At 41.8% G+C, this 125,489-nt stretch overlaps 4 protein-coding genes across 4 annotated transcripts; 1 reads left to right on the top strand and 3 right to left on the bottom strand.

Moving 5' to 3' along the window:
• Positions 1–2,793: 2,793 nt before the first annotated feature.
• On the bottom strand, positions 2,794–4,782 carry LOC311147549 (E3 ubiquitin-protein ligase TRIM35-like). The gene has a single exon (XM_084184297.1). The coding sequence runs from the start codon at positions 4,572–4,574 to the stop codon at positions 3,291–3,293; it is 1,284 nt and encodes a 427-aa protein (XP_084040423.1). The 5' UTR covers positions 4,575–4,782; the 3' UTR covers positions 2,794–3,290.
• Positions 4,783–8,661: 3,879 nt separating this feature from the next.
• On the bottom strand, positions 8,662–18,603 carry LOC311147505 (large neutral amino acids transporter small subunit 1-like). The gene is made up of 12 exons (XM_084184256.1): positions 18,260–18,603; positions 17,244–17,623; positions 16,899–17,070; positions 16,398–16,523; positions 14,235–14,340; positions 13,806–13,850; positions 13,172–13,295; positions 12,898–13,001; positions 12,645–12,741; positions 12,143–12,292; positions 11,240–11,414; positions 8,662–10,683 (listed from the first exon to the last, which is right to left on the bottom strand). The coding sequence occupies exons 1-12, from the start codon at positions 18,336–18,338 to the stop codon at positions 10,574–10,576; spliced, it is 1,668 nt and encodes a 555-aa protein (XP_084040382.1). The 5' UTR covers positions 18,339–18,603; the 3' UTR covers positions 8,662–10,573.
• Positions 18,604–27,311: 8,708 nt separating this feature from the next.
• On the bottom strand, positions 27,312–83,904 carry LOC311147781 (N-terminal EF-hand calcium-binding protein 1-like). Its single transcript, XM_084184558.1, has 13 exons — positions 83,646–83,904; positions 76,148–76,172; positions 61,910–62,018; positions 53,874–53,899; positions 53,613–53,710; positions 37,882–38,018; positions 36,872–36,993; positions 36,408–36,490; positions 31,101–31,154; positions 30,541–30,653; positions 30,068–30,145; positions 29,435–29,526; positions 27,312–29,203 (listed from the first exon to the last, which is right to left on the bottom strand). The coding sequence occupies exons 1-13, from the start codon at positions 83,763–83,765 to the stop codon at positions 29,175–29,177; spliced, it is 1,086 nt and encodes a 361-aa protein (XP_084040684.1). The 5' UTR covers positions 83,766–83,904; the 3' UTR covers positions 27,312–29,174.
• A 700-nt stretch (positions 83,905–84,604) lies between these two features.
• Positions 84,605–99,559, top strand: alas2 (aminolevulinate, delta-, synthase 2). Its single transcript, XM_084185307.1, has 10 exons — positions 84,605–84,684; positions 85,881–86,245; positions 87,390–87,482; positions 88,073–88,295; positions 92,965–93,149; positions 93,520–93,699; positions 94,027–94,191; positions 95,383–95,651; positions 98,172–98,334; positions 98,726–99,559. The coding sequence occupies exons 2-10, from the start codon at positions 85,903–85,905 to the stop codon at positions 98,887–98,889; spliced, it is 1,785 nt and encodes a 594-aa protein (XP_084041433.1). The 5' UTR covers positions 84,605–84,684; positions 85,881–85,902; the 3' UTR covers positions 98,890–99,559.
• The last annotated feature ends 25,930 nt before the right edge of the window (positions 99,560–125,489 follow it).

The raw sequence follows: 125,489 nt of genomic DNA, 5'->3' as shown, positions 1-125,489 counted from the left end.
TGTTCGAATCCTAAACAGGAAAGATTGAGGAATTGATCTCGAAATGCTAATGCTGCCGATTGTTTGCAGAGACTAGTTTAACAAAACCAAAGTATGGATTGCAGTCACTCCTTGTCCATGGACTGCTTTCAAGGTAAGGAAACAAATATCTAAATATGTAAAATCGTTCAGCTATCCCTTTAATCTTATAACTAATGACACTAGGGACATTTTACAGAAAATACATAATGCATTTATTAGCAGTTACATCAATGGCATTTTGGCAGCATTAGTGAAATACTATTGATGAAAGAAAAATAGATTTACATTGTATTTCAGTCATGAATCAAAACATAGTTCAGACAAGAGCAGTGATGCTGTACAAAGATTCTGAAGAGCACTGATTGTAAACACTTGTAGGCTATTGTTACCAAAGCCTGTAACACTATACTATACAGTATCTGGTATATAGACTACATACAGTTTCAGTTTTGGTTCCAGTTAAAATTTCCCAGGATTTAACAGATTATTTTAACACATACAGAATAATATTTGTTTTCATAATTTGCATCATTCCAGCGTTTCTCACCTATAGAGGAATCAAGGATAAAAAATGACCTCTCCAATTGAAATTAAGTGAATTTGAAGGTGAGTGATTAGAATCAAATGACAGTACTGTACCTCTCATGTTGCCATTGTAATTGTTGAGTTCTCCTGTGTGCCAGCTAGTGTAATCTAATCTAGATCTGTCACTCCAAAGTCACTCCCAGTTCTGTAGGGAACATTTTATTTATTTAACCAGAGAACATGCAGATCCCTTTAAAGCCACAAAATGAAGCCCCATACAATGAAACGTTTTTGGGGGAAACAACAACACAAGCTTTGTGGAGACACCACACAATGGTTAGGTGAACATTTCTGTACAGACAAAGGGCTCGATTAAATCTGTATCGCCAAATTTCAGAGCTATAGCGTGCTTGAAATGTAAAGGTAATTTACGATTGAGCCCACATATGCAGCATTTACCTTGAACGCAGTCTCTGTGAATGCGGGAACATTGCCTTTAATATTCAATCACGTTATAGCGCTGAACTTCAGCGATACGGATTGAATCGAGCCCAAGCTCTATGTTGTATAAAAAATATCAGTTGTATCACAACCATCGTGTCAAATGTGTTGTACATCAGAGTGTGGCTCTGTTCTAAGATTTCCCAAACCTACTGTATAGCAAGGTGTGAAGTAATATATGGGCACTGAACATGGTCAAATCCTTTGATCCAGGCATAGGTTAAATAATTAGATGTCGCCTCACCCCCTCTTGCACAAAATGATGCTCTGCTGAACTGTGCACGGACGCAAGGTTCACCCCAAAGTGCTATAGGAGGGGTGAGAGACAGAGTCAGTACCGACAAGTAAGTTTGTTACAATTTATATTTTAGACTCATTACCGTACTCAATACACACACAACACCTTATCATAGGTTACACAGCCTGGCTGGGACAAACCTCTACTTAGGCTGAGATTCAATTCGCGTTGTAGAGCAGTGCACTGGACATCCAACTTTTAAAGGTGTTAGCTAAGATCATATTCATGGTAAACACTGAGAACATTGGCTCAAGCATAAATAACCTTTAAAAGGCATTCGTCAGCTGTCCAGTACACTGCTCTATAACTTGGATTGAATCGCAGCCTTACTGTTAGTTATACCATGGCGTTGTTGAATAATAATTTCTGATTGGCTTGAAGGGCATTCTAGAGTGTGCATTATTTCCCTATAACACACGGTATAGCAACACGGTAGAATTCAATGGCTATAGTTCATTCTTACATGTTCTATGTTTGAGCTGCTTTTGAAAGCAAACGTCAAATTCAAAACATTATTGGCATTGTTAAATTCGATGTTCATAATAGCAAGCTAGGACTGATGGTTTGGTTAGCTAAACTAGCAAGTCTGTTTGTTTGGTTACCAAGACAACTACTTTAGCTATCTAGTAAACTTGCTAGCTACTTCAGTGGATGTTGAACACATTTCTACCCACCGTTCTTCCGGCAAATGAACACATTTCAAGTGGCAAATGTGTTAAATTATAGCCATGGTATAAAAGGATAATCAACTCGGGGCTGGCGCATCATGGAACATACCTTCTACGTGGTTCATTATTTTCCGTAGAACGCATAGCCCCTTGTTGATTATCCCTTACATAAAACACATACTCAGAGGAGGAATCTGTTCAAGGTTAGTCTCCAGTAAGGGTTCTGTAACAGGGAGATATGTGATCGATAATGATGATGATGATGATGATGATTATATTAGGAAGGTGTTCCTAATGTTTGGGATACACAGTGTATGTGGCGCAGTATGCAATATTCGGAGACCATTTTTGGCTCGTGAGCCCTACTTTCAGAACTACTGGCTAAAAAGTATACAAAAGTACAAGAGAATCTCTTTAATGTGATAGAAGAAAATACAAAAGCAAATTGGTGCTTACTATTTCCTGAGGTTAACTGATTTGACCCTTCCATTTGAATTGGTTTTCCATGTGTTATACTTTAGTGCCATCTGCTGGAAGGAATGTGGTAAGTGTGCTGGGGTATATGTCCAGGGCCTGTATTCATTAGGGCACGCAACAGAAAACGTTTTTAAATGTTTTGCAACGGAAAAATAAAATTAGCATTGCTTAAGTCCAGGTATCCCCTTCCTGTTTCAGTCCGTTTCCTTCCATTTGGTATTGAATGAACATGACCCAGGTCAAATGTTTTGAGGTTAGCAGCACAGTCTTGAAATATAACATGCTATTACACTGAGGCAAAAATATATAAGAATGCATGTGTACATGTTGTACTGAAAGCCACTAACCAATCAAGCAGTCTGAATTCTGGTCAAATGTTTGAAATCAACTTTATTCACATCAGAACTAGGGCTTGATCCAATCCGTATCGCTGAAGTTCAGCTCTATAGCGTGATTGAAATTTAAAGGCAATGTTTCCACGTTCGCGGAGACTGCATTCAAGGTAAAAGCTGCACATGCCGGGCTACTTGGAAATTACCTTTACATTTCATATACCACTGAACTTCAGCAAAATGGATTGAATCGAGCCCCTACGATTAACATCACGTCTCACAGAGGGGGCTTAGCTGAGCATAATTGATAGTCAAAATTTACTTTTTTTGATAAAAACAGGCTTCAATTACTGTTCTGTTCAAGGCATTATTTCAAATCATTATTCCAAATGGTATTTTTTTCTGTATAAGATTCTATCCTTTGAATTCATTTTTATAAGTTTCAATCGTAAGATGTGATCACTTGCCTCACTGAGATGCCATTACTGACAGAGACACCTCTGATTGGCAGATATGTATATCAGGGTTGTTGGCACCAACAGCCAGTCCAACAAGAAAGTATGGGTACAGTCTCTCAGTAAACTTGTCTTTATGAGTATAGATGTGTGTCATATCTTTGGGGTCGTAGAAGGACACCTCCCCACTGGTGAAGTCCAGCTGCACTCGGATCCTCTTCAGCTTCTCAAAAGCAAGGGACTCACCCTTTCCACTTTGATACACACCATTCCTGTTCAGTATAGCCCAGATTCCATAACCTGGTGAAGCAAGAATCTCCCCCTTCCTTTCAATGGTCTCTTTAGCTACGCCCAGATTCCACTCAGGATGGTCCCCCACCTCCACATCCCAGATGTGCTTCCCTGAGCTAAAGCCCTCTGAGCCCAAAACCTTGGCATACCGTGTGAACCTCTCTGGGTTGTCAGTGATTTGCTGACCTATGTTATTAAATCTCACACTGGTCAGATCATCAGACACAGAGAGCCAGCGGTTTGCAGTGTTGGGGTTCAGAATCACAGGAGTGTATTGGACTATCTCCTTCATCTTCTCCCACACTCTGAACTGCAGGTTACCCAGGTGTTTGGCCATGTCGATAAGCACTCCTGAGATCTGCTGTGTACCCGGCAGTGTGCTGTTCTGGGTGTATTTGTAGCTCATGAGGAATGTGCGGTCGTCTTTCTGCAGGTCCTGTTCAAGAGAAGAGATCTGCTTGAGAATTCTCTCCATCTCGCTGGCGATAGCCTTCCCCTTCTGCTCCTCTTCCTCCCTAAGCGCAGCCAGTCTGGCCTCTTCTTCCTCTCTCAGAAACTGGTGGAACTTTTCAAACTGCTCCCTCATCTGCCTCTCCGTGTCCGCACGTTGCTTCTTAATGTGGACCTCCATGCTTTTGTAGGTTTCTTGATTATTTCGAAGACTCTCCAAGTTGGATTTTAGTTCTTCCCTTTGATCAAACAAAGTCTTTTTCAGTGCTGGCACCTCTTCTAGAGTGCCTCCCTCCAGCGTCTTAACAAGATCATTCTGGTTCATCGCCCTCAGGATATCCATTGAGATCTTCACCGCTCCTTCATGGCTGTAGACTTTCAACATCTCCTCCACAGTGTCCTCCCTGCCAGCGTTCTCCAGACAGCTCTTAGGAATGGGAAACCGGCCATCTAACATCTTCTTAGTCAGTAGATACTGAAATCTCTTCAGCTCATTTGAGACCAAGTTATCCAGAGTGTCCAGCAGCAGCTCAGGGACAGAAGCAGGCGTCGCCATTGTAGATTATCCAGAAACTAGACTACAGGCATTAAACTTTGATCAAATTTACAACCTTCACTTTTAACAGCTGCACTTAGAATTTACCGTTTGGATGGTATCTCCTTGTTATTGTTTAGTCTCTTGGTATTTGCAAGGAGAACAATTCCAGTTGTTTATCGTAGTTAGAGTGAAAGTTAAAAACTGTCTCTGTAATGACTTCTGATGGAACAAATTTATTTTCACTTTCGACAGCTCTCTACTAGTGAGACATGAGTGGGAGGGGCTTCTACTTCATGCTAAACTGTCATATGTTTGACTTTATTTTCCTAGATCAATGATCTTTATGCAGCACATACATTTACCCACGCACCTTTTCTTTATATTATTTACTTGTATTACATATAGTATACATACTGTATATATAGTTATTGCTATCATGGACAGGCAAACGCCGCCGAGTACTAAAATGTAAACCAATCAAAACGTGTGTACTATCCATGGCACTATCTCTGCTAATCACGTTATCCGTATCTAAGGTAGTAGACTGGTGACATCTCGAGAGAGAACTCTGTTCGTCAAACTGCAAACTTTATCAGGTTAAGTCTTATTTGATTTTTTATCGAACTAGCTATTTAGTAATGGAAACGTGATACCATCAATGCAAGCTGTAAAATGACCCCCAACTTAGAACACAGCAACCTTAGTAATGTAACTAGCTACTGTAGTTACAATAAGTAGATATATATGTTGCTAGCTAGCAGTAGCAGATAGCTTTATAACTTGCTAGCGTGTCATTCCGGGACAAGGAGCGTTTTAGCTTTCAGTTTATTCCAAGTAATAAGTTAAGACTACAAAAATATACAACAGACATCAAGGCAGGACCCACTAATTTTATTCATACTGACAAATAAGAAATAACACATTATCCCTGTCAATAGCTGGAGTAGAATGATTGCAGAGCTTTTAGGTCGTTCATTTTCTAGCTCACAAACTACATTCCTTTGCTGTGATTATTTATTTTATTCATTCTTGTCTCTCACTTTTGTCTCACATGATCTATTCAGCTCTCCTGTGTCCTTCTCCCAGAGATCAACCAAGTGCTATTCACCACGCATGGGCTGATTCGTTCACCTGTGAGAACCATTCGACTGCAGTTTGAACTAGCCCTGCCATCACTATTTAGACATTGGGACCACATATTGTTTTAGTCTAGTGCATTTTAGAATTGAAGAACACCCACTACAGATACATGTGCTTGTTTGAGCATATGTATTCATTATTGTCTCTCACTTTTGTCTCCTATGATCTATTCACTAAGTCCTGCAGTTTGAACTAGCCCTGTCGTCACTATTTAGACATTGTATTTGCCTGTTTTCTTTTCTTACACCGTGTTGCTAGGGTGGCAGGTAGCCTAGCGGTTAAGAGCATTAGGCCAGTAATTGAAAGGCTGCTGGTTTGAATCCTGGCTAGGTGAAAAATCTGTAATGTAAATGTCTCTCTATGTTGGTCAACTACATTTGAAGTCGGAAGTTTACATACACAAACTGCTAACTTTATCAGGTTAAGTCTTATTTTATTTTTTATCGAACTAGCTATTTAGTAAGGAAACGTGATACCATCAATGCAAGCTGTAAAATGACCCCCAACTTAGAACACAGCAACCTTAGTAATGTAACTAGCTTGCTAGTTAACTAGCTACTGTTACTAATTCCTGACATTTAATCCTGGTAAAAATTCCCTGTTTTAGTTCAGTTAGGATCACCACTTTATTTTAAGAATGTGAAATGTCAGAATAATAGTAGAGAGATTTATTTCAGCTTTATTTATTTTATCACATTCCCAGTGGGTCAGAAGTTTACATACACTCAATTAGTATTTGGTAGCATTGCCTTTAAATTGTTTAACTTGGGTCAAACGTTTCGGGTAGCCTTCCACAAGTTTCCCACAATAAGTTGGGTGAATTTTGGCCCATTCCTCCTGACAGAGCTGGTGTAACTGAGTCAGTTTTGTAGGGCTCCTTGCTCGCACACGCTTATTCAGTTCTGCCCACAAATGTTCTATAGGATTGAGGTCAGGGCTTTGTGATGGCCACTCCAATACCTTGACTTTGTTGTCCTTAAGCCATTTTGCCACAACTTTGGAAGTATGCTTGGGGTCATTGTCCATTTGGAAGACCCATTTGCCATCTATTTTGTGAAGTGCACCAGTCCCTCCTGCAGCAAAGCACTCCCACAGCATGACGCTGCCACCCCCGTGCTTCACGATTGGGATGGTGTTCTTCGGCTTGCAAGCACCCCCGTTTTCCTCCAAACATAACAATGGTAATTATGGCCAAACAGTTCTATTTTTGTTTAATCAGACCAGAGGATATTTCTCCAAAAAGTACGATCTTTGTCCCCATTTGCAGTTGCAAACCGTAGTCTGGCTTTTTTTTGGCGGTTTTGGAGCAGTGGCTTTTTCCTTGCTGAGCGGCCATTCAGGTTATGTCGATATAGGACTCGTTTTACTGTGGATATAGACACTTTTGTACCTGTTTCCTCCAGCATCTTCACAAGGTCCTTTGCTGTTGTTCTGGCCTCAGGATTTGACTGGACTGAAGAGGTCAAAGGTGAAACCTCTCCCTTAGTTTAAACCTCTCTGGTCCAGCAGACCATGCCTCCCCCTCCCCCTCCCCAACACCACTTGCTAAATGTGAAATGTTACTAAAGATAACAACATAACAGTGGGTTTTAAAGTTTTTGACTAGTTTCATTAGGTGATTTAGAATTGTGTTGATTTTATCTTCATAATTTGTTGTGAAAAAAGTAAATAATGCATTTAATTCTTAAAACATTTTAGTTTTTCACTATAGCACAATTTACGTTTCTAAGGTATGGTCGCCAGGTAGATATTTAATTTGCGCACAAACCTGCCAAATGTACTTATTTTATTTGTAAAGACAGCGATGAGAGAACACATTACTTTTAGTTTAATAACATGTTTTCGCAATATCTATATCATTCGGTTGACAGATTTCGAGTCTATTTATGAATGATATGAAGTAAAGTTTTGGCTTGTTTTCATCAGGGTGCATTATTATTATTATTAAATTCCATGGTAATTGGCTTTGGCTTTTGCCAGCATTTGGTTAATTCTGTGTTGCAATGCTTCTTTTGTTTTCTTTAGTGTGTAATAAAATATTTTAAGTGGAAAATACATTGTGTGCCTCTGCTTATTTTGACTTGTTCTTAGTAGGTTTATCACGTTTATATGGCGAGGTTAGCGAGTGAAAGGCTAGTTCCTCTCAAGGCTTGGCTGCCTCACGTGATAGGCTGAGTCCAGATTCTTCACCCTTCTCGAGATGTGTGCATTTACACACTTTCTCGCAAGGATTTTACAATGGTGAAAACTTCTTCCAACCAATGCTTATACCAATCCTGTACGTTTTTTATGTGCACATATCAGTTATTTAGCTGCTAGTTGTCTGAACCAATGTAGATGTCTTTGTTCACTCAGCATGATTTCATTTTCATCAGGTTAGACTATGAAGATGAGAAGACTATGAGAGTTGATGCAGTGTGCACGGTACTGCTAGGCCTAGCTGAAAATCTAAAAACACAGGCACTCACTTATGAATTTCACAGTTGGATTAGAGGTAGAAAATAAATATAATATATCATCCCTCCCCTCCCCCCTCACTCTTTCTCTCTCGTTCCATCTCTCTCTCTCTCTCTCTCTCAGAAACACACAGAGCCTGTAACCATAAAACATGATAATATAGTGCCCTCTAGTGTTAGCTTTGGACATGTTTTTAAACATTAACACCTAAAACTGTCAATGTGTAAAACTAATGTGTCCGAATCTCTCTCTCTCGCTCTCTCAATTCAATTTTCAATTTAAGGGCTTTATTGGCATGGGAAACATATGTTTACATTGCCAAAGCAAGTGAAATGGATAATAAACAATTAAAAAAATACCAGGAAACATTACACTCAAAAAAGTTCCAAAAGAATAAAGACGTTTCAAATGTCCCCCTGCGGGGTGTGTGCTACGCCAGTGAATAAAATCTTTAAATGTATGAAAGAAAATGTGTTTCTTCATTTCACCACAAAGACACAGACCTTTTCGAACAAAAATAGTTTAATGGTAGATGTACCCGCCATGGTCACTGACATTTAAGTTACAATAGCTGACAGCGATACAATTGTTTCTTCCAATTCAAATAACATAAGTATTTTACCATAACATTAAATACAATCAAATACTTTACAGTACATAATACGCAAGACTTTGTACACACCTGAACTATGTTGTGCGAAACATTTTGGGCCACAAATATATGAAGGTGCCCCAGGAGTTTCTCCCTCATTCTGGCAATCATGAATATACTCTTACAAGATACAGATATCAGTAATCTATTTAAACTTCCCTATTCCTTATACTTCCTTATTTACTATCTGTAAACTCTTCCTGTATCCTATTCCTGTAAACTCTATTCCCTCTGTGCCTGTCGAGCTTCTTCACAGTTTGTACTTTCTGTAACTCCAGTGACTTATTGTGCTCTTGACCTATTGCCCCTACTTTCCTAGCCACTCGATAATTAAATGGGGGGAAATTATATTTTATAATAATAGGAGCAGTTAACATTCTATACTTCATCGTGTCCCAAATTCAGTAACATGTACATGTTTGTGCTAACATTTAGTGCTAAAGGCCCTTCAGAATTTCATTTAGGTCTTTTTTTCTTTTTTCTTTTTTTTTTTTTTTGGCTTGAACTGGTCTGGCTTGGGATGAGAGAAGGTTTGGACTGGGGTAAGGAAATCTGATCTTAGATCTGCACTTACAGTAATCGCTCCTTCAAAAGAGAAAAGACCCTCCAATATCCACTTATGATGCTCACAACAGTCATTCTGGTCTGACATGACAAAAGTATACATCAGAAGCGAAATAGTCATATTGGCTGAATGTCGACATCAGACTTCTGGCATGGTATCTAATGAGTACAAATAATACAAAACATTGATACAAATGTCTTCACCGAACACAATGGGTAAAAATGTATGGTATCTGGTAGAAAGTTGAGACACAGCAAAATGGTTGACTGGTTTGATACCATATTCACAACTGCTTGTATCGAATAACATAAAACAATGTTTACAACAATATCATGAAGGCATGGTTTGACATAGGAACTGAGAGGTAACAGGGCATTGAGTATCAATACAAGCAACTGACCTGTGTAACAACAATCTTAAGGCAACACATCAGAACACAACACGATAGAAATCCACAAATGTGCTTCAAATATTGCTCTGTTGAATCAATTTGAAAATGTTTCAAAGTGAATTTGACTATGGGAAATGACTATGTGTTCCAAACATCACATGTAAAACTGCTTGTAGCAATACAGTGCACAAATAAATAATGTTAAAACTGTAAATTGTTAACATAATTGCAATAATGTTAAAGGGACATTACACTCCAAAAGCAAGGTTACAGAATGTGCTGTATGAGTTACCTGAATCAATTCATGGGTTTCTCATTGTTCAATCACATTAAGTGAGCACTAGATAGTTCCTTCAAATACACTGAGTTGAAGACATACCTTCAGTTAAAGTGGGGGTTAATAAAAATATAATTCAAAAGTTAAATATATAGTTGGATTTGGATGATTGTCTGGGGAACATACCAAAACTTGATCAAAATGATTTTGTCTGTTTCCTAACTCCTCTTTTTGTTAGCTTAATTCAGGTCTTTTTGAATACTGAAGTACAAAATAGGTACAAATAAAAAAGGTTTGGTAAGGTAAAATGTGAGAATGTTTGAAGTACTCTATATGACTGGAAAGTGGAAAAACTGGAATTGAATTGCTGGAGAGAGTACAAAGGGATGAACGCAGTATGAAAATGCATGTACAATACAAAATATGTTCACCGAAGCATACATTCACATAAACCCTACTTTACCAAGAGTCATGGAACTCTATCACAAAAGCAATAATGAGTGTAAACATGTAATGTTCCAACTGAAAGATTGACTCAGTCGTCCTTTGTTGTTTCGACTTCTTCAGCTACTTCGGCTGATTCCTTCTCTTCACGCTCTTCTGGAACAGACATAAAAATCTTCTGGCAGAACAGAGTAAAGATCTCTGAGGAAAGAAAACACCCATTTCACATGAGTCCTTTTTTGGTGGTCTTTAACACTGAAGGACACATTTAATTTGCACTAGTGAAAAGTTTGCACCATTTTTAGAAGCACATGTGTAACGATTAAAATTTATATTTATTATGTATGTTTTTTCTTCCTTTAAACCTCTTTGCTTTTTATTTAATTTAATTTGGGGGTTAAAGATGGAAAGGTTTTATCTGAGTAAAAAGGTAGTAAATTGGTTAGAAATCGATTTAACTAGATGTTAACCTTAGACACAAAACTGTTTGCTATGTGCAAAAACAGAAATGGTTGTTAATGGTAGTATAAAATAACCAGTCACCAATGTATCTCCAACCTTGACAACATAGTACATTACATATAGACCTAGTTCACACTCAAGCAATTGATGTATAATGACACATTTGACATATCAGTTGTGATACATGAGTTGTGATTTATGAGTTTGCCTCCACATACATGAGTTGTGCTACCCGTGTTTGAACTATGCCAGTAACAGATATCAGAGAAACCGCAGGACCGCATGACCAGCTCACCTAGGATCTTCTTTACAACGTGGGGCTTCTTCCACTTGTACCGCAGGAGATAGGCGGGGATACCAGTGAGGATAATCCCGCTGCCTATCAGGCACTCAAAGGGAGCTGCCCAGAAGGACACCACGATCATAAAGACACAGCCCAGCACAAACACCACAGGCACCACCAACCAAATCTACCAGGAAAAATTTGATTAATGTACACAAACCCAACAGTTACAGGATGGAACTAAAAGAAACTTGGCTTCATATCACTTCGATCGTGCTATCTCGCATTGCATGGAAAACATTATTTTTGACTTTCTCCGGTCACTCATTTTAATTGTAACTTTTAGGGTGACCCGACTAAAATCACATAGAAATGTGTGTTATAGATCTGTCATTCTCATTGAAAGCAAGTCTAAAAAGCAGTGGATCTGTTCTATGTGTGCTATTTCAATGCTCCCCGCTCTTAAGTTTTGTTTTTGAGTCTTTTACTTTCAGTTTTGTCCACCAGCTTCAAACTGCTGAAAATACAGTGTTTTTTGTTATGGAAAATATATTTCACAGTGGTTTAGATTCTACAATGATTCCCTTGTCACATAAACTAAAATAAACTAAAATTAAGCAAACTATTCGTATTTTAGCAACCAGGAAATGGCGGTCCGATTTCTGCATAGTGTTTCTTTAAGTAGGGCCCTAAGACCTAGGCCCTGTTTTATCATCTTAAAATGCATCCATCCTTCCTCACTTCCTTAAAGTAATCACTGATCTGACATGACATACAGTAACTGGTGAAAGCAATGCATAGGACATCTGGTGTACACCAATCCAGCCATATCAGATCAGTGATTAATTCAAGGAAGGGATGAAGGAAGGATGCATTTGAAGAGTATTCAAACAGGGCTTATTACAGTAACTGTACCTTGATGGGTCTCCGTAGCTCTGGCTTGGTCCAGCGGAGCCACAGCAGGCCGGCGATGGCCATGCCCACACACAGCCAGGTGAAGAAGCTGAACAGGTTGATGACCGAGAAGATGTCCTTGGACAACGCATACAGCATGGACAGAAAACACTGCAGGGAGACGTTTGGCTCATGTATTAAACCTAATCTATAGTCTAACTTTTGGGGTAGCTAATTGCATTCTTGCGTTGCATATGTACGTTGACTATAAATTAGCCATTTTTTCTGTAAAACATTACCATTACACTTTTTAGGTATTGCGATGGGAATAACTGCTATTCAGTTGCTATGGAAGATTTTGGGATGTATTTACCATCTAATAATCTGTGCCAGATTGACTTGAGTTGATGACTTGGATTTTAGCCTTGCCCAATTGTGGGTTCTCAAATTGGATCTCAAAATCTGTCTGAACAAGGATGGCCTTACATTTTAAACCAATTTAGAGAACAATGGTAGTACTCACTGTGAAAATGAGGGAGGGCACTGGGGTGAAGAGGTCAGTGTGGACCAATCCCAGTGCAGCAGGGAGCTGACCCTCTCGAGCGCCAGCATAAAACAGCCTATGAGAGAGACAGGTGAACCCTCATGATTGAGCATTTTGATACAATCTCCAGGCTTTAATTAAAGTATCAAATGACTGGATTAAACACACACAACCACACACAGATCTACACACACTCTATGCCGAGTTATCTGTGTGTTGATCAGATACAGACCGTGCCGAGGTGAACAGGCTTCCATTGACCGCTCCGAAGCAGGACAGGCCCACAAAGACTGGGATGAGCCAGGACATCACACCAAGATGGTACTCCCCAAAGATCTGCAATGGGAAAGCACTACCATTCAATACTCCCATTCACATTCAACCTCTTTATTTTTTGCTATTTTTGTTAGCAAAATAAATGACAGGAACATTATGAATGAAAAAGGGAATATCAGCGCACTGTTTTCCTGCTCCCAAACATTATCTTTGAATAAAGCCATCCTTACCACAGCTACTGCCTCGGACTCGACCATCACACTCGGGGGGATAGTGGTGAAGTAGGCCAGGTTGGTCAGTACGTACACCACGGTCACAATGGGCATGGAAATTATGATGGACAGTGGCAAGTTTCTGGAATAAAGGTCAAAGGTCAGTAATGACAGATAATGTGTCAGCCAATCCAATATGAGGTTATCAGAGTCAGCTGTGGGATTTGATCTAGTACTGTATTTGTATTTCATTTTATGCAATTTCATAACCGTATTCAATACTTATTATTCTATTATTACATTATATGAGTGGGATATTTGATAAATATTGTATATTCGATTACTAGTACTGTGAATTTCTTGCTATCTGAAATGTCACGATCTGTCATTATCACATTGAAAAACACCTCCATGCAGTCAATCGAGTGCAATTAAGCACAATCAGAATGTTAGAGGAGAATCATACACATAGTGATAGACATATTTTGTTGTGGTAACTCTGTACAATCCTCAATAAAACCTTGATAACACATAACCCACTGAGCACACACTGGTTGAGTCAACGTTGTTTCCACGTCATTTCAATGAAATTACGTTAAATGAACGTGGAATAGACGTTGAGAATTGACGTCTGTGCCCAGTGGGAAGTCACCTCTCTGGATTGATCATTTCCTCTGTCACGTAATTCAGGTAATTCCTAAAGGAGAGGAAACAGAACATGATGCGTTATACAGTATAACAACATTATATAAAGTATAATATTAGATTAGATTATTAGATCAGATTAGTAGCATAGCATCAACCTTCTATAGTCTACACAACTGGAATTATATCCATAGTATATAAGAAGCATCCTATGATAAGATCATCTTTATTGGTTAACAAAAGTCAGATGATAAAACCAGGGTCATATTCACTGGGCACAAAACAGAAGAAAACAGAAGCAAACTATCTAAAATTGTCCAATAAGAAGCGCTTGTTTACGATTTCCATTGCATAACATTTTGAAAAATGTTACTATGTTGTAACCTAATACAACCCGGGTGTAAACACGCCCTACGTGGTGTTGCAAAGGCCTTACCAGCCACCAAAAGCAAAGAGTCCACTGTATAGAGCCAACACAATGTTGTCGACTCCCCATTTGCTGCCTTCAAATGCCAGTTCTGGTGTCAGGTATGGCACATCACCTGTTTAGACACAGACAAGAGAGCAGCATTGATATCACTGCTTGGCAATAGGGACTGAGAATATCAACAGTACAGTATATCATATACATGAATGTTTGCTGCGTGGAATATGGTAGATACACACGCACACAAAGAATGTCAACTTTAAATATGAAGTCATATTAAATCACAATTATTGCAGTGATTTGGCCCAATATATTTTGCCGTTGCACGCCTGCTACACTCTTAGAAAAAAGTGTTCCAAAAGGGTTCTTCGGCTGTCCCTTTTGGGTTCCAGGTAGGACCCTCTGTGGAAACTAGGGTTCTACATGGAACCCAAAACCCAAAAGGGTTCTACCTGGAATCAAAAGGGTTCTACATGGAACCAAAAAGGGTTATTCAAATGGTTCTCCTATGGGGACAGCAGAAGAACCCTTTTAGGTTCCAGATTGCACATTTTCTTCTAAGAGTGTATGTGTGACTATGTTTGACTGATAGACATGACATTTTGAAAAATAAATGAACAAAAATATATTTTCTTTGACACAGGCTGCACCCTCCAAACACCTAACCCTGGGTTAGTCTGTCTGCCATTGATGCGCTGAGAACATAATAATGTTTGGGAGTTGACATTTCAAAATGAGGAGGGAGACCTTTTCGATGATAAGAAACGTCTATCTACTCAATTATTCACACAATATCCAGTCCAGTGTTAACCCTCCCGTTGTCCTAGGGTCAAAATGACCCGCCACTGTGTTGAACCAACTTTATTTAATTTTTATATTTTTGGATCATTTGTGAGAAGGAGGCAGTGATACTTTCTTTAGTCTCACTGCCTCCTTCTCACAAATGATCCCCAAAATAATTTTTTTAAATAAAGTTGGTTCAACACAGTGGCGGGTCATTTTGACCCTAGGACAACGGGAGGGTTAAGCCTACTATAGAGGCCTTCATCAGAAAGTGAAGATGCTGTCAGGATTTACTTTATTTTGTGAAAAAGAAAAAGGTTGTTTTCTACTCCACTGTGTTGTCTACCTCTTCTTTTCAGGTGTAAATGACAACGCATCCATTACTTGGAATAGATTGGGAGCATAGCATGGTCTATCTGTTATATCAACTCAGAGAAGCTGCTTTGTATACTGTACATATGTTTTCCTCTCTCTCTCTCTCACTCTCTCTCTCTCTCCCTCCCTCTCTCTCACACACAATAATCACTCTCTCTTGTCTCTGAACAAGCAGGAAGGCCAATGAAGCGTTTGGTCCTTGTTGTCCATGTTGGAATAAATTAACATCATCTCTAGTGGCAAACAATGAGACTCTTATGAGTTGTGGATATTCTTGGTCATCCTACATCAAAAGCACTGTTACAATAAGATGAAAAGTGTGTTACAACACTGCAAAATGGAAATCTAATCAAGATTTGGTAAAACTTTTTTTTCTATTCATTTTTAACAAGATAATCTACTTGACACATTCTGGTCATGTCTCTCCTACTCCCAAGTTTAAAAAAGAATCATGAATGATATTTTCCCTCTGTCTTTCTCTTCAACTTTAGAAACTACATAAGAGGTAGAAGATGCTAGAGAGAGGAACCTGAAAAAACAGACCCCTCTTAGTTTCAGAAGGCAGTGCTTTCCTATTTCCCCCTGTCTTCCTCTCTAGACTTCAGCACGACAAGCTCGCCAACTAGTTTCCATGGCAACCCTGCATGCAGCACGACCAGATGTAGTGCGAAGAAAAAGATGGCTGCACATTATATCTCTCGGATGGGTGGGTTGTCTTTACATACAAAGCTATTTTTCTATGAATTCATGAGGTGGGTGCAGATAGTGTACCTTTATAACAGATAGGCCTATGAACATAATAAAATACTAATATCAAAATCTTTTTCAGCTTCAATTTGGTAATTTATAAAGACATTGTTGGTGAAAACCCAGAATAATACACATAACTAGCTAAGCCGTGGCAAAATACCTTTAACGAGCACTAACCTATAGACAGGAGGAGAGTGTGTCAAACGCGTGTCAGATGTACCCACACAGACACCAGTATATGCATGAACTGGGTGTTTTCCTTACCTGTACCGATCTGAATGAAACCGAAAACGATTATTATGATCAGGGCCAGGAGCTTTGACGCAGTGAACAAGTCCTGGACCTTGGTGGCAGCCCGCACGCTGATGCAGTTCACAAAGGTCAATGATGCTGAGAGAGGGAAGTGCAAAGGAGAACATAATTGTATATGTTTTTATTTATTTTATTTTATTGATGTCATTTGTTATTTGTTATTTTAGAAAAATATAAAAGTGAGAGAAGATCAGTGGGGGAAAAAGGTCCCTTAACGGCAGGGAGATTCCAAAATAAGACGAAAAGGAGGGCTGTGTATTGCAGCAATAATCCTGAAATGAAGATGTAGCTGTAATGAATATTTACTTCAGCAGCTGGCTGAGAAAGACCTGTTTGGTCAACGTGTGTTACAGTTTGCGTCAGTATTTGTATATAGTTCACTATATGTAAAAAAGTATTATCTCTGCAATGTACAGGCCACCCGATTCGGGTGGTGGTGCTGGTTATACTCACTGAGGCAGAGGCAAGCGATGAGCTTGGCGGCACTGTCGGGCACACTGCAGTTTGGGTAGAGGGGCTTGAGCAGGTAGGTGGCGAACACCAGCGACACCACGTACTGGGAGGACGGCCTGATGATCAGCATCTCCACCCACAGCTTGAGGAAGGCGGCCAGCTCGCCGTACACCTACAATACAATACAGTACAACTTTATTAATCCATTTGCGAACAACAGAGATTTGGCTTCAGCTCATTTCTTAACCGCTCCAGATACAGTAGCACACATCACAGACAAGCACACACACACAAACATGCACACACACACACACACACACAACCCCCACCCCCACACACACGTACCTCCAGGATGTAGGTGTAGTCTCCACCCGACTTGGTGATGGTGGTGCCCAGCTCGGCGTAGCACAGGGCGCCCATGGTGGACACCACACCACACACAGCCCATACCACCAGCGACAGGCCGGCCGAGCCAGCCTCCTTTACCACCCCTGTGGGCGTAATGAAGATGCCCGAGCCGATGATGGTGCCGATGATCATGCCCACGCCGTTGAAGAGCGTGATGCTGCGCTTCAGCTCGATCTTGCCGCCTGCTGCCTTAGCTGGGGAGGAGGAATCGGCAGTAGGGGTGGTGGCTGCCACGGCGTTGGAGTCGGTAATGGTGGATTGGGATGGAGGCTTGTCCGGCGAAGGAGGCTTGTCTGGGTTGTCCGGAACCGCCTCAGCTGCAGGAGGGGGAACAGGGTGGGGCAGGAGGGGGGACAGGTTGGGGAAGAAGGGGGGACAGGGGAGAGTTCATGAGAAGGGATTGTTGGCACTCTCCTCTCAATGATAGTTCAGGAGTTGAGTAGCACATGGACTTTACATACCCCTGTATTGTAAATAGACATATGAGGAAGAATTTTATAAGCTATGCCATAAAGGGAAAGTAGGAGGATGCAAGCAGCATGGTTGGGGTGGGGGTATATAAGCGTGTTCTTGTGTTTACATTGCTGTAATAGGCTGTAATAGGCCCTTCAGACACAGATACATCTCCTAACCACACAAGTCAAAACATATCCCCACTCGCAACCTTTCAGTAGCCCTGCAAGAAATCACATTACATTAGAAAACCCTAGCTAACCCCCATACCACCTCACTGAGTAATAGCCTGATAGCTGTGCATGACCAAATACATATACATCCATAAATGCATGCATACATTGCTGCACCAGATCATGCAGCAGCGTATGAGTGACTGATGCAACCCTGCACCATGTGGTGTCTATGCTGGGCTACAGCGTGTGTGTGTGTGTGTGTGTGTGTGTGTGTGTGTGTGTGTGTGTGTGTGTGTGTGTGCTATGCTGTAGCGGTGTACCTACCCTCCATCTTCTCCTGGCCCTCGGCTGCCTTCCTCAAACTCTCCAGGCTGCTCCGTGATTTCAGCTCTGGCTCTGCCATCCTGTCTTTCTTTAGCCCCCTTCTCTCCTTTTCCTTCCTTTCTTTTTGCTCTCTTCCTCCTCCCTAAGCTCTCTCTCTCTCTGTCTCTCTATCTCTCTCTCTCTGTCTTTCTCACACACACCCTCCCTCTGTCTCTCTCCTCTAATCTCTACCTCCCTCTTTTACTGTCACGCTCTCTCTCTGTCATACACTCTGGCTCTCTCTGGCGCTCTCGCTCTCCCTCTATCTCTCATCCCCTTTCTCTCCCTCTCGCCAGTGTGCTACTGTAGTGCAGGAGATGAGGCAGCAGACCTAGCGTGGTGCCTGATGTGGTGATGGTGATGTTGCTACCTAGCCCACGCCCCCTTATGATGAATGATGGGAGAGATAGAGAGCTCAGCTCAGAGAGGGTGGAACTAGGTCATTGTCAGCTTTTGGAGTGTGTGTGTGTCTCTGTGTGTGTGTGTGTGTGTGTGTGTGTGTGTGTGTGTGTGTGTGTGTGTGTGTGTGTGTGTGTGTGTGTGTGTGTGTGTATTATGTATTGAATACTATGTACTTTGACGTGAGCGTGACACATGGACAAAGGATGCAAAAGCTCCAGCACTCCATCTAGTGGCAATGACAGGGAAGTCCAATGTCTTTGTTCTCTCTCCCATGCTGAAAGATGACTGGGGGAAATAGAATGAGTCAAATAGAGTGGATCAACATTTATTTGATGGAGTATAAAGCCCCAAAAAGCAATCTTGAATGTCACTGTCCAAATACATACAGAGAGCTACTGTATTTCCCTTGGGGTACAATCCTTCCTTCTTACTATTTGACCAGCATTAGGCCTAACTAATGACTACAAGGGATAATAATATGGAGGTAACCAAACATTTTAAGCGCTAATAATATCTGGATACATGTGATGATTGAATATGACGTTGAAACTCTGGCTGTCATATTCTGAGTCATCAGCATATACAAGCTGTGTGTCTTTTACTTATCTCCTCTAGATGGCACTCTAACATATGCATTCACATAGATAAAGTGCTAATGGCTTGTGCTTGCTTGCTGCTCATTTCTGTTTTGCTACATCCGAGCTGCCCACATAAGAATGTTTTCACCCATGGTACATTTTCATAAAAGTGCATTCTGAGAATGAGCCCCGTTCTGTTAATGCGCTAGTATTACTTGCATGTCTATCGCACTGACAAAGTAGACTCGTGAGTACCAAGCTCCGTTCCATGGAACATCTCAGCTACAAATGGTAACGCACAAGCCGAGTAACTGCGACCCTACGCAGGGCACTTTCTGCCATGTGTCCGGGGACTTTCCCCTAGGCTAGAATGGAGAAACTTCGTTCTCAGCTAGTAGCCTAGTCAACAAGCCTTCTGAATGCCCGTATTTAACTAGGCGACAAAAAGCTTTATGAAGGTTGAAGTGGAAACACATGTTTAAGTGACGGTGTATAACTATCGAAGTAGGATTTTTAGGATCATAGGATCCCCTTTTTCAACATTGAGCATTTATTGCAAAGACTTACTCACAAATAACATTGTAAGAGTTGTAATACTAACATTACTTCCTAAATCCAGAGCAAAACTCTAACAGGATCATGGGTAATTTTAAAGAGACAGCGCACATAGTAAAAAAGAACAGACGTCTTTACACTAACATATTCAGTACATTTCTCAACACCTTTGTTATGATTGTTACTCTAACAACGATCACCTCATTTGTTTTGATTCCAATTAATTAATTATTCAGAGTAAAATGATGATTATTTGACTATGGCCCCATGTAGCTCAGTTGGTAGAGCATGGCGTTTGCAAAACCAGGGTTGTGGGTTTGTTTCCCACTGGGGGCCAGTATGAAAAATGTAGGCACTCACTAACTGTAAGTCGCTCTGGATAAGAGCGTCTGCTAAATGACTAAAAATATAGAGTTTGTTCAAATTGCAATGCTTCAGTGTCTTTATCTTGTTTACCATATGGAATTACATGCTGCCCCTCATCCTCCCTCCTTCACCTATACTATTTTCATAAATCTGTCTCTCTCTCTCTCTCTCTCTCGCTCTCTCTCTCTCTCTCTCTCTCTCTCTCTCACACACACACACACACACACACACACACACACACACACACACACACACACACACACACACACACACACACACACACACACACACACACACACACACACACACACACACACACACACACACACACCACCAGTGGAGGCTCCTCAGAGGAGGAAGGGGAAGACCATCCTCCTCAGTGAATTTCATAAAAATAAAAATAGTGAAACTTTAAAAAAGTTATACTTTTTAGATATAACTATACTAAATATATTCACGTCACCAAATCATTGATTAAAACACACTGTTTTGCAATGAAGGTCTACAGTAGCCTCAATAGCACTCTAGGTTAGCACCATGGTGTAGCCGGAGGACAGCTAGTTTCCGTCCTCCTCTGGGTACATTGACTTCAATACAAACTTAAGTGACTCATGGTTCTCACCCCCTTCAATATACTTACACAGTAATTATGACAACTTCTGGAGGACGTCCTCCAACCTATCAGAGCTCTTGCAGCACGAACTGACATGTTGTCCACCCAATCAAAGGATCAGAGAATGAATCTAGTACTGAAAGCATAAGCTACAGCTAGCTAGCACTGCAGTGCATAACATGTGGTGAATAGTTGACTCAGAGAATAGAGACAATAGTTGAACAGTTTTAAACAAATGTATTTATTTAAAAATGAAGAAGAAGCAAGAGAGGGAGAGAGCGAGAGAGAGCTATATATTTATATATATTTTTTACTTTCACGTTGCTAGCGAATGCTGCTAGCTAGTTTAGCCTACTCAAACACTCGGCTCAAACAGAGAGGGATGCTATGTAAGCTAGCTGGCTATGGCTATCCAACACTGAAACTTTTCCAAGTCAAGGTAAGCATTTGGTTTTATTAATTTATTGCCACCGGGGCCTGCTGGTGTAACTGCTAAACTGCTTGCTAACTGTACACTGTACTGCATGATTGTAGCGGGTTTACTAACGCATTAGTTCTAGTAGCTATGTTGACTGACGTTAGCTAATATGGTGACAACTATGTAGGCTGTGTGTAGTGGTTATGATATGAAGGTTTGGCTTGGAAAGGTTTTTTCACCTGGTCACAAACAGCTGATTTGTTGTGCACTGAAGCCCACAATCAAAGGGAAAAGGTGAGAGGAGGAGCGCGTGGATGCGAGAAGGAAGGAACTAGCAAAGTGATCATGCTGTTTGTATGTGGCTTCTATGAAAGTGAACTGTGTTTGCGTGTGATCAGGGGTGTATTTATTCCACCGATTCTGTTGAAATTGTCTATTATAGTACACCTACTGTAATACAGTATATACTTACAGTGGGGGAAAAAAGTATTTAGTCAGCCACCAATTGTGCAAGTTCTCCCACTTTAAAAAGATGAGAGAGGCCTGTAATTTTCATCATAGGTACACGTCAACTATGACAGACAAAATGGGTGGGTTGTATCATTTGATTTACACAACATGCAAAATGAAGATGCAAAATATTTTGTATCGTGAAACAAACAAGAAATAAGACAACAAAAAACAGAAAACTTGAGCGTGCATAACTATTCACCCCCCCCAAAGTCAATACTTTGTAGAGCCACCTTTTGCAGCAATTACAGCTGCAAGTCTCTTGGGGTATATCTCTATAAGCTTGGCACATCTAGCCACTGGGATTTTTGCCCATTCTTCAAGGCAAAACTGCTCCAGCTCCTTCAAGTTGGATGGGTTCCGCTGGTGTACAGCATTCTTTAAGTCATACCACAGATTCTCAATTGGATTGAGGTCTGGGCTTTGACTAGGCCATTCCAAGACATTTTAATGTTGTCCTGCTGGAAGGTGAACCTCTGTCCCAGTCTCAAATCTCTAGAAGACTGAAACAGGTTTCCCTCAAGAATTTCCCTGTATTTAGCGCCATCCATCATTCCTTCAATTCTGACCAGTTTCCCAGTCCCTGCTGATGAAAAACATCCCCACAGCATAATGCTGCCACCACCATGCTTCACTGTGGGGATGGTGTTCTCGGGGTGATGAGAGGTGTTGGGTTTGCGCCTGACATAGCGTTTTTCCTTGATGGCCAAAAAGCTCAATTTTTGTCTCATCTGACCAGTGTACCTTCTTCCATATTTTTGAGGGGTCTCCCACATGGCTTTTGGCGAACACCAAACGTGTTTACTTATTCTTTTCTTTATTCAATGTCTTTTTTTCTGGCCACTCTTCTGTAAAGCCCAGCTCTGTGGAGTGTACGGTTTAAAGTGGTTCTATGGACAGATACTCCAATCTCTGCTGTGGAGCTTTGCAGCTCCTTCAGGGTTATCTTTGGTCTCTTTGTTGCCTCTCTGATTAATGCCCTCCTTGCCTGGTCCATGAGTTTTGGTGGGCGGCCCTCTCTTGGCAGGTTTGTTGTGGTGCCATATTCTTTCCATTTTTTAATAATGGATTTAATGTTCAAAGTTTCAGATATTTTTTTATAACACAACCCTGATCTGTACTTCTCCACAACTTTGTCCCTGACCTGTTTGGAGAGCTCCTTGGTCTTCATGGTGCCACTTGCTTGGTGGTGCCCCTTGCTTAGTGGTGTTGCAGACTCTGGAGCTTTTCAGAACAGGTCTATATATACTGAGATCATGTGACACTTAGATTGCACACAGGTGGACTTTATTTAACTAATTATGTGACTTCTGACGGTAATTGGTTGCACCAGATCTTATTTAGGGGCTTCATAGCAAAGGGGGTGAATATATATGAACGCACCACTTTTCTGTTATTTATTTTGTAGAATTTTTTGAAACAAGTACTTTTTATCATTTCACTTCACCAATTTGGACAATTTTGTGTATGTCCATTACATGAAATCCAAATAAAAATCAATTTAAATTACAGGTTGTAATGAAACAAAATAAGAAAAACGCCAAGGGGATTCATACTTTTGCAAGGCACTGTATATGGAGACTGTTTAGTGACAAAAATAAGGGGTTAAATACATGTCCCAAAAAATAACAAGTTTCCTGATCTATTTGATATCTCTCAGATTTAGGATAGAAACTTCAGAACAAACTTCCTTTAGATTATTTATTGGGGGAATATCTGTAGTTCCATGTAGTGAATATGTTATTCAATGTGTTTGTATGGGCTAATAGCAGTAAGGCCAAATACACATTTTCATCAAATTATTATTATAATAAAAAAATGTTGAATACTTCAAGGGCTCTTAAAATTCAAAATCAAATGGCAAAATTATCCTTGGTATGACCTTCTTAAAACAATTCCATATAGTTTAGTATAAGCCCTGTTTAGTGCCAAAAATAAGGGGTTAAATACTTTCCTAAATTCAAAAGATGATAACACTTTCGAAATCGTGATTTTTCCAAATAACCATTGACAAAAATAACTAACACCAGAACTACACTCTTAGAAAAAAAATGGTTATCTAGAACCTTAAATGGTTCTTCGGCTGTCCCCATAGGAAAACCCTACATGGAACCAAGGTTTACAAGCAGAATCTTTCCACGAGAGATTAGGCTGTATGCATTGCTGTTCCTAGTTCCTGTTCTGGGTTCCCTTGCTATTCCTTTCCCTGACAAATCCTTCCACTGTAATTTTCCAGCTTTCAGCTGTTTTGGGGCTCATCCAATAGGAAAGCAGGAGGATTGTTCCCCCTCTGGTTAGGTTACTTCGGCATTGATGCATCTCATCTTTCCAGATCTCTCTCTCTCTCTCTCTCTCTCTCTCTCTCTCTCTCTCTCTCTCTCTCTCTCTCTCTCTCTCTCTCTCTCTCTCTCTCTCTCTCTCTCTCTCTCTCTCTTCTCTCTCTTTCTCTCTCTCTCTCTCTCTCTCTCTCTCTCTCTCTCACTCTCACACACACACACAATAATCCCCTTATTATAGTTATGGGCATGCTGTGAATAGCCTATGAAGCTAGCAGTTTGTGTGTTCCTTACATTGGCTGATATAGAAAACCTGTCAGATAAGATAGTCGAGGGATGGGATTAGGGACAGAGGAAGGATGTACTGTATCTCAGTGGAAGACTGCTGCTGTATCAGACTGTTGTTCTGCCTCTGCCCGCCTCTGCTATCCTGGATTTCCACTGGTTCTGTCATAGTGGAATGGATCATTTTATCTTTGATACGAAACAGGAGAACCAAACAATCCTGCAAGTCTTTTTTTTAATCTTTTTTTTTCTTCTGGGGGATGGATCAGCTTAATATTGCAGATAGATTGTATCTTCTATCAATGTAATTGTCTGCATCACTTCCAATCCCCCATGTTTTTTATATATATACTCCCCTTTATTACTTTTCAACCCCGCCATCCTTTCCCTACTTGGAGTAAATTAGTGAACAACAATGCCCAGGCCTCTACTTCCGGCCTATACTTACTATCTACACATTATGGACACAATTTTACAATAATTCTATTATATATATATATATATATATATATATATATATATATATATATATATTATTGATCGATTGACTATGACTTTTCAGATCACCCAGTAATGATCTGCTATCTGCAAGGTTAGCTCCAGGTAAATATTGCAATCCTTTAGCCATTCCTGGACCTGTGTCCAAAAACAAGCTACAAATGGACAGAACCAAAACAAATGATCTAATGATTCTGTCTCTTCACAGCAAGTATTGGATAACTTTAGTATTTTCTAATGCTTTGGACAAACATGTTACTACCATGTGTCAGGGCAGTCAATACTGCCTAAGGTCAGCTCTGGCTCTAAGGCTGCATTTACACAGGCGTTCCATTTCTGTCACACCCTGATCTGTTTCACCTGTCTTGTGCTTGTCTCCACCCCCCTCCAGGTGTCGCCCATTTTCCCCATTATCCCCTGTGCATATATACCTGTGTTTTCTGTTGGTCTGTTGCCAGTTCGTCTGGTCAAGCCTACCAGCGGTTTTCCCGTACTCCTGTTTTCTCTCTAGTCCCTGTTTTCCCGGTTTTGACCATTCTGCCTGCCCTGACCCTAAGCCTGCCTGCCGTTCTGTACCTTGTACACTGCCCTGGATTACTGACCTCTGCCTGATCCTTACACCAAATTACTTGACGTTACCTTAGATTGTGAACTATCATGGCCAAAACATATAGATTCAATGGTTGTAAAGATGGGGAGAGGTCTGTCCGTAATAAAGAGATGTTCTGCTGTTTTGACACCACACTCCAAAAAGCAAGTTCAGCAGGCTCTAGTTTTGTCTAATCTTGATTATTGTCCAGTCGTGTGGTCCAGTGCTGCAAGGAAAGACCTAGTTCAGCTGCAGCTGGCCCAAAACAGAGTGGCATGTCTTGCTCTTCATTGTAATCAGAGGGCTGATATAAATACTATGCATGCCAGTCTCTCTCGGCTAAGAGTTGAGGAGAGACTGACTGCATCAATTCTTATTTTTATAAGAAACATTAATGTGTTGAAAATCCCAAATTGTTTGCATAGTCAACTTACACACAGCTCTGACACACACACTTACCCCACCATACATGCCACCAGGGGTCTTTTCACAGTCCTCAAATCCAGAACAAATTCAAGAAAGTGTACAGTATTACATAGAGCCATTATCGCATGGAACTCTGTTCCATCTCATATTGCTCAAATAAACAGCAAACCTGGTTTAAAAAAACAGATAAAGCAACACCTCACGGCACAACGCCTCTCCCCTATTTGACCTAGATAGTTTGTGTGTATGTATTGATATGTAGGCTACGTGTGCCTTTAAAACATTTTTATGTAGTTCTGTCCTTGAGCTGTTCTTGTCTATTAATGTTCTGTATTATGTCATGTTTCATGTTTTGTGTGGACCCCAGGAAGAGTAGCTGCTGCTTTTGCAACAGCTAATAGGGATCCTAATAAAATCCCAAATACCAATACCCTGACCCTGCCTGCCATTCTGTACCTTTCGGACTCTGCTCTGGATTACTGACCTCTGCCTGCCCTTGACCTGTTGCTTGCCTGCTGCTCTTGTTGTTGTAATAAACTTTTGTTACTTCGAACTGTCTATATCTGGGTCTTATCCTGAGGACTGATAAATTCCAATATTTTGCCACTAATTGGTCTTTTGACCAATTAGATCTGATCTTTTGCCAACAATTGGTCAAATGATCAGAATTGGGCTCCCTAACAGGCTAAAACATCAGTAGAAATCCAGAAGCATGGAACCAAGTCCACTAATTGCTCCATATTCACCTCAGAGCTCTTGAAATCACATTGCTGTTTTTCTTTTACAGTCTTTTCAAAGTCTGCAGCTGCTTATACTATAAACCTATTATTAATATATATTGCGGCACATTTCAAAGGCCCAACCAATTTAACTGGCGAGAAAGTCATATTTCACAGGTCCCTTTCAATGTTTTCTTTTTCTTTTCAAAAAGCTATTATGAATAGGATTCCGAGACAGCTGGAGGTAAAGCACCATTTTTTAAACGTCTTGGATTAGTTACTGAGGAATTGATCTGTTGTTGTGGAATAATGGTATGATTAAGGTGTAATGCATCTCTTGTTGACATACTCCAGTCCTCCAGACAGGGATATGGGGCTCAAATCAATCCGTATTGCGGAAGTTCAGTGTTACAGCACAATTTAAATGTAAAGATAATTTCGTAATGAGCCGACATATGCAGCGTTTACTGCATATGAATGCAGTCTCCGCGAACACGGGAACATTACCTTTAAATTTCAATCGCACTATAGCGCTGACCATCCACAATATGGATTGAATCGAGCCCATAATGTAAACCATCACTGTATGCTAAACAACTCAATGAGGTCAAATACTGTTTTTCACCTCATATGACATATTTGATATTATGTCATATAATAAGACACATTATTATAAATTATAGTTACAGTTGCCTGTGAATTGCACCATATACCTATAGCCTACATTACTGTACATACACTTTGCTGTATTATTGTGAATCAATAATGATGTGAAATTGTCAAGTCATTAGCTTTATTTCATGCCAAAAATAAACATAGCATCCACATAATTATTGTAACATTGATTTCAAATGTTGGATGACTGATGAACAACTACAGTACAGAAGAGATAGGATATATTCATTCATCCCCAATTGGACATTACTAATTCATCCCCATTTGACATGATCAACACTCTGCTATCATATCACAACATATCTACTAATAATCATTAACAATATGTGAATTACCTTCAGTTTCATTAAGATTCTCAGACTTGTATTCTATCCATAAGAGATAACTCTCATACTAACAGGGATAAACTATTCAAAAATGCAAAGCAGGTTTTGTTTTGTTCTGCATACATAGTGTTGGTTGCATATTTTTTTCACCACAGAAAGAATACTCCCATAAACAAACACTGACTGTAAATGCTGGATAATAATGTTGATGGCATTAGATTAGTTTGTTTAAGCTGAGGGATAGCAGTGCAGGTTCAACCCTTCATTGGAATTGATATTTCAATAATATTACAGATTTAATATAGCATATTAAAGACGCACTCCAGCTATTTTTTTTTAACCTTTCCTGTTGAAAAACAATATCCCACCTATAAACACAGTAATGTACACACACGTAAGGGTAAAAAAAATATGTTTTGAGCAAAATAGTATTTTTTAGATACATGTGCAAACTTCATGAAGTAGGCCATTCAAGGAGTTGGTCTTATGGAGCCCTTTGATGTCATAGGCCTCCCCCCTGCTTGTGGGAATAATAGAGGAAGCAATAGAGAACAAAAGAGGAAAGGCCCATTCCCTCACTTGTACCATGTCATGAGGACACCTGGACCACCTATTGAGATGTGCCTTTTGTAAAGTAAATCAGGTGATAAATGAGGTGAAAAGGAGACTGGAGTGCGACATTAAATATTATTACATTCTAATATTACAGATTTGGTGAAGTGACTGAAAACTTACCATGTTATCCCTCCACATACTTATCCATCCACATCCATAGCATTGGAAAAATATAGATCCATTATTTCATTTAAACTAAAGTGCACTGTTCACAACTAAAGTGCATGAGTGACATACAGTAAGTATAAATACGATTTGGTTTATCCAATTCAGGGTTGGGTGTAAACCAACCGATCTGTGACAACATTATATCTAAGAACCACATTGGAAATCACTTCAGTGGTAATTTGTTATTTTACCTTTTCTATGAGCTAGGGTTCAACATTGCACAATACAACAGGTAGAACAATTGGACACTGGTAAACTCTACCTCTGTTAGTTATCTGCTGTTATTTTAGTTGGAGTACTGAATGACCATAGACCTCGATCAATATGTATACCCATTAGAGGTAACTAACATAGTACATCATGGAATGTTAAAGCAATGTGGTATCTATTAGCTTACTAGTAAACAAGGTTTATTTCGAAGGTAGTAACAAAGTAGCATTGGGAAATCATTCATATTCATGCAAATATTTTTGTTCTTGTACATCTATTTCTACATCTAAACTCATACAAGACATGTCAATGTATTCAAAGATGCACAGCAAAAAATACTTATTATAATGATATGGATTTCAATAACACTATAGTTATTGCAATATTTCAAAACGCTTTCTCACTCTAACGCATTATGTTTTTGGACTGATTTAACTAAACAGGCATAGTTAAGTCGTGCATAAATTCATCTCAAATTATGACAATACAGTAAACACAGGATATTGTCTAGGAAATAGTCATAAGTATGCTGGGGTAAACAAAGGAAGCAAAGCATACCAGTAGAAACAGTCAAATGTAAGAATAAAACACTTTCTCCTCTTCTTATTGTTTTGAATATCATTGTTTCAATGGGAACTTTACTTCTGTCAGTTGTTATTCATAATCCACCAAGATGCTGAAAAAACAAATTAACAAATTAAATAGACTGATCATTTACGTAAGAGCATCACATTGATCATCTATTGACAACAATATACTGCATGAACATCAAAAACGGCATGCATTACCACATCCTCTCCAGTGGGTTTGAGGCTCTGTCCCTCTGAGGTCCCAGAGCCATTCCTTATAGCTTCTCTCGCCCATCCCTCATCCACTCCACAAAATCCATCCCCTGTATGACACTAACCTGGGAGGAGCATGGTGGAAACCATTTCAGGGTCCTCCAGTACGTCAATGATGCAGCGCTGGAATGTCTTGCTGATGGGGGACTGCAGGTAACTGTAGGAGGAAGGGATGGAGAGAGGGGACAGAGGAGTCAATGGGTGGCCCTGGACTGTCAGTGCTTTGTCATACCGTCAATAAAGCTTTGTAGAAGGTCTTTAAATCTTGGCCAAGTCCAACAGCATTGCAACATCCCATCTTAATGAAGGCTTTTTGTAGAAGAACTGTATTTGGAAGAATTCTGAATGGCTATACTAAATCATAATCTCTTACAAGGTTTGGGTGCAATTCCATTTTCATTCAGTCAATTAATTTGAAACTCTGTTGGGACTACACTCTTAGAAAAAAGGGTTTCTTCGGCTGTCCCCATAGGAGACCCTTTTTGGTTCGAGGTAGAACCCTTTTTGGTTCCAGGTAGAACCCATTTGGGTTCCATGTAAAACCCTCTGTGGAAAGGATTCTACATTGAACCCAAAGGGTTTCTACCTGGAATCAAAAAGGGTTCTTCGAAGGGTTCTTCTATGGGGACATCCGAAGAACCCTTTTAGGTTCTAGATAGCACCTTTTTTTCTAAGAGTGTGCAGAATACTTGATGTACCTCATCCAGGAGAGACGGTCTTGCCAGAACTCGTACATGATGAAGCAGGATCTCTCTGGAAGAGTCTGGACGGACACACTGTGGGATAAGGAAGTCACAAGTATATTGCTCATGAAATTGGCATTTTGATGACAAACATTTGTAGTACCCTGTAGTAGTGTCTGTAGTACCCTGTAGTAGTGTCTGTAGTACCCTGTAGTAGTGTCTGTAGATCCTTGTAGTAGGGTCTGTACTCTTTATCATAAAAGTCTGAACTATTGTCACCTATTTGACAGTATTCCAAAACAATTGTTATGAAGGAAAGAAAGCCCCATTCTAGTTTTGAAATACAGCCAAAGTGTGTCGACAAAACAGAGTAGCTACTGTATATGCAGGATTAGGGTGATTAGCCAGGAAAAGCGGCTACATTCACAATAGGTAAAATCTTCAATGAAAACAATGGCCAATGTTTTGAATGTAGAAGAGAGACCCACTGCAGATTGTTGGTCTGGCAGGCTGTGGCGTCTGTGTAGATCTTCAGAGCCTGCTGGAACTCCTCTGCGTCTTTGTCCTTTACAGACATCTGTCTCTGCACCAGCAGGATGTTCTGTTGAGAAGGAAAGAGAGGAAAATGGTTCAGGCCAGTGGCATCTGGGTCATGTTCATTGGGCACCAGACAGAAGAAAACCTAGTCTGGTCCAATAAGACACAATCGTTTTAGTTTTCTGTTGCCAAATGTTTTAAAACGTTTTCTGTTGCATGCTCTAATAAACACGACCCTCTACTACTGTAAGCATTAGAGGGACAAGGAAAAGGGAAAAGCAGCCGACACTGGGGCTCTGGAGGACCACAGTAGTGCATTGGTTTTGTCATTTTAGTATTTTTTAAGACAAATTAACAATGCTGTAGCAGAGAAATATTGAGTTTGAGAGATACATGTATCACACTATGTTAAGTCATTGAAGTCTAGGATACACCTTTTGATAGACATTGAAACCTTACTTTTCCAAATCTAAAAGGAAGTGGCCATAGTGGCCATCCGAGTTGGACTCACCGAGTTATATGTTCCGGCTAACGTGTCCTCTTTGAGTGGTTCCAGATGTGGACTCTGCAAATGGAGGCATAAATATTTCAGTCAGTCATGAAAAGAAAAAGCTGCAACAACAGAACGAGCCTGACCAAATCTACCTTTGATATGAAATGGATTGATATATGTATATTATATTTCCCTAAAGCGATAAACAGATCCTATGCAAACGGACAATTTGGAGCGTAGCACAGTGTTGCAATGTCGTTTTTCGTCACAAAATGGGTGGCTAATTGTAGTACATAGGGCCTGCATACGGAGCTTGCAGATTTCCTCCGCTCAAATTATTTAAACGTAACGTATCATTCCTTACGCTACCGTGGGTGCAGTGTTGTGTCGGCAATGAAGCTGAGCCAAACTTTCTTGGTTCCTTGATCTGATCTATAGGCTATGCATCAAATAAGCAGTCTATTTTGCATTGATAACCAAATATAATCTTAGACTGTTCAAACAATAAACCAAACAACATTGTAGCCTTATTAGAATCATCCCAAAATGTATTTTGTTTCAAAGTAATAACTATGTGATTCTAGGCTATTTTGAAACTGTAAAAACAGCTGCTAGCCATGTGCTTTTTTGTCTGTGAGCAAAAATTAAGACATTCTATTTTTAGCTGATATGGGAGCGAATACATTGAAGCAGCATGTCAAACTGGGATAATATTGTAGGTTACACCGGCAAGTATAAGAATATTTGCCAGGGTATATTATTTAATTATGAATCTGATTATTTCACATGGGGAAGATGTGGGAAGCTAAAAGGCTAGCTTGCTTGATGATTTTAGCCAGCTAGCTAGCAAGCTGCTAGTCGAGTAGCCTACAGCCAACTGGCAGGCATGAAACAAGGTAATGTCAAACAAACCTAAAATGTCATTACATGTAGCTATTACTAAAATATGCAATTGGTTATTTGAAATTAGCTAACAGTGGTGATGATGTTTTCAACATGATTCTTCTTTGCTTTTACCACAAATGAGAAGACAACAAGAAAACGCTGCTATATCGCCCCCTTGTGATTGTTGCTATTCAGGGGTCTAGAAATGCATGGACCGGCGAGGGTATCATGTTACCAAAAAGGCATGTTGCTCAAGAAAATCGTACTCCACCCAAGCACACACGCACGTACATGTACGGAGTGAAGCTTGTATCGGCCTTAAGCAGGTTGAATTGAGCCTTGAGAGCTTGGGTAACATAAGACGAGAATTTGGCAGTTAGCACTTTAGCTGGTTGTCATTGTCTAACAAATATTAGTACTTCCCAGCAGGAGGGGCAATGTTGTGACAAGCTAATTGTCGATTAAGCATAAATGAGTCAGTGGGCACTGATCAGAGACAGTAGTGTTTGAATAGAGACTCACAACACATCAGTAAGACCAAATGGAATGATCTATGTATAACAACTTAACCTCATACTCATACTCCAGCTAACAATCACTGAACCTTGCTAAAAATGTTTTCAGAATACTCTAAAATCTCAGGATATAAAATTAACATGTAATAATGGCAAGAGGAAAAATAAAAATAATAACTCATGATCTTCAGCAATCCTTTAAGTGGACCACAAAAAGATCAAGTACCAAAGATGCTTAATAAGTTACAACAAACATCAAATATATAAAGATAACTTTATCCCATTACTGAACAATATGAAGATCTAATTAAATGGAACAATCTTCCCATAAATCTTACAGGTAGAATAAACCTCTTCAGAATGGCATGGCTTTCAAAGTTTTTATAGTTATTCTCGGTAAAACCAATTACCTCACCAAAGACATTCTTTTAAAAAGTATACTCGGTCATAACAGACTTTATATGGGCAAATAAAACTCATAGAATAAAAAGGTTTTACATCTTCCTAAATCTGAGGGTGGTTTTAACCTTCCAGACTTGGAATTGTATCAACTCGCCACCCAGGGCTTTTACATGCATCAAATAGTTAAAAACTCCTTAAGAGTCTATTGACGCATCCGTGTGTCAATCTAAGTAACATAATAAAAAAATCCCCCATCAAAATCCAGCAGTTTAAGCTAGAGATATATTTTTTCAATCCACCTCAGCCGCTTGTCGGCCTTTCGCATCTGTGGTGGAAGGTGGCCGAGCTACAGTGGTGTTTGTCAGGCCATGAGACTAATATGACCACTCTATGGAAATATAAGACTCTCACAAACATGAAGGTGTTCTCCTTTTTTCTCTACGTCCCCCACAAGTGTCAAGGGACTCGTCTGAAAGTAACCCATACAAATGAATGGAAGTATGGAGGTAGTTTTGTGCCAACTAAAATAAGGGGTTAAAAAACAAAAATATTTCATGAGTTTTCTTATATGTCCTAGACATAGGACAGACACTTCAAAAACGTATTCCTTGTAATTAATTTTTTTATTGTAGTTTTTGCCATTTATGAATGAATGTGTTATTCAGTGTGTTAATATGGGCTATAGTAGTAAAGGCCAAGTTCAATATTTTAACAAATAATAGTCATATATATATATATATATATATATATATATATATATATATATATATATATATATATATACAGTGGGGAGAACAAGTATTTGATACACTGCCGATTTTGCAGGTTTTCCTACTTACAAAAATCCAGAAAATCACCTTGTATGATTTTTAAGTAATTAATTTGCATTTTATTGTGTTTGCACACACTGCAGCAGGGATTTTGGCCCACTCCTCCATACAGACCTTCTCCAGATCCTTCAGGTTTCGGGGCTGTCGCTGGGCAATATGGACTTTCAGCTCCCTCCAAAAATTTTCTATTGGGTTCAGGTCTGGAGACTGGCTAGGCCACTCCAGGACCTTCAGATGCTTCTTACGGAGCCACTCCTTAGTTGCCCTGGCTGTATGTTTCGGGTCGTTGTCATGCTGGAAGACCCAGCCACGACCCATCTTCAATGCTCTTACTGAGGGAAGGAGGTTGTTGGCCAAGATCTCGCGATACATGGCCCCATCCATCCTCCCCTCAATACGGTGCAGTCGTCCTGTCCCCTTTGCAGAAAAGCATCCCCAAAGAATGATGTTTCCACCTCCATGCTTCACGGTTGGGATGGTGTTCTTGGGGTTGTACTCATCCTTCTTCTTCCTCCAAACACGGCGAGTGTAGTTTAGACCAAAAAGCTCTATTTTTGTCTCATCAGACCACATGACCTTCTCCCATTCCTCCTCTGGATCATCCAGATGGTCATTGGCAAACTTCAGACGGGCATGGACATGCGCTGGCTTGAGCAGGGGGACCTTGCGTGCGCTGCAGGATTTTAATCCATGACGGCGTAGTGAGTTACTAATGGTTTTCTTTGAGACTGTGGTCCCAGCTCTCTTCAGGTCATTGACCAGGTCCTGCCGTCTAGTTCTGGGCTGATCCCTCACCTTCCTCATGATCATTGATGCCCCACGAGGTGAGATCTTGCATGGAGCCCCAGACCGAGGGTGATTGACCGTCATCTTGAACTTCTTCCATTTTCTAATAATTGCGCCAACAGTTGTTGCCTTCTCACCAAGCTGCTTGCCTATTGTCCTGTAGCCCATCCCAGCCTTGTGCAGGTCTACAATGTTATCCCTGATGTCCTTACTCAGCTCTCTGGTCTTGGCCATTGTGGAGAGGTTGGAGTCTGTTTGATTGAGTGTGTGGACAGGTGTCTTTTATACAGGTAACGAGTTCAAACAGGTACAGTTACTTAAAAATCATACAATGTGATTTTCTGGATTTTTGTTTAAGATTCCGTCTCTCACAGTTGAAGTGTACCTATGATAAAAATTACAGACCTCTACATGCTTTGTAAGTAGGAAAACCTGCAAAATCGGCAGTGTATCAAATACAGCCGTCCTAAAATGCTAAATTAAATACCTAAATAATGAATGGTATGACCTTCTTAAAACAATTCCATATGTTAGCTTAGTAGCTTGATTTCAAATCTTTTGGACATCAGAGCAATCTTGAGGGAATCCTATTTGAGTCCGAAAAGGATATTCATATGATAGATAATATATACAAAACCTTATAGAGAGCCTATCCAACTGACAATCTCATAGAAAAAAATATAAACTTAAAAATAACTGATTTTGGCACAAGATGGAGGGAATGTTGGAACATAACTAACAAAGTTACATTTAATGAAAATGTACAGTTAATCCTGTATAAACTAATGTATAGAATTTATTACACAAGAGACAAAATTCAGAGATTCTACAGCACAATGGCAGAGTCAAGTCTTAAGTGTAAAACTAACAATAACTCAATAATCCATGCCTTCTGGGAATGCTATAAAGTCCAAACCATATGTGTGGAGTTAGAAAGTTGGATGTCAGAAGTATTACAATGTAAATGTACTTTTAATCCGTCTGTCTGCATATTTCAAGTCATGCCATATGAGGGTGCAGTGAGATACCCGATGTGTTGTACGATACTTTTCTCGTCAATCATCTTGAAAAAATGTATACTTAAAACTGGAAAATCAACCAATCCTCCATCGGTCAAATGCTTTATTATCTAAATGTTGAAAGTGTGGGCGACGGAGAGAAAGAAAATGGTGCAGTTTGAGGCCATGTGGTGGAGAGTGATGCAGGAGCTGGAGATGGGGGTGTGAGCAGGTGGGTCTGGGCAGGAGTGATGTTGTGGATGTTTGTGTGCATCTGTATGTTGTCGTTTGTATGTGTATGTTTTGTATTGTAAAAAACATACATAATAATAATAATAATAATCATAAATAATAATTTAAAAAATACCATACCTCAACAACCACTGAACCTCATACTTCAGCTAACAACTACTGAATATCGTTCCTCATACTCCAGCTAACAAATAGCGGATCTCGTTCCCCATACTCCAGCAAACAAATAGTGGATCTCGTTCCCCATACTCCAGCAAAAAAATAGTGGATCTCGTTCCCCATACTTCAGCTAACAAATAGTGAACTTCGTACCCCATACTCCAGCTAACAAATAGTGAACTTCCTTCCCCATACTCCAGCTAACAAATAGTGAACTTCGTTCCCCATACTCCAGCTAACAAATAGTGAACTTCGTACCCCATACTCCAGCTAACAAATAGTGAACTTCGTTCCCCATACTCCAGCTAACAAATAGTGAACTTCCTTCCCCATACTCCAGCTAACAAATAGTGAACTTCGTACCCCATACTCCAGCTAACAAATAATGAACTTCCTTCCCCATACTCCAGCTAACAAATAGTGAACTTCGTTCCCCATACTCCAGCTAACAAATAGTGAACTTCGTTCCCCATACTCCAGCTAACCATTGAACCTCACCTCATACTCCAGCTTGTCTATAAGCTGCTGCAGGCGGTTGACCTGGGAGCTCCAGTGGTGGTTGTCTGGCTCCACACTGACACCTTAACCAAGTAAACAGAATATCAGATCATCACTACACACAGGACTTAAAAATAACTGATCCGGGGTGAATTTCCCCAAAACATGAAGATCATCTTAACCAATAAGATCATTTTTGTCCATTGCCTACCAATGCATTTAAGATTACCTAAGTGCTAAAGGTGATCGTTATGTTTTCAGGGAACTCACCCCTGGTCAATGTGGCAAATAATTCAATTGTACAATTTCATATTTCAAAACTGCACTAAATTGATTTTCCTAAATTGCCATAGGCCTATAGGCCATATGCGTAATTGCAATCAAATACATGTTGCTACCTTTAAATTGAAACAGACCCTTCAATGAGGAATAGAATGAGGCAAAACACAGGTGTCAATGTGTACCTGTAGTGAGCATGCCAGAGTAGGGGTCTGTGGGGGAGAGACACAGGTTCTTTTGAATGCGACGGCCTGGGCGTTTGGCGATTCTCTGGAGGGAAAGATCCTCTGGCTTCTTTATCATCTTCCTGCAGTGGACACAATCATCATCATCATCATCATCATCATAATCAACAACAACATTGTTATCATCATCAACAGCAGCAGCATCCTTATCATTGTTACTAGCTAGGTTTCCATCCAATTGGCAACAGATTTTCATGCGAATATTAACAAATCTGCATAAAAACAATATGCAAATGTTCCCACAAGATATGTTTTTCCATCAAATTGACTTGTTGCGGATAAAAGGCTGTGTGTGATGATGTAGTGCACATAATAATAACTTTTGCAGTTAAATTCCCATGTACCAAATAAAAAATACAAGTTAAATGGGTTTTCAATGCATATTCAATTCTAATGATGGTTTTGTCACAACAAACGTTGCATTATATTGCGAATGTGCCCACTCTGGTCTTGACACGTGCGCTCTAGCCAACAGCTCACCGATACAGTGCGGGTAAAGCCTACATGATGAGAATATTATGGACAAAAGAGCAAGATTATTTGTATTTGTCAAACGGCAGCCAAACATTGATCATCATGTCACCAGAATAAGACCCTCAATATCTTATTGGAAAGCAGCATCTAGGTCATCACCGTGCAGTTTCAGCACCCTTTGAAGTTCATAACTTATTTAATCTGTAGTCTAAACTGAATACTTTGTTTGGGAGGACCACACAACATATCAAGATTACTTCGAAATGATGGTTCTTATATCAATATTTGCACATAAATGCGTTTCCATTGCCATTTCTCGTATAATACATTTTACAGACACAAATAAAGCCTGCCGTTGCAACCTCCAAAGCTTGCGCCATGCTTTACCAACTGAGCTACAGTTAACCAACTACTTGGTGTAGCAGTGCACAGTGAGAGAGTGATTAAGATAGATAGTCATTGCGGTGCTACTCTACCTGCCAGTGCAGCTCTGCTCATCCACGGCCTCCATAGCGCAGTCTAATGACGACTGCAGGGACTGCAGCTGGGTGTTGGTCTCTCGCAGAAGGAAACGCGTCACAAACTGGCCCAACACCGACGAGCCCTGGTACTCCTGTACAGGGAGGGGGTGAGGGGTGGAGGAAGAGTGGGAAGAAAGCTTCAATAAAACAAATACTATTCAATGGTCATTTCAATTATTAATAATAATAATCATAATAATCATAATAATAATAATAATATATACACTACTGTTCAAAAGTTTGGGGTCACTTACAAATGTCCTTGTTTTCGAAAGAAAAACAATTTTTTTGTCCATTAAAATAACATCAATTTGATCAGATATACAGTGTAGACATTGTTAATGTTGTAAATGGCTATTGTAGCTGGAAACGGCTGATTTTTTATTGTATATCTACATAGGCGTACAGAGGCCCATTATCAGCAACCATCAGTCCTGTGTTCCAATGGCACGTTGTGTTTGCTAATCCAAGTTTATCATTTTAAAAGGCTAATTGATCATTAGAAAACCCTTTTGCAATTATGTTAGCACAGCTGAAAACTGTTGTGCTGATTAAAGAAGCAATAAAACTGGCCTTCTTGAGACTAGTTGAGTATCTGGAGCATCAGCAATTGTGGGTTCGATTACAGGATCAAAATGGCCAGAAACAAATAACTTTCTTCTGAAACTCGTCAGTCTATTCTTGTTCTGAGAAATGAAGGCTATTCCATGCGAGAAATTGCCAAGAAACAGAAGATCTTGTTATGCGGAGTGGAACAGGGGAACCCAAGAGCAGACTCAGACGAGGAGACTGGGATGAAGTAACCAAGGTATTTATTGAGACACAGGGGGGAGATGGAGTGCAGGTCAGGGTAAACTGCTGGAAACCAGGTGCAGAGGCTGTGGCTGGAGTGAGGGGGGTTGAGACAGGGTGAGCAGGTCTGGAGGGGAATCCAAGGGAGTAGTAGAGTGGGGAATCCAGGACAGAGTAGCAGGATGACGAGACGTGGGACTGGAGTCAGGGACGAGAGTCAGAGCGGGCAGAATGAGCAGAGATTACGATCTGGCAGTGTGGAGGTGGCGGCAGGTCAAGGAGACACAGGATGAGCAGTAGAGGGCGTTGCAGGAGCAGATGTGACAGTACCCCCCCCCCCTCTACGGGTGCCACCTGGCGCCCGACCAGGCTTATCTGGGTGTGAGGTATAGAAATCCCGTAAGAGGGAGGGGTCCAGAATGTGACGGCGGGGCACCCAGCAGCGCTCCTCAGGCCCGTATCCCTCCCAGTCCACCAGGTACTGCCAGCCACGACCCCGACGGCGCACGTCCAGAAACCGCCGAACGGTATAGGCAGGATGGTCATCTATGAGCCGAGGGAGCTGCTGCAGGAGGAGACAGGGGACTGGAGCAGACAGGTTTAATCAGGGATACGTGGAAGGTAGGATGGATCCTGAGAGAGGTTGGGAGTTTCAGGCGCACCGTAGAGGGGTTAATGACACGGTCAATTTCAAAGGGACCAATGAAACGGGGGGAAGTTTTCTTCGATGCCACCTTCAATGGCAGGTCCTTCGATGAGAGCCATACCTTTTGACCCGGGGTGTAGACTGGAGCTGAGGCCCGGTGACGGTTGGCTTGGGACTGGGTCCTGTCGGAGGCACGAAGAAGGGCAGCCCGGGCCTTCCTCCAGGTACGGTGACAACGGCGCAGATGGTCCTGGACAGAAGGAACCTTCAACCTCAACCTCTTGGGCGGGGAACAAGGGGGGTTGGTAACCCAGAGCACACTCGAAGGGTGACATACCTGACGAGGCGTTGGTGAGGGTGTTGTGGGCATATTCAATCCAGGGTAGCTAAGCGCTCCAGGGGGAAGGGTTAGCAGAAGTCACGCAGCGTAGGGGAGTCTCCATCTCTTGGTTGGCCCGTTCGGTCTGGCCGTTGGTCTGGGGGTGATATCCAGAAGAAAGACTGACATTGATACCAAGAGCTGAACAGAAGGCTTTCCATACCTGGGAGGTAAACTGGGGTCCTCTGTCGGAAACGATGTCAGTGGGGATGCCATGCAGATGAAACACATGGGATACTAACAGGTCCGCAGTCTCCCTGGAGGACGGGAGCTTTGAGAGGGGAATGAAGTGAGCCATTTTGGAAAATGGTGAGGATGATGGAGTTACCGTTAGATTGGGGAAGGCCTGTGATGAAGTCCAGAGCTATGTGTGACCAGGGGCGACTGGGTATGGGAAGGGGGCTGAGCAGACCGGAAGTGGGTTTAGTGGAGGTTTTGTTCCGGGCACAAACCGAACAGGCTGAGACAAACTCCCGGACATCTCTCTCCATGGTGCTCCATGGTGGGCCACCAAAAGCGCTGACGCAGGAAGGCGAGGGTCCGGATCATACCAGGGTAACAGGTGAGGTGGGTAGAATGGCCCCACTGAAGAACATCAGAGCGAACACAATCTGGGACCGTTACCCGGGTCAGGCTGGTTCTGCTGAGCCTGGCGGATATGGGACTCGAACTCCCAGGTGACGGCGGCAACGATGCAGGTGGATGGCACAATGGCTTCTGGCTCGGTACCCGTGTTGTCGGTGGTGAACTGGTGAGAGAGGGCATCAGGCTTGGTATTCTTCGAACCGGGGCGATAAGTGAGTGTGAAATTGAATCTACCGTAGAAAAAGGCCCACCTGGCTTGCCAGAAGTTAAAACTTTTGGCGTCTGGATGTAGGACAGGTTTTTGTGGTCAGTCCACACGATGAAGCGGGTTACAGAGCCCTCCAGCCAGTGACGCCATTCCTCCAGAGCCAGCTTAACTGCCAGGAGTTCCCGGTTTCCAATGTCAAAATTCCTCTCTGCTGGTGAGAGCTTACGGGAAAAGAATGCACATGGGTGGACCTTCTGATCAGAGGGGGAAGGTTGAGACAGAGCAGCACCTACCCCGGTGTCAGAGGCGTCCACCTCCACGATGAACTGGAGGAAGATGGCTTGATAAGTCCTGCAGCCAGAGAATCCTGGATGTACAACATAGCCTCTTGCTCGGGACGAGAGAGGTTAAACAACCGGCTACTGGGGAGAGGAGCTCCAGGCTGGAGGTCAATGGCGCAGTCGTATGGCCGATGAGGTGGCAGCGACAGGGCGTGGTGCTTGCTGAACACAGGAGCTAGATCGTGATACTCGGGAGGAACTGATGACAGGTCCGGAGGTTCTGGAATGAACTGGGGCACAGACAAGGCAGGGGGAAGGGCAGAATGTAAACAATTAGAATGACAAAATGAACTCCAAGTGGTTACCTTTCCGGCGGTCCAGTCAATCTGTGGATTGTGTAGCTTTAACCATGGATGTCCAAGAACCAGGGGAGAGCAAGGACCGTCGATTATGTGGTAACGGATCTTTTCCTGGAGATTTCCAGAGAGACGCAGGATGACTGGGACGGTTCTCTCACAGACATGGGTGAGGAGCTGTCCATTGAGAGTGTTGGCATCGAGGGGTGAATCGAGTGGGACCATGTCCAGGCCCAACTGGGTAACGACACCTCGGTCCAGGAAGCTCTCGTCGGCGCCCGAATCGATGAGAGCAGACAGAGGAAAAGCCTGGCTCTGCCACACAATGGGCAGGCGATTTGGCTCAACAGTATATCCCCCACTGCTGCCGAGCCCCCCTCTTTTGCTGGATGCAGGGAACAAGTGGAGACAAAGTGACCAACCTGGCCACAGTATAGGCAGCTCCTAGCGCCGATTCATCGTTGCCTCTCCTCTGAGAGAGACGGGCCCGGCCGAGCTGCATGGGTACAGGATCTGGATCTGGTTGACGCCTCACAGGTCCTCAACTGGCAGCTTCATTAAATAGTTCCAGAAAAAACAAGTCTCAACGTCAACAGTGAAGAGGCGACTCCGGGATGCTGACCTTCTAGGCAGAGATGCAAAGAAAAAGCCATATCTCAGACTGGGCAATAAAAAGAAAAGATTAAGATGGGCTGTCTGAGATATGGCTTTTTCTTTGCAACTCTGCCTAGAAGGTCAGCATCCCGGAGTCGCCTCTTCACTGTTGACGTTGAGACTGGTGTTTTGCGGGTACTATTTAATGAAGCTGCCAGTTGAGTACCTGTGAGGTGTCTGTTTCTCAAACTAGACACTAATGCATTTGTCCTCTTGCTCAGTTGTGCACCGGGCCTCCCACTCCTCTTTCTATTCTGGTTAGAGCCAGTTTGCGCTGTTCTGTGAAGGGAGTAGTACACAGCATTGTACAAGATCTTCAGTTTCTTGGGAATTTCTCGCATGGAATAGCCATCATTTCTCAGAACAAGAATAGACTGACAAGTTTCAGAATAAAGTTATTTGTTTCTGGCCATTTTGAGCCTGTAATCGAACCCACAATTGCTGATGCTCCATATACTCAACAAGAAGGCCAGTTTTATTGCTTCTTTAATCAGCACAACAGTTTTCAGCTGTGCTAACATTATTGCAAAAGGGTTTTCTAATGATCAATTAGCCTTTTAAAATGATAAACTTGGATTTGCAAACACAAAGTGCCATTGGAACACAGGACTGATGCTTGCTGATAATGGGCCTCTGTACGCCTATGTAGATTTAAAAAATCAGCCGTTTCCAGCTGCAGTAGCCATTTACAACATTAACAATGTCTACCCTGTATTTCTGATCAATTTTATGTTATTTTAATGGACAAAAAAATTGCTTTTCTTTCGAAAACAAGGACATTTGTAAGTGACCCCAAACTTTTGAACGGTAGTGTACATTCTTCTTTGCAGATTTTCTCAAGCTCTGTCAGGTTGGATGGGGAGCGTCACTGCACAGCTTTTTTCAGGTCTCTCCAGAGATCGTGTTCAAGTCTGGGCTCTGTCTGGACCACTCAAGGACATTCTGAGACTTGTCCCGAAGCCACTCCTGCGTTGTCTTGGCTTAGTGCTTAGGGTCGTTGTCCTGTTGGAAGGTGAACCTTCGCCCCAGTCTGAGGTCCTGAGCACTCTGGAGCAGGTTTTCATCAAGGTTCTCTTTGTACTTTGCTCTGTTCATCTTTCCCTCGATCCTGACTAGTCTCCCAGTCCCTGCCGTTGAAAAACATCCCCAGAGTATGATGCTGCCACCACCATGCTTTTCCGTGGGGATGGTGCAAGGTTTCCTCCAGACGTGATGCTTGGCCTTCAGGCCAAAGAGTTCAATCTTAGTTTCATCAGACCAGAGAATCTTGTTTCTCATGGTCTGAGAGTCCTTTAGGTGCTGTCGTGACGTGACTTCTTTTAATGTAGGTCTGTAATTTATCGAATCACCTAACTATGTTTAATTGTCACTCGATTACATTAATCATGTAACAATTAACTCATTATGAATTTGGGGCACCACGGAAGAAGTTGTTTAACGAGTTACCATCTCCCGAATTAAACTGTTAGACGATATGTATGTTATATATCGATAAAAGTCACTTATTAAATAATTACCTCTTATCAGTCTCATTCTGAACATCGCATAATCCTTGAACCTGCAAGAACACTCACCTTATTGATGAATCAGCAATACACAAATACTATCTAACTAAATAATATACAATACAAACACAGACACACATAGGTTGTTGATTATTATCATAATACAATGAAAACAGGTCCCTAGTGGACTGGACTAACAATGGCATGAATGCTTGGGTAGAAGAAGGGTCAGAGTGGAAGGGAGAGATAGATTCAAACTATTGTGGTTACTTTGGATACTATGCTCACCGATATACAAATGCTTAAAACCCCACTAAACGCTCAGTCGGATTAGAAATGCAACATGTATTTACGTGTTGCTGTCGTTGATAGTTGAGCTGATGATGTAGGACTCTGGTATGCCCACCAGAGATCCCAATGTCCTTGGTAGAGTTTCTGGTCGTAGTGGGGGTTAGAATGGATCCTTCAGATGTACCAGTGGTTCTCTTTACATTTTTGTCATTTAGCAGACGCTCTTATCCAGAGCGACTTACAGTTAGTGAGTGCATACATTATCTTTTCCCCCCGTGGGAATCGAACCCACAACCCTGGCGTTGCAAACGCCATGCTCTACCAACTGAGCTACATCCCTGCCGGCCATTGTCTTAGAGGGATTGTCCTCTCCTCTCGTGTCTTTAGTGAAAGTTCTCTAGACGACTATACATGCCAGCTGCAGACTGAAATGATAAGGTCTAGTGCATTGTCTTCTTCTTCACCTCGTGTAGAGGTTGAGAGTTTCAGAGTTTCTCCATTTCAAACGTGTGGACTAACGTCTCACGTTTTCTGGTCTTTCTGGTCTAACCATTTTGTAACGTGTAGCTTCAGCTTCACGCTTCTTGGTCTTGTAGAAATTCAACCATTTGCAACATCCGGCTTATACCGTAGTATGCTTGGTCTTCCTTTGGTAATGGAGTTGTAATTTTAAACCATTTTGTAACGTTTAGCTCAAGCCTCACGTCTGCTGGTCTTGTAGAGTGTCAACCATTTTAAGCCATGGGCTTCCTGGTCTGAGGTGAATTTCGTCACGAGGCTTTTTATGCACTCGGGGTAAAAGGGGCATTCCATCATGTTTGTGCTCATCTGGGCGTGGACACTGACTGAGAACAAATCAATATGGAAAACAATAATCTCATCTAGAATGATAAAATCACATTGTTATCTTCACAAAAGTGTTATTATCCTTAATCATTTGTTTTATACAACAATTAGATGCAAATCTCATAACTGGGAAGTGTACACCCCCAGAGATACAGTTATGTTGTTCCACCGTCTTTAATGACATCACAACATAGTAACGAATTCGACATGATTGTTCTTTAAGTCCCCACCAACCATTTCCCACATTATTTTACAGTGGGGAAAAAAATTATTTAGTCAGCCACCAATTGTGCAAGTTCTCCCACTTAAAAAGATGAGAGAGGCCTGTCATTTTCATCATAGGTACACGTCAACTATGACAGACAAATTGAGATTTTTTTTCTCCAGAAAATCACATTGTAGGGTTTTTAATTAATTACTTTGCAAATTATGGTGGAAAATAAGTATTTGGTCACCTACAAACAAGCAAGATTTCTGGCTCTCACAGACCTGTAACAACTTCTTTAAGAGGCTCCTCTGTCCTCCACTCGTTACCTGTATTAATGGCACCTGTTTGAACTTGTTATCAGTATAAAAGACACCTGTCCACAACCTCAAACAGTCACACTCCAAACTCCACTATGGCCAAGACCAAAGAGCTGTCAAAGGACACCAGAAACAAAATTGTAGACCTGCACCAGGCTGGGAAGACTGAATCTGCAATAGGTAAGCAGCTTGGTTTGAAGAAATCAACTGTGGGAGCAATTATTAGGAAATGGAAGACATACAAGACCACTGATAATCTCCCTCGATCTGGGGCTCCACGCAAGATCTCACCCCGTGGGGTCAAAATGATCACAAGAACGGTGAGCAAAAATCCCAGAACCACACGGGGGGACCTAGTGAATGACCTGCAGAGAGCTGGGACCAAAGTAACAAAGCCTACCATCAGTAACACACTACGCCACCAGGGACTCAAATCCTGCAGTGCCAGACGTGTCCCCCTGCTTAAGCCAGTACATGTCCAGGCCCGTCTGAAGTTTGCTAGAGTGTATTTGGATGATCCAGAAGAGGATTGGGAGAATGTCAGATGAAACCAAAATATAACTTTTTGGTAAAAACTCAACTCGTCGTGTTTGGAGGACAAAGAATGCTGAGTTGCATCCAAAGAACACCATACCTACTGTGAAGCATGGGGGTGGAAACATCATGCTTTGGGGCTGTTTTTCTGCAAAGGGACCAGGACGACTGATCCGTGTAAAGGAAAGAATGAATGGGGCCATGTATCGTGAGATTTTGAGTGAAAACCTCCTTCCATCAGCAAGGGCATTGAAGATGAAACGTGGCTGGGTCTTTCAGCATGACAATGATTCCAAACACACCGCCCGGGCAACGAAGGAGTGGCTTCGTAAGAAGCATTTCAAGGTCCTGGAGTGGCCTAGCCAGCCTCCAGATCTCAACCCCATAGAAAATCTTTGGAGGGAGTTGAAAGTCTGTGTTGCCCAGCGACAGCCCCAAAACATCACTGCTCTAGAGGAAATCTGCGTGGAGGAATGGGCCAAAATACCAGCAACAGTGTGTGAAAACCTTGTGAAGACTTACAGAAAACGTTTGACCTGTGTCATTGCCAACAAAGGGTATATAACAAAGTATTGAGAAACTTTTGTTATTGACCAAATACTTATTTTCCACCATAATTTGCAAATAAATTCATAAAAAATCCTACAATGTGATTTTCTGGATTTTTTTTCCTCATTTTGTCTGTCATAGTTGACGTGTACCTATGATGAAAATTACAGGAAAAAAAGTATTTAGTCAGCCACCAATTGTGCAAGTTCTCCCACTTAAAAAGATGAGAGAGGCCTGTAATTTTCATCATAGGTACACGTCAACTACTAAGTAAATAAGGCATATAAAACAATTTATAGAGTGTTGAAAGTTTCCAAGAGCACAGTGATCTCCACCATTGGGAAATGGATAAAATATGGAATGACCCAGACTCTGCCTAGAGCTGGCCGTCCGACCACTCTGAAAGATCTACAGAGATGGGAGAACCTGCCAGAAGGACAACAGTCTCTAGAGCTCTTCACCAATCTGGGCTTTATGGGAGAGTGGCCATACAGAAGCCACTCCTGAGGAAAAGGCACATTATAGCAAACCTGGGGTTTGCAAAAATGCATGTGAAAGACTCTGAGCATAAGGCAAACGATTCTGTGGTCAAATGTAACTGTTTGGCCTGTATGCAAAGCCCTATGTCTGGAGAAAACCAGGCACAGCTCATCACCCGTCTAACACCATCCCTACCGTGAAGCAGGGTGGTGGCAGCTTCATGCTATGGGGATGCTTTTCAGCAGCAGGGACTGGGAGACTGGTAAGGATAGAGGGAACAATGAATGGAGCCAAATACAGGCAAAACCTTAATGAGAACCTGCTTCAGAGTGCAAATTACCTTAGACTGGGGCGAAGATTTACGTTCCAACAGGACAATGACCCCAAGCATACAGCCAAAGCAATGCTGAAATGGCTTCAGAACAATAATGTGAAAGTCCTTGAGTGGCCCAGTCAAAGCCCAGACTTGAATCCCATTGAAAATCTGTGGAAAGATTTGAAGATTGCTGTTCACCGCGGCTCCCCATCTAACCAGATGTGCAAAGCTGATACAGACATACCCAAGACGACTCAAAGATGTAATCGCCGCCAAAGGTGCTTCTACAAAGTATTGACCCAGGGTGTGAATACTTATGTAAATGAGATATTTCTGTTTTTCATTTTCAATACATTTGCAAACATTTCTCAAAACATGTTTTCACTTTGTCATTATGGGGTATTGTGTGTAGATGGGTGAGGAAAACAATCTATTTAATCAATTTTGAATTCAGGCTGTAACACAACAAAATGTGGAATAAGTCAAGGGGTATGCATACTTTCGAAAGGCACTGTGTATACATATATATACTGTATACAGTGAGGGAAAAAAGTATTTGATCCCCTGCTGATTTTGTACGTTTGCCCACTGACAAAGAAATTATCAGTCTATAATTTTAATGGTAGGTTTATTTGAACAGTGAGAGACAGAATAACAACAAAATAATCCAGGAAAACGCATGTCAAAAATGTTATAAATTGATTTGCATTTTAATGAGGGAAATAAGTACAGTGGGGATAAAAAGTATTTAGTCAGCCACCAATTGTGCAAGTTCTCCCACTTAAAAAGATGAGAGAGGCCTGTAATTTTCATCATAGGTACACGTCAACTATGACAGACAAATTGAGGGAAAAAAATCCAGAAAATCACATTGTAGGATTTTTTATGAATTTATTTGCAAATTATGGTGGAAAATAAGTATTTGGTCACCTACAAACAAGCAAGATTTCTGTCTCTCACAGACCTGTAACTTCTTCTTTAAGAGGCACAAATGTTATACATTGATTTGCATTTTTATAAGGAAAATTAGTATTTGACCCCCTCTCAATCAGAAAGATTTTTCTGGCTCCCAGGTGTCTTTTATACAGGTAACGAGCTGAGATTAGGAGCACAATCTTAAAGGGAGTGCTCCTAATCTCAGTTTGTTACATGTATAAAAGACACCTGTCCACAGAAGCAATCAATCAATCAGATTCCAAACTCTCCACCATGGACAAGACCAAAGAGCTCTCCAAGGATGTCAGGGACAAGATTGTAGACCTACACAAGGCTGGAATGGGCTACAAGACCATCGCCAAGCAGCTTGGTGAGAAGGCCTGGGGCTCCATGCAAGATCCCACCTCGTAGAGTTGCAATGATCATGAGAATGGTGAGGAATCAGCCCAGAACTACACGGGAGGATCTTGTCAATGATCTCAAGGCAGCTGGGACCATAGTCACCAAGAAAACAATTGGTAACACACTACGCCGTGAAGGACTGAAATCCTGCAGCACCCGAAAGGTCCCCCTGCTCAAGAAAGCACATATACAGGGCCGTCTGAAGTTTGCCAATGAACATCTGAATGATTCAGAGGAGAACTGGGTGAAAGTGTTGTGGTCAGATGAGACCAAAATGGAGCTCTTTGGCATCAACTCAACTCGCCGTGTTTGGAGGAGGAGGAATGCTGCATATGTCCCCAAGAACACCATCCCCACCGTCAAACATGGAGGTGGAAACATTATGCGTTGGGGGTGTTTTTCTGCTAAGGGGACAGGACAACTTCACCGCATCAAAGGGACGATGGACGGGGCCATGTACCGTCAAATCTTGGGTGAGAACCTCCTTCCCTCAGCCAGGGCATTGAAAATGGGTCGTGGATGGGTGTTCCAGCATGACAATGACCCAAAACACACGGCCAAGGCAACAAAGGAGTGGCTCAAGAAGAAGCACATTAAGGTCCTGGAGTAGCCAAGCCAGTCTCCAGACCTTAATCCCATAGAAAATCTGTGGAGGGAGCTGAAGGTTCGAGTTGCCAAACGTCAGCCTCAAAACCTTAATGACTTGGAGAAGATCTGCAAAGAGGAGTGGGACAAAAATCCCTCCTGAGATGTGTGCAAACCTGGTGGCCAACTACAAGAAACGTCTGACCTCTGTGATTGCCAACAAGGGTTTTGCCACCAAGTACTAAGTCATGTTTTGCAGAGGGGTCAAATACTTATTTCCCTCATTAAAATGCAAATCAGTTTATAACATTTTTTACATGCATTTTTCTGGATTTTTTTGTTGTTATTCTGTCTCTCACTGTTCAAATAAACCTACCATTAAAATTATAGACTGATCATTTCTTTGTCAGTGGGCAAACGTACAAAATCAGCAGGGGATCAAATACTTTTTTCCCTCACTGTATATATATACAGATGTAGGATCTTATTTGAGACAGTTTGCTACATGTGTCATTTGTAATGGTGTGTGACAAGTAACATTGTAAAAATATTGTTCATTATACATTTATGTTTTGTATCACTTCACTAGCTGAGAAAGCCTGCTGTGTTCTCACTGATCTCTGTATGATTCTATCTGTTTTATTTTTGTAGGTACTGAAAATGCCCCATGGCGCTATGAAATGGAGTTATCGAAATTGAGTGTGCAGTGCCTTGAAGGTGTGCTGTGTTTTTAAAAAATGCAACCTATGGAAGCAGTTTATTGTATCTCTTCCTTCCATATTCTCCTATTTTTTTATTTCTCCCTCCCAGCATACTGTACAATTCAGGAGTAAGGAAGAATATTCATTTTAATACTTCCTCTCCATTTCTCTTCTTGACAGAAAATCTGCATTGCAGATTTTCTGTTGAAAATAGGTGATTTATTATTTTTATATTTTTATCTCAGCACTCCACTGAAATAAATAAAATAATTCTACAGTAATCAATTGTAACTCCTCATGGATAAAATACATGCTGCTCTTTCTATAAGATCTGTAAAATACATTTTGAGTCTTCGAATAGGATTGCTGATATAGCACCAGTTTTGCCTTTTAGATCATACTGAATACGATTGTATGGACAGGCGGGACCTGATTCTAAATCAGCATTCCTACTCTGAGATGCTTTTTGAATATGGGACCAGCGCTGTGGAAAGCTAATTTGAATTTGATTGAATGTTATCAACAACATGGCTGTAGAAACACACAGATTTTCACCCCCACTTTAGTGTTCCAAGAAGAGACAGATTAACACAACTAGTACTGAGATATAAAGAGGAGTGTTGATAGGGGTTGTCCTCAAGCCAGTCAAGCTAGGACTGGGGGAAGGCAAAGTTGATCCCAGTACAGCCCTTAAGGCAATAACTTCTCCTTGCGGTGAATCAAAACCGATGTTGGGCAGATTAATGACAGAATGGAAAAGGAGAAGGGGGACTGTGTGAGAGAGAGAGGGGGAAGATAGGGAGGGTGGGAGAAAGAAATGGCTACATAGAGAGATAGATGGGGAAAGGTAGAGGTAGGGAGGGTGAAAGAGATAGGGAGAGAGATTGCCAAACTGAGCAATCGGTGGAGAAGGGCCTTGGTCAGGGAGTTGACCAAGAACCCGATGGTCACTCTGACAGAGCTCCAGAGTTCCTCTGTGGAGATGGGAGAACCTTCCACTCCGGTGGAGGGAGAAAGAGGTAGATAGATAGAGAGGGAGAGAAAGACAGAGATGATAAACAGCTTTGTAGCTCTGGTGCAGTTCTACTATCTAGAGTCTGTTTGACGTCAGACAGTAGGAGTGCTGGGGGGTTCATGTCAGCACTGGTTATTGTCACATCATCCCTCCGTTCACAGATGAGATCACAATCTTTATCTGGTGTGTGTGTGTGTGTATATGTGTGTGTGTGTGTGTGTGTGCGTGTGTTGTTATCATGTTACGTTACAGCCTTATTCTAAAATGGATGAAATAAAACATAAATCTATACACAATACCCCATAATGACAAAGCAAAAACAGGTTTTCTGAAATGTTTGCAAATGTATTAAAAATTAAAACAGAAATAGCTTATTTACATAAGTATTCAGACCCTTTGCTAAGAGACTCGAAATTGAGCTCAGTTTCTACAACTTGATTGAAGTCCACCTGTGGTAAATTCAATTGAATGGAAATGATTTGGAAAGGCACACACCTGTCTAAAGTGTATTCGGAAAGTATTCAGACTCCTTGACAATGCATATCAAAGCAAAAACCAAGCCATGAGGTCGAAGGAATTGTCCGTAGAGCTCCGAGACAGGATTGTGTCGAGGCAAGATCTGGGAGAAGGGTAACAAAAAATGTCTGCAGCATTGAAGGTCCCCAAGAACACAGTGGCCTCCATCCTACTTAAATGGAAGAAGTTTGGAACCACCAAACTCTTCTTAGAGCTGGACGCCCGGCCAAACTGAGCAATCGGTGGAGAAGGGCCTTGGTCAGGGAGATGACCAAGAACCCGATGGTCACTCTGACAGAGCTCCAGAGTTCCTCTGTGGAGATGGGAGAACCTTCCAGAAGCACAACCATCTCTGCAGCACTCCACCAATCAGGCCTTTATGGTAGAGTGGCCTGACGGAAGCCACTCCTCAGTAAAATACACATGACAGCCAACTTGGAGTTTGCCAAAAGCCACCTAAAGGACTCTCAGACCTTGAGAAACAAGATTCTCTGGTCTGATGAAACCAAGATTGAACTCTTTGGCTTGAATGCCAAGCGTCACGTCTGGAGGAAACCTGGCACCATCCCTATTGTGAATCATGGTGGTGGCAGGAACTGGGAGACTCGTCAGGATCGAGGGAAAGATGAACGGAGCAAAGTACAGAGAGATCCTTGATTAAAACCTGCTCCAGAGCACTTAGGACCTCAGACTGGGGCGGAAGTTGACCTTCCAACAGGACAACGACCCTAAGCACACAGCCAAGACAACGCAGGAGTGGCTTCGAAACAAATCTCTGAATGTCATTGAGTGGCCAGCCAGAGCCCAGACTTGAATCCGATCGAACATCTCTGGGTGCACGTTTTGGTTTTTGCCATAGAACTACACAGCTGATTCAAATAAGCAACTCATCATCAAGCTTTGATTATTTGAATCAGCTGTGTAGTGCTAGGGCAAAAACCAAAACCAAAACCCAGGGGGGGCCCCAGGACTGAGTTTGGGAAACCCTGCCCTAACTCACCCATACACACTGCTGTGTCACTATAGCAGCAATACCGACACAAATAGCACAGTGGGGATGGGGAGACACAGCATAGCATGGACCAATCAATAATGTTACATCTGCATCTGTCCACACAAGTTGCCTAAATCTTTTCACAGCACAGTCCGCTTATAATTTAATGTGTTTTTGAAATTGAAGAAAAATAAAGATTAGCCTGATCCCAACATCAAGGATCAAGTGTACGCAGTGGTACTGATTAAGTCTTATGATCTGAACACTGTGCTTATTAAAGCAATAATTTCACTAAGCTCATCCAGGGCTCCAGTCTGCCTCCGTATGAGCTATGAGCAGAAATCCTGTATAGATTGCACCAAATTAACACCGTTCTGCTTCATGTCTTAAAAATAGTATTACCAATTCTCTTTTTAGTTTGTTTCTTCACAAACAAGCATGATTATTTGAAGTGATGTCTAGTTTTGGGAAGCAATGCCCAGGCAGCACAGGAGGCTGGTGAGGGGAAGACGGCTCATAATAATGGCTGGAATGGAGTAAATGGAGTGGTATCAAACACATGGAAACCATGGAAACAATGTGTTTGATGTGTTTGATACCATTCCATTTATTCCGTTCCAGTCATTACTATGAGCTCAACCTCCCCTATTAAGTTGCCACCAGCCACCTTTGCCGGGCAGAGAAGGCAGCCATGGTTTTATATGTATTTACTTTATGCTTGGATCCTGATAGTAGTTTAAACTATTGAAATGATAACTAAAGAGTGTGACCCAAGATAGGCCAGAAATTACCAACCAGAAGTTCTTTGCTGGGTTTGGAGGGGATTCTGTTTAAGAACTTCCGTATTTACAGCACCTGTCCAACTAGAGATATGTCGGTCCTCAGACAGACACCACAGTTCACAATGAAAATACCTGTCCTTGAGTCATGGTTGAAGTTCAAGTGTTAGGGAAGGGTTCCTGCAGGTTTCAGCCCATCGTTTTAAAATGCAGCGTGTTCAAACAGAAAGAGGAAGAGGACTCAGTTGTGCAGATCCATTTTCCATACTGTCATATCACTGTCACAGCTGAGAGATCTCAGACGCTTCAAAGGCCATTTCAAACTGACAGCAGTGGCCCTAACAAAAGCCTATCCAAAATCCTACTGGGGAAAAGGGGTGGTTTGATTTTTTCTAAATGTCATAAGCGGATAAAGGCGGACCAACTGGCTATTGTGTTGCTGCGCACTTTAAATTCTCAGTAGACATCAACAAATCTGTCGCGTGAAATGTGTGCAACAGCGAACGGTAACAACAGAGAAATGTAATGGAAAGAGATGGCCAAGTGAGTTCCTCTTACCAAATGAGTTCTGCAGTTCTGCAAATGAGAGCTGCAGTTAAGAATCCCAGACAGTTGATTGTAATGTTATAGGTTAAAGAGATAGTTCAGCAATATTAGCATTTGTTGTCTGTGGCTAATTTAACAAAAGCAAAGTGTGGATCTCAGTCACACTTTGTCCATAGACTATTTTCGAGGTAAGGAAACACATATCTAAATATCTAATTTCACTGAACTATCCCTTTAAACATGCTGTACTGTATTGGCCACAAACCTCTTTAGTTTTGTCCATGGCCTTCAAGATGGCGACGTTCAGCTTCTCCAGAGCAGAAAGCACATTCAGATATTCCCCCAGGTGTGGAGAGAAGTATTCTGGGGGTGGATATACAAAGAGCTGTCAGATACAATATTAAATACACGTAGGCCTTTGTAATTTAAAATCCTGTAAAAGACAGGATTAGAATATGGTAAAGGCCTTGAGAGGGCATTTTGACAGCACACAGTCAATAAAAACAGAGAATTCTGAGAGAAATACCTGAGAGTTTGTCTGTGTCTAGGTTGCTGAAAGGGAGGGAAATTGTCAGAGGAAGAAGAGGACAAAAACATTAATGGAATCAGGGAGGATTAAAGTGTCCAAAAATCTCATCAAACCGCTTTAACCTTTTACTGCAGTGGGCTAAATCAGGATCACACAGAGTGTTTCTTGGTAGTCTTAAAGAAATCTACTTTGAAACAAAAGTATACACCTCACACACATGGTTATGGTCTTAAAAGAAAAAAGACACCTGTACCAAATATATTAATAACCTTCCACCCATGAGGCCACTAGGTCATTTGACTGCAGGAAAGGGCTACTGAAAGCCGCTATTGTTATCTTGTGAAACGTTCCCTGGAGATACAAGGAGGTGTTGATTGGGAATCAGGACACTGTGGAGTAACACAAAGGGCCTTGGGCCATATGGGGACATGATGTGTGTGCAGAGGAGCAAAAGAAAGGAAACAAAGGATTACATAGTATGTGTTTTTTCCTTTATAATGCACATGTTGTGTTCAAAGAAAGCCTTATACCTCTACTTTTCCTGACCAACGGTATCAAATACCGACGCGGCCCGCTACCAAGGACTGTGGGCTCTCCTTCTCTGTGGCTGACGTGAGTAAGACATTTAAGTGTGTTAACCATCGCAAGTCTGCCGGCCCAGATGGCATACATAGCCGCGTCCTCAGAGCATGCGCAGACCAGCTGGCTGGTGTGTTTACAGACATATTCAATCTCTCCCTATCCCAGTCTGCTGTCCCCACATGCTTCAAGATGGCCACCATTGTCCCTGTACCCAAGAAAGCAAAGGTAACTGAACTAAATGACTATCGCCCCGTAGCACTCATTTCTGTCATCATGATGTGCTTTGAGAGACTAGTCAAGGTTCATATCACCTCTACCTTACCTGCCACCCTAGACCCAATTCAATTTGCTTACCGCCCCAATAGATCCACAGACGATGCAATCGCCATCACACTGCACACTGCCCTATCCCATATGGACAAGAGGAATACCTATGTAAGAATGTTGTTCATTGACTATATGTCACGGTTTCGGCCGAGGCTGCCTCTCTCCCTTGTTCGGGCAGGCTTCGGCGTTCGTCGTCTCCGGAATTCTAGCTGCCACCGATTGATGTTTCATGTTCGTTTGCTTTTGTCTGTTTGTTTCCACACCTGTTTCTGTTTTGTAGTAATTAGTGTCCTATAAGTTTCTCGTTGTGTTTGTCTTGTGTTGTGTGTGATTGTTACCGTCAGTCTGTGTATTGCTCGGTTGAGCGTTGTTTTCTCCACTGTTTGCTGGAGCGTTCGTTGCACTTGTGTGTGCACTTATTTTCATCCTGACGCACCTGTTTGTGCGCATTGTCTTTTCGCCTTCGTGCGTATTTTGCTGTCAGGCTTATTTTGTCCTGTTGCCTGTGTTTAGGCAGGAATACAGCTTTTTGGAATTCAGTCTGCTTCCTGCGTTTGATTCCTACACCACACCTACAACACGACCTGACAGAATCACACACCTTACAGTATGGAATCAGCAGGAGCCGAAGCAGCACATTCAAGACTGGAAACCCAGGTTCGGGAACAGCAAGAGCAGCTCCTGCAGATGGGGGCCGCCCTGCAGGAGGTGATGACCACCCTCCGAGGCTGGGGTCCGCCTCCACCGCCAGCCGCCCTGCCAGCACCATCGGCCAGCCCACCCAGTCCAGCGCCGGAACCTCGCGGAGTCCGACTATCTCTCCCGAGGTCCTACGACGGGACCGCAGCTGGGTGTCAGGGATTCCTGCTCCAGGTAGAGCTGTACCTGGCCACAGTACATCCGGCACCTTCAGGGCATGAGAGCGTGTCCGCCCTGATCTCCTGCCTGGCCGGTAAAGCGTTGGAGTGGGCCAACGCGGAGTGGAGGAAGATCGACGCCACGACTATTACATACACCGAGTTCTCCCGCCGCTTTAGGGCGGTGTTCGACCATCCCCCGGAGGGGAAAGCGGCGGGGGAGCGTCTGGTCTTCCTCAGGCAGGGGAGGAGGAGTGCCCAGGAATTCGCACTCGAATTCCGTACTCTAGCGGCAGATGCAGGGTGGAATGAGCGGGCCCTCATCGATCTATACCGATGTAGCCTCAGAGAGGACGTCCGTCGGGAGCTGGCCTGTCGGGACACCAGTCTCACTTTCGACCAGCTGGTCGACATGTCAATCAGGTTAGATAACCTATTGGCTACCCGCGGACGTCCTGAGGGGGGTCCGTCCATTCCATCCTCCAGCGCATCCGAGCCGTGTCCTATGGAGCTCGGGGGCGCTGGCGCTAGAGATAGGAGGAGTCGGCAGACTAGGGGGTCCATCCACTGCACCAACTGTGGTCGGGGAGGACACACCGCGGCTAGGTGCTGGGGATGGCCTCCTAGGGGAGATGACGACAGGTCCCGCACTGGGGATTCCTTCCAGGTGAGTAGGCGCCCCACTCACCCAGAGCTCTCTGTTGCCCATTTCTGTATGCCTGTATGTTTTCCACAGGTAGCACCTCATGCCCAGCATAAGGCGCTGGTAGATTCAGGCGCAGCTGGGAATTTTATTGATAAAAAGTTTTGTTTAGCGTTAGGGATTCCCCTCATTCCTGTTGATGTTCCTTTTCCCGTTCACGCCCTAGATAGTCGTCCGTTGGGTACGGGCTTGATCAGGGAGGTCACGGCGCCACTTAGGATGTGTGCGCAGGGGGATCATCAGGAGATGATTCAGCTGTTCCTGATTGACTCTCCTGCGTATCCGGTGGTGCTGGGCATGCCCTGGTTGAGTACCCATAACCCAGTGATTTCGTGGCAGGAGAGGGCTCTGATGGAGTGGTCTGCTCAGTGTGTGGGTAGATGTTTGGGCGTTTCCGTAGGGGCTACCTCGGTGGAGAGTCCAAACCAGGTGCCCGCATTGCACATTCCACCTGAGTATGGGGATTTGGCTATCGCGTTTAGTAAGGCGAGGGCGACGCGGTTGCCACCCCATAGGCAGGGGGATTGTGCGATAAACCTTCAGGCAGGAGCTGCGCTCCCACGGAGTCATGTGTATCCTCTGTCTCAGGAGGAGAAGAAAGCTATGGAGATTTACATAGACGAATCGCTGAGACAAGGATACATACGGCCGTCCACTTCCCCCGCGTCCTCGAGTTTCTTTTTCGTGAAGAAGAAGGATGGTGGTTTGCGTCCGTGCATCGATTACCGTGGTCTCAATCAGATTACGGTGAAGTATAGTTATCCACTCCCGCTGATTGCGACCATGACTGAGTCGTTGCATGGGGCGCGTTTCTTCACGAAATTAGATCTCAGGAGCGCGTACAACTTGGTGCGCATCAAGAAGGATGATGAATGGAAAACAGCCTTTAGTACCACCTCGGGCCATTACGAGTATCTAGTCATGCCATACGGGTTGATGAATGCTCCGTCGGTTTTCCAATCATTTGTGGATGAGATCTTCAGGGACATGCAGGGACAGGGAGTCGTTGTGTACATAGATGACATTCTCGTGTACTCACCTACCCGTGTCGAGCATGTGGCCCTGGTGCGCAGAGTGTTGCGGAGGCTGGTGGAGCACGACCTGTATGTGAAGGCAGAGAAGTGTCTGTTTTTCCAGGAGTCTATCTCCTTTTTGGGGTATCAGTTGTCAGCGTCAGGGGTGAAGATGGAGGTAGACCGAGCGTCGGCCGTGCGTAATTGGCAAACACCAACCACTGTGAAAGAGGTGCAGCAGTTTTTGGGGTTTGCGAATTACTACCGGAGGTTTATCCGGGGTTTTGGGCAAGTGGCAGCTCCCATCACGTCTCTCTTGAAGGGGGGTCCGGTGCGTCTGCAGTGGTCAGTCGAGGCGGACAGGGCGTTTGGGAGGCTGAAGGACCTGTTTACCTCGGCTCCGGTGCTGGCGCATCCGGATCCCTCTTTACCATTTCAGGTAGAGGTGGACGCGTCTGAGGCCGGTATTGGCGCCGTGCTTTCACAACGGTCAGGCGCGCCACCTAAACTCCGCCCCTGTGCCTTCTATTCCAAGAAGCTCAGCCCGGCGGAGCGAAATTATGACATAGGGGACAGGGAGCTGTTAGCTGTGGTACAGGCCCTTAAGGTGTGGAGGCACTGGCTTGAGGGGGCTCAACACCCTTTCCTCATTTTGACGGACCACCGTAACCTGGAGTACATCCGGGCAGCGAGGAGGCTGAACCCTCGGCAGGCTAGATGGAGTATGTTTTTGACCCGTTTCTCTTTTAAGATCACCTACATCCCTGGGTCACAAAACGGGAAGGCAGATGCGCTGTCTCGGCTGTATGACGGGGAGGAGAGGTTCGTGGAGCCCACTCCCATACTGCCGGAGTCGTGTCTAGTGGCACCGGTGGTGTGGGAGCTCGATTCTGAGCTCGAGCGGGCATTACGCACCGACCCTAGTCCACCACAATGCCCGGAGGGTCGGAAGTATGTTCCGCTCGAGTGTCGGGATCGATTGATCTATTGGGCTCACACGTCACCCTCCTCTGGACACCCGGGTATCGGCCGGACAGTGCACTGTCTTAGTGCCAAATATTGGTGGCCCACGTTGGCCAGGGATGTGAGGGTTTATGTTTCCTCCTGCTCGGTGTGCGCCCAGTGTAAGGCGCCTAGACATCTGCCTAGGGGTAAGTTACTGCCCCTGCCCGTTCCACAACGACCATGGTCCCACCTCTCGGTGGATTTTATAACTGACCTTCCCCTCTCTCAAGGGAATACTACCATCCTGGTCGTTGTGGACCGGTTCTCTAAGGCCTGTCGTTTGCTCCCCATGCCGGGTCTTCCTACTGCCCTGCAGACCGCCGAAGCTATATTCACCCATGTGTTCCGGCACTACGGGGTGCCCGAGGACATTGTGGCTGACCGAGGTCCCCAATTCACCTCCAGAGTCTGGAGAGCTTTTATGGAGCGGTTGGGGGTCTCGGTGAGCCTCACCTCGGGTTACCACCCGGAGAGTAATGGGCAGGTGGAACGCGTTAACCAGGATGTGGGTAGGTTTCTCAGAACGTACTGCCGGGATCGGCCGGAGGAGTGGGCGAGATATGTGCCCTGGGCCGAGATGGCACAGAACTCTCTCCGCCACTCCTCCACCCAACTAACCCCTTTTCAGTGTGTGTTGGGGTACCAGCCGGTTCTGGCACCATGGCATGAGAGCCAGATCGAGGCCCCCGCTGTGGATGAGTGGGTGCGGCGCTCGGAGGAGACGTGGGACGCTGCACACGTCCATCTGCAGCGTGCCATACGTCGACAGAAGACGAGCGCCGACCTACACCGCAGTGAGGGGCCAGTGTACGCACCTGGAGATCGAGTCTGGCTCTCTGCCAGAAACCTGCCCCTCCGCCTGCCCTGTCGGAAGCTGGGTCGGCGGTTTGTAGGGCCATTTAAAGTCCTGAGAAGGTTGAACGAGGTATGTTATAGATTACAGTTACCAGTTGAGTATAAGTGTATTAACCCCTCGTTCCATGTGTCCCTTCTCAGGCCGGTGGTAGCAGGCCCACTCCAAGAACATGAGATCTTGGAGACCCCCCCGCCCCCGTTGGACATCGAGGGGGTACCGGCGTACACCGTGAGATCCATCTTGGATTCTAGACGTCGGAGAGGGGGTCTTCAGTATCTAGTGGAGTGGGAGGGGTACGGTCCGGAGGAGCGGTGCTGGGTGCCGAGGAGAGACATCTTGGACCCGTCGCTCCTGACGGAATTCCATCGGGGGTATCCGACGCGCCCTGCGCCGCGGCCTCCGGGTCGTCCCCAAGGCCGGAGTCGGCGCGCGTCTGGAGCCGCGCGTCAAGGGGGGGGTACTGTCACGGTTTCGGCCGAGGCTGCCTCTCTCCCTTGTTCGGGCAGGCTTCGGCGTTCGTCGTCTCCGGAATTCTAGCTGCCACCGATTGATGTTTCATGTTCGTTTGCTTTTGTCTGTTTGTTTCCACACCTGTTTCTGTTTTGTAGTAATTAGTGTCCTATAAGTTTCTCGTTGTGTTTGTCTTGTGTTGTGTGTGATTGTTACCGTCAGTCTGTGTATTGCTCGGTTGAGCGTTGTTTTCTCCACTGTTTGCTGGAGCGTTCGTTGCACTTGTGTGTGCACTTATTTTCATCCTGACGCACCTGTTTGTGCGCATTGTCTTTTCGCCTTCGTGCGTATTTTGCTGTCAGGCTTATTTTGTCCTGTTGCCTGTGTTTAGGCAGGAATACAGCTTTTTGGAATTCAGTCTGCTTCCTGCGTTTGATTCCTACACCACACCTACAACACGACCTGACACTATAGCTCAGCATTCAACACCATAGTACCCACCAACTCATCATTAAGCTCGAGGCCCTGGGTCTGAACCTTGCCCTGTGCAACTGGGTCCTGGACTTCCTGACGGGCCGCCCCCAGGTGGTGAAGGTAGGAAACAACACCTCCACTTCGCTGATCCTCAACACTGGGGCCCCACAAGGGTGTGTGCTCAGCCCCCTCCTGTACTCCCTGTTCACCCATGTCTGCGTGGCCAAGCACGCCTCCAATTCAATCATCAAGTTTGCAAACGACACAACAGTAGTAGGCTTGATTACCAACAATGATGAGACCGCCTACAGGGAGGAGGTGAGGGCTCTGGGAGTGTGATGCCAGGAAAATAACCTCTCACTCAACGTCAACAAAACAAAACAAAGGAGATGATCGTGGACTTCAGGAAACAGCAGAGGGAGCACCCCCCTATCCACATCAACGAGACCGCAGTGGAGAAGGTTGAAAGCCTCAAGTTCCTCGGCGTACACATCACTGACAAACTAAAATGGTCCACCCACACAGACAGTGTGGTGAAGAAGGCACACACAGGAGGCTGAAGAAATTTGGCTTGGCACCTAAAACCCTCGCAAACTTTTACAGATGCACAATTGAGAGCATCCTGTCGGGCTGTATCACTGCCTGGTACGGCAACTGCACCGTCCGCAACTGCAGGGCTCTCCAGAGGGTGGTGCGGTCTGCCCAATGCATCACCGGGGGCAAACTACCAGCCCTCCAGGACACCTACAGCACCCGATGTCACAGGAAGGCCCAAAAGATCATCAAGGACAACAACCACCCCAGCCACTGCCTGTTCACCCCTCTATCATCCAGAAGGCGAGGTCAGTACAGGTGCATCAAAGCTGGGACCGAGAGACTGAAAAACAGCTTCTATCTCAAGGCCTGTTAAATAGCCTGCACTAGCACATTAGAGGCTGCTGCCTATGTACATAGATTAGAAATCACTGGCCACTTTAATAATGTTTACATATCTGCATTACTCATCTCATATGTATATACTGTATTCTATAATATTCTACTGTATCTTAGTCTATGCCGCTCTGACATTGCTCGTCCATATATTTATATATTCTTAATTCCATTGCTTTGCTTAGATTTGTGTTTATTGGGTATATGTTGTGAAATTGTTACATATTACTTGTTAGATATTACTGCACTGTCGGAGCTAGAAACACAAGCATTTCGCTACACCCGCAATAACATCTGCTAAACACGTATATGTGCAATTTGATTTGATTTGATTTGATGAGGACATTGTTTGACCACATTGTCTTTCTTTCTTTCCTCTGTCTTTATATTCTATTGTGTATAAATATGTTAGGGTACGGTGTACATTTTAGGACACCCTCAGCCTTAAGCTTCACAACTCACCTGGAGCCCTCATTAGACTACTAAAACTACCCACTGGGCAAAAACTGGTTGAATCAACATTGTTTCCACGTCATTTCAACAAAATAATAAAATGTGGTGACATTGAATCAACATGGAAAACTTTTAACCTAAATCCAATGACAGGTTGACATTTTTTGTTGATTTCACGTTGAATTCACATTAGTTGACAACTCAACCAAAACGTAAATCAAAACTAGACGTTGAACTGACGTCTGTGCCCAGTGGGTACAGATTCTATGCCCCCTTGCTGAAATATTGACACATCCTCTTTGAAGTGTAGACGTCCTGCCTGTGTGGCAGAGTTACAGATGGCGACTGAAGAGGATTCCCAGAGGAAAATAAGATGCACTCACTTAGTCTGCTGCCTGTCAATGGAGTAAAACAGCTCCTGCATCTGCTCCGGGGTGAGGATACCGTCGGCAAAGTACGACTGGAACTCCTCCAGGGATAGCTTGCCGTCGTCTGAGAGAGGGAAAACAGGGACACATTAACTACCTACTGAAACAGAGAAGACGATAAAGGAGTATTCACGACTCAGTTTGTTCAAGACTCAAAAAATATATTACTCCAGTGCTAGACTCTCTACACTGGCTTCCTGTTAAGGCTAGGGCTGATTTCAAGGTTTTACTGCTAACCTACAAAGCATTACATGGGCTTGCTCCTACCTATCTCTCCGATTTGGTCCTGCCGTACATACCTACACGTACGCTACGGTCACAAGACGCAGGCCTCCTTATTGTCCCTCGAATTTCTAAGCAAACAGCTGGAGACAGGGCTTTCTCCTATAGAGCTCCATTTTTATGGAATGGTCTGCCTATCCATGTGAGAGATGCAGACTCGGTCTCGACCTTTAAATCTTTACTGAAGACTCATCTCTTCAGTAGGTCCTATGATTGAGTGTAGTCTGGCCCAGGGTTGCGAAGGTGAACGAAAAGGCACTGAAGCGACAAACTGCCCTTGCTGTCTCTGCCTGGCCGGTTCCTGTCTCTCCATTGGGATTCTCTGCCTCTGACCCTATTACGGGGGCTGAGTCACTGGCTTACTGGCGCTTTCCAAAGTAGCTGCATTTGCATTTGTTTAAGCAGTTTTCTTGTGATTTCTTTAGGATACATCCATAACAATGAGCAAATTTCGCCTGGCATAGAACGTTTGCTCTCTCGCCAGGCAACTGTTCAGAACAGATAGCCAACTACACAGCAAACACAATCACTTCAAACTGAAGCTGGAATGACAGCAAACTAGCTGCATTTCGTGTTTTTCTATTGACATTTCTTTGTATACAGTTAAAGTCGGAAGTTTACATACACCTTAGCCAAATACATTTAAACTCAGTTTTTCACAATTCCTGACATTTAATCCTAGTAAAAAGTCCCTGTTTTAGGTCAGTTAGGCTCACCACTTTATTTCAAGAATGTGAAATGTCAGAATAATAGTAGAGATAATTATTTATTTCAGCTTTTATTTCTTTAATCACATTCCCAGTGGGTCAGAAGTTTACATACACTCAATTAGTATTTGGTAGCATTGCCTTTAAATTGTTTAACCTGGGTCAAACATGTCAGGTAGCCTTCCACAAGCTTCCCACAATAAGTTGGGTGAATTTTGGCCCATTCCTCCTGACAGAGCTGGTGTAACTGAGTCAGGTTTGTAGACCTCCTTGCTCGCACACGCTTTTTCAGTTCTGCCCACAAATGTTCTATAGGATTGAGGTCAGGGCTTTGTGATGGCCACTCCAATACCTTGACTATGTTGTCCTTAAGCCATTTTGCCACAAATTTGGAAGTATGCTTGGGGTCATTGTCCATTTGTGTGATGAGTGTAATAGAAGGAGTCAGGCGCAGGAGGGTAATCACCGAATGCAGTGTTTATTCCGTCGTACACAAATAGAGCTGGATAGTGACAAGCGAAACAGGCACAGGGGAAAATCTACCCTGGCAATACAAGGTAACGGTAGCTCCAACAATAACAGGCACAGGGGAAATATCTACCCCGGCAATAACAAGGTACGAGTAGCTCCACCGAGCTACGCTACTCTCACAAATAAACAAGGACAAGGGGGCCAGAGGGAACACTTATACACGGACTAATGAGGAGATAAGTGGAATGATGAATAATGGAGCGGTAATGGCTAGTAAGCCGGTGACGACGAACGCCGAAGCCTGCCTGAACAAGGAGGGGAGGCAGCCTCGGCGGATGTCGTGACAATTTGAAAGATCCATTTGCGACCAAGCTTTAACTGCCTGACTGATGTCTTGAGATGTTGCTTCAGTATATCCACATAATTTTCCTTCCTCATGATGCCATCTATTTTGTGAAGTGCACAAGTCCCTCCTGCAGCAAAGCACCCCCCACAGCATGATGCTACCACCCCCGTGCTTCACGGTTGGGATGAGGTTCTTCGGCTTGCAAGCGTTCCCCTTTTTCCTCCAAACATAACGATGGTCATTATGGCCAAACAGTTCTATTTTTGTTTCATCAGACCAGAGGACATTTCTCCAAAAAGTATGATCTTTGTCCCAATGTGCAGTTGCAAACTGTAGTCTGGCTTTTTTATGGCGGTTTTGGAGCAGTGGCTTCTTCCTTGCTGAGCGGCCTTTCAGGTTATGTCGATATAAGACTCATTTTACTGTGGATATAGATACTTTTGTACCTTTTTCCTCCAGCATCTTCACAAGGTCCTTTGCTGTTGTTCTGGGATTGATTTGCACTTTTCGCACCAAAGTACGTTAATCTCTAGGAGACAGAACGCGTCTCCTTCCTGAGCGGTATGACGGCTGCGTGGTCCCATGGTGTTTATACTTGCATACTATTGTTTGTATAGATGAACGTGGTACCTTCAGGCGTTTGGAAATTGCTCCCAAGGATGAACCAGACTTGTGGAGGTCTACAATTATTTTTCTGAGGTCTTGGCTGATTTCTTTTGATTTTCCCATGATGTCAAGCAAAGAGGCACTGAGTTTGAAGGTAGGCCTTGAAATACATCCACAGGTACACCTCCAATTGACTAAAATGATGTCAATTAGCCTATCAGAAGCTTCTAAAGCCATGACATAATTTTCTGGAATTGTCCAAGCTGTTTAAAGGCACAGTCAACTTAGTGTATGTAAACTTCGGACCCACTGGAATTGTGATACAGTGAATTATAAGTGAAATAATCTGTCTGTAAACAATTGTTGGAAAAATTACTTGTGTCATGCACAAAGTAGATGTCCTAACCGACTTGCCAAAACTATAGTTTGTTAACAAGAAATTTGTGGAGTGGTTGAAAAATGAGTTTTAATGTCTCCAACCTAAGTGTATGTAAACTTCCGACTTCAACTGTATATCAATACAAATCATGCTGATTCATGAGTTTTTTACCATAGGACAGCTGGAGTTCGAATTTCAATATTGAAACAATGTTGCAAATGTCGGAGAGACAGACAGCAAGGTTATTACAAATCTCCGCTGTTGAAAACCAAATGCTAGTCTAAAAGATCCATGGGGTGGCGCACAATTGGCCCAGCGTCGTCCAGGGTAGGGGAGGGAATGGCTGGCAGGGATGTAGCTCAGTTGGTAGAGCATGGTGTTTACAACGCCAGGGTTGTGGGTTCGATTCCCACGGGGGGGGGATAATGTATGCACTCACTAACTGTAAGTCGCTCTGGATAAGAGCGTCTGCTAACATGTAAAAGAAATGGGAGATAATGTCTAGATGCTTTTTACAGTGTAGATCTATATAGTATATAAATTGCCTGGCTGAGCTGATGAGACAGTGGATTGCGCAGTCAGATGGAACAGAGTAAATAGGCATTTCAACGTCATAGATTTAGCCGGGGGTAACTTGTGGAATAGACACCATCTGGAATGCGGTTTTAACCAATCAGCATCCTGGATTAGACCCACCCGTTGTTTAACTTCCAATTATTTCACATAACCCCATGTTCTGAGACAAAATATTCAGAAGACAAAACCACTGTTGTCAATGGCAACCCTTTCTCAAGGCAATATTTACTTCTAAGAGTTTTTCCTCTTGAAACTGAAGTATGCAGAAATCAGATTCTTTCTTTGTCTTCCTCTTTCTTCCTTTACAGTACATCACAGTGTCTTTCATCTTCTCCAATGATATGGAAGTAATAACTTTGATCAACAATTGAATTATGATTTACATTTGACAATCATTTGATTCTCTTCATCTTCTAATATTTCAACATTCTCTTATAGTCTTAAAGAGGTTGTTCACTTTTATTGCCTGTCAAAATAAAATAAATGTAAAAAAGTGAGCTATCCCTTTAAGGTAATGTATATGCAGCCATGTGACCATGTCACAAACATTTGTCTGTAAAACAAAGTTAAGTACAGTGTATTCCTATGGTAAGTCGTGCTGGTGGCTCTGCAGAGAGCCTGTGGAGGACCTGGGGGATAGGCAGGCAGAGTGTGGGGTGGTTAGAGCAGTCTAGGCTCACTGACAGGCTGACTGTGGATTAATGAGATCTATCCCAGCTCTGCTCCACAAACCCTGACTACCATTAGAGACTGAGCTCTGAGAGAGATAGAGATCCACCAGTCAACAGACATCAGACAGGTAGGCCTACAGTAAATAATAACATCTGTTAGGAAATGTGCCATCATTCTGGCCTAATGCCATGTCATGAATTTAATTAATGAGGGCAAGGCACTGTAAGTAACCATAATGTCACTCAAGTGGGCTTCATTTATGAAATCATATTGTTAATCTTAATTTCTTATACACAACTACATCTGGAAATGCTGCTTTTAGAGCATCTGAGGAAGAGAGCTCTTTTAGCCCTGGAAGAGGAAAAAGGTTTGACCTAACTCGTACTAGAATTTTAAGTCTGGTCAGATTGACCTCAAATTGAAAGAATAACGTAACTGACATATAAAGGACCAAACCAATTTCTTCAAACTTCCTTAGTATTCCAAATGCAAAGCCTGCTCTATTTCATTCATAGTACAGTAACTGCGTAGAGAGAATGCTAAATGTTCTGTTTTCAGGTCATTCTTAGGTTTACTGTCCCATCACCAAGGGTAGTGAAGAAGAAAGACAACTATTCAGTGCTTGGAAGTGGAAGTAAAAGGTGTCTGTACTCATTTTAAATATATTGTACATTACCAGTGTTCATATTTTAAAATGAATATTCTAAAAGAGGCACCAGTACTGTTATAGAAGCAGAAGAACATTAGAGGTACCCGTACTCTGTACCGGCATGGACCGGCCCAATTCAGGCACTGCCCTTATTTCAATCTGCCAGGTTTCTGCTAACTGATGAAACAAGCTGTCTGAGGAAAACTGCCATCACTCATCTGTCAAAAAGTGAATTGTGATTATTAATCATCATAATAATAATAATAATAATAATAATATATTTCATTTTTATAGCGCTTTTCATTATACTGATAATCTCAAAGAATAAAAAAAAAAAAACTAAACAAAAACAAAAGTACATGTAGTTCTTGGGCTGGAAAATTATCTTCAACAGAGGTTGGCGTGTCCAGGTCACATCCAACTCTGGTAGGCTGCACAAAGGTCTAGCCTGGCAACAGTCTCCTGAAAGTCAATCAAGAAGAACCTTCACTTTCCATCCTCAGCACTCTCCTCCGCCACGCCATTCTCAGCTCCTCTGATGCCCTGAAGCAGGCTTGAGTAGGGGGGAATCAGTGGTCACATCCAGCAGTAAGATCATCAGGCCACCCCTTGTCGTCCCCAGCTTCTCTGCCGACTTCATGGGTAGATACTCCTCAAACAACATATAGCACCCAACAGGGTGCAGCCGGTGTCCATTAGATTTTGCTAGGGCGCCAGAGGCTTAATACACATCAATTATTGGGATAGTCCACCTTGGAGGGAGAGATCCACTCAAAATTACAACAATCCTCTGTGTTGTCCAAGCCTGTGCCATCTCCAGTTTAAAAAATAAATAAAGAAGCTAGCTAGAATTGTCAATATTGTATTGTATTCAATATACAGTTGAATCAATATATAAATAATCAATCATTACTAAGCTAACCAAATAAGAAGTTGATTAAATATTTTTTTATAAAAAAACACAGAAAAACAGTAAAATATTTACACATTTACAGGAGCTCTCTGCCTAAGTGACCTCACGGCGCCATGGCAACCTATAATATTAAGGAATTAATCAAATGTCCTTCCATCAAAACATGTTGTGGCTGACAAGTCTATATTAAACCACTGCTGGTAAGAGTTCCTGGAGAGCTACCCTCCTGAAGGTTTTCGCTCCAAACCCAGTTGTAACTAACCTGATTCAGCTTATCAACCAGCTAACTACTAGAATCAGGTGCACTAGATTAGAGTTGTAGTGAAAACCTACAGGAGGGTAGCTCTCCAGGAACAAGGTTGGAGAGCCCTGGCATAAATCAAAGCAATCCCCACTACAACACTGTGTCTCTATCCAATCCTACCAGGAACACAGTTCTTTGAGGGTCTCCTAAAGTAAGGCAGACAAAAATGGATTCTAAGAGTCTGGACCAAAGTAGCACATTGAATAATTCATAAGCCCCATCACCAGCCTAGTTTCAAGGGGACACTGGATATGTGAGTATCATAGCCAGAAAGCCTAAAGCGTCTCATGTTCCAGTATACTCAGACTGTCAACTGGAATTGGTGGCATTGGCAGCTAAATTGTCCATCCTTCACCAATTGATCAGCGACCTTCACGAAAAAACTGCACCAATCATATTTACATGAGGAGGTCCTATAGGCTAGTCCTTTTCCATAGTTTCATTGTACAGTATAAATGTTGGTTCCATAAAATACTCACAACCATTTAAAATTATGCATGTATTGTTATCTAAGAAGACAGCCAAGCATGTGTAGTTCAGCTTCAACCTTTATTGGAAAATAGAAATCTGAGGGGAAATCTACAGAGTAATAACTATTTACATGCCATTATAGTTTTTTTTTTAACACAGTGAATACATTTCTGATAAACAATACCCCCACGCATCACTGATGATTTGCCTAAAGTTTTAACTTCCTCAACTTTGGTCACAAGCTATCTAGTCGCCAATGGTTAAATTGCTGAATGTCTCATTGAGTCTCCTCCTATAGAAAATTATTAATTTGAGGTAGCTTGGCCGCTGTGAGTTGTGTGAGCAACCCATACTAGATTGTCACCTCTTCCTCAGAGACCACTGATACAGGGCAGTTTCCCAACCCTGTGGAGGTAGAGGAGGGGCTGCACAATCCCAAAGATCATAGTGATGGAGTCAGAAATATAGAATGACAGAAGTCGCACAGCCTCATCGAGGACATCGTACAAAGTCATAATTACCATCTCAGGGAGGTAATTCACCATCATAGCCACCATGATAATCAAAATGATCTTAAACGCCCTCATCTTCATGCTGTTTGTCCTCTCCCTCTCTCTGTCCCCATCCCCCAGCCCAGGCTGTATCAGAGCCCTGAGAACTGAAAGGCAGCAGAATGACATCACAAACATCAGGATGAGGTCCTGAACCAAGATAGCATAGTTGAATAGGCTATAGAGTAAAGACCTTTCAAACGGAAGCATACAGAACAAAGAGGACCCAAACACAATCAGCCAGATAACAACACAACACCCCACCCTGTATCTGAGGGGTTTGTACTTCAGGAAGAAAACAGGGTGGACCACAGCCAGGTAGCGCTCCACACAGATGCAGCTTTGAAACAGTGGTCGGCCAGTGTGCAATAAACCAACTGAAAATGCCTCAATATATGGAACTGCAGTTGTTTGGATGAGCTTGCAGAGAAAGCTGAAGAGAGAAAACAGGCAGTAGAGGATCTCAGACACGGTCAGGTTGAGAGTAATGAACTGTGAGGCCATCGTTCCTCCTGCTCCGGTCAATATTAGCCACAGGACGCAGACATTGGTGGGGAGACCCAGGATGATGTTGATTGCACAGGAGGCAGTGTACATGGGTTTGACGCGTTCTAAAAGATCAGCTGCTGAAGAGCTGTTTGTCTCTGAGATGTTCATGTCTTCCCCTTCTGTACTGGTGTGTGAGCTTCGATATTCTTCAACGATAAAGAGTTGTCACTAGGATTATTTCCTGTTGCAACAGCACAGTAAATCAGACAATCAAATTAACCAGGGTTCAATTCCATTTTAACTCAGTCAATTCAGGACATGCATCAATATCAGCACAAAATGATATGTGTTATTGTCACTCAATGACTACATTTACATGCACACAATACTACGATTATTGTGAATACTCAAATTAATGTAACGTTTGATTAAAATGTTTACATGCTATGCAAGAAAAACGATCTCCTTAATAATCCTGTTTACATGGACACATCTGATAATCAGGCTACCTGATGGGACTTTAAAAAATACAGAAAATCATCAAAATAAACATTCTATCACAGTGACCAATTCCAATTTGTTGTTGCTAATGTTAGCTAGTGGCTAGGTGACTAATGCTAATGTTAGCTAGGTGGCTAACACTAACATTAGCTAGGTTGCTAATGTTAGCTAGGCTAGGGGTTAGGGGTTAAGGTTAGGCGTTAGGTTAAAGGGTTAAGGTTAGGGTTAGCTAACATGCTAAGTAGTTGTAAAGTAGCTAAAAAGTTGTAATTAGTTGCAAAGTTTCTAATTAGCTCAAATTGTCCATGATGAGATTCAAACACACAACCTTTGGGTTGCTAGACATTCCTACACCCACCCATCCATCCTGACCAGCCACCCGCCTTTTGTTTTTGCCTTAAATAACCTTCTGTCTAAGTATCTAAGTAATTTGAGTGTCCCGGATTTACATTTACTATGTTACGTCTAGTCTATGAGACCAGGTTGAATGCACAGCAGGAACTCTGATTAAGGTGTTTACATGTCCTATTATTCGAACGATTGCTAAACAAATCTAGGTGTTGTAATCGCTGTATGCTTACTTCGATTATGACCTTACGCCAATTAAGATTATCAGAATAAGGCGTTTACATGACTAATGCCATACTCAGCCTATTCTTGCCATAATCAGTTTAATATCAAATTATTAGTGTGCATGTAAACCCACTTAATGTATTCAACACATCTATTGAAATTAATCAATTCAACAAATATTATTTATCATTGTTTCTTACATAAAAAACAAAGTCAGAGCCAAAATGAACAAACCTGAATGGATGAAGTTCTCTTCTTGTCTGGAAAGTGTAGAGGCTGACAAGCTGAAGACTTAAGTACAAACAACACACCCTCACACACACACTCACTTATACCCACAACCACGCTCTCACCCACACATCTGTCACATCTGTAAATTGATGCTGCCCATCAACTCACTTGATGGACAACATACACCTGGTATGCAAATACATCCACTGGCTATGACAACACTTACTGACATTAAGTATCATTGAAGAGAATATGCCGTGCCGTGTGGAATGTGTTATGAATACTGGGCCCTGACCAGTGTTTCTGCCTGTCCAGGTCATATGAAATTAATCCCTTAATACTTTTTATATAGCACCTTATAATGTTAAAGATATCTTCCACTCAAAATACAACCTTACATGATTTGTCCACTTACCATGGCTGTAGTCGAATCCCCAATACTTTTTTGGAATACATTTTTATTTAAAAAATAAATAGTATTTGATAGTCATATTGTGTGTTGTCAGTATCACCATAGAGTCCCATTCATCCTGAAAACACCTTTAAAAAACACTGCAATACAACTCATTTCAAATATATATACATTTCTGAAAAATGTATACGTTAAAAAAACAAAGGAAAAGTGACTATCATGTTATCACTTTCAGATCTTGAGTTATTTTTCTATGTACTGAGATAGAAAGTCATGAGTGAGAGGGGTAGACATAGATATGAAGCCGCAGGCGGGGTTTGAACCCATGCCATAAGGGGCAGTGTGTGGTCTGGAGGCAGCAGCACTACACTAGACCACTAGACCAGACTCCGGCAGAGAATGTGATGTTTCGATGCATCATAAAACAATTCAAAAGTGGATTAAACAGCAATAAAGTAAAATACCTAAGTAAGCAAAAACACATATCCATAAACTGTCTTAGGGATTTGATCACAGCAAAGTACAATAAGTGAACAAATGTATGTAAGGTTGCATTTAATCTACGTTTATGTACATGTGGATTTTTCATGCAAATATGCACAAGTATTTCAAGTTAGGATTTGTCCATAGCTAAGTCTCTCTCTATGTCTTCGGACTCAATAATATGCATCTCAAATGGCAAGTCCTTACATAGTGCACTACTTTTGACCAGGGCCCATATGGCTCTGGTCAAAAGAACCGCACTATATAGGGAATAGGGTGCCATTTGGGACAGAACCTAGGAAACATGCCAGAGTTATGGCCTCCATTGGCCCTCAGTTGGCCCTCAGAAAGTCATGTCTAAGGCACTTAAGGCATTTCGTTAAAGCTCTTAATTTGATGAGCAGATCACCGTAACTGTTCACTTTATCATGGCCCAATTTATCTATCCTGAAAAAGTGGACCTCATCGTGTTAAACACATTATGATATTTTATTGGACCAAACCGAGAAAATGGCGGATCGTTGAGCTCCTTAAGAAAGTACATTATTCATTACAGTAGCATAGGGAGAAGGACTTGGTATGGCAAGTAGCCAGCTCTCATAATGTGGTAAATCTGCAGTGCTCACGGCGTATCATGGCGGCCCACTTAGTGTTGCTCAGAAGGAGACATTTTCCTCCAGGGTGCAGGACTCAGCGAGTTAGATGAAAACCATGGAGGGCTTTTTTGCTGCAAATTGAAGATAACTAGTGCAGCACACATACTCGAGTTCCGTTTTTACAGCAAAGTGGAAAAAGCAACTAATTAATGTTTTTCAGGTGAATAAAAGTTCAGGTTGTTAAGGAGCTAGGAGAAAAAATTGACAGCATCCAATATGTTAATGTTAAATTCTAGGCTCATTATTGCAATGTATTCCATACCAATGTAAGGCCCCTTATGTAAGTCACAGGTTTAGTTCACTACCCACTGTAGTGACTCGCTCCAAGATGCTGCTCTTCTGTTTTCCTACAGAGCCAAAGAGTCACTCTCTGGCAGAGATGGGTCAAATGTATAATAAGCAAAGAGTCCATATTTTCTCCTGGAAGTCAGTGTTGTACATTCTCTGCCTCTCCTATATACAACAGCCCATCACCCCGACCGGCAAAAGGGCATCTTTTAGGGCTGCATGTCTTGGATGACATGATCGACCAATGGGTTTGTTTCTGTGATTCCTCACATCCTATTTGTCTCCTTCTGTCCATATTTGAGGAGAAGATCCAAGGTCCCTCCGCTCAGGCCTTCTGCTGTAATGCATTTTGAGAAGGAGACGAGGCGAGAGGTTGCGAGGAATTGAGGAATGAGAAAGAGCCCATGTGAGATTTGCAAGTGTCCTTGGATAACCTCTGCTCAAGGGAGCATGTATTGCATCATTAACACTCTGTTATATAACAACGCTCTCCAAATAAAGCTGTCCAGTGTTCATACATGCATTAATCACCATCCTTATTACATTTCACATCCCATTACGCTCTAATGCAAGGCATGAATAAAACATGAGGAGGAAACACAAACGCCTATTTGTCACTGTAATTTCCCACAGCCAAACGTTTCAATGTGTTTTTCCCCGTGGAGTTTAGTGACGGCACTCACTTTGTGTTTGAGTCACAAATAAATCAAGTTAATGAAAAACCAATCTAAAACCAGAGAAACCATTTTGTTTAAAGGGGACGGAACATGGATGCTATAGTTTAGTCTACTATTGTTTTGTGCTGTATTTAATTTCACTCAATAGCTGTTTCAGGTCTATTTCTAGTGTTTTTCCGACCATGTTGCTTTCTTCCATGTTTGCACAAGATATGACAAAGCAAGAGCAAATTATCTGTCTGGGGTCTGGAGCAGTAGCTAATTTTCAGATAACGGGTAAAATCTCAAACAATATAGTCCAAAAAACACATAAGTAGTGTTCTGGTTGTTTTCCACTGACAATTTATACAACAGACTGGATGGCTGACTTGAGCATTGCATGGTGGATAGGCTCAGTCAAGAGGATCCACTCAATCCCTGAATCTCTAAAAGGCCTGCCCTGTCAATCCTCATGTTCCAGATATAAGACGGACCGCCCCTTTGCCATCGCTGCAAGATTTTGCTCCCAAGTTTGAGATAGATCTCAGCAAAATAGATAGATAATGCTCTGCTGCTTTTGTATCCGATGAACAAGAATTAACATTACCCGATGAACATTACCCTAGGCTTTAGATTTTAATTTGAAGTCATCACAGTCCCTCATTTTCTGTGCCAACTATAAACTAGAATTACTCCTTTAAGATTGAGAGCCGCAAACAATTAAGGATGTTTTTAATGATTGGTTATATCAAGAAGAGAGTTAGGCTACAGCTTTTTGTTCTAATTCAAGATTTTTCAGAAATCACTTATTAACCATTGCATTTTAAATCCTTGCTAATTGTATTTTATATTTTGCTGATAATAAGACAATATTACCACCAACCAACACATGAAGTACTGTAAGAGTAAACATATTGAGTCACCAGACTGGTCTCATTGACTAGATGTAACATAGTATACGTAAATCTGGAACACTCAAATTAGTATGATATGTTACGTTTGGTAGGGATACATAAGCAGGAGGTTACTTAAGGCAAAAACAAAAGGAGGGCGCTACTTTGCAACTACTTAGCATGTTAGCTAACCCTTCCCCTAACCTTAACCCTTTAACCTAACTCCTAACCCTAACCCTAACCTTTAACCCTAACCTTAACCCTGGCCTTAACCCTAACCTTAACCCCTAAACCTTAGCCTAGCTAATGTTAGCCACAATAAATAGTCATTTGTGACATATCATAAGAATTTAATTTTGTAACATATCATACGAATTGTCATTCGTAACATATCATACGAAATGGATGATGGACATCCACAAATTAATACATACACTATTGGTCAAAAGTTTTAGAACACCTACTCATTCAAGGGTTTTCTCTTTATTTGTACTATTTTCTACATTGTAGAATAATAGTGAAGACATCAAAACTATGAAATAACACATATGGAATCATGTAGTAACCAAAAAAGTGTTAAACAAATCAAAATATATGTTATATTTGAGATTCTTCAAATAGCCACTCTTTGCCTTGATGACAGCTTTGCACACTCTTGGCATTCTCTCAACCAGCTTCATGAGGTAGTCACCTGGAATTAATTTCAATTAACAGGTGTCCCTTCTTATTAGTTAATTTGTGGAATTGCTTTCCTTCTTAATGCGTTTGAGCCAATCAGTTGTGTTGTGACAAGGTAGGGGGGGGTATACAGAAGATAGCCATATTTGGTAAAAGACCAAGTCCATATTATGGCAAGAATAGCTCAAATAAGCAAAGAGAAACGACAGCATCAATACTTTAACACATGAAGGTCAGTCAATCCGGAAAATTTCAAGAACTTTTAAAGTTTCTTCAAGTGCAGTCACAAAAACCATCAAGCGCTATGATGAAACTGGCTCTCATGAGGACCGCCACAGGAATGGAAGACCCAGAGTTAACTCTGTTGAATCAGGCCTTCACGGTCTAATTGCTGCAAAGAAACCACTACTAAAGGACACCAATAAGAAGAAGAGACTTGCTTGGGCCAAGAAACACGAGCAATGGACATTAGACCAGTGGAAATGTGTCCTTTGGTCTGGAGTCCAAATTTGATATTTTTGGTTCCAACCGCCGTGTCTTTGTGAGACGCGGTGTGGGTGAACGGATGATCTCCCCATGTGTATTTCCCACCGTAAAGCATGGAGGAGGAGGTGTTATGGTGTGGGGGTGCTTTGCTGGTGACACTGTCTGTGATTTATTTAGAATTCAAGGCACACTTAACCAGCATGACTACCACAGCATTCTGCAACGATACGCCATCCCATCTGGTTTGGGCTTAGTGGGACTATCATTTGTTTTTCAACAGGACAATGACCCAACACACCTCCAGGCTGTGTAAGGGCTATTTTACCAAGAAGGAGAGTGATGGAGTGCTGCAACAGATGACCTGACCTCCACAATCCCCCGACCTCAACCAAATTGAGATGGTTTGGGATGAGTTGGACCGCAGAGTGAAGGAAAAGCAGCCAACAAGTGCTCAGTATATGTGGGAACTCCTTCAAGACAGTTGGAAAAGCATTCCAGGTGAAGCTGGTTGAGAAAATGCCAAGAGTGTGCAAAGCTGTCATCAAGGCAAAGGGTGGGTATTTGAAGAATCTCAAATATAAAAAATATTTTGATTTTTTTAACACTTTTTTGGTTACTACATGATTCCATATGTGTTATTTCATAGTTTTTATGTCTTCACTATTATTCTATAATGTAGAAAATAGTAAAAATAAAGAAAAACCATTGAATGAGTAGGTGTTCTAAAACTTTTGACCGGTAGTGTACATATGAAACGTAACATATCATACTAAATGGAGAGTCTTGGATTTACAGAATAATACGAAATGCTCTGAGACCACGTTGCAGACACATACAGTTCATGCAAGGAGGCCATTTAAAAAACCTTGAAAGCAAATCATTAGTGTGACTATCTTTTTAATATCATAAATTGTACTCACCATTTTTGTCTGCACGGCGAAATATCTGGAAATGAAAAAACAACAAACATTCAATCAAACAATCTACATAATTCATGTTTAAAGCTTCAAATAACAACATTGTGAAACATGCTGTAAAAAGTGTCACAAAAAATCTGGAAAACTTCCTTATGTGGAAAATGTTACACAAAATAAAAGGGTGAGATTCTACCTTGACAAATTAACCAGGATGTAAAAGAACTTTGAGGCACGTTAGGAAAATTAATGTATTTATGAATCAGAGTCCATGTATAATATCATAATAAATGTTTTAGCATACTGCGTTGGTGCACAAGAAAACATTAAAGATGAACTATAATATCCACAAGTATTATTTGTATCTGAGAGAGATGTCATCTCAGGAAATTATAAACAGTGACATAAATGTTTACCAGGATGTAGCTCTGGAGGAAAGTTTGTCATTTGCTAGGCAAATGATTATTGGTCATTTGAGGAACATTGGTCTTTTGCCAGGCAAAACTATAATAGAGCTGTTCCGGAAAGGTTGCATAAGCACTCAACCTGGTCTCAGAGCAAAACGTATTATATTTTACTCAAATCTGAACCTTTCCATTTAGTATGATATGCTACTTTAAGTTAGGCTACATTACATTGCCCTACCAATGTAATAGTGGTCGTAATTTACAATATAATATGAATTGTAGGACATATAGTATCCTACATCTTGATCGCACCAGTTTGCTTTGACCCATTTAGTATGATATTTTACGTTCGACAACTCTAGTATCACATACAGTGGGGAAAAAAAGTATTTAGTCAGCCACCAATTGTGCAAGTTCTCCCACTTAAAAAGATGAGAGAGGCCTGTAATTTTCATCATAGGTACACGTCAACTATGACAGACAAATTGAGGAAAAAAAATCCAGAAAATCCCATTGTAGGATTTTTAATGAATTTATTTGCAAATTATGGTGGAAAATAAGTATTTGGTCACCTACAAACAAGCAAGATTTCTGGCTCTCACAGACCTGTAACTTCTTCTTTAAGAGGCTCCTCTGTCCTCCACTCGTTACCTGTATTAATGGCACCTGTTTGAACTTGTTATCAGTATAAAAGACACCTGTCCACAACCTCAAACAGTCACACTCCAAACTCCACAATGGCCAAGACCAAAGAGCTGTCAAAGGACACCAGAAACAAAATTGTAGACTTGCACCAGGCTGGGAAGACTGAATCTGCAATAGGTAAGCAGCTTGGTTTGAAGAAATCAACTGTGGGAGCAATTATTAGGAAATGGAAGACATACAAGACCACTGATAATCTCCCTCAATCTGGGGCTCCACGCAAGATCTCACCCCGTGGGGTCAAAATGATCACAAGAACGGTGAGCAAAAATCCCAGAACCACACGGGGGGACCTAGTGAATGACCTGCAGAGAGCTGGGACCAAAGTAACAAAGCCTACCATCAGTAACACACTACGCCGCCAGGGACTCAAATCCTGCAGTGCGAGACGTGTCCCCCTGCTTAAGCCAGTACATGTCCAGGCCCGTCTGAAGTGCATTTGGATGATCCAGAAGAGGATTGGGAGAATGTCATATGGTCAGATGAAACCAAAATATAACTTTTTGGTAAAAACTCAACTCGTCATGTTTGGAGGACAAAGAATGCTGAGTTGCATCCAAAGAACACCATACCTACTGTGAAGCATGGGGGTGGAAACATCATGCTTTTGGGCTGTTTTTCTGCAAAGGGACCAGGACGACTGATCCGTGTAAAGGAAAGAATGAATGGGGCCATGTATCGTGAGATTTTGAGTGAAAACCTCCTTCCATCAGCAAGGGCCTTGAAGATGAAACGTGGCTGGGTCTTTCAGCATGACAATGATCCCAAACACACCGCCCGGGCAACGAAGGAGTGGCTTCGTAAGAAGCATTTCAAGGTCCTGGAGTGGCCTAGCCAGTCTCCAGATCTCAACCCCATAGAAAATCTTTGGAGGGAGTTGAAAGTCTGTGTTGCCCAGCGACAGCCCCAAAACATCACTGCTCTAGAGGAGATCTGCATGGAGGAATGGGCCAAAATACAAGCAACAGTGTGTGAAAACCTTGTGAAGACTTACAGAAAACGTTTGACCTGTGTCATTGCCAACAAAGGGTATATAACAAAGTATTGAGAAACTTTTGTTATTGACCAAATACTTATTTTCCACCATCATTTGCCAATAAATTCATAAAAAATCCTACAATGTGATTTTCTGGATTTTTTTTTCTCATTTTGTCTGTCATAGTTGACGTGTACCTATGATGAAAATTACAGGCCTCTCTCATCTTTTTAAGTGGGAGAACTTGCACAATTGGTGGCTGACTAAATACTTTTTTTCCCCACTGTATTACGTTCGACTGCTTTAGTATGATATGATTCGTTAGGTTAGGGGTTAAGCTTAGGGTTAGGAGTTAGGTTAATGGGTTAGCTAACATGCTAAGTATTTGTAAAGTAGTAAGTATTTGCAAAGTTGCTAAAGTTGTCCGTGATGAGATTCGAACCTGCAACCTTTAGGTTGCTAGACATTTGCGTTATATGCTTACCCATCCACCCAGACCTGTTACAGGAGGGGGTCGCAGTTTCGGAGCGACCCACTAGGTGTCATCCTCCGACAACCTTAGGCACCTCCTCAATCACTGTCGGGACTAATCATCATCCTTTTGGTGTCACCTGTGTCTATCGGTTCACCTGTGTATTTATGCCCTCACTTCCCTGTGTTCCCTTGCTCAGTTTTCTCTGCTAGTTTCTCTATGTCCAGCAGTACTACTCAGTGTCTGATCGGAGATCTATGTACAGGTACGTGAGAAGTGTTCTCCCTGTTTCGTTATTTGTTTCAGTCTTAGGTAGTATTTCGTATTTTGGTTGTCAGACGGTTTTTGGAGACTTATTTGCTCCGCCTTTCTTTTATCGTGATAAGTCCGTTATTTTGTATTTTGGCTTCGGGACCACCAGTAAAGATACTTGTTTCACCATCTCTGCCTACTGCCTACTGTATATCCTGCACTGCACCTGGGTCACACCTCACCCCAACCCTTACACAGACCAACCACCCTTCTTTCATTTTCGCCTTAAGTAACCTACTGTCATACCAAATGTAACATATCATACTAATTTGAGTGTCCAGGATTTACGTAGGCCAATGTAATGTAACCTAATGTAAAGTAAGATATCATACTAAATGGAGTGGCACGGATTTTTGTCAACTATAATACTTTTCGCTCTAAGACCAGGCTGAAGCACCGCAGGGAAAATATTTGCCCAAATGAGGGCTGAATGTTGTGTTAGCACACATGTCCAATCAGGCCCTTCATCAAGTGTTACATTAGTGACACTTTGTCCAATTAATTTAGCTCTATATCCATTGAAACTCCTTTGTGCATTTAAGTCAGTACAAAATCCACTCAAAGACCTAGAGTCCAATGGTTGGCTGAGTGCAGTATTGAGAGCGTTGCACACCGGTTCATAATGGCTACCTATCAAACACACTCGGCTGTGAAGCCAAGACATGCACTGCTGGGTGTCCATTTAAAACAACATCATACCTTCATTCAAGTGAGATCTACTGAGCACCCCATAGTGAATAACTGTCTCAGAAAACACCTAAGACCAGCTCCTTAACTCCCAACATTGTTCAACTGTAGCTCAATGGTTGGTACCAACTAGGCACACACTGGTTGAATCAACGGTGTTTCCACATCATTTCAATGAAATGACTTTGAACCAATGTGGAATAGACATTGAATTGAAGTCTGTGCCCAGTGGGTAAGTTCTAATGGTTGGTATGTCCTGCTAGCTATTTTGGGGTGCCTATAAGGCACGTGTCAAACTCATTCCACGGGGGGCCGAGTGTTTTCGCTCCACCCTTGTACTTGATTGATGAATTAAGGTCACTAATTAGAAAGGAACTCACCTGGTTGTCTAGGTCTTCATTGAAACTAAAAACCAAAAACGCACAGACACTCGGCCCTCCGTGGAATGAGTTTGACACCCCTGCTATAAGGGTTGAGTTTAATTTCAGTTCAGTCCGTTCAGGAAGTAAACTGAAATTACAAATCCAATTTCCACTGCTTTTCAATGAGGAATATTGGAATTGGAATTAGAATTTCGGTTTGCTTCATGAATTGAAGTGGAATTGACCCCAACCCTGGCGCATATCTATGTAAATGACATCTGAACTGTCCTATAAAAGGTTCTCCTGCGGACATTTTAGTCCATGTCATGAGGGGCTGATATGGTATCTACCAACTCACCTTCAGACATTCCACATGGTGCCAAACTGTGAGCCTGTCATGCTGATTCTTATCCAGGTCAACAGAACTCAAAGAGGTACACAGATTATACCCCAATTTAGGGTTTTAACCGCTCACACAACGTGTCCTTGTCCCCAACAGCTTCAGAGGGAAATATTAAGCTCGAAAATAACATTGTGTTGTGCAACATGTCTTGAAGCTTGTTTATCATAAACTCTTACTAGCCTACTCAGCAAAATGTAGTGAACCAACCCTCAAACCTTCAGTGCAATGCGCATCACCGCCAATAATACCAGAGAGAGGCAGAGGAAACTATTCAATGCGTATCGCGAAAGTTCAGCGTTACAGCGTGATTGAAATTGAAATGCAATGTTCCCGCGTTAGCGGAGGCTGCTTTACGGTAATTGCTGCATATGTCGGCTCATTCAGAATTACCTTTACATTTCTATCACGCAATCTGTAACGCTTCAGCTATACAGATTGAATAGAGCCCTTACTCAACTCTAATGAGGCCTTTGAGAAGAAGGCAGAATAAATAAGTAGGAACATTTCCCTGCAACACTGTACTGAGAGTGCAGCGCCGTTCCCTCGTTAAATCGGAAGGAAAATTAAACGAGGGGGAAAACAACTGCTGTAAGCATCAGGCATAAAAATACAATCCCATCCCCATGTGTAGTGAAAATAATTTAAAACATGGAAAAATGAAGTCAACTCTTTGCTACATCTTTTATATGCAGACCTAGCCTACAGTACTATTTATCTTTAACATATTTATACTTACTGGTTGTACACACCTACTAAACCTTGGTTCGCTTTTTATTAGTCAATATCCTCATTCGCGGAACCCTATTGGAAGTCCAAATGTATTGGATAGTTAGGCTATTGGATAGTCCCCTATAGATTGTCTCTCGTCTACATGCTCAAACTGTCAACAAACTATCAAATGCAACTCTGTTGATCTGCAATAAATAGCTGGCTAGTGTTAAAGTTGAAGCAGCAAAATGTGATAACAGTGAAAGGGATGTGAAGACACTTTAAACTTACTGTCCACAAACCCTAACCTTACCTTACCCCTTAATCCCAACCTCAACACTATACCTACGTAAACCTAACCCCAGCTCCAGCATAGATATAATTAACGCCCCGCCATTGTAGGCTATATGTTGGCCTTGGTTTTATTATTTTACCCCTACTGTTGCTGTCATGAAAACATATTGTTAGGCTATTGTTCCATTGTTTTCTGTTCTGGATATAAAATGAGACAAGACTCTGGGTCCCTCAGAACTTGCTTCTCCTTTGTGCACATCGTATTAAATCTCTGGTTGTCGATCTCTTCTTTGGTCCAACACACACTGTAGACTACACAAATTTCCTAGATCAATCAATTTCTAACAGACTTTGGTTTACCGGCAGCCAGATTGTAAACATCTCCTGAGGTGGTGACAGAATTGTCCAGACCACATAAACTGAGGTGAGACAGTTTTGCCTTTTGCACTACTGTGAGTTTTTTTTGGCTTCAACTGCTTAATCTAGCTGGAGAACAATACATGTGTTGATAAAGCAATGACAGCATGTGTCATTCAAGTGAATTGTTAGTTCTGCCAACTGTGCTTTAAAGGGTTTGGGCTTCGTCTAACTGGAGAACATTAAATTGGCAACCCTGTGGGTTAGACGTCAAGCACAGATTGTTCTATGCATGTAAACTGCTCAATGTGCATTCATTAGGATACAGTAGGATAGATGAACATCCACTACCCAACCATAGAAAAAGCCTTTTTTGGAGATGCCATCTCATATATTACAGTGGACTCAGTGAATGGGAGTCGATTGCATTTCATCCTTTAATGTGCACTTATACTGCACTTACTGCTCCTGTTATATGCCAATTACCTGAATCAGTTAAATGTGGAAAACGCTCTTCTTTAAATCCGATTGGAGGGATATCTGGCTGAGGCAACAAGACAGTGACGCTATTGAGGGTCATTGGTTACTTGCAGTGTCATCTTCTCTTCATCATATTATTATTATTATGTAATAGCCTACCTGTAGGCAAACAATCAAAATGCACACAAAAGTCCTCCATTGGTTACAATTTCATGCCTTGCACTTATTATAGGATTATTTATTATGTAATAGCCTACCTAAAGGCAAATATATAATCAAAATGCATATGCAAAAGCACTCCATCACCTAATTTATTGAAATCATATATATTTTTTCGAATTTTTTGTTACTAGCCAGAACAGTGTAGGCTACATTCGCCTTAGCATAAACTCTATAAAGAGATAGGGTAATTTAATTGTTTTTACTGCGGAAACGGGACTTGAAGGCAATGGTGTACTGTAGGCTGGCTTTTATGTAAATTATTAATGACCAATACTTCTTGCTAGAGGCCTATCAGAACAGGCTACTCCTTTTTCGGACATGGAGTTTAGATAATTAGTAACATTAATAATGAGCATTGTTATGCTGCTGGAGCAAGCATGACCAATCCAACCCAAAATCTGGCCAAGATGCCTCAACAGACCATTGTCAATCTAGGTCAAGTTAATAGCAGTAAAATCCAAACACTTTAGGCATGCAAGGTTTCCTTATTCCTCCTCTTTCCTGTGATGTACAATAGAAACATATCACATAAAAGAATAGAACAAAAACAAAGAAAAAAGCATTACGTCAACGATGATCTTGAATTAGTGAATTGGTTAATATTTTATTCATTTATTCATTCATTTATTCCTTTGTTCATCCATTCATTCATTTATTCTACCGCCAATGTCATGACCCTTATGACCATGTGAGATCCAATGGTAGGCGAAATGGTATGCTATATATATAACAGAGCCTAAAGCCGTTTTTTTGTTATGGGTCTTAAAATAAAACATCGAGCAGATGTGTTAATTTGATGTGAGATTTCGTGGTATTGTTAACATCAGATGATTTTCACACTAACAATAACATGCAAGAGTGCAATTAAACAAATAAAAAATCATTATAGCATTATTTGATAGAATTTCTAATGGCTTTTTTTTGTTGGTTCAACAGATAAATTACTTTTAATGTCGACCTGCAGCATCTTTGAACGCTTTGACAGCTGCCTGGCATATAATTTCAAAGTGCATAATGCCATTGACAACATGATAAAAAATTATGTCAAATGATGCGACATACTCAGTAAAATGCTTCCATTTATTTAAAATATTGACGATGGATGCAGACTGGGCTACTTACATCTTGGAAGATAGAGATTCCTTGGTTTTGGTTCTTCTGCTGGAGCTGCTGCTGTTTCCTGTGGTGGTCATGCTTAGCAGACTGAAGACACATTGTGATCATTTCTGTGCATGCCAGCATCTTGAGAATCTATTTGGATGCAATTAATTAACTCTGAATGAATGACAGTCCTTGGTCCTGTTTATGATGACCGTGGTCTATCCTCTGATTCTGCTCATATGAAGATAGGCTACCGTCTCGCTTTCCGTTCGAGGAGGCTGCTGGCCAGTTTGCACAGCAATTTGATTTGACAACATAAGAAACTCCGGCTCCGCCTTTCCACTGTAACGAGCGAATTGCTGATGAAAAGATATGTGGAACGCACCATCTGCTGGCGAGCACTTGTGTAGCCCACATTTTATAAGGCCATGACACCCAACCTGTCTAATTAACGAGAGCCTTTGAATAAACTGCAATTGAAAAGGAGGAAAATGATGATCATAGAGATACATTATATTGCTACATCTTTATAATTATATAAAAGTGTTATATTTAATTATATGATAAAGATGTGTGTGAGTGATAGAGAGAGAGCCGATAATAATAATAATGAGCACTTTGTGTCTTTGGTATGACACAATGTTAAACACAAATTTAACATTCAGATACCACTATAGGCTGGACTGAATATGTATTTTATTCATACAGTATATTAAGGTTAAGATTAAATATAAATTGCACAGACGTGTTTGTTTTTGTAGGCCTATATTTGACAGTAATTACACTTTTATTAATTGCCTATAGGCCCTACATCACAAACCGCAGCAATTGGACAAAAAGCATTAGGGTTAGGCTATCCTTAAAATCCATCATGTCCTTTTACAATTTGGTTACTCCTAGTCCCCAGCCTGGCCCCCTACGTGAAAAAGTATGGGTGTGAACAAGAATCATTTTCGCAGAATATTGCATAATGCTGACAACGTCACTGCCCTAACTTTTGACGACAGATGCATCTCTGTCTATTGCTGTTTTGAAGTTCGTCCTCAGTGCAGGTCAACAGGTAAGATGTTCTGAATTATTCTATTTGATTGGCCCTAAGCAATTTCGTTAGCATAATATTATTGCGTATGATACTTCAAATTAGGCAATTCTACACTTACAGGCTAAAGGAACCTATTAAGTAGGCCTGCTGTGTGTATATATGGTCGTTGACATCTAGCCTACATGTCCAGTTCACATAAATAATAGATAACAGCCAAATACATTTCATGTAGTGCTTCTCATTTTATCATCTCTAAGTGCTAAACAACAACAACAACAAAGACATAAAGAAAGCTATAGAAAATACATAAAGAAGCTAACCCTAAAACCATAGATGAACTACAGGAATGCACATAGTGTGTCACTTGAATGTGAATACATGTAAGCTGTGTTTGGTCGTTACTCCTCAAGCATTAGGATCAATGGTTTACTTCCCTGGGACGTTTGACCGAATAATGGCCTCATAGAGCTCAGCTGCTGTGGATCTAGATAGACTAACTTGGAGATCAAACCTTAAACCACCAGAATAAACCACAGATGCTGAGAATTGGCTTCTTATCTCCTAACCGCATTCCAGCTGAGTAGCCTATATTCTTTACATGAAATGCTCGTTAAAGCTAAGGATTAGTTAGTTCCAAACAAAACAACCACTAAACCAATGCGTGCGGAAACCTTTATTATTCTTATAATAATCCGAAATGGCTGGTTTGGATTTTTTATTAATTAGGCTAAGACTTTACAAACTAGTTTGGTCACGGTGACAGAAATAGTATAGGCCAAATATTTCTGTGTTTTGTCATCAAAAACTAAAAGACATCCACGTCGTCTCCTAAGATTCGATTTTTAAATACACTGATGCTCACTAATAATCGTCCACAGTCCCTGAGCAATGACGTCTTTTTGTCGGAATCTTGCTTCTGCACCTCGCAGAGCATGAAAAGCGCGCGCCTGAACAGACAAGATAAGCCGCGCCCGCAGGCGCACCTATTCCATCCACTCTGTATTTTCTTCAAACGTAAATAATGGGCCACACTGTTCCCACATTTCAGAAACAATTTCAAATCCCTAAAACCTTATATTGCTGACAGTTCGATTCAAAGTAGCCCTAAACTGGTGTAAATTAGATGTTGCATAGATACTACATCTATACCATACAAAGTGTCCGAATTTGATGTTTGAAAGGTCTTATGTCCTATGTCTTATGTGTTGATCCAGAGTCAAAACTGCTTCAAGAGCCATGGCCGCTTTCCTTCACCACTGCCCCTTCCTGAAGTCGGCCCCCAAGCCTGTTTTGCTGAGAACTGGGGCCACTCTCCTCTCCATGGCCGACCGATGCCCCATGATTGCCCGCCAGATCACTGTTTGTGCCTCAATCCCCAAGGAGAGGAAGACAACCATCCATTCTACCCAGTCAGCAGGCCTCCTGCCCCTGAGGGTGGACTCAAAGCGTCATTTTGCCCAATCAGCAACCCAGGTGGCTGTCTCCATGTCCAAGGGATGTCCCTTTGTCTCCAACCAGATTGGCATGGTAAGAGCGAGCCCTGAGGTTCAGGAGGACGTCCCGACAGAGTCTAACCCAGGTAAAGACAACACAATAGTAGTTTATTTGTTTATTTGGATCCCCATTGGCTTTTGCAGAAGCAGCAGCTACTCTTCGTGGGGTCCACAAAAAACACAAAACATGACAAGTAACAAAACACTGATACACTGATAGACAAGGGCAGACACACAAATTTAAATACAATGATATACAAACAATACAACTAAAAAAGAATACAAAGAATACAACAACAAAATAATGTGTGTTAGAGTGTGTCTGTGTGTGTGTGTGTTTGTGTGTGTGTCCCCTCACAGTCCCCGCCGTTCCATGAGATGTTGTTTAATACGTTTTTTAAAGGTAATTTTGCTGTTTGCTTGAGTAATTGGAGATGGAGTTCCATGCGATCATGGCTCTGTATAATACTGTACATTGCCGTGAATTCGTTTTGGACTTGGGAACTGTGAAGAGACCTCTGGTGGTCTTGGGTTGGGTTAAATGCGGAAGACACATTTCAGTTGAATGGATTCAGTTTTATAACTGACTAGGTATCCCCCTTTCCCGTTTCCTTTTTGTGGGGTATGTATGGGTGTCTGACCTGAATGTTATTTGATTATGCAGACAATCCGAAATTTTAATCACAGCAATATTTCTCATAAAAACTAGAAGAGAAGCAGTTAATCCCTCAACCAGGAAAGACTGGCATGCATGTTGTTGATGTTAGTTCTGTATGTGCAGTTAAGGGCAAGGTGTGCTGCTCTGTAGCTTTACTATATCTTTCTTTGCTGCACTTGACCCTATTACCGGACAGTAATCAAGATGGAACAAGACCAGAGCCTGAACAACTAGTACAGTTGATTATTGTGTAAAAAAATGCACATCTTTTTATAACATATTTTTATACCCTTCCCCATCTTCACAATAATTTTGTCAATATGACTTGACCATGATAATTGACCATGTAATGTTATACCTAGGTGTTTAGCTTCCAAAACTTGCTCAATGGACACAAACACCAGCGCAAACACAGCAGACACACTTTGGTAGACACAAACAACAGGTCCAAGTTCTAAACACAGTGAAACAATGTACACTTGCCCCACTTAAGACAAAGAAACAAACTGGGGTAAAAATAAATGAGAAATACAGTATAGTACAGACTGTTATACCCCTGCTCTCTGTCACAGGTATGCAGAGTTCTCTTTTGAAGGAACTCGAGGACTCCATCATGCCGATGGTCCAAACCCCCAGTGTGTCCCACCTCCTGAAGGACAACATAGGTGAATCAGTTCATAATACCAGTGTGACTCTTTTGCATTGACTCAATCAGAGCAGAAGTTACACTGTAGTTCTACAATAAATTATACTGATATAATACAGTACATCACCCAGAACTGTTTTCAGTCACACTTTATATTAAGTGGTAATTTGATACCAATTTAATGATTATTTCATTGGCAGGTACTGTGTAAATACATTTACATACGTTGTATTACATACAACTTATCTGTTTGCACAGCTTTAAAAGGGAACAGATTACCAAGTATATGCCTGTTTACAATCAAGTAATCTTATGCAATAATTATGCACAGCGAAATGAGGTTTAAACGCAAGCAATTTGAGTTGATTTGTAAATGGTATGTCAATGCATAGTTGCATAAACCACAATCAGGTATCACAGATGTATCAAGTTACTACCGGTATGTAGAGTGGGACCCAATTTTCTTTTCATTCAATGGATACATGATGATTCATTCTTCATCAAATTAACCAAGTTATTGGATTTAAAATCACATAATTTGAGAAACTATATGTATGTCTGTTTCACAACAGAATATCGCTGACACTATTATACTTTTAACCCCTCCAGTTGGCCCCAGTTTCGACTACGATGGCTTCTTCTACAGGAAGATCTTTGAGAAGAAGAATGACCACACCTACCGCATCTTTAAGACGGTGAATCGGCGCGCTGACGTCTTTCCCTTTGCCGAAGACTACTCCATTGCCGGGCGGGAAGGCTCCCAGGTGTCTGTCTGGTGCAGTAACGACTACCTAGGCATGGGTAGCCACCCCCGGGTCCTCAACGGGATTCAGTAAGCCAGACATCAGAATTCTTTCTCAATTCATCTTTTCTTGATCCCTCACATCCTCTCTCCTTGCCTCCTCAAAACACATTGGAGAAGGGGAGGGAGTTTGGACCTTCTCTTCCAATATGGTTGAGAAGGCGGCGAGGAGATAGGATGTGAGGAATCATAGAAACACAAATTGAGATTGAGCCCATGACCCAGTGCAAAAAGACCAAAGTCGAAATTCAACCGACTCAATTCCTTAGATATTCTATTAGATATTCTACATGTATGGCTCATCATACTACATTATATTCTTACGCTACCCCCAGAACTGTATTAGAAAGCTCAAGAAAGTTCAAGTACTGTATTAGAAAGTTCAAAGCAGTTGACCATAGCCAGGGCTAAACTAAATCATGAACAAACTTGCTGTATTAATGATAAAATGTTCCGCATTAGACAAAAACATTACCAGTATGATAATAAACCAAGTAAGCTCCTTGCCTATCAATTGAAAAAAAAAGAAACAATCCGAACGCACGATTAACGCCATTAGCTTACAGAATAACTCAGTCACCTATGACCCAATTTTGATAAATAAAGCCTTTTATGGCTTTTATGATACTTTGTATACATCACAATCCAACTATTCACCTCATGACCTACAATCATATTTAGACAGCATTTCTCTCCCGAAACTATCCAAACCAGAGCAGCCGTTTCTCAATTCTCCTTTTACTCCTGAGGAAGTATTTGCAGCAATTAAATCTATGCCTAATAATAAATCCCCAGGCCCAGACGGCTTCCCAGGTGAATTTTACAAGCAGTTCTGGCCAGAACTATGTCCTATATTTATGGCTATGATAGATTACTTTTATATTAAGGGAATTTTGCCTGATTCTATGAATACAGCTTGTATCAGTGTCTTGCTTAAAAGTGGGAAGGACCAATTAGAATGCTCTTCTTTCAGACGGATAAGTTTGTTGAATTTTGATTACAAAGTGGTAACTAAATTGATAGCCAGAGGACTAGAGGTTCTATTACCCTCGCTTATTAAACCCGATCAAACGGGATTTATAAAAAACAGGTACTCATCGGATGTTAGACGTCTGTTTGATGTTATCAACCATTTAAATGAGCATAAGACTCCTTCTATATTGTTGTCATTAGATGCTGAGAAGGCGTTCGACAGAGTTGAATGGAATTTCCTTTTCTCTGTTTTGCAAAAATGTCATATGGATGCTAATTTCATCAAATGGGTCAAAGCGATTTATACCAGTCCCAGAGTTATGGTCTCCACCAATGGTTTAAGGTCACAAGAATTTCCCCTGAGTAGAGGGACCCGGCAAGGCTGTCCTCTGTCTCCCCTTCTCTTCTCGATGGCCGTAGAACCGCTGGCAGAGTCCATACTTTCTAATGAGAGTATCAGAGGTCCCATTATTGCAGATCAGGAACATAGGCTATCTTTATATGTAGATGATATTATATTGTATGTTGTCAATCCAGTGAACTCCATTCCACATATCGTTGATACTAATGCCTAATTTGGTACATTCTCTAGATACAAAGCTAATTTTATCAAATCTAATGCCTGTTTGCTAAAAGCCAGCTAACAGATTAGTTGAGTTTGGTCTGTCCTTTCTCTTGGAAACCAAATGGATTCAAATATTTGAGAATAAATGTTACCCCAGTTCTAAAGAATTATCTAAATTAAAGAAGACCTGATTCGTTGGTCCACTCTCCCAGTAACTATGATTGGAAGGATAAACATAATCAAGATGTTGACCTGTTATTTACCTTATTCTTTATTTTCTTTAAAAAAATAATTGTATTAAGGTTTATATGGTGTAACAAAAATAATCAAGTTCTCTACTCTGCTCAAACCTGAATCTATGGGGGGTCTGGGTCTGCCCAATTTCCAATTGTATTATTGGTCAGCCCAAACTCGCAATTTGTTGTCTTGAACTTTGGACAGACACTATATTCAGATTGAAGCTCAATTTAGCCACCTTTTACCTCTAAAGAATCTTATGTTTGTTAATCGGTTCTAACATATTTGTGATAACAATAAGACCTTTACTATGTACAACACATTAATGGCATGGGCAGACTGTAGAAAGTACTTAGGTATTTCAAACACGTATTCTTTACTTGTGTCTATCTCTTGTAATCCTGACCTGCCCAATGCGTTCTCAAAGGTCGACCTCTATAGGTGGTGCTTGCTGGGTCTTGTGAGGTTTGCTGACCTGGTCCGTAGTGGATAGAATACAATTAAGTAATTTATCGAAATCCGTACTGAATACAACATTCCTGGTACAGATTTTTTTTAGATATCTTCAAATCTGAAATGTTTTCCTTATGATTATCAAAGAAGGAAAGCTGAGATCTCAGTTGTAAGAAGTTGAAGAATTAATAATTATTCTATATCTATCAAAGGAATAAATGCTAAGATGTACCTCACATTATCAAGACAATAGGAATCCACCTTTATTCCTCTTCAAAGGATGTGGGAAAATGATTTAGGTATGGAATTTGATGAGGAGGTCTGGCTTGAGATCTGTAATAAGATACACTACCCACTTACTAGTTTGAATATTAAGGAAAGTAACTACAAATTCATTTTCAAGTTGGAATGTTAAATGAAATCGTATGTTCCCAGACACCTCACCAAATTGCCCGAAATGTTGGACCAGAAAAGGAACCTTTTTGCACCTACAGTATTTTGCCAATGCAATAAGATAATGGATTTCTGGTGATCTATTCATACAACCACTCCTTAATCACATGCCAAATATAAATAATAATTGTACTAGTTGATCCGAAAAGCTCTGAAAATATAACTGTATTATGAAATTGTATCTGCTGCTATTTGTCACCAAGTTATAATGCTAACTACTGTACATTAATTGCATTTGCTGCTGATAATTGTACCTGCTGCTATTTGGTATTTGTTATCTTTATATACAGCTGCAGAAAACATTAAGAGACCACTGCAAAATTATCAGTTTCTCTGGTTTTACTATTTATAGGTATGTTTCTCCCAAATTCCAAATAAAGATATTGTCATTTAGAGCATTTATTTGCAGAAAATGACAACTGGTCAAAATAACAAAAAATATGCAGTGTTGTCAGACCTCGAATAATGCAAAGAAAATAAGTTCATGTTCATTTTTAAACAACACAATATTAATGTTTTAACTTAGGAAGAGTTCAGAAATCAATATTTGGTGGAATAACCCTGATTTTCAATTACAGCTTTCATGCATCTTGGCATGCTCTCCACCAGTCTTTCACATTGATGTTGGGTGACTTTATGCCACTCCTGGCGCAGAAATTCAAGCAGCTCGGCTTTGTTTGATGGCTTGTGACCATCCATCTTCCTCTTGATCACATTCCAGAAGTTTTCAATGGGGTTCAGGTCTGGAGATTGGGCTGGCCATGACAGGGTCTTGATCTAGTGGTCCTCCATCCACACCTTGATTGACCTGGCTGTGTGGCATGGCGCATTGTCCTGCTGGAAAAACCAATCCTCAGAATTGGGGAACAATGTCAGAGCAAAAGGAAGCAAGTTTTCTTCCAGGACAACCTTGTACGTGGCTTGATTCATGCATCCTTCACAAAGACAAATCTGCCCGATTCCAGCCTTGCTGAAGCACCCCCAGATCATCACCGATCCTCCACCAAATTTCACAGTGGGTGCGAGACACTGTGGCTTGTAGGCCTCTCCAGGTCTCCGTCTAAACATTAGACGACCAGGTGTTGGGCAAAGCTGAAAATTGGACTCATCAGAGAAGATGACCTTACTCCAGTCCTCTATGGTCCAATCCTTATGGTCTTTTGAAACCTCAGTCTGGCTCTTCTTTGCTTCTCATTGATGAAGGGCTTTTTTCTAGCTTTGCACGACTTCAGCTCTGCCCCTAGGAGCCTGTTTCAAACCGTCCTCGCCGTGCACTTCACCCCAGCTGCCGTTTGCCATTCTTTTTGTAGGTCACTTGATGTCATCCTATGGTTGTTGAGTGACATTCGAATGAGTTGGTGGTCATCCCGGTCAGTAGAGAGTCGTTTTCGCCCTCTGCCAGTCTGTAACTTTGTTGTCCCCAATGTCTGCTGCTTGACCTTGTTCTTATGAACCGCCGTCTTTGAAATTTTAAGGATGGAAGCAACCTGACGCTCACTGTATCCCTCTGCTAGTAAAGCCAGAATTGAACCCTTCTTTTCCTCACTCAAAACTTTCCTTTTCAGCTCTTTTGGCATGGTCAATAGTTATTTTTTTATTAATATTACTTTTGAGGTACTATTAGCACTGTTTTTGCCATCCAGCTGGTCCTATTGCAAGAGGATAGTGATGACCACAGCAGTCGTTTTTATACTTTTCCTCGTTAAATAAGATTTGGGATGTGATCACCTAATCAGTACCTAATTCAGTAGAATGAGGTGTGCCTGTGTTGGAATTCAACAGACATTGGTATGGAATGGCTGTCATACATGTAGAGATGCTGATTTAAGAAACATTTGCAATGGTCTCTTAATTTTTTCCAGAGCTGTATATATATACATATATTATTTTATTTTAATGTCTTTATAATTGTTATGAAAAAATAAAAATAATAACCATAACATATCTTCTTTGACGTGTTGGAGATGAGGTTAGTGTAAGATGTGATGTTTGACTGTGATTCTTCTTGGATTCTCTCAGGGATGCCCTGAGTAGGCATGGCGCGGGTGCCGGAGGCACCAGGAACATCTCTGGCACCAGTAACTTCCATGTGCTGCTGGAAAAAGAACTGGCCCAGCTCCACCAGAAAGATGGAGCGTTGGTCTTCTCATCCTGCTTCGTGGCCAACGACTCCACCCTCTTCACCCTAGCCAAAATGCTGCCAGGTTAACCTAAACACAGGGCCCTCCCTGGTCTCCATGCTAAAAGTCAAACATTGACAGAGGATAAGAGGTAGCATGGTCCAGGGTCTGTTTGTGCTATCTTGCTAACTTGTGACAATGACCATAGGAGTTGACAAGATAGCACTAACAGATCTGGGACCAGGCTAGATGAGAGGTAGCAATGAGAGGAATAGTCAATACTTATAACGTTTCATTCTAATCAGAACTTCAGCATTGCTTTCAAGGGCAATGTGGTCACATTAGTGCCACCAATCTATTTTCCAAAATATGTTCTTTGTACTATAATGCACACACTCTATAATTGCTGGTAGATGTTAATTCTGCCTTGTGGGCTCTCTGCTTTGAAATACAGGCTGTGAGATCTACTCTGACATGGGGAACCACGCTTCAATGATCCAGGGCATAAGGAACAGTGGCGCCAAGCGCTTCATCTTCCGCCATAACGACAGCCAACACCTGGAGGAACTGCTGAGTGGCTCCGACCCCAAGACGCCCAAAATCGTGGCCTTTGAGACCGTGCACTCAATGGACGGTAAGTGTGACGAAATGGGCTACACGCTCATGTTGCGTGTTGGTTTATCTTTGGTTTTCTTTCATAATATATATTTTGCTAGGGGTTTGTGGTGGTTTAACATGAGATAAGCAAGCAGTATTATTTATTTGTTGCTAATATTGTATGTTACATCCTCTCATATTAATATATTACGTTCAAAAAATATAATATCCCAGTCAGTGTTAATTTTGAGTGCTACACATTTCGTAATTCTGTATTGCTTAGTGCCTCAGTAATGATATCCACGGTCTCTCAGTTATTTACAGTAAAAGGTGGTATATCCTATTTCATCTCACTCGCTCTCAGGTGCTATATGTCCCCTGGAGGAGCTATGTGATGTGGCCCATCGCTATGGGGCCTTGACGTTTGTTGATGAGGTCCATGCTGTGGGCCTGTATGGAGCCCAAGGGGCCGGTGTGGGAGAGAGAGACAACATCATGCACAAGATTGACATTGTCTCTGGAACCTTGGGTAAGCAATAAACAGGTTTGATAAGAGTATCTATGTTTTATGGATTTGTTGTTGTTTTTATAAGTATATTTTGTACCATGCTGTACTGCATTTTATTCTGTACTATTGGTGCTTCCTCTTGCCCATGGCTCACCTAAAAAAGAGATGAATATGTCAACGGGACTCACCTTGTTAAATAAAAGATCAAATAAACAGATGTGTCTGCTTAAACAAGGACAGTTCTTCCCTAGCCCAACGAGGGACATCAGTTGATTCCCACTTATTTCATTTGTTTTATTTCAAGAATCTAAAAAAGTCTAGATTTTTTGTGACTACTACCACAAAGTGAACTAGTAATATGTTTTTATTAATTCATTTAATTATTGTTATTATACACACTTACAGGGAAGCAGGTTCCATAATAGCTATAACCATTTAGTCTCTGTCTGTCTTAGCTTGTCTCAGAGCTAGGGAAATGCCCCTCACAGCAGAGATAGATTTGAGTCTCTCCTTGGAATAGGTCCCATTTAACCAATTAATGCTGGTCATCATGCACTAACTGACACATTTATATTGCTGACATCGCAGTAACAACTTTCATCATGCGCTGGTGTTGGTTAACCGAGGGCACGACAGAGAAAGCAGGCCAGGGGATATACGTATCAGCTGTGGAAGTGCTCCCACACACCCAGTCTGGTCATGCTGATAAGTCTCTCTAAGAGCAGTTTCTGTGGATAGCTCAAGGAATAAGTTGCCTTTTATGCACAGATCTAAGGTCAGCTTACCTTCTCTCAATCCTAACCTTCACCATTTGAAGGTAGAACTCAATATTACTTTAGATCAGCGCTTATAAAGGCTACCTTAGATGACAAGGGGGTATTTAGCAAATCTAGTCTTTGGCATACTTATTTCAGAGTATGTGGTTGTCAACCTAGCTAGGTCACATTGGGTCACATTCAAACTTGATAAACATTATTTGAACTAGGAATACTCCATCGCTTCCAAAATCCAGTAATAGTGTACACTAACTCCCATAACCATAATGGTTCATTGTGATTTGAGGTGTGTTTGTTATACTATATCTGTAAGTTATAGATACTGTATATGGCTTTATTGTATATATACAAAGCATTCCATTGAATAATTATTTCTTCTTCTTCTTCTGTTTCCTCTTCTATTTCTTCTTCTTCTTCTTCTTCACCATTGCTGCAGGTAAAGCCTTTGGCTGCGTGGGGGGCTACATTGCCAGTAGCGCTGCGCTGGTGGACACAGTGCGCTCCTTCGCTGCAGGCTTCATCTTCACTACCTCGCTGCCCCCCATGGTGCTGGCTGGGGCCCTGGAGTCTGTGAGGGTCCTGAGGAGCTCTGAGGGCCAGGCGCTGCGCAGGGCCCACCAGAGGAACGTCAAACACATGAGACAGCTGCTCCTGGAGAAAGGACTGCCTGTGGTCAATTGCCCCAGCCACATCATCCCAATAAAGGTACTGTAAGAGATACTACATTTACACTGCTACTTCATCATTTGTGTTGATAAGGAGACAGGAGGGAGACCATTGTATATGTTGTGCAGAGCATTATGGGTACTGTAGTACATGTTCTATTACTACTACAGCGTTAAGAGCAGTGGATACCCTAGCTATTTCACTCCTGTAATGAGAGTTACTGTGTCATGGCCCTGCCATTTTCTCAACTTCTTGTTTCTCTGGTAGTTCTGTCCTCCTGCACCAAGACATTGATAGTTCCTTCTCAAGCCACCTGTTAAACATTTTTAAAAATCATCACATCCTGATAGTTGAATCATCTCAAATAATAATCTAGTTGACACAAATTAAGCTTCTAAGCATGTGGATTGTCTGTGCACCTCTCATTTAACTGGGTCATTTCTATAGCATTTCTAGAGATTAATTGGTTTGCTTAATATAAGGAATTTGAAATGATTTATACTTTTACTTTTGATACTTAAGTATATTTTAGCAATTACATTTACTTTTGATACACTGCTCAAAAAAATAAAGGGAACACTTAAACAACACATCCTAGATCTGAATGAATGAAATAATCTTATTAAATACTTTTTTCTTTACATAGTTGAATGTGCTGACAACAAAATCACACAGAAATTATCAATGGAAATCAAATTTATTAACCCATGGAGGTCTGGATTTGGAGTCACCCTCAAAATTAAAGTGGAAAACCACACTACAGGCTGATCCAACTTTGATGTAATGTCCTTAAAACAAGTCAAAATGAGGCTCAGTAGTGTGTGTGGCCTCCACGTGCCTGTATGACCTCCCTACAACGCCTGGGCATGCTCCTGATGAGGTGGCGGATGGTCTCCTGAGGGATCTCCTCCCAGACCTGGACTAAAGCATCCGCCAACTCCTGGACAGTCTGTGGTGCAACGTGGCGTTGGTGGATGGAGCGAGACATGATGTCCCAGATGTGCTCAATTGGATTCAGGTCTGGGGAACGGGCGGGCCAGTCCATAGCATCAATGCCTTCCTCTTGCAGGAATTGCTGACACACTCCAGCCACATGAGGTCTAGCATTGTCTTGCATTAGGAGGAACCCAGGGCCAACCGCACCAGCATATGGTCTCACAAGGGGTCTGAGGATCTCATCTCGGTACCTAATGGCAGTCAGGCTACCTCTGGCGAGCACATGGAGGGCTGTGCGGCCCCACAAAGAAATGCCACCCCACACCATGACTGACCCACCGCCAAACCGGTCATGCTGGAGGATGTTGCAGGCAGCAGAACGTTCTCCACGGCGTCTCCAGACTCTGTCACGTCTGTCACATGTGCTCAGTGTGAACCTGCTTTTATCTGTGAAGAGCACAGGGCACCAGTGGCGAATTTGCCAATCTTGGTGTTCTCTGGCAAATGCCAAACGTCCTGCACGGTGTTGGGCTGTAAGCACAACCCCCACCTGTGGACGTCGGGCCCTCATACCACCCTCATGGAGTCTGTTTCTGACCGTTTGAGCAGACAATTGCACATTTGTGGCCTGCTGGAGGTCATTTTGCAGGGCTCTGGCAGTGCTCCTCCTGCTCCTCCTTGCACAAAGGCGGAGGTAGCGGTCCTGCTGCTGGGTTGTTGCCCTCCTACGGCCTCCTCCACGTCTCCTGATGTACTGGCCTGTCTCCTGGTAGCGCCTCCATGCTCTGGACACTACGCTGACAGACACAGCAAACCTTCTTGCCACAGCTCGCATTGATGTGCCATCCTGGATGAGCTGCACTACCTGAGCCACTTGTGTAGGTTGTAGACTCCGTCTCATGCTACCACAAGAGTGAAAGCACCGCCAGCATTCAAAAGTGACCAAAACATCAGCCAGGAAGCATAGGAACTGAGAAGTGGTCTGTGGTCACCACCTGCAGAACCACTTCTTTATTGGGGGTGTCTTGCTAATTGCCTATAATTTCCACCTGTTGTCTATTCCATTTGCACAACAGCATTTTACATTTATTGTCAATCAGTGTTGCTTCCTAAGTGGACAGTTTGATTTCACAGAAGTGTGATTGACTTGGAGTTACATTGTGTTGTTTAAGTGTTCCCTTTATTTTTTTGAGCAGTGTAGTTAAGTATATTTTAAACCAAATACTTTTAGACTTTTACTCAAGTAGTATTTTACTGGGTGACTTTTACTTGAGTCATTTTCTATTAAGGTATCTTTACTTTTACTCAAGTATGACAGCTGGGTACTTGTTCTACCACTGCCTACCCCAGAAACAACATGTAATCTATTATCAAAATATTTTACCACTCAAGCTATCTCTGAAGCCTCAGTGCCAGTTTACTGTATGCTCTCTGGCAAACCCTTATTGAATTCCATAAGGAGTTGGCAAGAGAGCAGAAACAGACTGGCTCCCAGGCTGATCATTCTGTACATGACAGTGATGCAAGGATGTACTTTGAACATGTTTGAGCACGGCACACTAAGTTCATTATCGAGATCATAGACTGTATTTGTGTGTGTGTGCATGCATTGTCATTTCTCAGGTTGGTAATGCGGAGCTCAACTCCAAGGTGTGTGACATCTTGCTGGAGCGACACAACATCTACGTCCAGGCCATCAATTACCCGACCGTAGCCCGAGGCGAGGAGCTGCTGCGTCTGGCTCCCTCCCCTCACCACAACCCCGCAATGATGGAGTACTTTGTGGGTGAGTGACAAAGCCACCTGCTGCTACTGCTCTGACAGGGTTTCCCGTAGAATTGGCCTGTGTTCAAGCGTCTTAGAGTAGGAGTGTTGATCTAGGATCAGGTCCCCCCTGTCTATATAATCATATTCATTATGATCTAAAAGGCAAAACTGATCCTAAATCAGCTCTGAGACTCTTTGTGAATACGTCCGGTGGTGTTCAACCCATTAATGGTCAATGGTCATATTTGACACATCGGGGGTCTGGAGAAAGAAAACTTCAACTACCAATAGTATCCTTTCTCAGTGTATTCACTGTAGACTTAAAATAAGATACTGCAGCAAATACTATTAGCTGTGTTAGCCGTGACTCACGTTTCTTTGTGTTTGACACGTTTCACTTTTATTGACAGAGAGGCTCGTGGAGGTGTGGCAAGAAACGGGGCTCCTTCTGAACGGGCCGGCGACTGTCTCCTGCACCTTCTGTGACCGCCCACTGCACTTTGACCTGATGAGTGAGTGGGAGAAATCCTACTTTGGCAACATGGAGCCTCAATACATCACTGTGTCCGCTTAGTACAAAACCAGAGGAAGATTTTCATGAACGTATACAGGTAACTTCCGAAATAAAGGAAACACCAACATATCCCTCAATTACTCAAGTGTTCCCATTATTTTGGCAGTTACCTGTACATTCCTATATGTATTTATGTAAACATAATTCATTATACATCATTATCATCATATCATCACTCTTATTTCATACCAGGTTTCATTCAAACAACGTACGTATTATGCAGACTACACATTTTAATCTTATCTCATTCAGTATTTATTTTCTGTGTTTATTGTTTCTAAAGTAACTTGCTATCCCCAAAATAGATAAGATTACATTTATAATTATGTGAACTAAAATGTGTGCCCCTTTCACATAGTGACTTAAAACGTAAAACCTGCACATGGGCACTTTCTAAAATAACTATTTAATCTCAAGGTGATATTTTGGATTGTATAGATTTCTGTATCAATTGTCATGTGCTTTGGTCACCCTTGATAGTGAAAGACCACAATCATGAGTTGTCTCACTGATACGTTATTGAGGCTGGAAAAACTAAACAGAATCACTATTCAACTTGAATGTAACAAATTGAATGTAAAAAAAAATATTGCTGTAGAAGCGATTTGGTTTATTACACAGGAATTCAAAAATAAATGAAAATGAATTGAAATAAAAAAACTTTGTGTGTAGTTGCATCTTTTGAAAATAGTTTACCGTCTTACTAGTTATGTAGTAAAATAGCAAAATGTAATTACACAGCAATAATTTGTGATACTTGTTTGTTCCTTTGGGATTCTTTCAAACAAGCACCAGGTATCAATATTGTGTTGTACCAGGTATCAATATTGTGTTGAAGTATTGTTCTTTGTAAGCACGAAGGAATACCCATTGTTTCCACGTAATTTTCTATTAAATACCAGGAACAAAATAAGTATCATGACTGCATAATAGTCACATATTACACATTTATTCCATGACTTTTCCATGTCTACAAATAGTAATGTCTACAAAACACTACCCAAGGAAACACTCATTATTCTATTAGGCCTATCTTTGAATAATAATAATAATAAAATAATATGCCATTTAGCAGACGCTTTTATCCAAAGCGACTTACAGTCATGCGTGCATACAATTATTATTATTATTATATTTTTTTTGTGTATGGGTGGTCCAGGGGATCGAACCCACTACCTTGGCTACCTTGAATAAGATACACTACATGACCAAAAGTATGTGGACACCTGCTCGTCGAACAGCTCATTCCAAAATCATGGGCATTAATATGGAGTTGGTACCCCCTTTGCTGCTATAACAGCCTCCACTCTTCTGGGAAGGCTTTCCACTACATGTTGGAACATTGCTGCGGGGACTTGCTTCCATTCAGTCACATTAGTGAGGTCGAGCTCTGATGTTGGGCGATTAGGCCCGCAGTCGGCATTCCAATTCATCCCAAAGGTGTTCGATGGGGTTGAGGTTAGGGCTCTATGCAGGCCAGTCAAGTTCTTCCACACCGATCTCGACATACCATTTCTGTATGGACCTCGCTTTGTGCACGTGGGCATTGTCATGCTGAAACAGGAAAGGGCCTTCCCCAAACTGTTGCCACAAAGTTGGAAGCACAGAATCATCTAGAATGTCATTATATGCTATAGCGTTAAGATTTCCCTTCACTGGAACTAAGGGGCCTAGCCCCAGACCATTATTCCTCCTCCACCAAACTTTACAGTTGGCACTATGCATTGGGGCAGTGTAATGATGTCATGTCATAGTATTGTGAGGACAGAGGAAGAGTTAAGAGATGAGTGGTTTGGGGCCATGAAGTCTACATTCCATTATGTCAAAGGAGATTCGTGATATTTAGGATAGCATGAGTGATGTTTAGGATACTGACTTGGGGTAAAGAGTGATGAACATCAAAGACAGGGAGTGCCCATGGAGACTTGCCAGATGTATGTTAGGAAGATGGTAACAGAAGGGTATATAAGGTAGAGTGTCTTTGTTCAAGTTAGTTCAACTGACGAAGGGCAAAGCCATGTCCGTTTGTTAGATGAACCCACGAGCTCGTGATTCAATAAATACTTGCTATGAAATCTCCATAGAATGTCTAAGTATATCCTTGCATCCTTGATTCTTTGATACCTGAGAAACTCATCATAACAGGCAGGTAGCGTTCTCTTGGCATCCGCCAAATCCAGATTCGTCCGTCGGACTGCCAGATGGTGAAGCGTGATTCATCACTCCAGAGAACGCGTATCCACTGCTCCAGAGTCCAATGGCGGCGAGCTTTGGAGCGCTCGAGCCGACGCTTGGCATTGCACATGGTCATCTTAGGCTTGTGTGCGGCTGCTCGGCCATGGAAATCAATTTCATGAAGCTCCCGACAAACAGTTATTGTGCTGACTTTGCTTCCAGAGGCAGTTTGGAACTCGGTAGTGAATGTTGCAACTGAAGACAGACGATTTTTACGCGCTACGCTCTTCAACACCCGGCGGTCCCATTCTGTGAGCTTGTGTGGCTTGCCACTTTGCGGCTGAGCCGTTGTTGCTCCTAGACGTTTCCACTTCACAATAACAGCACTTACAGCAGCTCTAGCAGGGCAGACATTTCACGAACTGACTTGTTGGAAAGGTGGCATCCTATGACGGTGCCACGTTGAAAGTCACTGAGCTCTTCAGTAAAGCCATTCTACTGCCAATATTTGTCTATGGCGATTGCATGGTTGTGTGCTTGATTTTATACACCTGTCAGCAACAGGTGTGGCTGAAATAGCCAAATCCACTAATTTGAAAGGGTGTCCACATACTTTTGTATGTATAGTGTCATTTGAGTTTCCAAAATCACTCCCCCAAACATACATTATCACTCAAGCATCTCCTCAGGAAAATCATAGGCTTACTCTGAGTGAGCTATACCTTGGAAGGGTTTTTTGTCGACAATGATATCTCAAGGGACAGAGGCACTACAATGGTACCCACTACAATGGTACAGTGCTCCCACTTGACCCTGGCCCTGAGGCTGCGCAGCTCCGTGTGCTCGCTGTCCACCACTAGGCCACTCTCGGTCAGCCTCCAGGCCTTACTGAGCTGCTGCTCTCTGTAGTGCTGCAGGGCCATCCACAGGAAGCACTCAGCCAGACGGGACCTCCCAAGTCCGGCCTCCACACACTGCAGGGCCTTGCCTCGGTGGAGCTCTAGGGCCCGGGTGAAGTCGTTGGGGGCGGGCCCCTCATGGGAGCACAGCACCAGGCTGCGGCCTTGCTGGCACAGGTCCTCGTCCCAGATGTGCTGCTCCTCTGGGGCTCGGGAGGCAGCTTCGGAGGGACCCCCATGGCTCTGGATGACCCGATCCAGGTCAGCCACGGCCCGCTCGCACAGCCACTGTCAGGAGAGCCAGGGCACTGCCTGCTCCCTGGGCTGCTGCCTACAGTAACACAGACAACTGTGTGAGTACATATTATGATGAGAGTTGACTGTTTTGTTTCGTAATATGAGTTAATTGCGTTTTCTTGTAATAAGAGTTTATTGTTTTGTCTTGTAATAAGAGTTGATTACTTTGTCTTGCGTGAGATAAAAAAAGGTGATTATAAAAAGGTTAGTTCAGACCAAGCAATCTGATTGGTCGATATGTTTTAGTTGTCTTTATTGTTTGTACATGCATGTACAGTCGGATAAGAACCTCCCATGTTGGGGTCCTAGTACCTTCTGCTGGCTTAGCATGAGGTAGGTGAAGCCTCATCCACAGAGTGCCTGTACATGGTCAGGGTGCCCCTTCAAGATGGCGCTGAAATCAAAGATGGATGTCATGCGTTGGCTCAACAAGGCATGACATCTGGCCCTTTCCAGCAAAGAGTCTGCTGCCTCACCACCTACAAGGAGAAGACCTTACATTATCTACAGTATATTGCTTATAATACCATGAATCTTTGTATACATAAAATATACATTGTACTTTTGTTACTGTTCGTAACATAACGGCAAAGCTACACTGCAAAGCTACACTTTATCAAGTGTTCACGCTTCAGAGCTGCATCTACCGTCAAAACATACTGTATAAACCTCATAATCTGGCAGCATGATTTAATTAGAAACCCTTTTTCAACGATGTGGAACATTTTGAAAATCTGAATTTTGTCAATGGGACGGGTCAGTTTCTATTACATAAGAATGTAGGATAAATGTCCCAAAAGCAGGAATTTCTGATTAATAAGGAAAAATCACATTCCTAACTATCACAGAGGAGCTACCTAGCTACACACACACAAATAATGATGGATCCAAAACTATGCCCTATGCTTGATCAGATGACAAGAGCCAATCACCAGAGGCCATGATGGCGATGGACAGATAGGCCACGGCCTCCCTCAATGCGCTCTCGTCTCACGGGCCCTCCAGGATGCGTTTTGAGACCGAGTGGCCGTGGCCCTGCAGCAGCAGCCAGTCCTTGGAAGACACCAAGGCCAGCAGAGGGTGCAAGCAGCTTGTATAGCCACACTGGATCAGCTTCTTCCGCAGCTGGAGAGAGAACAGAATAGATAGGGCCTGAGCACAGAGTTGATAACAGTTATTAGCTTATTAGTTTATCATGGCAAATTTGGGAGAAGTAGTCAAGGATTTCAACATTTTCCATTCTGAATAGCTGAAACAACACTTGTGAGTTGTGAATTGATAAACGTTTAAATCATTTGAACACATGTTACATAGGGCCAGGTCAACTGTGTGTTGCTGGCGTATAATAAGTGCCTATCAGTATAAAAAATATTTTTGTTGTCATAATGCTGCCGTATCTTCTCTTAACAAGTGTTCCAATGGCATCTTATATTTATATGTATTTCATTTTCAATAAATTTGCTAACATTTCTAAAAACATGTTTTCACTTTGCCATTATGGGGTATTGTGTGTAGATTGGTGAGAGAAAAATATATATTTTATCCATTTTGAATTCAGACTGTAACAACAAAATGTGGAATAAGTCAAGGGGTATGAATACTTTGGGAAGGCACTGTAGGCGCATATTTCAAGTATATGTTCTTGTGTTTATTTACCAGAGAGAATAAAGAAGTTAACAATTAATTCAGTATCTTTGTCTTCATCAGAATAATAACAACAATAAATCTTTCTTTGTAAATACAGATCTTATTAAAGTTAAAAAAAATACTTTGCTCGGTCCAGATCGAGTTAATTATTACACACTCATACCCTATGTGGGTAAGGGTATAATTTCCCCCTTCTTTATCACAAAAATACATGTATCCTCTAAGTGCATGAATTTAGACACGGAGGATATATTTTGTGCAAGATTTTAAACAACAACTTTGTTTGATATACAAAATGTGTGGGGGAGCAACCAAGCTTTCTTCCATTCAATGTCTGAAATATGTATTCCAAAATACTTTCCTTAATCTTGGAGTGCAAAAGTTGCCTTATGAATTTATTGAATGTGGCTTGCGAAAGCAGCCACACTTTAAGTATTAAAGCACTTATTTCTGACTTCTCGTTATTATTCTTTACAACACTACTCCTCTTACACCGTTTTAAGCTAGAAACGCCATTTAAACTTAAAATGTGCAGACTGGTCTGGAATAGTGTGCTTGTATACAACATTTTTATACTATTTATCAGTGGTGGAAAAAGTACAAAAATGGTCATACTTGAGTAAAAGTAAAGATACCTTAATAGAAAATGACTCAAGTGAAAGTAACCCAGTAAAATGCTACTTGAGTAAAAGTCTAAAAGTATTTGGTTTGAAATGTACATAAGTATCAAAAGTAAATGTAATTGCTAAAAGTAAAAGTATAAATCATTTCAAATATCTTATATTAAGCAAACCAGACGGCACAATTTTCTTTTTTTCTTTTTTATTTACGGACAGCCAGGGGCACACTCCAACACTCAGACATAATTTACAAACAAAGCATTTGTGTTTAGTGAGTCCTCCAGGTCAGAGGGAGTAGGGATGACCAGGGATGTTCTCTTGATAAGTGCGTGAATTGGACCATTTTCTTGTCCTGCTTAGCGTTCAAAATGTAACTAGTACTTTTGGGTGTCAGAGAAAATGTATGGAGTACAAAGTACATTACTTTCTTTAGGAATGTAGTGAAGTAAAAGTTGTCAAAAATATAAATAGTAAAGTAGAGTACAGAGAGCAAAAAAAACTACTTAAGTAGTACTTTAAAGTATTTTTACTTAAGTACTTTACACCACTGCTATTTATACTTTTAAAACTTTTAAACGTATTAAATCTCATCCACTTTCATGGGATTTCTTCAACGTTCTAAAGCTTCCATTGTAACATCATGACTTCCAACATTCCATTCACTATAGATGCAACTTTTGACAATTTCCCAACAAGTTATATAAAAAGTTAGAGCGTATGAAATCTTCCTTTACTTCTCTGCTATTCAAATCTGAAATCAGTTTTAAAAGTATGTGCTTCCAATCTAACGATACAGTTGTTTAGTAACCACATCAACAACAAAAAATCCAACTTTTTACAAACAACTGACATTTTGAAAACTTTCGCAGCACGTTAGACAAAAACTTAGAGGGTACGGCATCTTAGACGAAAAGTGCTCTCTCAGGTCATGTCTACACTTGACACTTACATGCAACTTCTGCTCTCAGAATACGAAGATCGCATTGACAAGACGGGTCTAGACACATAAAAGTCACTTTGTGGTCTGATTGTGTTTCAGATTTAGCTGACCACTTCAGGAGGTGGTCAGGGATGCATTGTGTGCGGATTTCTCCTCAGTCTGGACGCAATCATTCTACGTTGGAGGAAATACGTTTCTAGTGTGTGAGGAACGTGCTAGGGAATATTTAGAAAAATATGTTTTGTTTGGCTACAGTTATGCTAACCTGATTGCAATCCCTTTAGCGTTGCTTGCTAGCTTGCTGGCTAGCTACAGAGGTTAGCTGGCTAGTTAGCTACAGTTAACTTCTGCCATCAATTGTTGTTGTGTTATCATATTTTGGGGACTGTGCTGTAGACAGAGTATGCAAAGCTCTCATCAAGGCAAAGGGTGGCTATTTGAAGAATCTCAAATCTCAAATATATTTTGATTTGTTTAACACTTTTTTGTTTACTACATGATTCCATATGTGTTATTTCATAGTTTTGATGTCTTCACTATTATTCTACAATAGTAAAAAAATTGACTGGTAGTGTACATGTAGGTAGAGAACAATGCAAATAGTCCAGGTAGCCATTTGATTAGCTGTTCAGGAGTCTTATGGCTTGGGGGTAGACGCTGTTAAGAAGCCTTTTGGACCTAGACTTGGCGCTCCGGTACCGCTTACCGTGGGGTAGCAGAGAGAACAGTCTATGACTAGGGTGCCTGGAGTCTTTGATAATTTTTAGGGCCTTCCTCTGACCGCCTGGTATAGAGGTCCTGGATGGCAGGAAGCTTGGCCGCAGTGATGTACTGGGCCGTACACACTACCCTCTGTAGTGCCTTGCGGTTGGAGGCCGAGCAGTTGCCATACCAGGCAGTGATGCAACCAGTCAGGATGCTCTCGATGGTGCAGCTGTATAACTTTTTGAAGATCTGAGGACCCATGCCAAATCTTTTCAGTCTCCTGAGGGGTAATAGGCTTTGTCGTGCCCTCTTCACGACTGTCTTAGTGTGTTTGGACCATGATAGTTTGTTGGTGATGTGGACACCAAGGAATTTGAAGCTCTCAACCTGCTCCACTCCAGCCCAGTCGATGAGAATGGAGGGGGGGGGGGGGGGGGGGTGCTCGGTCCTCTTCTTTTTCCTGTAGTCCACAATCATCTTCTTTTCTTGATCACGTTGAGGGAGAGGTTGTTATCCTGGCATCACACAGTCAGGTCTCTGACCTCCTCCCTATAGGCTGTCTCATCGTTGTCGGTGATCAGGCCTACCACTGTTGTGTCGTCGGTAAACTTAATGATGGTGTTGGTCATGCCTGGCCATGCAGTCATGGGTGAACAGCGAGTACAGGAGGGGACTGAGCACGCACCCCTGAGGGGCCCCTGTGTTGAGGATCAGCATGGCAGATGTGTTGTTACCTACCCATACCACCTGGGGGTGGCCCATCAGGAAGTCCAGGATCCAGTTGCAGAGGGAGGTGTTTAGTCCCAGGGTCCTTAGCTTAGTGATGAGCTTTGAGGGCACTACGGTGTTGAACGCTGAGCTGTAGTTATTGAACAGCATTCTCATGTAGGTGGGAAAGGTCAGTGTGGAGTGCAATAGAGATTGCATCATCTGTGGATCTGTTGGGGCAGTATACAAATTGGAGTGGGTCTAGGGTTTTTGGTATGATGGTGTTGATGTGAACCATGAGAAGCCTTTCAAAGCACTTCAAGGCTACAGACGTGAGTGCTACGGGTCGGTAGTCATTTAGGCAGGTTACCTTGGTGTTCTTGGGCACAGGGACTATGGTGGTCTGTTGAAACATGTAGGTATTACAGACTTGGTCAGGGACAGGTTGAAAATGTCAGTGAAGACACTTGCCAGTTGGTCAGTGCATGCTCTGGGGAACACGTCCTGGTAATCTGTCTGGCCCTGCAGCCTTGTGAATGTTGACCTGTTTAAAGGTCTTACTCACATCGGCTATGGAGAGCGTGATCACACAGTCGTCCGGAACAGCTGGTGCTCTCATGCATGCTTCAGTGTTGCTTGCCTCAAAGCGCATAGAAGTCATTTAGCTAATTGGGTAGGCTCGTGTCACTTGGCAGCTTGCAACTGGGCTTCCCTTTGTAGTTCATAATAGTTTGCAAGCCTTGCCTATTTATATAATGAATATGAATTCGGAGGACATAAATTATTAAATATTAAAGCATTAGACCTATCACTAAAAGCTTCAGTCATACAAAAGTTATACTTAAATCCGAACTGGTTCTCTAGCAAATTAGTAAGATTGTCTCACCCAATGTTCAAGAATGGCCTTTTTCCCTTTATTCAGATTACAACCACTCACTTTCAGTTATTTGAAAAGGAAATCATCTCCCAGATATCACTATTTCTAAAACAAGCCATAGAAAGTTGGTTGCAATTTCAATTTAATCCTCCAGAAACGACAGAACAAATAATGCAACAAATATTGTGGTTAAACTCAAATATACTAATTGACAAAATGTTTAAAAAAGGTATAATCTTTGTAAATGATATCATCGGTAGGACTGGTGGAGTTATGTCGCACATGGAGCTAACAAAAACATATGGAAATGTCTGCTCTACCAAAAATTACAACCAAATAATTGCAGCCTTACCGCAAAATTGGAAGAGGAAAGTGGAAGGAGGAGAAAGTAAGGAACTTGTCTGTCGGCCTTGTAACAAATAACATAATTGGTTAAGGAAAACTGTGATACATAAAAAGGTATATCAGTTTCATTTAAGGACCAAAGGATTGACAGCCATCCCATATAGATTGCAAAATAGTTGGGAAGAGATTTTTGACGTACCGATCCCAAGGCATAGTGTTTATGAACTGATACACAAAACAACACCGGATTCAAAACTTAGAATCTTTCAATTTAAATTATTATATAAAATTCTTGCTACCAATAGAATGTTGTAGCTCAGCTGGTAGAGCACGGCGCTTGTAACGCCAAGGTAGTGGGTTCGATCCCCGGGACCACCCATACACATAAAATGTATGCACGCATGACTGTAAGTCGCTTTGGATAAAAGCGTCTGCTAAATGGCATATTATATTATTATTATTTATATGGGGGATACAATCTTCCCAGCTCTGCAGATTTTGCTGCGAAGAGACAGAATCATTAGATCATTTGTTTTGGTACTGTCCATTTGTAGCTTGTTTTTGGACACAGGTCCAGGAATGGCTAAAGGATTGCAATATTTACCTGGAGCTAACCCTGCAGATAGCACTACTGGGTGATCTGAAAAGTCATAGTCAATCGATCAATAACATAACAATACTATTAGCAAAAATGTTTATTTTCAATTCACAATCTGTAGAAACAATGAGAATAGAAAGGTTCAGAACTTTTGTAAGACATCACAGTACAGTTGAAATATATATGGCAAATAGAAATCCTATATGGATGGTGTTAAAAGATAGATGGAAGGTGTTGAATGGAATTGAAGGATGGGACTAACAACAACTAACAACAAACAATAACAAGATAACTAATAATGTAGGCACGCTGTGTCCATAATAAGTGTAAGGGTTGTAGGTTGGGAGCTTTTGTGAAGGAGCACAGTTAGAAAGATATGGCATATAGAAGCAAACCGGATGGACATCATGAAAATGATCGGAGAGGTTGAGAGTAGAAGAAGTTCAGGAGAAAGAACAAACAAAATGTAATTACTGTAAAATTGACTGTGTCCATAAAATGTAGATAGTGGGTATGGGCTGGAAGTAGAGGCCTAGGCGTTGTTGTTCACTAGTTTACTCCGAGTGGGGAAAGGGTGGCGGGGTTGGAAAGTAATAAAGGGGAATATATATATATTTTTAAAGGATATGTATGTGTATGTGTGTGTGTATGTGTGTATATGTGTGTGAATGTGTATGTATATACAGTGGGGAAAAAAAGTATTTAGTCAGCCACCAATTGTGCAAGTTCTCCCACTTAAAAAGATGAGAGATGCCTGTAATTTTCATCATAGGTACACGTCAACTATGACAGACAAATTGATAAAAAAAATTTCTCCAGAAAATCACATTGTAGGATTTTTAATGAATTTATTTGCAAATTATGGTGGAAAATAAGTATTTGGTCACCTACAAACAAGCAAGATTTCTGGCTCTCACAGACCTGTAACTTCTTCTTTAAGAGGCTCCTCTGTCCTCCACTCGTTACCTGTATTAATGGCACCTGTTTGAACTTGTTATCAGTATAAAAGACACCTGTCCACAACCTCAAACAGTCACACTCCAAACTCCACTATGGCCAAGACCAAAGAGCTGTCAAAGGACACCAGAAACAAAATTGTAGACCTGCACCAGGCTGGGAAGACTGAATCTGCAATAGGTAAGCAGCTTGGTTTGAAGAAATCAACTGTGGGAGCAATTATTAGGAAATGGAAGACATACAAGACCACTGATAATCTCCCTCGATCTGGGGCTCCACGCAAGATCTCACCCCGTGGGGTCAAAATGATCACAAGAACGGTGAGCAAAAATCACAGAACCACACGGGGGGACCTAGTGAATGACCTGCAGAGACCTGGGACCAAAGTAACAAAGCCTACCATCAGTAACACACTACGCCGCCAGGGACTCAAATCCTGCAGTGCCAGACGTGTCCCCCTGCTTAAGCCAGTACATGTCCAGGCCCGTCTGAAGTTTGCTAGAGTGTATTTGGATGATCCAGAAGAGGATTGGGAGAATGTCATATGGTCAGATGAAACCAAAATAGAACTTTTTGGTAAAAACTCAACTCGTCGTGTTTGGAGGACAAAGAATGCTGAGTTGCATCCAAAGAACACCATACCTACTGTGAAGCATGGGGGTGGAAACATCATGCTTTGGGGCTGTTTTTCTGCAAAGGGACCAGGACGACTGATCCGTGTAAAGGAAAGAATGAATGGAGCCATGTATCGTGAGATTTTGAGTGAAAACCTCCTTCCATCAGCAAGGGCATTGAAGATGAAACGTGGCTGGGTCTTTCAGCATGACAATGATCCCAAACACACCGCCCGGGCAACGAAGGAGTGGCTTCGTAAGAAGCATTTCAAGGTCCTGGAGTGGCCTAGCCAGTCTCCAGATCTCAACCCCATAGAAAATCTTTGGAGGGAGTTGAAAGTCCGTGTTGCCCAGCGACAGCCCCAAAACATCACTGCTCTAGAGGAGATCTGCATGGAGGAATGGGCCAAAATACCAGCAACAGTGTGTGAAAACCTTGTGAAGACTTACAGAAAACGTTTGACCTGTGTCATTGCCAACAAAGGGTATATAACAAAGTATTGAGAAACTTTAGTTATTGACCAAATACTTATTTTCCATCATAATTTGCAAATATATTCATTAAAAATCCTACAATGTGATTTTCTGGATTTTTTTTCTCTCATTTTGTCTGTCATAGTTGACGTGTACCTATGATGAAAATTACAGGCCTCTCTCATCTTTTTAAGTGGGAGAACTTGCACAATTGGTGGCTGACTAAATACTTTTCCCCCCACTGTATATATATATATATGTGTGTATGTATGTATGTATGTGTGTATATATATATATATATATATATATATATATATATATATATAAAAAAAACATGAGGGATTGGAAGTGATGCAGACAATTACATTGATGGAAGTTACAATCTATCTGCAATATTAAGCTGATCTACCACTCCCCCCCCCAAAAAAAAAAAAAGCCTTGCCACATCCGATGAGCGTCGGAGCCGCTGTAGTAGGATTCAATCTTAATCCTGTATTGACACTTTGCCTGTTTGATGGTTCATCGGAGGGCATAGCAGGATTTCTTTTAAGCATCTGGGTTAGAGTACCACACCTTGAAAGCGGCAGCTCTACCCTTTAGCTCAGTGCGGATGTTGCCTGTAATCCATGGCTTCTGGTTGTGATATGTACGTAAGGTCACTGTGGGGACAACATCATCGATGCACTTATTGATGAAGCCGGTGACTGATGTGGTATACTCCTCAATGTCATCAGAAGAATCCCAGAACATATTCCAGTCTGTGCTACCAAAACAGTCCTGTAGCTTAGCACCTGCGTCATCTGACCACTTCCGTATTGAGCGAGTCACTGGTACTTCCTGCTTTAGTTTTTGCTTGTAAGCAGGAATCAGGAGGATAGAATTATGGTCAGATTTGTCAAATGGAGGGCGAGGGAGAGCTTTGTACGTGTCTCTGTGTGTGGCGTAAAGGTGGTCTAGAGTTTTTTTCCTCTGGTTGCACATGTGACATGCTGGTAGAAATTAGGTAAAACGGATTTAAGTTTCCCTGCATTGAAGTCCCCGGCCAGTAGGAGCGCCGCCTCTGGATGAGCATTTTCTTGTTTGCTTCTGGCTTTATACAGTTCGTTGAGTGCAGTCTTAGTGCCAGCATCGGTTTGTGGTGGTAAAAAGACAGCTATGAAAAATATAGATCAAAACTCTCTTGGTAAATAGTGTAGTCTACAGCTTATCATGAGATACTCTACCTCAGAAGAGCAAAACCTTGAGACTTCCTTAATATTAGATTTCGCACATCAGCTGTTATTGACAAATAGGCACAGATCACCACCCTTTGTCTTACCAGAGGTAGCATTTCTGTCTTGCCGATGCACATAAATCCCAGCCAACTGTATATTATCCATGTCGTCGTTCAGCCACGACTCAGTGAAACATAAGATATTACCGTTTTTAATGTCCCATTGGTAGGTTAGTCTCGAACGGAGCTCATCCAGTTTATTCTCCAATGATTGCACGTTGGCCAATAGGACGGATGGTAGAGGCGGGTTACCCACTCGCCGACAAATTCTCACAAGGCACCCGGACCTGCGTCCCCTATCGGCATCAATTCTTCATGCGAATGACGGAGATTTGGGCCTGGTCCGGTATCACCAGTAAATCTTTTGTGTCCGACTCGTTAAAGAAAAAACTCTTTGTCCAGTTCAAGGTGAGTAATCGCTGTTCTGATATCCAGAAGCGCTTTTGGTCATAAGAGACGGTGGCAGAAACAATATTGTTAAAAACAATGCGAAAAAACACACAAAATAGCACAATTGGTTAGGAGCCCATAAAACGGCAGCCATCTCCTCCGGCGCCATACTCATTGAGGTACCATATTCTGGAATTCTTAGCTTCACATTGCCAAAACATCATCATCCCTCAATAACTTCAAGAGAAGAGTTTGGGTCAGCCTGATGAACCAAACCACTCAGTAATCTCCTCCTTATAGCCTAACTCTCACACACTCACATACACATGTACACACACATTTAAACAAAACCTGATCAACTAATTTATACATTTATAATTAGTAGGTTTTGTTATCTGTTTTAACAAACCTTTTTTATTTTTGTACTTATGTATTGTATGTTGTATTTTTGTGGTGTGGTTTTCATATAAGCCCTTGGGCTTCCAACCACACCTGCACACCGTCTTTTTAAAAATGTGTTTTTATCCTTATCAATCCTTATTTGCACCTCTTTGGTGCAAATAAAAAATTGAATGGGACCCATCTCGTCCAAAAAGTTGACTCAGGTTTGCCAAAAAGCACCTGGATGATCATCAAGACTCTTGGAAGAACGTTCTATGGACAGATGATTCAAAAGTATAACTTTTTGGACGATATGGTTCCAGTAATGCCTGGCGAAAACCAAACTCTGCATTCCACAGTAAGAACATCATACCAAAGGTCAAGCATGGTGGTGGTGGTGTGATGGTTTGGGGATGCTTTGCTGCCTCAGGACCTGGACGACTTGCCTTAATAGAAGGAACCATGAATTCTGCTCTGTATCAGAGAATTCTACAGGAGAATGTCAGACCATCCGTCTGTGAGCTGAAGCTGAAGCGCAGCTGGGTCATGCAGCAAGACAATGATCCAAAACACACAATCAAGTCTACATGAAAATTGCTAAAAAGCAACAAATTGGAAGATTTGGAATGGCCTAGTCAGAGTCCAGACCTAATCCCAATTGAGATGTTGTGGCAGGACTTGAAACGAGCAGTTCATGCTTGAAAACCCACACGTCACTGAGTTAAAGCAGTTCTGCATGGAAGAGTGGGCCAAAATTCATCCACAGCAACGTGAGAGACTGATAGTAGCTTAGTGGGTAAGAGCGTTGTGCCAGTAACCGAAAGGTCGCTGGTTCTAATCCCCGAGCCGACTAGGTGAAAAATCTGTCGATGTGCCCTTAAGCAAGGCACTTAACCCTAATTGCTCCTGTAAGTCGCTCTGGATAAGAGCGTCTGCTAAATGACTAAAATGTAATGTAAAAAATGATCAACAACTACAGGAAGCATTTGGTTGGAGTCATTGCAGCTAAAGGTGGCACAACCAGTTATTGAGTGTAAGGGGGCAATTACTTTTTCACACAGGGGAATTGGGTGTTGCATAACTTTGTTTATGAAATAAATGAAATAAATATGTAATTGTTGTGTTATTTGTTCACTTATGTTCCCTTTATCTAATATTAGGTTTTGGTTGAAGATCTGATAACATTCAGTATCACAAATATGAAAAAGTTGAGAAAATTAGAAAGGGGGCAAATACTTTTTGATAGCACTGTATTTTTTAAAGAGAAATGTCAGGCGGCCGCAGTGGAACTTAGTAATAGCCCAAAAACACGCAACCCGCGACCAATACATTTTCACCCGCGACATTGTTTTCAAAGTACCCCAAATTTGCTGGAAAACCGCGAACATGGCAACACTGCACACAACACAGGATGTTTAAAGAAATATATACAGTGGGGAAAAAAAGTATTTAGTCAGCCACCAATTGTGCAAGTTCTCCCACTTAAAAAGATGAGAGAGGCCTGTAATTTTCATCATAGGTACACGTCAACTATGACAGACAAAATGAGAAAAAAAAATCCAGAAAATCACATTGTAGGATTTTTAATGAATTTATTTGCAAATTATGGTGGAAAATAAGTATTTGGTCAATAACAAAAGTTTCTCAATACTTTATTATATACCATTTGTTGGCAATGACACAGGTCAAACGTTTTCTGTAAGTCTTCACAAGGTTTTCACACACTGTTGCTGGTATTTTGGCCCATTCCTCCATGCAGATCTCCTCTAGAGCAGTGATGTTTTGGGGCTGTCGCTGGGCAACACAGACTTTCAACTCCCTCCAAAGATTTTCTATGGGGTTGAGATCTGGAGACTGGCTAGGCCACTCCAGGACCTTGAAATGCTTCTTACGAAGCCACTCCTTCGTTGCCCGGGCGGTGTGTTTGGGATTATTGTCATGCTGAAAGACCCAGCCACGTTTCATCTTCAATGCCCTTGCTGATGGAAGGAGGTTTTCACTCAAAATCTCACGATACATGGCCCCATTCATTCTTTCCTTTACACGGATCAGTCGTCCTGGTCCCTTTGCAGAAAAACAGCCCCAAAGCATGATGTTTCCACCCCCATGCTTCACAGTAGGTATGGTGTTCTTTGGATGCAACTCAGCATTCTTTGTCCTCCAAACACGATGAGTTGAGTTTTTACCAAAAAGTTCTATTTTGGTTTCATCTGACCATATGACATTCTCCCAATCCTCTTCTGGATCATCCAAATGCACTCTAGCAAACTTCAGACGGGCCTGGACATGTACTGGCTTAAGCAGGGGGACACGTCTGGCACTGCAGGATTTGAGTCCCTGGCAGCGTAGTGTGTTACTGATGGTAGGCTTTGTTACTTTGGTCCCAGCTCTCTGCAGGTCATTCACTAGGTCCCCCCGTGTGGTTCTGGGATTTTTGCTCACCGTTCTTGTGATCATTTTGACCCCACAGGGTGAGATCTTGCGTGGAGCCCCAGATCGAGGGAGATTATCAGTGGTCTTGTATGTCTTCCATTTCCTAATAATTGCTCCCACAGTTGATTTCTTCAAACCAAGCTGCTTACCTATTGCAGATTCAGTCTTCCCAGCCTGGTGCAGGTCTACAATTTTGTTTCTGGTGTCCTTTGACAGCTCTTTGGTCTTGGCCATAGTGGAGTTTGGAGTGTGACTGTTTGAGGTTGTAGACAGGTGTCTTTTATACTGATAACAAGTTCAAACAGGTGCCATTAATACAGGTAACGAGTGGAGGACAGAGGAGCCTCTTAAAGAAGAAGTTACAGGTCTGTGAGAGCCAGAAATCTTGCTTGTTTGTAGGTGACCAAATAATTATTTTCCACCATAATTTGCAAATAAATTCATTAAAAATCCTACAATGTGATTTTCTGGATTTTTTTTTCTCAATTTGTCTGTCATAGTTGACGTGTACCTATGATGAAAATTACAGGCCTCTCTCATCTTTTTAAGTGGGAGAACTTGCACGATTGGTGGCTGACTAAATACTTTTTTTCCCCACTGTATACATGTGTGAATAACTAGCTTGCTAACATTTTCAAATGAGGGAGTAATGATTTATAAATGTTGAGCAAACTGTTTGTAAATTATATAAATGGTTTATTATGGACAATAAAGTGTTACCTAGGGGTAGCCGGCCCAGCACAGGCAGTGTGGTCCCCTGGTATTCTGGTCCCAGTGATGCTAGGCTTAGCAGCACAGACAGCTCAGCTGCTGCTGCAGTAGTCAAGTGTAGTGGACGTAGGGAGAAAAAAGAGAGACAGAGAGAGAGAGACACGTACTGCCAGTTCACCACGGACCTAATAACCTAGTGTACATAGAAAGAATAGAGGAAAATCTGAACAGGAAGGGAATGGCTCGCGGTCAGTTCCTCATGAAACTGGCCTTTGCCTGCACGTCTAACCAGGTATGGCTAACTTGGCGCTCAGTCTAACTACCTCGCTCCATGGATTACGCATCACCGACTTTGACAAGAATAAAATATATTCTGATCCTGAAATATGTAACTTGCTGGATAACATGAGAAAAGCTAAGTTTGACGACACAATGCCACTTCTGAGAAGTGCACTGACACCACACCCAACTCCAACGCTCACAGTTATTCACCACAATGTGGAGGGATTGTCTGCACACGTCAATGATGTCTTGGGCACCATGAGTTGTTTTTTGTTTTTTTTGTGTTTCACAGAAACTCGTTTGTTTTATCTCTTTGGTTTCTAACAACTTACAGTTGAGTGGCTACCGCATGTTTAAACAGAACAGACAAGTGTCTTAGAAACTATCCACATCTGTCCAACAGACATGGAGGTGTAGTTGCAATATACAGTTGAAGTCGGATGTTTACATACACTTAGGTTGGAATCATTAAAAAGCCTTTTTCAACCACTCCACAAATTTCTTGTTAACAAACTATAGTTTTGGTAAGTCGGTTAGGACATCTACTTTGTGCATGACACAAGTAATTTTTCCAACAATTGTTTACAGACAGATTACTTCACTTATAATTCAATGTATCACGATTCCAGTGGGTCAGAAGTTTACATACACTAAGTTGATTGTGCCTTTAAACAGCTTGGAAAATTCCAGAAAATTATGTCATGGATTTAGAAGCTTCTGATAGGCTAATTGACATCATTTTAGTCAATTGGAGGTGTACCTGTGGATGTATTTCAAGGCCTACCTTCAAATTCAGTGCCTCTTTGCTTGACATCATGGGAAAATCAAAAGAAATCAGCCAAGACCTCAGAAAAATAATTGTAGACCTCCACAAGTCTGGTTCATCCTTGGGAGCAATTTCCAAACGCCTGAAGGTACCATGTTCATCTGCACAAACAATAGTATGCAAGTATAAACACCATGGGACCACGCAGCCGTCATACCGCTCAGGAAGGGGACGCGTTCTGTCTCCTAGAGATGAACGTACTTTGGTGTGAAAAGTGCAAATCAATCCCAGTAAAACAGCAAAGGACCATGTGAAGATGCTGGAGGAAACAGGTACAAAAGTGTCTATATCCACAGTAAAACGAGTCCTATATCGATATAACCTGAATGGCCACTCAGCAAGGAAGAAGCCACTGCTCCAAAACCCCCATAAAAGCCAGACTATGGTTTGCAACTGCATATGGGGACAAAGATCATACTTTTTGGAGAAATGTCCTCTGGTCTGATGAAACAAAAATAGAACTGTTTGGCCATAATGACCATTGTTATGATTGGAGGAAAAAGTGGGTGCATGCAAGCCAAAGAACACCATCCCAACTGTGAAGCACGGGGGTGGAAGCATCATGCTGTGGGGGTGCTTTGCTGCAGGAGGGACTGGTGCACTTCACAAAATAGATGGCATCATGAGGAAGGAAAATTATGTGGATATATTGAACATCTCAAGACATCAGTCAGGAAGTTAAAGCTGTGTCGCAAATGGGTCTTCCAAATGGACAATGACCCCTAGCATATTTCCAAAGTTGTGGAAAAATGGCTTAAGGACAACAAAGTCAAGGTATTGGAGTGGCCATCACAAAGCCCTGACCTCAATCCTATAGAAAATGTGTGGGCAGAACTGAAAAAGCATGTGTGAGCAAGGAGGCCTACAAACCTGACTCAGTTACACCAGCTCTGTCAGGAGGAATGGGCCAAAATTCACCCAACTTATTGTGGGAAGCTTGTGGAAGGCTACCCAAAACGTTTGACCCAAGTTAAACAATTTAAAGTCAATGCTACCAAATACTAATTGAGTGTATGTAAACTTCTGACCCACTGGGAATGTGATGAAAGAAATACAAGCTGAAATAAATCATTCTCTCTACTACTATTCTGACATTTCACATTCCTAAAATAAAGTGGTGATCCTAACTGACCTAAGACAGGGAATTTTTACTAGGATTAAATGTCAGGAATTGTGAAAAACTGAGTTTAAATGTATTTGTCAAGCAAAGAGGCACTGAGTTTGAAGGTAGGCCTTGAAATACATCCACAGGTACACCTCCAATTGACTCAAATGATGTCAATTAGAAGGGGGTCCTTCTTCCCCATTGATCCCCCCCCCCCCCCCCCCGAGAGGACTTCATGAACATCCTGCTGTCATCCAAATACGTTGTGATAAAATAACGTTTTTACATTTATTTAAACTTCACCTTGTTGTTCTGTACTATATTATTACAGTTTGCATATAATTGGGTATTCTAGTAGGAGAGTGTGTCACGCCCTGACTCTGAGGACTTGTATTTGTTGAGTCAGGGTGTGTATTTTCTGTGTTGTGTTTGCTATGTCGATGTTCTATGTTTAAGATCTAGAATGTGTAGATCTATGTTGGCCTGTGTGGTTCCCAATCAGAGGCAGCTGTTGCTAGTTGTCTCTGATTGGGGACCATACTTAGGCAGCCTTTTGGCACCAGTTAGTTGTGGGATCTTGTTCCGTGTTTTGGTATGTTAGTGTGCTACCTTGGACTTCACGTTTCGTTTGTTGTTTTTGTCGTGTGTTTATTCGTTTAATAAACATGTATGCTTATCACGCTGCGCCTTGGTCCGTCCCGTCTGTAAATGACCGTGACAGAGTGTATAAAAGTGTAGTCTGATGAAATATGTGATCTAACTGCCCCACACACCAAAGAAATAGGGTTGATATAGTAATCTATCAAAGTGATCAGACTTTGCTTAAGTACATTTTTTAAAACTTCTTCCACTACCACAAAAATACTATTAAACTGCTGAAGCAAGGCACACAATTTTTCTTCATGGAAAATTACAATCTAGTTATTATTACATTTCTTATTCTAATATATGTTTTGATTCTATTTTGACATGTTCTCCAAATAAACACAAGTGAGATTTCATTAGGAGAGACTCAATCGAGTTTGATATAGCCTCTTTTTTATTTTCAATGGTGGAATGTTTCTCATGGCGTTGAGAATGCCAGGGTTGGCAGAGTCATTTTCGATTTCCCTGTATTTGGTAGGAGGGCTCCTACTCGGCGTAGATGGCAGTGGTGTAAGGAGTCCTTTGCCATGAGATCTGGAAAGTTTTCGTACGGCCTGCCCACTATGGGGCTGCCTGCTTCTCTCTCACTGCTAATAGCATCTGAGGTGATTAGCATCTGCACAGCCATGTTTGTCCTTTTCTGTTATTTCTGCCCATAAAGTTGTGCGATCGCTGTATCTATCTATCGCCTGTTATTACAAATAAAAACAGGTACATTTACAAAACAAAAGTCATAAAATGTTCGAATATTGATCACAAATGCCCTGGTTTGTTGGGACGTGAGTTCAAATAAAATACACCCGCTCCGAATTATGCCATCTTGTTACTCAATCAAATAACGCTATATTAGGTGAACATTTAAAAAACCTTTTAAAAATATGTCTTAGTGTTAGTTACTGATTACTTCACTTTTCATGTAACATCAAAAGGAGAAAATTTTTCTAGAAATCTGCTATCCGCCCAACCCTTGATTTGATATTTGATTACTAATCAATACTGTTATACTGTATCTTCTGTTACAACCAACATATTGAATGTGTGATTGAACACAGGAGCCTTTGAAACATTAAGAAACATTTTTGACAAATGTCCTATTTATTAGAGATGGTAAGCTTGCCTCATGGTTTGTAGTGGTGTACTAATACTCATTTCCAATATTCTTGTCAGACCATTCGTGTCATACATGAACCTGATTGCCAGGGACTTTATCAATATTTGAGCCCAAAGGGAAGAATAGACTAGAATAGGATTTAAAGGCTTGGCAGCAAGGCCTACATAGTCTTTTTTTTTTTTTACTGGACCACAGGAGTGAGACTAATAGAATGTCATGAAGGGTTTCTTTGAACTTTGAATGTCCATGAATTTTCTTGTTTGTCGATTTCTTCACTCTACTTTTTAAAAGATAGGGGATACCGGGATGGTTGTAACACAGGATAGTTGTAACACTTGCAATTCCTCCAATCAGGAGCGAGGTAGAATCATGTGATTCACTGTGCACATGCTCAGTTTAGTCCTGAACCCTAATGTGAATAAGCAAGTCCCTGTGAAAAACTCTGAAGATTCTATTAACAGAAATCAGATTTTTAGGTAAGAAAGTAATTATTTTCACCAAATTTGTTTTTGTGACGGCATCAACTGTTTTGTAATTCCATTCACCAAACTTATATCAGGTTTATAGCCAGTCTGTGTAGAGATATTTGATGCAATGTTAAAGTTTTAACATTTAGCTCAAATGGAAGCTAGCTGAGAAACTGATGAAAAGGTGAAAAGTGTTACAACCATCTCCGGTCTCCCCTACATTTCACTAAAGGACAGGTTCTCGTCTTACCTAAAGCGGCACCCTACTCTCTCCGTTAGGAGTGCTGAAGCAACTAGTCTGTCACGGGCCACAAGTTTCAACAGAACAAATGTGGCAGAGTTTTTCAGCAAACTAGCAGAGGTGATAAATAACTACAGCTTTGATGGCAATGACATATGGAATGTTGACGAGACAGGAATAACCACAGTACAAACACCTGATAGAGCGCTCTGGCATAGTCTTGCTTTCTTTCCCCCCACACTTTTCACACAAGCTCTAGCCCCTGGACAGGAGGGTGTAAGGGCCATTGAAGAAAATGGTGAACTCTGCCAGTGATGCCTGGATGAGGATGAACCCCGGAAAGACCATGACCATATATGACATTCCAGGCCTTGTCAAAACAGCACTTCCAGGTGCCACAACACCCACAAATGTACAGGCTGGGATCAGGTGCACTGGCATTTGGCCATACAACCCTGATATATTTCAGGAATGTGACTTTGCACCCTCACTTGCCACTGATCATCCTGCTCCAGCTGACACACTGGCCTTGCCAGCTGCCTCCCAGGTCACCTCTTCAGCCACCTCTCAGGCCACTGTGCCCAATGCTGTCCAGCCCACCTCTCCAGCTGCCTCCCAGGCCACCTCTGAACAAGACATACCACACTGAACAACAACAAAAAACTATCCTGCCTATGAAAAATGCCCAAACAAAGCACATTGAACCAGAAGATTCAGATTCCTCCAACGAGGAAAACTTCTGCATTGTGTGCATTGAGCACATTAACAATTCCAAGTTCAAGGAGGTCTGGGTGCAATGCTTGGAATGCAAATGATGGGCCTACCAAGCCTGTTCCCCAGGACAGCCATACCACTGTCACAACTGTGGCTCTGATTAAGTGAACATGTCCAACACTCAGTCACACACTCAGTCACACACACAGACACACTAGTTTAGCCTAGTTGTTGTTTGGTTGAGAAATACCATTTAGTGGAGGGTAAAATAATAAACATCTGATTATTTATATTTATTATTATTTCTGCCAAACAAAATGTTAAACATGGCAATGTTGCTGTCTTGGTCTCAATAAAGCCATTCAATAATTAGTTGCATGTCATGATTTATGCACTATTTCATTCTGTTATAATTAATCCCAAGCACTGCTACAACTAACCCAGACCATGGAGTAAATTGTAACACTTCACTCCTTGTATTTAAGACAACACCATGCATTTGCGGTTTGATTTACATACAGTATATAATAACCACACCAATTTGTAAAGGACAGGTGTAGGTTTGTATCAAGTTTTGAATACACTACCATAAACAATCTCTTGAGAGACTGATGAAAAGGTGAAAAGTGTTACAACCATCCCCGGTCTCCCCTACATTTCACTAAAGGACTCATGATTTAAAGAAATGACAGTTTATTGAAGGAAGTGAAAGGATGCTTCATGGTCCCTTCCTTCCTCATTGGGGAGCAGGAGACAAGATCTTCCTCTCGTGGTGGTGTTAGACACGGGTCCCTGTGGGCTACAGCACGACTCAGTTAGCCATTGAGATTTGGTTGTTGAGTGTCAGTGGTCATACGTCTATCTAGGCTAGATCTATTCTAGATCTATATATGCCTACATCCCAAATGACACCCTATTCACTTTGTAGTGCTCTATCTTTGACATAGGGCCCCCGTCAAACGTAGAGCACTAGATAGGGAATAGGGTACCATTTGGGATGCAACCATCTCTCTATTTGGCTCTCTGTTTAAAAATGGTACCTAGACTTCTCAAGAGACTCCTCTGGACCATTTTCCTCAATCTTCAAAATGTATTCAGACATTTTCAGAATAGAGTAGTCTGAAGATAAACATATTTATCTTAGTTCCACAATTCAATTAAATATTAATGCATTTTCAGGTTTACAGAAATGGTATACATAGGCCTAGCTAATAATATTGCCAAATTTTTCTTTGACATCCTTGTGGGTGTTCATCTTCAAAGTGCGCTGTTAGCAACACTTGAAGAGGGAGCTGCAAACGCAGGCAAAACCGTAGTTTATATAAAGCCTTGAAAACTCAGGCGGTAACAGGGGTGGTACGTGTGGCAAGCGAAGCAGCAGAGAAAAATTGCCCGCACGTGCCCATCCCTCCCCGAATCTGCCCTCAGCTTTACATAGAAACCAATGGAGGCCCCTGCGTTTTCCTCGTTGATTACTTTAGGCTCTGAGACTGACTTGGCCTCACGATGTCTGAGCGGGTGTCCTGGCTGAAGTGACAGACCGACTGACTGACTCTGTGATGAACCACTTACTTCAGAACTCCTGCTATTCATGTTCATATGACATTATGTGGACCAGATTACGTCATAAGTGTAAAAACATGCCTGATGCAACGGTTGCAATGGTTTTCTACCCTTTCTGATTCAACACATGAATATTTTAACTCAAACAAGTGGCAGTAGGCCTACAAAGTCAAAATATAAGACTGCTGATATAATACAGTACCTTTTTAATTTTGTTCCTCATGAATGCATGACAGTTCTTCTGTGTGATTCAGTTTTTCTGCATGTAGTCAGCAGTAGTACGCATACATTTTTGCAGTTTGGGCAAATACTTCCATCTTGTGGCTACAATGAAGCAGCACTGTATGGTCAATTACATTTGTAATTCAACTTCAGCTTATTAGTGATGATTTTTACACCACAGCATATAATTATTTTACCTTGAGTACCATAGTGCTGTGCATATATTTAAAGCTAGAATCCTTAGTTGCTACATCCATATTGGACTTAATGATATATATATATTAACGATATTTACCAATTGATTCTTGAATAATATAACTTATGCCTCATGAGTTAAGTTCAACTTTCGTACTCCATCAGAAACCAAAATATAAGCTTGTTTTACTCCAATGTTTGTAAACAGTGTAAATGTAAACAAACACTATAGCCTCTAAACATGGTTACAACTATAATTCATTGATCAGTCCTTGCATCCGTAGCCTAGCGGTTAAGCGCGTTGGGCTGGTAACCGAAAGGTCGCTGGTTAAAATCCCCGAGCCGGCAAGGTGGAGAAATCTGCTGTTCTGCCCTTGAGCAAGGCAGTTAACACCAAACAACAACTGCTCCCCGGGCGCCGATGACATCGATTAAGGCAGTCCCCACACCTCTCTGATTCAGAGGGGTTGGGTTAAATGCAGAAGATACATTTGCATTCAGTTGTGCAAATAACTAGCTATCTGTCCCCTTTCCCTATGAATTTGAGAGTGGTTACATTTCTCCAGACCCATCCCTCAGCATTTTACCAAAACAGAGGCAGGGTGTACACTTTGTTATTGTTTCAATTAAGGACTCCAGCTTTAATCAAATGTCTACTGTAATTGAGAATAATACAAAACAAAGTAAAAAATCATGCCCTACAGGGTTTGGAATTATTTTAAAAATATTAACTTTTATTACTCTATGCAGCAATATACAGTAAAATAAAGCAACAGGTCAAAAAGCTAGAACGTTTAGTTTTTTCCCATCTTTCTCTGACAATTAACAACAACATACTTATCACCAGAAATGGATAAATACATGTTAAAAAAATACCAGAACATTACTGATAATAACATTTACAAAATATATACAGTACCAGTCAAAAGTTTGGACACACCTACTCATTCAAAGGTTTTTCCTTATTTTTACCATTTTCTACATTGTAGAATAATACATCTAAATATATTTGAGATTTGAGATTTTTCAAATAGCCACCCTTTGCCTTGATGACAGCTTTGCACACTCTTGGCATTCTCTCAACCAGCTTCATGAGGTAGTCAACTGGAATGCATTTCAATTAACAGGTGTGCCTTCTTAAAAGTTAATTTGTGGAATTTCTTTCCTTCTTAATGTGTTTGAGCCAATCAGTTGTGTTGTGACAAGGTAGGGGGGGTATACAGAAGATAGCCCTATTTGGTAAAAGACCAAGTCCATATTATGGCAAGAACAGCTCAAATAAGCAAAGAGAAACAACAATTCATCATTACTTTAAGACATGAAGGTCAGTCAATACGGATCATTTCAAGAACTTTGAAAGTTTCTTTAAGTGCAGTCGCAAAAACCATCAAGCGCTACGATGAAACTGGATCTCATGAGGACCGCCACAGGAATGGAAGAGCCAGAGTTACCTCTGCTGCAGAGGATAAGTTCATTAGAGTTACCAGCCTCAGAAATTGCAGCCCAAATAAATGCTTCACAGAGTTCAAGTAACAGACACATCTCAACATCAACTGTTCAGAGGAGACTGTGTGAATCAGGCCTTCGTGGTTGAATTGCTGCAAAGAAACCACTACTAAAGGACACCAATAAGAAGAAGAGACTTGCTTGGGCCAAGAAACACGAGCAATGGACATTAGACCGGTGGAAATTTGTCCTTTGGTCTGGAGTCCAAATTTGAGATTTTGGGTTCCAACCACCGTGTCTTTGTGAGATGCGGTGTGGGTGAACGGATGATCTCCACATGTGTATTTCCCACCGTAAAGCATGGAGGAGGAGGTGTGGTGGTGCTTTGCTGGTGACACTGTCTGTGATTTATTTAGAATTCAAGGCACACTTAACCAACATGGCTACCACAGCATTCTGCAGCGATACGCCATCCCATCTGGTTTGGGCTTAGTGGGATTATCATTTGTTTTTCAACAGGACAATGACCCAACACTATTTAAGGGCCAGATGACCTAGCCTCCACAATCCCCCGACTTCAACCAAATTGAGATGGTTTGGGATGAGTCGGACCGCAGAGTGAAGGAAAAGCAGCCAACAAGTGCTCAGCATATGTGGGAACTCCTTCAAGACTGTTGAAAAGCATTCCAGGTGAAGCTGGTTGAGAGAATGCCAAGAGTGTGCAAAGCTGTCATCAAGG

This window comes from Coregonus lavaretus, assembly GCF_964263955.1.
Source record: "Coregonus lavaretus genome assembly, chromosome: 20".
Lineage (NCBI taxonomy): Eukaryota > Metazoa > Chordata > Actinopteri > Salmoniformes > Salmonidae > Coregonus > Coregonus lavaretus.
Note: the sequence above shows the minus strand (reverse complement) of the source record. Positions and strands in the feature narration are given on the sequence as shown.

What these genes read in the sequence shown, in the direction of transcription:
- LOC311147549 (XM_084184297.1), bottom strand. Translation starts at nt 4,574, where the DNA reads ATGGCGACGCCTGCTTCTGTCCCTGAGCTGCTGCTGGACACTCTGGAT.
- LOC311147505 (XM_084184256.1), bottom strand. Translation starts at nt 18,338, where the DNA reads ATGGCAGAGCCAGAGCTGAAATCACGGAGCAGCCTGGAGAGTTTGAGG. An exon ending in ACTACACCTACATCCTGGAG is followed by an intron (nt 17,071 to 17,243) that starts GTACGTGTGTGT and finishes ATTGTATTGTAG; the next exon opens with GTGTACGGCGAGCTGGCCGC. An exon ending in AGCTACGGAGACCCATCAAG is followed by an intron (nt 11,415 to 12,142) that starts GTACAGTTACTG and finishes TTTTCCTGGTAG; the next exon opens with ATTTGGTTGGTGGTGCCTGT.
- LOC311147781 (XM_084184558.1), bottom strand. Translation starts at nt 83,765, where the DNA reads ATGCTGGCATGCACAGAAATGATCACAATGTGTCTTCAGTCTGCTAAG. An exon ending in GAGCAGAGCTGCACTGGCAG is followed by an intron (nt 36,994 to 37,881) that starts GTAGAGTAGCAC and finishes TGTCCACTGCAG; the next exon opens with GAAGATGATAAAGAAGCCAG. An exon ending in TTCCACCATGCTCCTCCCAG is followed by an intron (nt 29,204 to 29,434) that starts GTTAGTGTCATA and finishes TTGTTTTTTCAG; the next exon opens with CATCTTGGTGGATTATGAAT.
- alas2 (XM_084185307.1), top strand. Translation starts at nt 85,903, where the DNA reads ATGGCCGCTTTCCTTCACCACTGCCCCTTCCTGAAGTCGGCCCCCAAG. An exon ending in CCTCCTGAAGGACAACATAG is followed by an intron (nt 87,483 to 88,072) that starts GTGAATCAGTTC and finishes TAACCCCTCCAG; the next exon opens with TTGGCCCCAGTTTCGACTAC. An exon ending in CATTGTCTCTGGAACCTTGG is followed by an intron (nt 94,192 to 95,382) that starts GTAAGCAATAAA and finishes CCATTGCTGCAG; the next exon opens with GTAAAGCCTTTGGCTGCGTG.